We start from the raw sequence: 144,179 nt of genomic DNA on the forward strand, positions 1-144,179 counted from the left end.
GCCCTCGACATCAGATTCTTCTATGCTTTATTTCCATTTTCTGTGGCAGACCCCTGTTCATTGTCAAGACTCCCTCCTCCTCTGAAATCTCCAACCATTGTGGCCTGCTGGGAAGGAGGGTGCGGCTGCTTTTTCCTCCTGGGCAATGGATGAAGAAAACCGCCTAAGACCGTGGCAAGGGAGGGACAGAATTCTTTTCACCAGAACCTTTGCTCAACATTCGTTCACTGTCTCTTATCATTACTCCATGGGAGGTAATTCACCTGAAGAGCCATACCTTATTATGCTGCAATGCAACAAAACATTGCTGCGTGGTGTGTTCCTGTTCACTGTTCTTGTCACTCAACCGTACCGTCTTCCTCGAAAGTCCACTCCGTTTCCATCTTCTCACTTACCCAGGCAGTGAACAGTGCATAGCCTCTTAGCATGCTCTTTCCTCATCTAGCTGTTTTGCCAGTTCCAATATATTTTGCCACCTGAGGCAAAGAACAAGACCAGGGCCGTCTTAAGCTTATCTGGCGCTGTAGTGCAAGGATCCCTCCAGTGCCCCCCACCCTCATGTTTCCCTCTGGGCGGCTCCTCCAGCAGGGAGGAGGCTCCAGCCACGGCACACCATGGTGGAAGTGGGTGAGGGTGGCACTGCTGGTGGGGCTGGAGGGCGGCCCCTCTGGCAGGGAGGAGACTCCGGGCGCAGTGCGGCATGGCGGAGGTGGACGAGGGCGGCAAGCTGATGCTGGGAGGCGCCGCATCCAGCCTCTGCCTCTTCCCTGGCACCCTCCAGAACGTGGCACAGTGGTTCCCCACACCACTAGCCTCTATGGCTAAGATGGCCCTGAACAAGACAGCACTCTATCCAATCCACTTCCACCTAGAGGAAATTGGACTGGCAGCTGAATCTTACTTTCACACTTACAGGGTAGTGCCCTCTAGAGCCGCCTTAGAGCAGTTCTCTCACTTGGTGGGTGCTTGACAGGCTTCTAGCCCACCCATAGTACTGATTTCCAACAGAGTGGGATGTCCAGGGGCCCAGAAGGAATGGCTGATGGGCTACCACTGTAACTTGAGCCAATTACCTCACTCTGCCCAATGGTGGGGTGAATGCTATCAACGGCTTAAATACATCTCTATGCCTTTTTTTAAATGCATGTGAAAATTTGTGTCCTTCGTCTTTTAAGCACCCAGGAACATCGTCAGTTTGATGTTTGCACTACAGCCTCATTTCCCTGGCTGTACATCAGTTTGGGGGAAACGGGTGTATATAGGAGCTATGCATATTAATGGTGACCTTCCATGGGGCTGCTGCGGGCCCTGAAGGAGAGCAGGGGCAAGGGAGGCCAAGCCAGTAAGCACACCAGCTCCCAGTTGGCAGTAGAGGACTCTGTCAGTCTTCATTTTATATAATGTTTTCATTTAATATTTAAATTGTCAACTGCTTTGGGTGCCTTGGAAGAAAGGAGGTATGTAAATTCAATCAATCAGTGGTGATGGGAGGTTATTTGAAGGTGGTTAAGAGCAATAGTGGCTTGGAGCAGAGAGCATGCCAGGAACATCTTGAATCCCCACAAACTTTCACCTGCTTTTCTTTGCAGTTCTCACAGCTAATTTCCCATGGTGCATGGGCTCAATGAATGAAAGATATGCATTGGGGTGGATAAATTTTTAAAAACTTGTAAACACTGCTTTTCTGTTTGAAATAAACATATAAAGCAGATCAACAAAAGGCAGTATTTTTAACATTGCATTTTAATTGTTGCAACCCACCCTGGGATCTTAGGGTAAAGGGTGATTAATTAATTAATTAGTTAGTAATGCAAAACAATCAAATGCAATAAAAATAACTGAAACAGCAGGAAGAACGGTGCACATTTATTCAAAAGTAATTCCCACAGTGTTTAATGTGGCTTACTCTCAGATAAAGTGTGTACAGGGAGTGTAGTAAATATTCAGCAGCTACTGGAAGGAATTTTTTTACTTTGTTTTGACTATGGCAGATCAACACGGCTACCTACCTGTAACATAATAGACAACCCCCCCCCCCACACCGGCCAAAGGTTCATGAAATAAACACATACAATTACAGAGCATCCAAACCCCCACCCAAAAAATGGAGGGGACCAGGTGAACCCCATTTGTTGTGGTTGATGCGTGTCTTGCAGCCTAGAAGGAATGACCAAAATGCATATTTGCCCACATAACCCCCTGGAGATTAAAATCGAACACAATTCATTTTTTAAACTGTTTGAGTGTCAAATAGATACTGCTTGGTAGCCGTATGTTTCCAAGTACGATGAAGTAATTGCTATCAAGCAATAAAGAGGATTCTGCGCCACTCATGGCATTTCCTGTGCTTAACATGATTATGAGTGACTGTGGTTGTAATTAAAAACCCAGCTCCAGAAGATGTAAATATTCATCATGCATCCCAGAGCCTAAGAAGAGAGGGGTGTGTGTGAAATCACTAGAATAGTATATTGTCTGCCAGAATATACAAGCTAATCATATTCCCATGGCACCCTATGCAACAACAATGCTGTTTCTATAAAAACACACACGCATACTGAACTGAAAAGGAATGGAATGGAATTTCTACTTATCTGAGCCAATATCTCCTAGGATTTCTTTGGCACGTGTGTGAGCACATTTCTCTTTTAGGATAGAAGGTGGGAGAGGGAGTCTTTATTGATTTCTTTTCAGTTCTTACTGGCCCACCCAAGTACAGTGAGTGAAGCTTGTCACCAAAGAACTGGCTTATTAGTTCAAATTCATGTGTGAATTGATGCCCCAGCAGCACCACAGGTCACTAATAATAATAATAATAATAATAATAATAATAATAATGTGCTTTTTTCTAGAAAAATAGGTGCCGGTACTCACCATGAAGTTACAGTAAGTGCCATACTGGTGGATCTGGCTTGTGATTTAAGTCAGGAGCTGGATCCTGGAGAAGGTTCAAACAGGCTGTCAGAGAGGTGTCCCACCCTGTGATGTCAGACACCTCTAGTCAGGCATCTCCTAAAGGGCTGCTGTCATCACTGCCAGCCCCTCCTGCCTGGAAGGAGCCTCCCTCCAGCAGAGGCACCTGAGAGGAAGTTGCAGGCTGAGCCAGCACCTCTGCCCTCAAGGACATGGAGATTGCCAGCATTGACATAAATGAACCTTACTGACCCAGCCCACTGTAGTAGTGCCCGTTTGCTTGCACAGAGCAGAAATGCCTGTTATTCACCACTGAGATTTGTGCCTGCACCACTCTTCAAAAGGAAGAGGTAATGACCGAGAAGTTTCTTGGATCAATGTCTCTGCTTGCACTTAACCTTGCAACTCACCCTCAGGGTATTTAACCTTTGCCTTGTCTATGTATCCCTTATATTTGTGCATTTGGCAGAAAGATAAGGAAGAACATTTGTGGCATAGAAAGTTACAGGATTTCAGCAGGAAGTTATGAGCTATGCACTGGTTGGAAATGAAACGGTGTGACTGCCCCCAAAACGTTTTCAGGCGCAAACATTACTGAAAACAGATTTGTGTGTGAGTGGCCAGACAGCATTACGAGCACAAATCATCGAATAATTTATTTCGAAGGGAAGAATTAGGCACTTTGTGTGAATGTGAAAGATGTCACTAAGGTGCTTGATCAATTGAACAATACTGCAGAAGGAAAAATACTGAAAATCGGGGGGGGGGGGGACTAGAACACACACAATGATGCAAGTATTATGCACCATCTTCTGGTCAGAGTGAAGTATAGACCAAGAAAATCCCCAAACCAAGCAGAGAGGAAAAAACACGGAACATGCAAATTTGAATTTGCTATTTGTTCAAATACACATCTAGTATTGAGACTTGTTTGAAAACTGAGACAAATAAGACAGGGTAGATACAGTAAACATATGAAGTTTAGAACATAAATGTTCACGAGAAAGACTACACAGGTTTAAAGGAATTTGGGCAATAAATTACCGGTAAGTGTTAGGAGTCATTTCCAAACCTGGAGGTTGTATGGTAAGACAAATTGATTTTGATTACAAATAATGAATATAATGGAGAACAATAACTGGAAACAAATCCATTAATTTTATTAATACAAAAAAGTACAAGAGCAGCGGAGAATATAGGATTGTTTCTGAAATACTGTCATGCAAACTTTTTTTTTTTTTTTGGAAGGGGGAGAATAAAATTCTAGAAACAGCAGAGTGGGAAGCAAAGATGTTTGAATAAGTGCCTGTAGGTTTTTTTACCTCTCTCCTGCATTCAAACCTGAGATGTGGTCAAACAAAAGCTGCATTTGCTCATCGACCACCTTCAAGGAAGCACATGCTCATGGGTGGGCGGAGAAACGGGTGTCTTACCTCTGTACAGCAGGATACCACCCGCACCAAATTCAGCAGCTTATGCACTCCCACTCCAACCTCCATTCAGACAAGCAAACAACATTATGACAGTTCAGAAATACATACCAGGCAGGCAAAGGCCCTTCAAAAGGGTGCAGAGCAGGGTCTGTGAGGGGTATGGCGAAGGGAGTGGGGAGAGCCCAGAGGGCCAAATGAAGAGGTCTGCAGAGGCACATTTGATCCCCAGGCCTAAGGTTCCTCATCCCTGATGTATATTCTCAAACACTAGTTATGGTCAACACCCTCGTTTTCTGAATGTTATAAAGGAACAGGAAAATATAGCTCAAATTCCAATATATATATCTATTTATTTGTTGCATGGTAAACATGAAAATGTCAGACTACCTTTACATTTTTTTGCCAGTGACAAGTGCAAAATATAGCAATCATTCAGTAGTTTGCAAATATTTGTTTATGAACATTAACTACATTGATACAGTTAGTTTAGTAAAAGAGAATAAAAAGGCTCATCCCAGGAGATTAAGAAGGGAAGGAAAAAAGCTTCCTCTCTCAAATCTATATTTTTTCTAACACCATACTAAGAAAGGGTTTTTTAAAGGAAACAACTATTAGCAAATACTCTTCTTCCGGTATTTTTGCTCCCAAGGAAGTTCTACTCAGCAGCTCATGAAACCAGTTTTTATGGGTATGCTTCAGAAGAAACTTAACTTCATATATCCAAATACTTTACAAACAGTTCTATCCAACTCTAACGGAATCATTATTATTTTACAAACTTTGAATTCTAAATGGATACATTGTTCTTTACAAACATTCAAATTTGTGGCCTTCATCTTTAACCTTTACTTAAATATATATGCTTCACTTACGTATAAAATAGAAAATGCATTCATTTTAGGAAGATATGGCCGTTTCACCTAGCACACAGCTAGGGCCCAGCAGGCTTGTTCTTAGGCTACAGTTAAAAGCATCATATAACTTTGAATTTGCAGTGGGTGTTAAATCTTCCAGGCGTAACCAAAAGTTCATGGTAGTTATGTGCATTTGTCAGGTGCTCCCCCTTATATTTCTGCTGGGAAATTTATTTGGTCTTCTTTTCCACCATGCACTCATGTTTCTCCAATTTCTCTTTGTAAGAATTGTACTGTGAGTCTGTACCAAACAGTTTATCCCACCACGTGAAGGTTGAAGCATAGTTGCCAATGAAGTTCATGTGATGGAAGTCATGGAAACGAGCACCAGCATAGAAAGGCACCAAATGCAAGGGATTCAGAGGAATGTCGTAGCCGCTAAGGAGAGAGAGAGAGAATTTACAATACAGATACAGAAGACATTGCTCACATTTCCATTCAAGTGAAGCATTGCGAAAATCAGAAGCAAGTCCCACTGAGTTTAATGGGGCTTACTCTCTGCTAAGTGAACCATAGACATTTACCAGTTACCATATTAACTTGGTTGTAAAACCCCTAAAGTTCATGGACTATTCAACTGGACAACATACTTCTGAAGCTGTAGAAGTAACATCCGTCATGTGGTATTTAAAATGTGTTTCTTACTTCTGTACTGATGATACATGCTTTATATACAGTCCCTGCAAGGAGGTCATGTAAATATCTCAGCACAAAGTGTCCACAACACTATGCTAAACAGAGGGATGAGGTGGTTGAATAATGTGGGCTCTCTCACTCACACACAATCAGTCTAGAGTCATAGGTAGATTTTGCTGGGAAAGTATTAAATGCATCAGGGGTGGGCAACATATGGCCCTCCAAATGTTGTTGGGCTACAGCTCCCATCAACCAAAAATTATGGTTAGATATTCTCTCTAACCATAGTTTGTTTCACTTGTTCAGTCATCACAAAGAATTAGAAAGATTTTTAATGTTTAGCTAATTATATCTGTAAAATAATAACTAAATAAATAAAATTTATCATTTATCATTTATAACCTGCCCATCTGGCTGGGTTGCCCCAGCCACTCTGTATCTATCTTTGACATGTGAAAATAGAGGGGAAGAGGGAGAATGTGAGCCTAAGGCTCACTTAGGTAGCATAGTTTCCACTTACATTTTATCATTTCTAGTTACATCTTAAACATACTTAATAGAGCAGCTTTTATGTGGAAGGTGACCCTCCTTGCTCAAAGAGTATCAAATTAATTTGTAAGTTTGTCACTGGGAATCTGAAGACTAACTCATCTAAAGAATCATGTGTAGTAGAATCCTCTGTATGTTTATGCAAGCTCTACTAAAGTCACTGAAACTTACTCTAAGGTAGGTATGCACAGGATTTCAGTCTTAAATTCATGCACTTAAAATAAGGACATTTAGAGGAAATCCTGAATAGTTAATTCTTAATAGATTTTTTAAAAAAGAAAATCACTTGTCTAGATTTTACTTGGTGACTTTGGGTGGTATTCAATAAAGTGTTAGAGTACACCTAGATGACTAATTTGGGTCTAATAATTTTACTATGTCTACCCCAAGTAACACTTTGTTGAATACAACCCTCTATATTTCTGATTAATATGACCAGACAGAACAGCGAAAGTAGATTACCTGTGGACGTCAATGGTCTCCAGCAAGCGACAGACCACCCATGCCCACATAAGCACCAGGTGATTGCAAAACACTATTATTCCAATGAAAAACCCAGTTCCAAGGATAAGGGTTTCTAGAGGGTGTGCATATTCAGCTTGCATTCCAAATGGAGCCTATGAAAGGAGAAAAAAAAAGAATGCTCTTTTGTATGCCAAGACATAAATATACGGCTAATCTGAAATGTATGCTTCCTGCATAGCCAGGTTGTTCTAGCAGAATTCTTCCCCTCTCGCAGTCAGATGCTGGTTTTACTGTTACATACAGGTAACAGAGGAATAAGTGAACTGAGTTTAGTTCCACTCCAACTCTCTATTACTACAAATTTTAGACTGCCCCTGAAACACTAATCTCAACTGGTAGCATATAACCATGATGACAGAGCAAGAACCCCCTGTAAAATATTCAGAATGGAAGCAAATCATAGCTTATATGATAACTTTACGATGATGCTTTCCTCAACTTCAGATCCCCCTGAAGAGGTTTTTCTGAGTCTCTAGTCTATGCTCCCTACTGAGTGTTATTTCAGTAATTGTTGTTGTTGTTTAGTCGTGTCCAACTCTTTGTGACCCCATGGACCAGAGCACGCCAGGCACTCCTGTCCTCCACTGCCTCCCACAGTTTGGTCAGACTCATGTTGGTAGCTTCAAGAACACTGTCCAACCATCTCATGCTCTGTCGTCCCCTTCTCCTTGTGCCCTCCATCTTTCCCAACATCAGGGTCTTTTCCAGGGAGTCTTCTCTTCTCATGAGGTGGCCAAAGTATTGGAGCCTCAGCTTCAGGATCTGTCCTTCCAGTGAGCACTCAGGCCTGATATCCTTAAGAACGGATAGGTTTGATCTTCTTGCAGTCCATGTGACTCTCAAGAGTCTCCTCCAGTACCATAATTCAAAAGCATCAATTCTTTGGCGATCAGCCTTCTTTATGTTCCAGCTCTCACTTCCATACATTACTAATGGGAAAACCATAGCTTTAACTATACAGACCTTTGTCGGCAAGGTGATGTCTCTGCTTTTTAAGATGCTGTCTAGGTTTGTCATTGCTTTTCATTGTCTAGGTTTGTCATTTCAGTAATAGAAGCTAGCTATTCAAAAAAGCAATTGGAGGGTGGCTGTTAGGGAAGCCATCCAGTGTAGGTTGAAACCTTACAGATGGGCGCTCATTAGTACAGTAGTACAGCACAGTGATGCAGAAGGACTAAAGTTCAGTCATTGGTCTCTCTGGTTAATAGGACCTCAGCAAGTTAGGAGACTCTGGAGAATTGCTGCTGGTCAGACTTCACTACAAATATACTAGGTCAGAGTGGGTTATGTTCCTAACCTACATAACCATTATCAGAATAACAGACAGAGATTATTTGTAGGAAAACCTGCTGAAGAGATTTTTTGTTTTTTGTAGCCAGCCATTGGTGGGTAAGAAGTTAGACATATTCAGAGCACAGCATTTAAACGGCGAACTGTTTTGAGCGATCAGTTTCGAAGTCTGTCCAACTATAGCAATATTAAACTCTTGATGAAAACAGTTTGCTAAGCATGCTGTTTTCTCTTCTCCCTTTTTACAAAAAAGAATAGCTAATGTATGTCTAGTGCTTTTATATGCTCACAGCATTACAACATTAACTATGTAACGTTCACCAAGAATTTAAGGCAATACATACCACAAACTCATGATGCACTTTGTGGATGTACTTATATATTCTCTTGTGATGCAGCAGCCTATGCAGAAAATAATGCCAGGCATCCTCAATCACAGCACATCCAAAACATTGAGAAAGTATCACATACCTTGGTGGGACAGGGAAAGAGAAGCATTTGTTAAAACAGGTACAATAGATTAGGACACCCTGTCTCCCAACCCCATTTTTGCTTTTGCAGTTCTATATCTGACTATAAAACCATTTTTTTTGTTGGAGAAACATGTTATCCAATAGCTTGCAAGGGCAGCAGTCTACAAAGAATTGGCAAAAGTATATTTTACCATACACAGAACCTTTGTACACAACAACTTTATTATTCAACTTTTCTTATGCACATCCCACTCTGCAATATAGGGAGGATAAGAGTGGCTTAAGAGATTACATCATACACCAACACCACTGTTGTGTATAATGCAATACACAAGGTTATGTTGTGTAATTATAATTATATATAATTATAATCTTATAATAATATAAATTGCTATCTACTCCATCTACTTACCATCTTGGCATGCTTTCCCAGTCATAAGGAATATTAAAATATTCTGTGAAGTAATAGGTACCAAGTATCAGAGGAAACTGAATACAAAAGTGATTGAACATAAGTATCTTGAAACACTTCCATTGCCTTTCCCAGGTTTCTGGCTTATCCTGTAAACAAGAAATAAAAGTATTTCATAAATAGAAGTAGAATATTCCAATGATATTACAGAAGATGTGTTACATGGGGTGAAGTACTAAATTAATAGTACTTCATACTATAGTAGAATAATACCTAAATTAAAGGTAACAGAATATCAGCTTTGTCTTATTTGACACAGTTTCAACTGATATTGCCCCAAAATGCAGCAACGCTGCTGCCTGAGATTATCAATGTTTCCATTAATATCAGATATACATTTCAATGTTGATTCCCTGCCAATTATCATCCTATTCCAGGTGCACTTGGGTTAAGGTGAGAGATAAATATTAAAGTAGTGTTAGAATGCTTAGATTTTTGTCTTTCAGCCCGGAAACAGTACTGCCATTTGGTCTGAATTTATTGTTAATGAATCAACATTACAAATGCTATTTTCAAGTCAAAAGTAAGCAGTTATGGTATGCATAGATCACAGCATCTATGGCATCAGAGCAGGGATAAGTAACCTGTGACCTTCCAAATGTTGTTGAACTCCAAATTCTGTCAGCCCCAGCCGGCATAGCCCATGGTCAGGAATGAGCAGAGTTCATATATCTGGAGGGCCACAGGTTTCCCCATTCCTGAATTAGTTTGCAGCCTGTACATTGTTTCAAGAAGGCTGCTGGAAATCAGCACAGTAAAGTAATCATAGTTTTATAACAGACTTCTGTGCCTCGGATGTCATTAGGAAGCAGGATACTATGTTCTGTCTACCTTTTTAGTAGAAACTGGATTGAGAAGGTACCAAAATTCTATACAATACAGTGGTGCCCCGCTAGACGAAAATAATTCGTTCTGCGAATATTTCCGTCTAGCGGTTTTTCCGTCTAGCAAAGCATCAATGCAAACCGCGGTTTTCGCTAGACAAAAAAAAAAAAATTCGTCTTGCGAGGCAGCCCCATAGACAAATTCGTCTTGTGGGGCAGCCTTCCGCTAGACGAAGACCGTCTAGCGGGTTTTTCGTCTAGCGAGGCATTCGTCTAGCGGGGCACCACTGTACAAACTTCACTGACTTAGTATTCAATATTGCAATACTCCAAGCTTTATGTTATTATATATATATACCATTCAGGTATCAGGGTTTACTTCACTCAAGTGAATTTCACAGACATGGTTACTATTAAAAACAACAAGAGTGCTAGGACTGATGCCATATACAGGGGCCATGTTCTAGCTTAGTGATGGATAGCCTGAAGCTTTGCAGACTCCCATCAGCCCCTACCAGCATTGCCAATGGTCAGAGATGACAGGACAATTTGGAGGACCACTGGTTCCCACCTGTGTTTTAGCCACTCTACAGCTTCTGTGGGGAAATTAGCAACTGTACAATGTTATCTCCTTTCTTCATTTACTAGCTGAACAATGCAATTCCATGCATTGCTTAAGCTAGAATCCTACACCACCTTACCTGTGAGTAAGCCACAGTGACAATCACATCTGAGCAAACTGTCACTGTGGCTTACTCACAAGTAAGTCCGTGTAGGGTTCCAGCTTAAATACATTTTTAACATTACCTCTTGTTCTTTGGGGTAGTGTGCGGATAACAGTAAACATCTAGCAAATAATACTGTTGGCCAACTTGTTCAGACGTTGCACTTTCTACAATAACATATCAAAACATACACAAACACCCTTTTTACATGAAAGCTTGCAAGTTAGAGGCCAGACTGTCAAGGCCCTTTGCCTCGTGCTTTTCAACAGCACCACCCAGAATTCAGATTGGAAGGCAGCAATACATACTCACAGATAGCTAAACTAAATATTTATTTTAAAAAAATAACCAAAATATGCACAATTATTATACAATCACATAAATAGGTGTAAATTGTTCCATGTTTGTTATAAAAGCAGAGTAAAGCGTAAGATCGGTTTTTTCTATCCTCTGAAAGAGGCTGCTCACAAAAATGTCACCAGTCACAAGCTGGCAGAATATGGGAAGTGAACTCATGATCTGGGGAGCTCCAAAGTTTTGCCACTTGTTGGAGCCATGTATGACACCAGAGCTGGAATTTTTCATATTAGACAACGCTCCATCTTACCTGTTGTATTTTATACTTTTGCATGTAAGGTATAAACTGAAAGATAAATCCAGGCACACATATTAAAAAGAAGGAAAGTTCATGAACGAGAAGTGATCCCCAGGTTGCAATCTGGTATTTGGTGTAGTTATTCAGCATATATATCCAAGCATTTTTAAATGGCTGTTGTAGCGGATTCTCAGGCAAGAAAGAGTCTATATATTCTACAGCCAGGTAAGCAGAATTCAGTATGCCAACACTGTCGTTAGTTGCCATCGTTCAGTTCTGCAACATCAAACCTGTAGCTTCTCTGAAGGATTCTAGGAACGGCAAATAGACATCATTGTAAAGACACCATAACCAAAATGACGTTGGCCAGCAACACAGTGTGTAGCTGTTGACTTGCATAAAAATAGTAGGGGACAAGATCTATCCATTTCCATACTAGACAACCGAGTTAAACAGATGTTGCTGTTTGCCCTTTGTCCATGTCTGGTAGGAGAAGAGATTAATTCAAACCTGCTTGCACTGTATACATTGACAGAATCTCCTCTTCTAACTGACAAGAAGGAAATGTACTGCTGCTTAATTAGGATGCCTTGGCCATAAATTGATTGATTATGCTAGTTTTCTGTTACCTAATAAAAAGTAAATTGAAAGCCTTGCATAAAACTACCAGGATTTACCTCGAGAGCGCATCCAAGGATTAACTACGAAAACAGTGGTACCTAGTGTTATGTACCGTCCCCCTTATGAATGCTGCGGGTTACGCGCTCTACTAACCGGACATAGATATTCCTTGTTTCGACCTTTGCCCCGGGATGTAAGCAGAAGTTGCGCTCTGGTGGCGCAGCAGCAGTGGGAGGTGCCATTAGGGAAAGCGCACCTCATGTTACGAGCCGTCTCGGGTTACAAACGGACCTCCGGAACGGATTAAGTATGTAACACGAGGTACCACTATATTATCTTTCCCTTCCTGACATGAACAAAGGACAGGTGCCAATGTTTACGTAGCAATTTCAGTCCAAACCAATTCTTGCCTATATGGCATTGCTAATAATAATAATAATACAGTGGTGCCCCGCTAGACGAATGCCTCGCTAGACGAAAGCATTCGTCTAGCGGGAAGCTGCCCCGCAAGACGAAAAAGTCTATGGGGCTGCCTCGCAAGACGAAAATTTTTCGTTTTTTTTCGTCTAGCGAAAACCGCGGTTTGCATTGCCGCTTCGCTAGACGAAAAACCCACTAGACGAAAATACTCGCAGAACGAATTATTTTCGTCTAGCGGGGCACCACAGTAATAATAATAATTATAATTTATAATTTATTGGCCAAGTACATTTTTCAATATACTTGGAATTTGCTTTGGCTACATTACAATGTAAAATACACTATACAAACAATAGTAATTTACAGAGCAAGAGCATCAGATTGAACAAAGTTTTCATAAGCATTCAATTTAGGAGGTAAAATATCAAATTACATGCATTTTTGTCTATTCTTCTTTGACAGCAGCATCAGTAATAAAAGAAAATGGAACGAGTGTAGCTCACTTGTGGTGCAGGTTTTCGGCTTCATGTTTTGGCATCTCTACTTAAAAGGGTCAGGTAGAGGCTCCGTGAAAGGCCTCTGACTCTTGAGAACAGCTGCCAGTAGGCAGACAATACTGGGCTAGATGGAAGATTTATGTTCTCTCAGATAAGAGTGCAGCAATTATGCATGGATCATTGCATACTCTTTATTAATTAATTTTGTGGGCCTGCTCCTTCCACCTGGCAATAGGGCCCTCTGATTGCAATTTCCAATTTGAACCACTCATATTTTATGTTATAATTTTATCTTATTTTACCTTCTCTGTTCCCCTTTGTTGTTTTCTAGGAACTATAGATGTAATGAGTAAGGATGCTTAAAACTCCCCCGTATGTATGTATATTGTTTGGAAAATAAAATAAAATAGCACAACATGAACCAGCCTAGAATTTTAAGCTACAAGTCAAAAGGAAACCCCTGTGTTACAACTCGAACGACAACCCAAAAATACAGTAACACGAGACCAAGAGCAATGTAATGAATTTAAAGAGCTTTAGTAATATCAATGAATAGCATGAACATTCCAAGGGAAATTCCTTCTAACGATATAACAGAATATAATGCGTGTGAATAGTCTCTACTAATTCAACATTGAAATATAATATTCCAGCAGAGCCGAAGTGAAGAAAAACTAGTGAGTGTCGGACAGCATTTCCGGATACAGTCACTGTTTTGTGGTTACTTCTTCAGCTGATACTATGTGTAAAATTTGAAGCTTCGGAACAAAAAAACATGGTAATACAGAATATATACAAACAAAGGACTAAATAACGCAATAATAACAGTAAATAATAATAATAAAATAGAAAAACATACCCCATCTAGTGGCACAGAAAGCATACAAAGAAAGGGACAGTGCTCATAAGAATATGTAAATACTGCCAACACATTGGAAGCTAGCAAAGAGTTATAAAGCCGTATGCAGCTAACTACTCTGGGGAAGCTCTGCTCTTCTGGTCTGAAGAGCTGTGTATAAAGCCCTGATAAATAATTGGATTTCTGGGTGTGGCAAGAGAATGAAGCAACAGAGGACACACCCAAGTTTCACAGATAACTCTCCATCACACATTTCATACTCCTGTGGGATCAAGAAATAGAACCCGTAACAGGATGGGGTTATGCAGATAGAGGTGGGGTTGATACACCATATTTTTACAGACGGCTATGGTTATTGACGGCTATGGTTATAGCCTATCTCAGTAAGCATTCACATACATGCTTTCAAATGATGTGTAAATTTGCTTAACCTGATGCAATAAAGTAACTCTTAATAAGGAGGAATTAAATGCTAATTATTCAGTCAGAAAATCCAAAAAAAGCCTCTGTGATGCAATCTTCAAGCAAAAACCAAAAACGAGCACCACGACGGCCAATAAAAGTAGTGTATATTTTTCTTTCGTGTATAATAACAGTAAGACAACGGACAGTGATCCGGTATTAACACCGTTTCGTGTATGTCTTATTCAGTCAGAGCAAGAATTTAGGCTCGCCAGATGGAACAATCCTGACCCTCCACAGTAGATTGGGGGAGACGGTGGGTACTTATTGTACTAGCTACTTGTGCTGGCTTCTGCTAGTGTGCCAGGTTACCTGAATATGCCCTTGAGTGATTGCCATATTTTTTGCGCCATAGGGTGCACCGGACCATAGGGCGCACCTCGTTTTTAGAGGAGGAAACAAGAAAAAAAAATTCTGGTTTTCCTCCTCTAAAAGCCCTGTTTTTATTTTGAGGATCAGCTAAAAGTTTTGCAGCTTTTTTGCAAACGGAAAAGCTCTGCTTTTTTTTTGAGGATTAACTAAACGTTTTGCAGCTTTTTTGCAAAGGGAAAAGCCCTGTTTTGTGGTATTCATGTAGAATTAGATGAGAAGTGATACATTGTCTTAGACATTGTGCAAGTGAGCAAAAGACATTCCGATATCCATATGTGATTGTGCTGAGTGTAAAGTTCCTTGCTGGTCTATATTCAAGATATGATTTCTTATGACCAATTCTACATGACCTGAAATTGGCAAGAAATTGGCTGTTCCTATTGGCTGCCTTTGCCTTCCATTACAGTGAGACGGGATAGTCACGTCTCTCTTAGTTAAATGTTGCTGTTTAATTTACAACTGGCTGGTAAGAATATATCCCTTTGATAATCTCATAGCATCTGTCCCTTTGAAGTAGATATGCTAAATTCCTGGAGGCCTGGGTAGTGTCAAATATGGCAGGGACCTGCCAAGGATGTTTACCCTTCCTTCCTCCCATCAATCTCCTGTCGTTTCTTCTACCTGATATGTGGAATGCTGATAGACCTGTAGCTAGGGAAGTTAGTTCCTGGAAAAAAAAACCAGTTCTGCAAGGTTCAAAGAGTCTTTGTTTTCATCCTACCCTCGTGGGTTTTTTGGGGGGGAGGAAGCACTGGACGATTGTCATCGGCTCGTTTTAATTCTGTAAGGCAGTTTTTTTGTGTGAATAAAAGTTCCTGGGTTGGGAGAGCGGGAGGCTTTTGGTCCACTCTTGTCTCCTAGTCAGGCTTGCTGGTCAAGACTTTGTCTGTCTTTTCTTGAACTCACGCAAAGTGGCTTAAGCAGAACGCCACACTGTTTTTTTTGAGGATCAGCTAAAAGTTTTGCAGCTTTTTTTGCAAAGGGAAAAGCCCTGGGTTTTTTGAGGATCAGCTAAAAGTTTTGCAGCCTTTTTTGCAAAGGGGTAAAAACAAAGCTCCTTTTGCAGAGGGGGAAAAGCAAAGAGGAAAAGCCCGGTTTTTATGGGGTTCAACTCACATTTCTGCAGCTTCTAAAGGGAAAGGGCGCCTTTTCTACAGTTTCCAGACATATAATCTAATCAGCCAGTCACATGTCGCTGGGCAAACAAACAACCTCCCTCTGCAGCACATTCAACAATGGAAGCCTGGGCAAGAGGGCGGGGCTGAAAGGGAGCCCGGGACTCTTATCTCTCTCCCGATCTCTTGCTGATCAGCTGCTGAGCGGGGTCCTTTCAACACCCCCTTTTCTCTTTGTAAAATAAAAAGCATGATCTTCTTTTGGCGCCTGGGCAATTCAGCTCCAGGGACCACCATTCACGCCATAAGACGCACAGATATTTCCCCTTACTTTTTAGGAGGAAAAAAAGTGTGTCTTATGGAGCGAAAAATACGGTAAGTTCCTCTCCATTTTCTCTCATTGGAACACAATTTTTAAATGAGGGAGTGACTGGGATAGTCAAGACTATCATTTTAAGAACTAAGTACCAGTAAGTCAGTGGGATTGTCTTTAGATTCTGTTGGAAGTATCAGCTCTGATCAGCTCTAGCCAGCATGGCCAATGGTCAAAGATGACAGGAGTTGTAGTCCAGTAACATTTAGAAAGCCAGAGGCTAGCCATCCCCATTATGTGTGAAAATCAACAAACATTAAGAGTGCTACACCAACAGAATCGCAATCACAGAATCGCAATCCCACCTCGGCAGTCAAAGTGAGTGACTGCAGGACTTCCGGCGGCGACGCCATTGCGGGCGGTCGTGGGTTGCCTCGGCTGCGAGGCGACCCAGTCCGTCCCGGGGGTTGGAGCCCCGCTACCGCAAAGCGGGGCTCCGGTGGGGTGCGGGAAGAGCGTCCCGCACCCCGGGCTCCCCGGCGGGCCCATTATGGCTCTGAACCCTTCCCTTGTTCCCCCTGTAAAGGGGGAATGGGGGTGAAGGGACAACAGAGCCGGGCTATAGGGGATATGCCCCAACCGGGACGTGGAGCGGCGGCTGCCGCTCGCGACGAGCGTCAATGTTCTCCCTGTCAGGACTGGAATTAAAGAAACCCGGTGGTTGTGAGTAGATGACTGGATTTGTATTCCGTTTTTAACGATCCGGGAGGTTTATTTGGAAAGGAAGCCTGCCTCCCTCCCCTCGGTGGATAGAAAATAACCGGTTTACTTCCGGCTGGCGACGCCATAGCGGGTGGTCGGGGCTGCTTCGTCTGCGAGGCGCCCGATCCATCCCGGGGGTTAGGAGCCCCGCAACCGCAAAGCGGGGCTCCGGTTGGGGTGCGGGAAGAGCGTCCCGCACCCTGGGCTCCCCGGCTGCGCCCACGGAGGCTCCGAACCCTTCCCTTGCCCCCCCTGTAAAGGGGGAGTGGGGGTGAAGGGACAACGGAGCCGGGCTTACGGGGATATGCCCCAACCGGGATGCAAATGCGGCGACAAAGCCCGCGGTGAGCGTCTTAGTTCTACCTTTGAAGAATGGAGCCAAAGGAACCCGGTGGTCGTGAGTAACTAATTTGACCAGAAATCGAGCTTTTGGAACGATCCGGGGGGAAGGAGAAAGGCAGCCTGCCTTCTTCCCTTCGAGTTAAAGAAGCTAACCAATTTGAGCAACTGCTGCTACAGGACTGCTACAATGTGCTTAAAATTGATACATGAGACTGGCAAACTTTTTTCTTGGGAAGTAAATTAGTGGAAAATATCTCCATTTAAAGTTGCGGTATCTGCGCTCCAGTTTAGGAAAATGGCGATGAACAGAGAGGCAGGAGTAGAAATTTGATACCCACTTCCTCCCCCTCTACCAGTATGCTGGGCTTCGTCCTTGAACTGGTACTGAACTCTGGACTAACGGACGAACAGAGGCTCACTGCTTTGAAGGTGGAACTGCTGTACAGGAAAGTCAAAGTCTTGTGTGGGGGTCTGAAAGAGAACCAATTGCCCACAGAGGAGGCTTTTAAAACTTTTAACACTTTGGAAGAAAGTCTTGCCAAAGAGCTGAGAGGGTGTCTGGGAAGATGGAGAGAAATGAGTGAGCTACTTCGGAGAAGAAACTCGCCTTTTGGGGGTGGCAGTCCCAAGGCGACGGTAAGATTTGCTATATCCAGTCCCCGAGGTGTGAGCTCGGGGGCCAGGGACAGAGAATTATGGTTTTTACAAGAAGAAAAGGAATGCTACAAAGAACCGGAGAAGCTGAGAGACGACGAGATGGACATCCTGGAGCTCGTGGCAAGGAGAGTTTTGGACTGTGCCTGGATCTGTGGACGCTTGGAGAGGGAAGCCACAGGGAAATTCAGTGTTGATGCCACCAGGAGAAGAATAATGGACAGAGGGGGTGTGGGGTGAAACACTAAGTAAAATTTGAAGTAGCCTGTCATGGAATTTTGAAATCGGAGGGTGAATACTGTCAACAATCTTTCTGTTTTATTTTTTGTTTGAATATGAAAGGAGATATTTTGAGTTACTATGTTATTAGCAGCAGTTTAAAGGATAGAAGAGATAGATATGATATAAATGATTGGTGAAGATTTCAATGGAAGAAGAATTATGATGAGATATTACTACGATGATGCATTGTTAGTTAAATGTTGAATATATAATTGTGTGTAACTATATAATTGAATTTGAATTTCAGGAGAAATGGTTATAAAATAGATTAAGGATATGAACTCGAAGGAGAAAGGGCAGGGGAAGTCAATGGTCAAGATATGGAAATAGAAATTTTCTTTTTAAAGAAAAGATGCAACAAGAAAACTTGACACTGTTTGTATTTGTTTTATCAATGTATTTGTTTTGTATTTGTTTAATTGTAGGTGTGGGTGTGGGTATATGTTGTTATAAGAAAAAGGTCAATAAATTCTTATTAAAAAAAAAAAAGAAAATAACCGGTTTAAGAGGCTGCTGTTACAATGATGGATACAAAGTATTTTAATCTTGATAAGTGAGTCTTTTCGATCTCCCTTTGGGGAGCAAGTTTGTGGAGAATATCTCTTTTTAAAATTTGTGGTTCTTGCGCCCTGGCTACAGGGAAAATGGCTGCGAAAGTTTGTGACTGAGTGGAAATTTACTGGCACTAAGATGGAAAAGTTCGGAAATTGAAACTGTAATTTGACACCTATGCCCGCTTCTGCCATGCTGGGTTTCGTTTTTGAGTTGGTTACGAACTATGGACTGAGTGATGATCAAAGGATTACTTTCTTGAGACTGGAACTGCTTAATCAAAAATTGGTGATATTGAACCGGGACATGTCAGAAAAGATATGCCCCACAGAGGAGACTTTTCAGGAAATGGCTGCATTGGAAGAGAGCCTTGGCAAAGAGCTGAAAGGGATGATTGAAGAACAGGGCAAAATGGCCTGGCGACTCCGGAAAAATGAAACGTCCTTTGGGGGTGGCAGACCCAGGACGGGGAAAATTGCTATATCTAACTCTCGAGGTGAGAGCTCGGGAGCGTTGGTGAAAAATCTAATAGGTCTACAAATAAAAGAAGAATGGTACTTTGAACCGGAGAAGCTGGAAGAAGAGGAAGTGCGTACCCTGAAGCTCTATGCAAGGACTGTTATGGACTCTGTCTGGATCTGTGGATTTGCAAGGAAAAAGGACATCTTGAGAAGCGGCTCCGGAGCAGGACGGGTAAAGAAAATGGACAGAAGGGGGATAGGGTGAATTGTATTAAGGGTAAAGAAAAAATGATTTATTATGGTACCCTGAAACCGGTTTGTCAAGACTTTGAGCTTTCGAATAAGATAAGGGATATTTTAATTTTGGTTATTAGCAGCAGTTTAAGGGAAAGAGGATATTTGCTATGATCTGTTGTAAGAACAATGTGTTAAGATATTGAATTTTGTGATGAATTAATATGAAGTTATAATATGATTTGATTTCTGTTAAGCTAAGAACGGGAAAAACACTGTATATTAGAAAATAAGATTTTCAAGAAGAATGTTTAGTTTTGAACTTTTTAAAATGAATTTGAATTTTTTTTTAAATATGAAGTTATTAAAATAATATTTGGAATTGGAACCGAAGGTGAAAAGGCAGGGGAAGTCAAAGCCAAAGATTCGAACAAGAATTTTTTTTTTTGTACAAGAAGAAGAATTATTGATATATTTGTATTTGTCTATTTGTAGTTAGGTGTTGGGTTAATGTTGGTGATGATGTTGGATTATTTGTTTGTTATGGAAAATTAATAAATTCTTATAAAAAAAAAACAAAGTGAGTGACTGCAGGCTAAGGTACCTAAGCAGAAGGGTGAAATCCTTATAATGGCTACTCTGCCTTTCTGTACCTCAAGCCTTACTACAGGTATATGCTGCACTTGATACTCAGGTTAATCTATTTGGAGGAAGTTTATACCTCCCTCTTTGTCCAGCCAGGTCTCAGATACAGACTAGACCAGCATGTTACTAAAATCTGAAATGATTGAGGTTTATTATTTATTTTTGCACACTTTTTTTTACACAAAAAGTAAACTCAAAGTGAATTGCAACTTATCAAATAACTTACCCAAACAATTTGCTATAGTTATGCACTTTTCAACCTCCTAACAGAATCAGTAATCTATTCTTCTACCCAAATTACAAGTTAAAGGGAGCGAGTGGTGCACTGGTCTAAACCACTGAGTCTCTTGGGCTTACCAACTGGAGGTCGGTGGTTCGACCATTGCTCTGTCCTAGCTTCTGCCAACCTAGCAATTTGAAAGCATGCCAGTGCAAGTAGATAAATAGGTACTTCTGCAGCAGGAAGGTAAATGGCGTTTCTGTGCGCTCTGGTTTCAGTCATGGTGTTCCATTGTGCCAGAAGCGGTTTAGTCATGCTGGCCACATGACCCGGAAAGACAAATGCCAGTTCCCTCGGCCTGAAAGCGAGATGAGCGCCACAACCCCATAGTCGCCTTTGACTGGACTTAACTGTCCAGGGGTCCTTTACCTTTTTGTTATTACAAGTTAAGAGAGTAAGACAGCTCCGCCTGCAAGTTTGCTTTCTAACAGCGCAACTCAATAGGGAAAAGTAATGGGGAGGCATGAAAAGCAAGCACTGGAGCAGCAATTCCTTTACTGGCCTTCCTCTTGGTTGCCCTGTTTATCCCTGCTGGTGGCAGAGGCCAGAGCATGCCACCCACTGGTTCCTGTACAACGCAGGATTATGAAACCAGATACAGGTACATCCTAGCTCCATGAAGCAAGTCGTAAGTGTGCAAAAAGATGAAACCTTATAGCACAGTCTCAAGGATGTTTACTCCGCAGCACATTTATCAAATTCAACTGGGCTAATGTTGTAGTGGCTGACCAATGAGGCCTTACAAATAGCGGGGGAGAGAAGACAAGCAAAATGCGAAGGAGATCGTGAAAGATACAGGAAATTGAATGCAGATTTCCAAAGAATAGCAAGGAGAGACAAGAGGGCCTTTCTAAACGAGCAATGCAAAGAAATAGAGGAAAATAACAGAATGGGAAAAACCAGAGATTTATTCAAGAAAATTGGAGATATGAAAGGAACATTTCGTACAAAGATTACCACAATTAAGGACAAAAGTGGAAAGGACCTAACAGAAGCAGAAGACATCAAGAAGAGGTGGCAAGAATACACAGAGGAATTATACCAGAAAGATATGGAGGTCTCATACACCCCAGGAAATGTGGTTGCTGACCTTGAGCCAGACATCCTGGAGAGTGAAGTCAAATGGGCCTTAGAAAGCCTTGCTAACAACAAGGCCAGTGGAAGTGATGATATTCCAGCTGAACTATTTAAAATTTTAAAAGAGGATGCTGTTAAGGTGCTGCACTCAATATGCCAGCAAGTTTGGAAAACTCAGCAGTGGCCAGAGGATTGGAGAAGATCAGTCTACATCCCAATCCCAAAGAAGGGCAATGCCAAAGAATGCTCCAACTACCGCACAATTGCACTCATTTCACACGCTAGCAAGGTTATGCTTAAAATTCTACAAGGCAGGCTTAAGCAGTATGTGGACCGAGAACTCCCAGAAGTGCAAGCTGGATTTCGAAGGGGCAGAGGAACCAGAGACCAAATTGCAAACATGCGCTGGATTATGGAGAAAGCCAGAGAGTTCCAGAAAAACATCTACTTCTGCTTCATTGATTATGCAAAAGCATTTGACTGTGTCGACCACAGCAAACTATGGCAAGTTCTTAAAGAAATGGGAGTGCCGGATCACCTCATTTGCCTCCTGAGAAATCTCTATGTGGGACAAGAAGCTACAGTTAGAACTGGATATGGAACAACTGATTGGTTCAAAATTGGGAAAGGAGTACGACAAGGCTGTATATTGTCTCCCTGCTTATTTAACTTATATGCAGAATACATCATGCGAAAGGCTGGACTGGATGAATCCCCAACCGGAATTAAGATTGCCGGAAAAAATATCAACAACCTCAGATATGCTGATGATACTACCTTGATGGCAGAAAGTGAGGAAGAATTGAAGAACCTTTTAATGAGGGTGAAAGAAGAGAGCGCAAAATATGGTCTGAAGCTCAACATCAAAAAAACTAAGATCATGGCCACTGGTCCCATCACCTCCTGGCAAATAGAAGGGGAAGAAATGGAGGCAGTGAGAGATTTCACTTTCTTGGGTTCCATGATCACTGCAGATGGTGACAGCAGTCACGAAATCAGAAGACGCCTGCTTCTTGGGAGAAAAGCAATGACAAACCTAGACAGCATCTTAAAAAGCAAAGACATCACCTTGCCGACAAAGGTCCGTATAGTTAAAGCTATGGTTTTCCCAGTAGTAATGTACGGAAGTGAGAGCTGGACCATCAAGAAGGCTGATCGCCGTAGAATTGATGCTTTTGAATTATGGTGCTGGAGGAGACTCTTGAGAGTCCCATGGACTGCAAGAAGATCAAACCTATCCATTCTCAAAGAAATCAGCCCTGAGTGCTCACTAGAAGGACAGATCCTGAAGTTGAGGCTCCAGTACTTTGGCCACCTCATGAGAAGAGAAGACTCCCTAGAAAAGACCCTGATGTTGGGAAAGATGGAGGGCACAAGGAGAAGGGGACGACAGAGGATGAGATGGTTGGACAGTGTTCTTGAAGCTACTAACATGAGTTTGGCCAAACTGCGAGAGGCAGTGAAGGATAGGCGTGCCTGGCGTACTCTGGTCCATGGGGTCACGAAGAGTCGGACACGACTGAATGACTGAACAACAACAACAACAACATTCTTAAAACATGCTACTTCATCCGTCTTTAAAATTGTCAAGTTACATAAAAACTAGACAGTCCATCCGTCAGGGCTGGCCAAGCTCATCAACCACAACAAACAAATAATATAAACTTTAGAATTTCATGCCATGGCTTGCTTTCTGGTACCTACCAGGCAAGTAGCACTAGGCGAATCAAAACAGCGATCAAAAACAGGCACCAGGAAAATGCCTTCTCCTATTACTCACCTGGGCCAAAAAACAACGAATTTAAAATAAAAATAAAAATAAAAATGCATCTCCCGAATCCTAAACTTCAGCTTTTGTCTCTGAGAGAGAAGTCGGCGAGGGGCAGAGAAATAAAACGGAAAATCGCAAAATAACAAGCCTCAGCGGCCAAGAAATGAATATTTTGGTGCCCATAAACAAAATGTAAAGGGGTTGCGTCGGGTGGGTGGGGTCTCCAAATGCAACGAATGAAAAGAGCACCCCTCCTTCCCTAAAACAACCCCCCCCATCGCCCCCGAAGGTGCCTCCGCCGCCCGCTCTCTATCCTCTTACCTGCGCCGAGGGATGCAGCAGTTCAGCCCACTGCTGCTCCGCGACAAGCAGCAGGCTCGCTCCTCAGATACACCCTCCTCCTTTGGCCACGGAGGAAAAGGCCCCCCCGCCGCCGTGATTGGCTGCGGCGCGAGAGGTCGTGACTGTCAGGCGTGCACCCAGCCCGTCTCGGTGGGCCGCCATTGGGCGGAGGAATGGAGTGAGATCGTCAGGTCTCGTCGGACGGCCAATGGAAGGAGGCGCCAGTTCACTGACGAAGAGAAGGGAGAAACGAGATGGGTGGATGTAGGGGACGCGGAGCGGACGGTAGCCATGGAAACCGCAGGGCGGCTGCACGTTTACCTGCTTCTCCTAATACCGAAGGGAGCTGGCAGAGGATCGCAGCCTCTGCTCACGGGGTTTACTTCCAAGGAAAGGTGGGCATAAGACGGCAGCTTTCCTATGCATCTTAGCTCCCCTGCCTCGCACTCCAAAATAAACTCACAAGTAATATTTGGTATTGTTTTCGGTTCATACAACATGTATAAATAGAAGAATGCAATTCTATTTAAAGGAGAAATATTCCATGTAAATTGGCACACTTGAATTTAAGCATGCTTTACAGTCAAGGCTGTAGGAATGAACCAATTTAAATGCTGTGTAAAGTTGGGATTTTACCCTCAGGACTGGATTGAAACGAAAGTTTTGAACAAGTTTTCTTCAAACCCAAGAAAAATGATATTAGTATAAGACATGTAACTAGAATAAAATTTTATTTTTTTTCAAGCAAATCATTGTAATAACTATCGTAATACAGCACTGCTATAATTATATATAATTTTCTTTAAATTTTGGTTTCATTCACCTTTTCCGTGCTGAAATGTCACAACCTGAGCGACCATGGCTCCCCCCCCCCTAGTTTTGATCCTGGGTATGCCCCTGATTCAAGTATACCGGTAAGCTAAACAAACTATAGCTTAGGGCTCCACTCTTGGGGGCCCCCAAAAAATTATAGAAAAAACTGGATGTACATTTCCAAAATATAATATATATAAAAAATAAAACCTACATACAGCAACAGTGTTTTGTAAGCTCCTGGCCGTGGCTTTCCCAATTGCCAAAGTCATGTTAATAACTAGGTTATGGGACATAGAGCGTCAAGAACTAATTCTAGCTGTGGAAAAAACATGTTCCCCCCTTCATTTCCAACTCCCTTGGGTGCAGGAATTCAATCCCAATTATCTACACTTTCTATCTAACCCGCTAGAAAGAAAGGCTTTTACACTAGCTAGGTTCAATTCTAACCCCTCCAACTTCCTCTGGGATAGGTTCGCAGGGATGGCAGGAGAAAGGATCTGCCCATGTGACACACACCTGGTGGAAACGCTAGCTCACATGGTCCTCAAATGCAAATTGTATGAATATCTTCAGGAACAATATCTTGATCATCTACGTTTTCCAACATGGAGGCCAGAGATAGAGATTGTACACTTCCTGTTGCAGGGGAGAGACCAGGAGCTCACTGGGACAGTGGCTGAGTTCCTCTGTTTGATCTTGGACCGCAGAAGTGCACTGCAGGTCCCAGACCTTGCTGGAGTCCCACAGAGGGAAACCGACTGCTGGCCTTTCTTCCCTTTGGTAGGTGACTGAACTGATGGTGTGATGTTGAGAATGTACTGGCTTATTTATTTTAAATATTTGTAAGTGATGGCAATAAAGGTTTTTGATTGATTGTAGGCTCCTATTATGTACGGTAAGTAATGGGCCCTGCCTGCTAGCCTGTTCCCTAAAATATCACATATAAAGGGCCCCATTACCTTCAGTAGCTTAGGGCCTCATCAAACCTAAATCTGGCCCTGCCTCTTGGAGCTTGGTCCTAAGTAAGTGTGCTTCGGATTGCAGCCATTCTTGTTCAGCAGCAAACACAAGTTTGGTTACCTTATTCTCTGCTTTACGCCAGGAATCTACTGCTAGCTTCCACATGCAATCCGTGAGGCCAGCAACTGTGGCATTTATATATATTTAAAGTTACAGCCTGAGAACTAAAAACAGAAGGGTGAAGCACTCATTAAAACCCACAAAAGTCGGTAAAAGAAAGTCTTCTCTCTCACCAAATGTTTGTCCCTGATATAGTTGTAGGGAGAAAGCACTCCACAAACAAGGATGCCACGCCAGGGAAGGTTGCATCACCACTTAATTACTCTTTAACAGAGAAACAGAAAAACACCCCCTCTGCTGATCTTGGAACACAAGTTCAGAGATGGTGCAGTATTTCAGGTATTTGAGTCGCAAGCTATTTTAGGCTGTAAAGGTGCAGCCTTGACTTAGGCTGGGAAATGAATAGATGGTCAATGTGGTTGTCTAAAGGTTGATGTACTATGATTAATATTGGTTGTGTAAGTCAAACCTCTGACAGTCACATTTTGTACTTATTGACATAAACTAGACAGACCAATTTGACAGCGACAGAATGCTTCTTGATTTTAAAACGAAAGAACACACTCATTTGGAGTGCTCTTAAGGGGCTAGCCTTTTCTCTGACATCTAGTTGTCTCTGAAGGGTGGGCTTGCCTGTGGATAAGGAGAAACATTCAAACACGAGCTTGTAAGTAGTACAGCCCACACAGTTTACCTCCCTCTAAGAATCAGGCTAAAGAGGAGCCATTTTTTCATATAACATATGCTTAAGTTACAGACTGCAATAACTAGTATATCAAGTAGTGAGCACTTTTCCTCTTAACACAACATTTCTTCCAAAAAAATTTTTGTCTGGTGTGGAATCTGGTTATCAGAGGTCATTAGGAATGGTAGCAACTCATGTGCAGCTGTTTCACATGGCCAAGCTACCAAAAACAAGACAGGGCTCCTGCACTTTTAATAGTGGAGATTTCAGATGGTGTAGCTCTCATAGCAAGCTACACATACTGACATGCCCATTTCTACACAACTTAAAGGTCTAGGAGTCCTGTTATATTTTGCATTTCGTCTCCCTATTTATACCCTTTCCTAAACAGCTTGTTTTAGCACGCTAACAGCAAGGGAGTTCCTAATGTTCAAAGTAATTTTAATTTTTCAATCAACATTGCTCATTGTGAACATTAAATACTTAATCTGAAGAAGTGTGCATGCCCACAAAAGCTCATACCAAGAACAAACTTAGTTGGTCTCTAAGGTGCTACTGGAAGGAATTTATTTTATTTTGTTTTGACTATGGCAGACCAACACAGCTACCTACCTGTAATTAAATACTTAAGAATGGTTAGCAAGTTCTGCTTTTGCTCCAAGCAGAATATACTCAGTTCATCCAATCTGTCTTCCCAGACATAAGTTATGAAACAAAAACTATCTGCCTTGTTGAAGAGGAACATACTTCATCACTTTTACATTAAATATAAGTCCCAAACTTTAGGAAAAACAAATATGCAAAGTTTTATTAAAATAAAAGAAGTCAAAATGACAATAGTTTTGGTCATCTTTAAAGCATCCAGGGATTGTTTGTTTGTTTACAAACATTTTCACATACAGGAAGTACATAATTAATAGCAGCTAGTTTACACAGGAATAGTTTTAAATGCCATGCAAGTAAAACAGAGCTCCATACATTCATTATAAACCTGCCATTATGCCCATGCCAAGTATTAACCCTTATGACAGAGTTAAGAGAGATACACCAAAACATAACAAAATAGATCTTGGTAAATAGAGATCACCAATACATTAGTTTAAAACATTTTGGCATTACACTTGTTTCATGAGCATTGTATTGTATGTTTTCTGTGGCATTTGTTAAAGCACTGGTAAATATCAAAATATACACCTCTGTTTTACAACATAGTACTGGCAAACTTCAAAGTTCCGTGCAGATTATAAATAGTATCATCAAGTTCCAAACAAGTATAAAGAAAGTCTACTTACACACACACTTAAATATGCACACAATAGTAATGTAACCAAAGATGATTTATAAAAGCATCCAGATTCTTGTGCCAGCTTGTAGTACTGAGCTGGGATTCAATATTCTTCCAAAAACCAGCAGTTGATTTTTTTTTTCTTTGGAAAAAAGACACCAGGGCACACTATCTTTTACTTTAAAAAAAAAATCCATAGTCAACCATGAGACACATGATTGGTCCTTAAGGAATTTTGTCCAGAAACCCAGCAAATACAAATTGTAGTCAACACAGCCAGCTACATCTCAGTCAGATGCAGCTTTACATCAAATAATGCTACACATTGCTTCAAACTGGAATAATCTTCATTTTCATCCTTAAATGTCGCAGGCCACAGCTTCCAACATGTCTCAATGCGCTACAAGTTAAGAAGTGACTTGATGCTCAATCACTTCGACATCACTTGTTAAAGCTTGCTTTTAGTGCATAATCAAGGTAGGGAGAAATCTTTGCACCAACTCACAATGGCTTGTCAATAACTGTAACACCTACAGAGAGAGAGAGAAAGCAGGACTTGAACTCTTATTCAGAGAAACATTCCTATATGGTTGTTCTAAAACTAATTTACTTTATCTTGTTAAAACAGCCGTGTAAAAATAAAGTGAATTATCCCATATACGGCAGGTGGAAAGCTGAGGCTGAAAGGGAGTAAGTGGTCTAAGTCAACTCTGCAACTATGAACCAAGGTTTTAAAATGAGAGTAGCTGCCATCTTACATTAGGAAACCATGGGAAATCGCTGTTTTATACCAATTGGTCTCTTTCTCTCCCCCCCCTCAAAATGTTGGGGGCCAGACTATTGAAAGTGATCACCAATTGGGCATACTTGTAGAAAAGGATAGCCCTAGCCTCAAACAGAGAACCATGATAATAGCTTACAAAACTGTTTACTGTCTATGCTACAACATTTACATCACTAGTATATGTTGAAATAAGCTAGTCCAGGAATGGGGAACCATGGGTCCACAGACCATATATGGCTCACCAAACCTCCCCATTTGGCCCAGCATGGCAGTTTTTCCTACACCACATCCCCCTGCCCCATTCCTGACATCCACATCATACGGTGATTTCAGGTGTGGTGCGGGTAGAGATTCTGTGGCTAGAAAGCAGGATTGATCCTAGAGTGGAGTTACAGAGTTTTGCTTCACATACATATTTCCCCCTGAAACTAAAATATTTTCCTTGAAGGGGAGGTTTTATTTGCTGTCCTTATTGCTGTAGTGGGTCTTGGGCTATGATTATGTTTTAGTTCTAGACTGGATGTCTGCTTATTTACTATCTGTACTTATTGTGCTTCGTTCACCAAATTAAAACAAGTACAATTTACATTAAAACCATAAAATAGCATCAGAAAACCACCAACGGCAAAGTTACAAAAAAAACAGCAGCACAGAACAGCAGATCATAGGAAAGTAGAAGGGAAGACATCTACTCGGCGTGATTTTCTAGAAAAAGAGGTGCCAGAACTCACCACAAACACCTCCCTCATTCTCTTAGAATGGCAATAGCGCCCACCTGAGAGGTGCTGGAACTGAGTTCCGGTGAGTTTCAGCTGAAACAAAGCCCTGCATCTAGTCAACTAAAGGCTTCGGTGAAGAGGTGTGTGAACAAACTCAGAGAGGAAGTCATTCAGCAACCTGGGAGCCACCACAGAGAAGGTCTCCTCGCCCCACCGCCCCTCAAACCATATTTTGGCGGCATTGCCAACATGACTTCCCACACTGATCACAACACTTAGGCAAGCTGATGTGGGAGGAAGTGCTCCTTCAGGTATTTGGAGCCCAGGTCACTTAAGCCTTTAGCAAATTGGAAACCAGGGCAGATCTTTCAAAACCAGCATAATACATGTCAGGCCAGACACTCAACAGTAGCCTTGCTGCTGCATTCTACATTAACTGCATCATCTGAACAGTCTTCAAGGGCAGCCCCACAAAGAACATATTGCTAGTCTAATCTGGAAGTTATCAAATATTACATTACTATGACCAAAGAATTCCCTTCCAAGTGGGACTGTAGGTGGCGAACCAGCCAGAACTGGAAATAGGTATTCCTAGCCATTGAAGCGAACTGTGTCTCAAGTGACAGTGATGGAACAAGGAGTCCCCCCCGCCCCCCCCCCAAATGCACATTTTCCTTCCAGGGGAATGCAACTCCTTCCAGAACTGGCCATCTCCCTATATTCTACACTTGAGAACCTGCAGCAAATGAATTTTGCCTGGATTGAGTTTAAATTTAGTAGTCCCCATCCAGACTACTACCGTCTCCATACAACCGACAAGCACCTGAACTGCTTATCCTGATTCAGAGGCAACAGAGAGATAGATCTGGTTGCCACCTAACTCCACATCGCCTTAAGACATCTCCCAGTGGATTTCTATAGGTGTTCAAAAGCATCTTTAACTAATGCTCTTTGTATGGATTTTGTTACATTATTTCTGGTTTATTCACATTTGATCTGTGATGACATTGTCATATATTGTTTTTTATGGAAGCCGCCCTCAGATAGCTTTGACTCTTAAAAAGGTGACATATACATATTTTAAATGAGCAAATATCTTTATTTGGTTTTCTCCGCATATAGATGCTATCTGTGTTTTATTTCATTTATATCCCATCCATCCTCCAAGAGCTTCTAGACCCATTCACGTAATACACTTTCACTGAGGGAGCATAATGAAGTCCACCTGCCCCTTCATTAACCTCCAGAAAAAGGGAGAAGACTCCACCTTTTGAACTTAATTCTTTATTACCTGCATAGCTTCTTCCTGTACTCATACATGACGATACCACCGTCCACTTATCTGTTGTAGGGTTATAATATTCCACTGTTGCCAAGTTACAGGAACCATCATCTCCTCCAACTACATATAAGAGCCCATTGACAGCACAAACCCCTAATACAAAGCAGAAAAATAGTGTCAGCGCCTGGTTTCTTAGCTCACCACGCCACATTTGGTGCCAGGAGGTTGTAAAAAAGGAAGCATTACGGCCTTTCTAAGTGACAAGCTAAGTGCACAGTTATTTATTTGATATGATGGACAACCATGTATTCCCCCCAATGTAGCATTTGAGGCTAGTGAGTTATCCAAATTCAAAACTGCCATCATTTTTGTCTGTTGTTATTTAGTTCTATGAGGAAAGTGGCTGTGTTAGTGTCATATACTGAATTATGTTAGATTTCTCAGTACTCAAAGCAAGGTCCTCATTAGATAAATAATCTTGGGGGCAGATGTGGGAACAATTAAAGTCCAAGTGAGTGCCATTTCTATTTTCAATGCTATATTAAAAGTTCTTAATATTTACCTGCATTTCTCCTACACATGTTCATATCTGCAACCTGTTTCCATGTGTTGATGGTGGGATCATACACCTCAACACTTTTTCTGACTAAAGGACCATCATGACCACCTACTGCATACAATAAGTTGTTTAAGACACCGACACCTGCAAGGAGGGAAAAAAGTAAAATGAGTTAATGTTAAGGTGAGAAAAAGCATAAATCCCCACTTCTGGAATGTTATCAAAGTACCGGGGGGGGGGGGGTCAGAAAGTTTCAGATGCAATGAAAGTCACACAAATATTACATTACACGTTCACAGACACCAACGCACACTTAGTATGTACCTAGAACTTGGGAGTTTTCAAAAATGTCTTCACACTTTCCCCTAGTAACTCTTACAGCCATCTCTAGGTCAGTTTGTTTATCCCAATATTGCATGGTTGAAAGTTCTACTGATTTCATCAGAGGGGCAAACTAGACTAATGATTTACTGGCCCACAGCTGACTCTGTTACAGTGCAATCCTATGCTAAGTTACACCCAGACAAGTGTGTATAAGATTGCACCTTTAGCCAATATGCTATGCTAGTTCTTGGTCTTGCAAACCTTTATGCAGCTCACAGGAAGGAAATACTGTGGGGTCCTGCAACGGATTCTATAAGGTAAAAAAACATAACATGCAATAATAAAAGGACAGTGGGCCCTATACTATAAGCACTATACTAGCAAACAAACTGCAGAGTTGAAGTGAGGCACATCCTTGCCTTCCTTCGCTACCAGTCAGGATACCAATGGCCACTGGGAGAAGCACTCTCTACCTCTCAGAAAGAGCATATTCGGAGACCATTCTAGCCCCATCCATCTGTCAGAGGAGAAGCAGCTTCTCCAATCATTACTTTCTCCTTCCATCCAATTTTTCCCCTTTCCAATTTGTATATCACTTAACTGCAGCAATCTCTCAGTGGCATACAAGGAGACACAAAACAGTAAGGCTAAAATTAAGTTAAAACTATAAAACCAGAATTCAGCTTAAAAGTCTGCGGGAATAAAACAATGTCTTCAGTCAGCACTTAAAGATTAAAAGGGAGGGTCATGTCTGATCTGGAAGATAGTTCAATAAAACTGGGCCCACCATACTGAGTGCATGGCTCCTTGGTAGTAAGAGTCGTGCATCCAAGCCATGGGGAATCATTAACAGTGACTCCCTTGAAGACCTCAGTGACTGAGCAGGGATACAACGGATCAGGTGGTCCATGATGTACCTGGATCCAAGTTGTTAAGGGCCTTATAAATTAATACAAGAACCCTGAACCTGGCCCAGTAGCTGTATGGGAAACAATCTGGACGTGGAGATAGGATGGCATGTCTTGGAGTTCTCTCCATATCCGAGCCGCACCCCAAACTTAGCTTCTGTGTGGATGTTTCTTTAAGGAAAGAGGGCCTGGATGTTTGACCACAGATGTTGCTAATTAAGATCAAGCTCTCTATAAAAGGCAGGCATGTGGGATGGGAGAGGGAGCCTCATCACGGACCCAGGGTGAGGGTGCCGTGAGTCTGTTTGTGTGTCCTTGCTACCCATTTGAGGGCTCCTGGGGGCAGATTGGGGACATGTTGATTTAGGTATACAGAATATACTTTGTTTTCTTCAATAAAGGTACTTTGGTTCACCTTCCACCTGCTTTGTTTATTTGCCCTGATATCCTTGAAAAGAACCGCTACATTTGGCAGAACAGTAGCATACAGGCGGCCAATACAAGCTTGAACACCGGGTTAATGTGCTGCCGAGAGTCCAACCCCATCAACTGTCTAGCCACAGCATTCTGCATCAGCTGCAGCCTCTGCTCAAGGGGTGAGTGCATTGCAATAATTGAGTTTTGAAGATACCAGTACATGAATCTCAATACAAATTTAACCAATCATCATCGCCATTATTATACAGGTCCAAGAATGGCCATAGTTGGAGGACCAAATGTAGCTGGCAAAAGACACTCCTAGCCACTGAGGCTATATCTGAGCTTCCAGCAGCAAAGATGGATCTAGGAGCACCCCACCCACCCAAGCTCTGAACCTATTCTTTCAAAGGGAGTGCAACCCCACACAGAACTGGCCAATCTTCAGAACACAGGAAACACCAACCCATCTTCCAAGGATTCAAGCTCAGCATACTGGCCCTCATCTACTCCACCGCAGTGAGCAGTGGTGCAAATTGAACTGGATACCAAGTACTGCATAGGTGTAATCCAGACGTATGCAAACAAAATTATGTTTTTGCAAGTCATGCTGAACCAGAAATTGCTTTTTCAAAGCCACTGGCATTTAAGAGTTTGCTGCTGGGAGCTTCCAACATAAATACTTAAATCAGGATTAAAAAACAAAACAAAACAACCAAATTCGGATTTTTCAGTGAGTAGCTGTTAGATCATACAAAAAACTGCTTTGAAAAACAAACAAACGGGGGAGTTAAACCAGCAGTTTAAAAATCAGCTACAAAGAAAGATAACCTTAAGAACACTTCCTGATTGCAACTCATAATGTCAGTTCCTTTGGGAACTTCTGAATCTGACAGCAATCGATCTTTGGAATGTGCACCTACCACTCGCCCCACCTTGAGAAATGTAAAGCATGAATGGTGCAATGACCCTCTCCAATCCTGCAATTCAAGCTGAAATCTGATCAGAGAGACATCTCATAGTCTAATAATAATAATAATAATAATAATAATAATAATAATAACAACAACAACAACAACAACAACAATTAATAATATTTGTACCCTGCCCATCTGAGCAGATCCCCCCAGCCACTCTGGGCAGCTTCCAACAAATATTAAAATACATTAAAATGTCACAGATTAAAAACTCCCCTAAACAGGGCTGCCTTCAGGTATTTTCTGAATGTCAAGTAGTTGCTTATCTCTTTTGACATCTGGTGGGAGGGCGTTCCACAGGGCGGGTTCCACTACTGAGAAGGCCCTCTGCCTGGTTCCCTGTAGCTTTGCTTCTCACAGTGAGGGAACCGCCAGAAGGCACTTGGCACTGGATCACAGTGTCCGGGCTGAATGATGGGGGTGGAGACGCTCCTTCAGGTATACTTTAAAGGTCAGCACCAACACTTTGAATTGTGCCAGGATTATTTCCTGGTTCAGGAATTATGTCCCATATGCAGCAAGGAGTGTGGGAGGGGTGCAGGGACAAGTTCAAGGAACAGTAAGACAGCTATTTGGATTTTGAAGATATGTGTACCTGCCGTGACTAGTTCAAAAAAACCAAAACCAAAAAAACCTTTGGGATTCCTTGCATTCCCCCCCCCATTTGAAACATAAGAGTTCTCATTTAAGTTTGTTTACTCACCTGCTCCGCTACGTCTAGTGCCCATCTCTGCAACATAGCTCCATTCATTTGAACTGTAGTTATAACACTCCACTGTACTAAGGCACTGACGTGATGCACCATCATAGCCACCGACGGCATACAGCATACCTGGAAATAGAATCAACAAATTCTGCATATGCACATATACCAGTAGATGATAGGTCAACCTTCCCTAACTTGGTGTTGCCCAAGCATTTTGGACCACAACTCTTGTCATTCCTGACCACCGATCATGCTCAGTGATAGAAGTAGAGAGCCCAACAATATCTGGTGGGCACAAGGTTGGAGAAGGCTGCATTACATTTGTATGACATGCATTTCATGTAGGATTAAACCTAGAAGCCTTTGTATGTTAAAAGGGGTGACTGATCTGAATGAGAAAGCAGATGCTTCCACATAAAATAGTTAAGGTTTGTGCTCTGTGTAACTGAAACATTGCAAAACCATTTAGCGTGCATGTTTGCATTTGATGCTTTGATGGGCTTTTCTCAACAAGCGTCTATTTTGAAGAGAACTTGTCAGGTTCCACTCAAGTCCTTTCTTGTGAGGTTTGATGGACTCACACTTTGAAGAATGCTGAATGAAAGCAAGGCAGCCTAATCTGAGCTGTCTACAGATAGGTTGTGGTTCACAGTTTAAATCATACATTTCAGAAGAAACAAATACTTTAGGTGTTTCTCTTTAAATATTCTTTTAGACATTTCTCTTTCAATAATATTCATTTAACTCAAGATTTTTATTTTTATTTTAAAACATGAGCAGTCATTTTTTTAAAAAGGGACTATTTAGCTTCCCAGCTGGCTAATAAAATCTGACTACTATAGCTGTTTCTTAATAAAGCAGGCAGCACACTGCCACTTTCTCCTTGGCACAAGGGAAGCAAAAAAATAAATAGAATAAAGATACAAATACTAAGGTGGTTAGGAAAAATTCACAGAGAACACAGCAGAGGGCACTCCTGGGTCTAATAAATACTTCATCTGAAGATGGAGTTGAACACACTAGTCTGCTTTGCAAAGCGCTTGCTTTGAATATATTGTGTATTTAGGAGTTAAGCTTGTGAATTAGTCACATGGACAGCAGAACCAATTTAGTCTTAAGAGGAGACCTTACCTCCAACTACACCTACACCAACACTACTTCTCCTTGTGTTCATTGGAGTTACATGAAACCATTCATTAGTCTTCATATTATAGGCTTCTACTGATGACAGACCTGTAACAAAGCAAAACAGAAAGCTATGAACATTATTCATTCATTTCTCCATGAACTATTAACTGGAATTAAGAGCTTATGAACTCTTTTCTATCATTAGCTATGGAGATAACCGTGAGTTTGATTGAGATTGCTGGTCTCACTCAGCTGAATTACTGCGTGTGTGCTTTCATTTTTATAAGCACAATTTTAATAGTGCAAAACAACTTGCTGGGACTGATGGGAATTGTACTGCCAAGCATCCGAACAGCGCCAAATGGGTGAGGTCTGATCTAGAAGACTGTCTCCTCAAAGTAAGAATGCAAAGTACAATATGAATGAAATGCTCCATACCTGTACTTCCATCAAATCCTCCCACAGCATACAGAAGTCCGTTTAATACAGCAGCCCCCAAAGTGCTTCTTCTGTCTTGCATGCTAGCAACACTTGTCCATTGGTCCTTCACGGGATCATATGAATCCACCGTACGAACCCGCAAGGAGCCGTTGAAACCACCAACGGCAAAGACAAGACCGCTCATGTATACCACTCCTGAAAGAGAAGGTTCTACATTTCAGGCGTTGGTCTCTACAGACCATGTATGCTCTTTTGTTTAAAGATTGCAAACATTAAAAAAAAAACATCCTTCTTAAAAGGAAGTAGCTGACATGGAGTTACATAGCTATGTAAGCAACACTATCAATTTAAGAAGCTACCTGCTCTGCATCTTCTAGAAGGCAGCTCAGCAACTTGGTGCCACCGTTCTTCCTTAAAATCGTAACACTCCACGCTGCGGATGGCTTTGGGTGCTTGTCCTCCGACCACCACCATCAGCTTCAAAGGAAGAAACACTTAGTAAATAACCCAAAATAATGGTTTTTGGGAACTCTCGCAAGAGTTATACTATGATCTTTGGTGGGAAACACATTTAGCAGGTACCCAAATTCAACTATCTGCGGATTACTTTCCATCACAGGCTCCGGTGGTCTCCGCACAGTGCAGCGGCCGTAAAGGCCAGCAAGCTGTCCATGCAGGCCATAACGCGCTTCTTTGTAACAAGAGGTGACCAACACATCCCTTCTGCCATCAAGGTTTTTAATGCTAAAGCCAGAGCACAACTGCTCTACGGAATCCCAATCTGGATTTCAGGGTTCAACCAGTCAGTGGAGCGAGTGCAGGCAATCTTTCTATTCAAGACTTTTGCTGTTCCATGCTGTCTTCCTTATGCTGCCTTGTGTTTAGAGGGAGGCCAAACATAATCTTGAGACAATCGCCTGGATGAGGTTTCTTTTTTGCTGGCTTAACGATTGCTTCTCAGCAGATAAAGACACTTTATTCAGCGAAGTTCTGGCAGAACCCTTCCTTTCCCCAGGGTTACAACTATTTTGCACAAAGATACGTCAACGTGGGCTTTCTGAGGATTTCCTAGGTGCCGTGGCTTTCCCAACTGCCAAAGTCATGTTAAAAACTAGGTTATGGGACATAGAGCGTCAAGAACTAATTCTAGCTGCGGAAAAAACATGTTCCCCCCTTCATTTCCAACTCCCTTGGGCGCAGGAATTCAATCCCAATTATCTACACTTTCTATCTAAACCACTAGAAAGAAGGGCTTTTACACTGAATAGGTTCAACTCTAACCCCTCCAACCTCCTCTGGGGTAGGTTCGCAGGGATGGCAGAAGGAGATAGGATCTGCCCATGTGACGCAGATGTGACGTCAGTGGAAACGCTAGCTCACACGGTCCTCAAATGCAAATTGTATGATGATCTTCAGCAACAATATCTTGATCATCTACCTTTTCCAACATGAAGGCCAGAGATAGAGATTGTACGCTTCCTATTGCAGGAGAGAGACCAGGAGCTCACCGGAACAGTGGCCGAGTTCCTCAGTTTGATCTTCGGCCGCAGAAGTGCATTGCCTGTCCCAGACCTTGCTGGAGTCCCACAGAGGGAAACCAACTGCTGGTCTTGCTTCCCTTTGGCAGGTGACTGAACTGATAGTGTGACGTCGAGAGTGTACTGGCTTATTTATTTTAAATGTTTTTAAGTGATACCAATAAAGGTTTTTGATTGATAGATAGTAAATAACCTAGTTGCTTATTTACATGAATGGAGACAACAACAATGGAAAATTGATCATTTCTTACAAGTTGCTATTCTGTGTCTCAGAGTAGTTTGTCATGGTCTTTGGCTAGAACAATAAACTTAGGAACTATTCACTTACGCATACCCATCGTATATCAGAATAGCACCTTTTAACTTCCTGTATTCCCCTTTTCTTTTGGAGACTACTTCTGCCAAGGCGATTGCCAAGAGAAAGAGTTCCACCACCAAAGTACACAGGGATCAATAAGGAGGAGATATAGTCCTACTCCTACCACCTAACTTTGCTGCCACCAGGGTTTTATTTGGGGGGGGGGCGGGGGGAGAGAAGAGTCTTGCTATAATCTATAATGCTGCTCCTTCTGCTAAGTGACCACCTTGACAATCCATGGGACACATATGGAACCAAATACCGCCATTCTATTCACTAAAAAGGCAGATGCTCTTGACAGGCAAAACAAGAGTTTCTCTGCTGAACCACTGTGACAGTCTTGCCAGTTACATAATGGCACCCCAATATTCTTGAACAAAGAGAACCCTACTGACAAATTTGAAAGAAGGACATTCTAGATTGTATGTCTAAATTCACTTACTGGATTATGGTGCGCTTCTTCCTACTGGTATATATGTATAAAAATCGAGGTCCCATTTGACTGTCTTAAATTACTTCAAAATCACTGTATTTTCAATAAGACCTCTGCATAATTAAACCCATCTGTTACATCTCTGCTGAACGTTCTCTTCCCAGAATGCAATGCAATACTAAATGGCAAACCAGGTAGCCAAGAGCGACGGGTCTTACTTTTGGAAGGCAGGCTGGTGTTCGCAGCCTTGTTCGTGTGGTCTTCATCAGAGCCCTTTGCTCAAGTGGCAACAAATGGTACTTCATCGCTTCAATGAGGTAATCCTTACACGCACTGCTGTTTTTAACAAGCGGTTCCTCTTCGACTCTCTGCGCATTAAACATGTGGACAAAAGTCTTAACAAGTACTGCTACACAACAGGTGCACACTAATACGTTGGCATGTTCCTATCAATATTACCCCTATGCCAAATTCGAAAATACAGGCCCTTTGGATCTGTTCAATAAGAAATGTAAGCGCGGTGCTTCCAAAAGTTTTGGAACCCTATGAAGAAAAGGCATTTCAAGAGGGTGGATGCCTACAGGCTAGAAACCAGAATGTAGAGATAAGCACAGAAGCTGTATACCCTGGCAAAAAGCAGTCTGAGTGTCACTTGTTATGTGTGCTTTGGAATTCTGTCCTATGCAGACATTTCAGTACTTTTCCGAACAAGATCAAGGTAACTTATTCAAGGAAATGAAAACAAATGAGCTCAAGGAAAAATGAGGTGAATATTGCCAATTTCCTTCTGCATGAGATGCAGAAGGTCCAAAACTCACTCCCTGGCACCTCCAGGTAAAGATGGGAATGTCCCTTATTAAACTCTGGAGAGCCCTGACAGCTGGACCAAAGTGACTTCATTTAAGCTGGCTTCCTACATTCCTAGGGCAACAACAAATATTAATTCCCTTTGACAGAATATCAAGGAAAACATAAACCAGTACTCAATTGTTCTAGTATAGCTGCAGATTCAGATTCTTAGCGATAAACCATTTAAGGCAGGTCATTTCAAATTTAGGTGTAGGTTTTGGGGGGGGGGTTGTGTGTTTTGTTTTGTTTTGTTTTGTTTTTTTGGCTAGTTAGGTTGATGAAGTGATTCCTCCAAATTAACAGAGCCTTACCCTTTCCACTATTAAATATTTTCAAAAGCTTCACACTCGCCAAAAAGCACAACACAAACAAGATTAAAAAAAGACCCAGTCGTAACTACCAAGATACAGAACGCTGAGCAGATTGATAGAACCTTACAAGAGGTTCTACCCGTAGTTCAGCAATTCGGTTTCCTTAATGGCAAATATTCTCTTCCTATGGCTAAGTCTGTACGCTTAAGGTTGTACAGAATAAGAGAGGGTGTGCACATTAAATGCTTACTTTTTACTTACCTGAACCAAATACTCTCGGGAGAGCAATGGCAGGCGGACATGTTCCATCAGGCGTGCCATGAGCTCCTGTCGCACATCTTTGTCGTGGTTGACCCATGCGATCACCGCTTCAAACACCTTGCATAACAAAAGGACACACTATGAGTTTTGAACATTTTTTTGGGGGGGTGGGGCAACAGGGTAACAAGCCCTTCTCTGCGAGTGCTGTAATTGAGAATGGAGAACAGACACCCTTCCACCAGGGGTCAGTAGCACAGGGAAGGAGCCACAGCTGCTGCCCACACTCTGTGAGTTCTCCTTAGCAACTCCTATCCTTTTAAAGATGCCAGTAGCCTTCTCACTCTCTAAATGGTTAAAAAGGGGTACCAAGCCCAAGCTGCTTCCCTCTCTCACTCCAAGCATCTTGCTCCTTCTGAAAGTGGCTGCTCTCCTCTGTCGTCTCTTCCCCAATCACCTTCAAATTCTCATAAGCCATCAGGAGGATGGAATATATTCTCACCTCCTTAAAGGAATACTGTGGCAAAGAAAAAGCGCTTTGTATGTGTTGTACAGTGGTACCTCTGGTTACGAACTTAATTTGTTCCGGAGGTCCGTTCTTAACCTGAGGCGCGCTTTTGCTAATGGGGCCTCCCGCTGCCGCCAGCGCACGATTTCTGTTCTCACCCTGAGGTAAAGTTCTTAACCTAAGGTACTACTTCCGGGTTAGCGGAGTCTGTAACCTGAAGTGTTTGTAACCTGAGGTGTTTGTAACCCGAAGTACCACTGTATGTGCATTATAACACTGTGACACCTGACGGCGCTTTGGAGTTCCGTTTTTGCCAACCCGATTTCTCATATAAAGTTTACAAAGCGTTTCACTGAAACGCTTCTTTGATGTGTCTGGATCCAGCCCTTACTGAGGTTCAGCTTTTCGATGAAAATGTTTGTGTTTTCGCAAGCCGGCGGAATGGAATTCAGCATCGTGCTAAGCTGATCCTTTCATCAGCACAGGCATTTCTCCTTGTCAGGTGAAATGATTAACCCTCTGCTCTCCCTGCGAGCTGTTCGGGGGGTGGGGTGGGGGTGGTTCCTGATTATTTTGAGCATATTCAGAGAGGGCATGGGGCATGTGGGGAGGAAGAGAATTCCCCCAAGGTTGCCAACAACTTGGTGTTGTTGTTTTTAGTGGTCTCCAGTTACAAATCTTGTCAGCGCTTACCACTTGAGTTAGAAGGATTATCTATAAAATTCCCATACAGTGCTAAATATATCTGCAGTCTATGTGGATGCTTAATAGAAGTTCAGTTCAGTTTGCAGCTAGAGCACCAAAAGATCTGCTGGGGATTTAATTAAAGGATAAGAGTCATGCAGCTCTAAAAGCAGGCCGAGATGTGGGCTGACAGCACTGCGCCACTGCCAAGACTCAGAGAGTTGGACAGTGATGCTGCAGTAGAGTGTCAGCCCTCACCGAGGGAAGAAACCCACACAGGACATGGGCATGTGGCAAAAACAAAACAATCAGAACAGCTTCTCCATATGCCAAGCTCAGCACATGCTCTACTTAACCTACATCTCAGCCCACATCCAGTATCATAAGATCTTGCCTTGTGGGCCTATGTGTATTCCAGTATCTGTGCTATCTCCGTATAATACTCATTTTTAAGTAGGATGCTTTAGCTGCACTTCAAGGAAAGCCTTGAAGTTGGCCAACTATAATGCACTGCGCATTGGGCAACCTTTGAAGATGGCCCCAAACCTGCTACTGCTCCATTTCCAAAGTGCTGGCACATAAGCACATAATTTGAAGCCCTACTAACTCAACTTTGGACCTTGTTACCTGAAGGCTTGTCTGCTTCCATATGAAACAGTCCAGGAACTAGGTTTTGGGGGTTTGTTTCCTCCCCACCTTCATTTTAGGAAACTCTTCTCTGGGTGCAGCCACCATCTGTGGTGAAGCAAGATGGTGGCCAGGAAAGGCCGTTTTCGATTATAGCAACTTGCTTTTGGAATTCCTGCACTCCTGGGAGGTTCACCTAATGCCTACGTAAATGTCTTTCCAGGGGCAGGTGTTTTCCAGTTATGATCATCTGAAGAATTCTTATCCAATAAAATGTATTATTACTGTTATTAAAACTTATATACCACCTTTATCTTTCAAAGATCTCAAGGCGGTATATATGGTTCTCCTCCCCATTTCACCCTCACAACAACCCTGTGAGATAGGTTGTTGTAGGCGCAGCACATGATTGAAGGTTCTATCGTATCTGATTAGACCGTAAGATTCTTTAAAGCAGCTTTCAAACTGGGAGAAAGGGACCTTACCTTTTCCTCGGACGTTATTGTAAGTTTGTCACTGGATATTAAGCTGCACACCTGTTCTACATCGAGGTTCAGAAATTCCTCACAAAGTACAACTTCAGTAAAGTGCTGCTCTGTTTAGAGAGGGGGGAAAATATATTTGAATGCACACGCACACACCTGTGCGATGCAAGTTAAGAGGTACCGACCCTATAGAAGCAAGTAGTTTTCACTGCAGTGACTACTTGCTGGGGCACGCTACTGCAAAATGAGGAAAGCACATCGTTCGTATATAATAAATACACATATATGAAGCATTCTAATACAACAACTCACCACAATATTCTTACAGCATTTGGGATAATATTATTTGATATTCAGGTGAATGGGTGGATAGAGCTGTAGCCGTAATGGCACACACCAAAAAGGAGGAAGCAGGCTTGGCAGAGCCCTGAGCTTTGCAGACGTACAGAAATTCTGGTAAAAATACCCAAAGGGGAGAAACAGGCCAATGAGTACGGAGTATGTTCAGTGGACAAAGAATGCTAACTGTTTGGGGAGGAAGACTTTTGCCTTGCTCATAAATTGAAAGTTGGTTTAAATGGACTCTGGCCCCTGAATGGCCAAGGCAGCGCATTTTCCTTCTGTCCGTCATTGGAGGATTTTGCTTATTGTTTTAAGTTTAAAGGAAGGCAGAGGCAAGTTGGTACGACAGGGCATTGCGCACCTCTGGAGTGGCTTGTTCAAGGCTGGGAGGAATGAGACAGAATGTTAGGAGGTAGAAGAAATGGCTGATCATGTTCTTTGGGGTGCTTTGTAGTTTACAGAAGACAGAGGGCCTATCCTTTGCAGGCTTCATGATTTGGATGCTGTAAATCTGCCTGTGGGGGCTGCCCTCCAGGGTAAAACTCTCTGGGGTTTGGTGTTGGACAGTTTGTGAAGACTATGAGGTTCTACGAAAGGCTGAAACTGAAATGTGATTGCAGTATTGCCAGTAGGTGGTGGTGGTGGTGGTGGTGGTGACAGGCCCTTTTCCTTGGCCTAGCTGCCACTGAACCCTGAGAAGGAAACCAGATGGAAGGGGAACTGAGTACCTGGAAGGGGGTCCTGGCTGGCTGGCTGACATACTAAACAGGAGCACTCCACACTGCCAACCTTATGTTGAAGGCCCCACTTGCCACACGGTAACTCAATCTGATTAATGTGCTATTCAAACACAGTAGCCGCGTTCTCATCAGATTCTGCAGCGATTCAGCCTAGGTGATTAGCAAGTTGCCCCTTTCGTAACATCTATGCTCTCTCACGCTCAGGTTCTCAGAAACGAGAAAAATAGGAAACATAAGGAATCTGAAGCAGCATTGTTATGATCAGCAGCCTGTTTAGAATGTAGTTTGTTGCCTAGGAAATCTTGTTAACTCTTTGAGGCATCTCCTTTTGTCACGAAAGAGGCACAGATAAATGAATTATTTCGAATAATGTGTTCTGAAATTATATAAGCCTTACAGCTGAGCAGAGGAAAAGAAAAATGTGTGCTGTTGAGACGGAGGGAGAAGCCTTCCCCAAAGACCAAGATGGGGAACCACCTGTGGCCATTCAGATATACATGGGCTTCATCCCCTACCAATAATGAGCAGGGATTGTGGCAACTGTAGCCTAGCAACATCTGGAGAGCCATGTGTTCTCCAACCCTGGTCTATAATCATTGCCAGCAGCCAGGAATGGAATTTGAGATGTTCATGTGTACGAAGCATGTCCGCCAATTCTCAGCTACGCCTCCAATCTTGTTTGAATGTTCTAAGCTGCTCAGAAGACCCCCAAACAGCTTTCCAATGGTTTCTTGGGGGTAGCCTACGGGAAGGAGGGGAACCCAGAGAGCAGGAGAGCCCTAAAGGAAAAGGAGATCTTTCCCTCCTCACTACCTTGTATCAGCAGCTCAGCCAAGCCGTTGTCTCAGATCCAAACAAGTAGCAGAGCCCGTCAAGCAGTTCAGAGCTCAACTACTCATTTGCACTGCCTTACTGACTTGACTAAAGACAAGGGATCTTCTCTCACTTCCCCAAACTTCAGCTCTGTCATTGATCTGCTGCCCCCAAATGCTAGAACAACTGTTTGGGTAAAATGCTGAGGAGCAGAGTTATAGTAAGAGAGACCTTTCCCCAGCTTCCAGCCTTTTATCCAAGATACGGCTTGCATGCAAACGTGCACAGGCTATATAGGTTACAGGAAGAAGTCCACTGAGAATGCTCCTCACCCTATGCTATGGTGGGGACCCTCTCACCCATGGGCCAATCTTACCCTGCTAGGGTATCCAAATTGCCCTGCAAGGCCATTTCCCTCCCAAGCCAAATCCACCTACCCATCAGCTAAAATGACTTGAGACATCATCTGATGAATAGGAGGTTGAGGTTATACATTTACCACATACACCTATTATCAGGGAAGAGAGTTGTATGGAATCCTCTGCTAAAAAGGAGGGGGGGAAAACCACTTGTTTTAACAGTTTCTTGCAAGGCACTTTGTACTCCCAACTTTGGGTCTTCAAAGCACCTTGTGCCAAAACGACTGTGAGGTCAAACGTGACCTGCAAAGCCTATCATGATAAGGAGATAGGGGCTCGTGGAGCCAAAAAGGTTCCCTATAGCATTGGGGCTTGTCTACAGAGCATCTGGGAGAATTTTTTTGGATAAGGAAGCCCTAGAATGCTTGGGCTGCATAGACTCATTTTTTTTTACTGGTGCCCAAAATTTTAATGTGGTTTTAATTTCTGCTTTTAAAATCCACTCGTTTCCTAGCTGCTTCATGGTTTTTTTTCTTGCATGTGCAAAAAGTCAAGGCAGTCAGTTCTAAGACTTTCACATTCTCCAACATTGTCGCTCGATTTCCCTCTTGTGCGAGCAATGTTAAAAGGCTGCCACATTAGATAGTGTTAGAAACAAAACCACAGTCCAGCCAAGTTTTGTTTTGTTGTTAGAATTGGTGTTGCACTTGCCTGCATAAGTGTTGGCCTTGTTCAGAAGATCTGTGCATGCATGCATGTCAGCAAAAGCGCGAAAGCCTAAACAGTTCACAGGATGAAGTTGGGTTTCCAGAAAATCACAGCAGCTCTTCTTTACATCCTGCAACTGCAACAGACTAGCTGCCGGGAGAAGTACCTACAATAGCCAAAAACCAAATTCATGCACACATTGCCAACATCGACAACAACAAAAAGAAAAACTTAAGGCACATGTATTAGGAGAAACATTAGAATGGCAGAGAATATGACCGACAGAGGCCTGCATTTTAAAGTCACCTTCTTAAATTTACGGTACTAGTGTTGATTGTGATGCTTGCTGTTAGAAAGTTTTAAAAACCCTGTATTCTAGATAAGTTATGGCTGATATTTCTATTCATTTTTTATCATTCTGACTCACTGGCCTTTGAATCCAGATGAGCTGCCAAGGATTGGGTCACTGCAGAAATGCCGTTGCCCCTTTTGTTGCATGAACTACGATGGGATGGGACAAAGTTGCTTCTATTTTCAAAGGGTTATTCATTCTTCTCCTACTGCTCACTGTAGGACTTAATCATATTAGCACAACAGGGCTGGCATTAAAAATAAAATAAAGAATTGGTTAGTGTTTAAGAGGTTGACGTTGATCAACTTCATTCCAAAGCGCTATCCAATTCTGTATTCCCAACCCCTTGATTGACTCAATGAAATCTTAAGTAAGCTCACAAAATGGGCTTCTTTGTATACACTACATTTGCTGTTAGCAGTTGTATACGGTATTCACACTTTTAAATACAGAAGCCACGGGGTGCTAGCTTCAACTGGAACACATTCAAGAGAACGGACACTACTGACTGGGTAGCTTTACTGCACTTAAATTCATCCACCCTACACAGAGGATGCTTCCGGGTTCCCAAGGGCTCACTGAACCAGGAGAGTACTGCAGAAATGCCTCAGGCAGAGATCCTTTGCGTTTGCACCGCTTGTCTTTCAAGAAAAGCATGAGTCAAGATAAACAGCTGTAGTGGTGGGTGGGTGGCAGTGGAGAGGGCTAAAAATAAATTTCGACATCTGTAGCACAAAGCTAATGCTAACACTTTACATTTATTAGCCCTCATTCATTTCAGATGTAGCAAGTCGTTCCTAAAAATCATTTACAAGCCCCGTGCTTCCTGAAACAAGGCCTCTTTAAAGCGATCAACTTTTTTTTTTTTTTAGCTCTGCTTGAAGCCCAAGCACTGTTTACAGACCGAGCGTGTGGCCTTGTCTAAAATGTTCCCAGCTGCCCAGCACACTCTCCCTCCAAACAAATATTTACACTCAATTCTGTTCCATGTTATATGCTGTTCTCTGGCACCATATGTATAAAAAGTTAACTGTGTCAGAAAAAAATACATAAGCACAAACCAGGAAAGGATCGAACCCCACTTAGGTGTAGTTTTAAAGGCAGAATTTGCCATTTATACACATGGGAGCTCTTAAAAGACTGCACCCTTTGGATCTTGTTTAGGGAAGTTTTTAACGTCTGGTGCTTTATTGCATTTTTAATATTTTGTTGGGAGCTGCCCAGAGTGGCTGGGGAAACCCAGCCAGATGGGCAGGGAATAATAATATTATTAATACCCAGCAGCTCCCTCCCCAGGCCCCTCAGGCTCTCCTGCTCCCTGACCCATCAGTGAGAGCTGTTAGGCAAGTGGATATGAGAGATGCACTTTCTCCCAGTGAGGCCCCACATTTTTGGAGCTTCATTCCCAACAGCCTTTAAAAATCTTCAAAAGATGCATTTCTTTAAGCCTGTGCTTGGCTGAATTGTGCTATACCGTGCAAGTTAATTGTTGTTGTTGTTGTTCAGTCGTTCAGTCGTGTCCGACTCTGCGTGACCCCATGGACCAGAGCACGCCAGGCACGCCTATCCTTCACTGCCTCTCGCAGTTTGGCCAAACTCATGTTAGTAGCTTCGAGAACACTGTCCAACCATCTCATCCTCTGTCGTCCCCTTCTCCTTGTGCCCTCCATCTTTCCCAACATCAGGGTCTTTTCTAGGGAGTCTTCTCTTCTCATGAGGTGGCCAAAGTACTGGAGCCTCAACTTCAGGATCTGTCCTAGTGAGCACTCAGGGCTGATTTCTTTGAGAATGGATAGGTTTGATCTTCTTGCAGTCCATGGGACTCTCAAGACTCTCCTCCAGCACCATAATTCAAAAGCATCAATTCTTCGGCCATCAGCCTTCTTTATGGTCCAGCTCTCACTTCCGTACATTACTACTGGGAAAACCATAGCTTTAACTATACGGACCTTTGTCGGCAAGGTGATGTCTTTGCTTTTTAAGATGCTGTCTAGGTTTGTCATTGTTTTTCTCCCAAGAAGCAGGCGTCTTCTAATTTCGTGAATGCTGTCACCATCTGCAGTGATCATGGAACCCAAGAAAGTGAAATCTCTCACTGCCTCCATTTCTTCCCCTTCTATTTGCCAGGAGGTGATGGGACCAGTGGCCATGATCTTAGTTTTTTTGATGTTGAGCTTCAGACCATATTTTGCGCTCTCCTCTTTCACCTTCATTAAAAGGTTCTTTAATTCCTCCTCACTTTCTGCCATCAAGGTAGTATCATCAGCGTATCTGAGGTTGTTGATATTTTTTCCGGCAATCTTAATTCCAGTTTGGGATTCATCCAGTCCAGCCTTTCGCATGATGAATTCTGCATATAAGTTAAATAAGCAGGGAGACAATATACAGCCTTGTCGTACTCCTTTCCCAATTTTGAACCAATCAGTTGTTCCATATCCAGTTCTAACTGTAGCTTCTTGTCCCACATAGAGATTTCTCAGGAGACAAATGAGGTGATCCGGCACTCCCATAGTGCAAGTTAATACATTAGCAGAATTTTTTTTAAAAAAACCCACTTGTAATTTGATAGATGTTGTTTAAACTTGGAGGTAATTAAAGATAAAGATTTTATTGACATGCATGAATGAAGATAATACAAAGGAACCAAGGCAAGGAGTAGAGGGAAGTCGAGGGATTCAAGTAATCCCACAATGTGGATTTAATATTGGTTGTGTACACAGTTGTTATAAATGTTTTATTTTATGTTTTTCTCTTTAATTGTAATGATTTTGTTGTTGTTTTTGTGGAAATTAATAAAAATGTTATTTTAAAAGGGGGGAAGAATTGTGCTATAACACACTTGGTAAAGAATTTTTTTAGCTGCTGCTGCTTTGAATCTGTGTGCGGCTTTGTAATTGTTGTTTCATGTGTGTTAGTCTTGTAAGATGCCTTGCAAAGGCAGCATGTCCTGAAAAGTATTTTAAAAAATACTTTAAACAACATTCAACATTCCTTAGAGTCTATTCAGTAGCTTTTAAGACAGATCTGCTTCTTTCTACTGGCACAGGCTTTCTTAAGTCCACTCCCAAGACACACACACACAGCTGTCTCCCTGCTGTAAATTATTTTGTAAAATTACGCTTCCCGTTGTAGATATTACCTTAAAAAACCTTGTGCAGAGGGAACGCCGGACTCATTAGACATTTATATTTCATATACAGGCCCTATTCAGGTGTTGAATCTCCTCACAAGTAAGGAAAAGATGACAGAAGCAGGAGTACAGTTTCAAGCCCTCCACAAGTTTGAGGGAAAAGGTCTGAAGCGGGAAGCTGCCTTCTAAATCATCACACAGGGAGCCTCCATGAATAGGAGGCAGCTCCTCACTTCACATCTTCCCCCTCAAACACATGAAGGATTCTAACATGGGTAGCAATGGCAATGACACACCATAGGGGGTACAGGACGTGACAGCGCATCCTGCTTTTCCTCCGTTTCCTCAGTCTTATGAGGAGACTGAACACTTGAATAGGATGACTGTGTACCTCCGGCAACTGCCTCCCGATGTCCCACAGCCTCACTCTCAATATCTGCCACAGCTCCAAGAATTTGGGATAACACGAAGTAATAATCTTGAACTAGAAACTGCATAGCAGGGTGCAAGGCACTGACTTATTCACTTCGAGAGTAAAGGTCCAGTGAAGTCAATGGGAGTTACATCTGAGAAACCATGCCTAAGATTGGGCAAAGATTATTCCGCTCACTGGATGATAAAATGTAGCCCGTTCCTTGCATTTGCTCTTTGACGGTCTGAATACTGAAATCTTCAGATGTCCTCTCTTTACCAGGGAAGGGTCTTTCTCAATCGTGGTGCCTCAATTGTGGGATTCCCTTCCCAGCACCTACTCCAAATTTGTTTTGGCACCACGTGAAGAGCCTTCTGTTTTATCTTAGCTGGGTTTGCTTCTATTGATTTTCCTGCTTTTAACACATTAGGCTGCATCCAATGTTGCAGCTCTGCTGGTGCATGGGAATTCCATATGTTCAACAGACTTCCTCTTCCATTCCCTCCAGCTCCCTGAGCACCGTCAAAATCAGCTCCAGAGTAATTTTTTTTGGGGGGGGGGGGAGGAAGGGAAGAGAAGAGAGGAAAGGGAAGTCCTGTTGCCCCACTGGAATTCTGCTGCTGCAACACTGAATGCAACCCAGTATGTTTTAATGAGCTTGGAATTTTACTGCAAGGGTGGGAAGAAAATCCCTAATCAACAACAACAACAACAACCACCAGACGAATCCAAACTGAGTTAGTTGGTGTGAAGTTCCACTCAAACGAACAGGACTTAAGAGCAAATCTAGATCCACCCCAGTATGTATAAGAAGAAATTAAATAAATGAATGAATGGTATTCAAAGTATTATTATTACCTGTAAGTCACACTGAATTAATGGTATATTATAGTTCAAAGGGAGCAGGTGGCGCTGTGGTCTAAATGGTCTAAACCACTGAGCATCTTGGGTTTGCCAATCGGAAGGTTAGTGGTTCGAATCCGCACGATGGGGTGAGCTCCCATTGCTCTGTCCCAGCTTCTTCCAATCTAGCAGTTCAAAAGCATGCGAGTGCAAGTATATAAATAGGTATCGCTGCGGCGGGAAGGTAAATGGCGTTTCCGTGTCCCATTGTGCCAGCAGCGGTTTAGTCATGCTGGCCACATGACCTGGAATGCTGTCTGTGGACAAACACCGGCTCCCTTGGCCTGAAAAGCGAGATGAGCGCCACAACCCCATAGTCACCTTTGACTGGACTTAACCATCCATGGGTCCTTTACCTTTTTTACCTATATTATAGTTCAAACACACCCATAAATACATGCTATAAACACTTCTATGACCTCAAAAGCAGATCCTGTCTTATCAGATCTCCCTTCTCCTCAACCTGCCTTCCATTTAGACTCTGGTGTTGCATTACGCCTAACACCACAACAGTTCAACAGTCCTAACACCTTAAAGCAGCTACCAATTAAACTGAACCAGACTAGGTCTAGGAAGGAAGCTACAAATGTTATGAGGAAGATCACTTTCGGGGACCGGGGGTAAAGCTGGTCTCAGTCAAAATAGTGTGATACTACTCACAGTAGTTTAATGCTATGTGAAACCGGTCAAACCCATCCCAACAATTAAGGATTTTTTTTAAGCCAGCAAGCTATTAGGTGTTAAAAATCCTTAATTGCTGCCGTTGAAAGTGTTGACTATGCAACAGCTTGAGACATTTTCTTGCGTTTAGTGAACATTTGGCCAAACAGTTTGTCAGAAATGCTACATGCTGTACCAGATAATGAGTTGAAACATACTGGCAAGTCATACTTAACAGGAAATAGGACTCAAATTGCAAAGGACGAGATCATTAGATCACTGGTATTACACACACCATTTATATACAAGATGGAGGGCATTACACACAGCATTTGCATACCACAGTAATGCACAGCAGTTTTTTTTTTAAAGGTAAAGGTAAAGGGACCCCTGACCATTAGGTCCAGTCATGGACGACTCTGGGGTTGCGGCGCTCATCTCACTTTACTGGCCAAGGCAGCTGGCGTACAGCTTCTGGGTCATGTGGCCAGCATGACTAAGCCGCTTCTGGTGAATCAGAGCAGCACACGGAAACGCAGTTTACCTTCCCTCCGGAGCAGTACCTATTTATCTACTTGCACTATGATGTGCTTTCGAACTGCTAGGTTGGCAGGAGCGGGGACTGAGCACCTACACCTTCCTTCCTTTCAGTGCAACTGGCCACCTGGACTAGATGACCCTCAGGATTCCTTCCAACTCTACAATTCTATGATCCTACGTTGGTCTCAAAGCGCCACATCACAACTCTAATTGAAAAACATGCACAGAGGCCTTCCAGGCAGAAGAATCTTTAGGCAGATTTGGAAACAAGTTTGAGTTAAAGGTTGACTACACCGGCTGCCATCATTAATACTGTGTTAAATACTGCAATCCAGATGGATACTCAGGAAATGTAATAACAGCACATTGGACAGCTTATTATTGCAGTATGTAGGCTGAAATCAGAAACAGTATATAAAGCTGAATGAACAGTGTCCATGAATAATGGTTGATGTTGCTGCACCAAGATCTCTGCTACTCTTACATGCCACTGTTTGCCCTAATAGTTCAAGCAATGACATTTACCACTTTGGCTGATCCTGAATACTGCAAAAGCTGAACACTGTACACCGAAAGGTTAGTAAGGTAAGAAACTGGAGCTCGCAAAGTGAAACCCAAGTTCCTCAAATCACTAAAGAGACTGGCATCTGATTTCTGGTAAGCGAACAATCATTTTTCTTAATCTGTAGGGATGGCTATTGCAGCAGTCATAGCTCATAGTAGTTCTGCAGCGAGATAGGATGTGGCAGTATCAACCCAAATGGAACAGTGATATTATTCTGTTTAAGACTGCACTAGGGTCCTAAGTACATTGTTGCTACAATTAGGCAATGCTATTGTGACATTTTAAGTCATATCATTAACTGCTGAACTAATGTAATCAGCTTTTAGGTCAGTACGTTTTGTCAGGAACCAGGCTGGCCCAAGACATTTTGCAGCCCAAGGGGAAGGACCCCTCTCTCTATTCCAGATACAGAAGCTGACCAGACTGGCGGATGAATCTTATTTCACGACTGGTGATGTGACAGTATCTTCTACTGCAGTCAGATAGCAGGCTAGCTTAGGAGGCACAAAGCAGGCTGCATAACACACACACACACTCCTGTTCCCTGACCCTCAGCAGAGGGTATTTACAGAAAAAAGCTGTATTACAAGGTCAACATGCGGAATGTACCCCAAGTTTGGGATTAACCATTTTTAAAGAAGGGCAATCTGACCTCTGTTATAAAGAACCAATTAATTTTCTTTTAGTAGCAGCATGCCCACTAGTGGCACAGAATTGGAAGGGATTGGAACATCTGTGTATTTCTCATTGGAAACAGAACGTATGGTTGATTGCTGCATCAGATAAATTACCGGTAACAAAGAGATGACATGCATTGAATGATACAAATGATGTAGATGATTTTGCTGAAATGTAGCATCCTTTAATAAAATGCTTTACTGATAATCCTGAAGAATGGCATGGACTGGACTTTGACAAATTAAACAGACTGATCCGTCCTGGAAAGGGGAGGCAGGGGCTAATTGATTTTTCTTTTGTAGTTGTTGTTATATAATGCGAATCAATAAAACAACAACAACAACAACGGAGTTTAGGCTTCTAGATTTAGAAAGCTGGCTGATTATGCCTATTTAGTTAACAACCTGGACAACTAGTAAACATGTTTCTCTGTGTGTGTTTTTGAGCTCCTCCAGAATGCAGAACAAATATTTGCTATTTATTTAGCTGTTGCTGGCCACTTCAGCAGCAAGTGCAATGTATGCATGTCAATTTAAATAAGATACATACCAATATGTATATTTAACATCCATATTCAACCATATTCAAACTTTGCCCCTTTTTGCTACACTAGAGCTTCTGACATGCATCGGCAAAGATTTATACCCGAATGCAGCATATTTAACGCTATCCTTTCAAGCCACTGCTTTCTCAACTGTTTCCAAAGCTTGCCATTATATTTGATCTACAATTCCTAAACGGCTTGTTGAGGACTGCAAAACAGCAGGTGACTTTAAAGTGCAAGTTCTGTATCAGTTGTTATTTTGAACAAGAAAAAGAAGTGCTATAAGATCACATAAATGCTATTAAAAAGCACACATCCTTCTTATGACTAAGATGCTAAAAATAAATGTCATTAACCTAACCGGGGTGGGGGAGTGCCTTACTTTTTGTGTCACTGTGCATACCATTAAAGGATGAGTTGACAGTACCCTCCTACTCACCTGTACATTTTCCTCTGTAAGCTGAATTTCAGCAGTGTAAACATATTCAATGAGCATCTTAAGGGTCCATCCATCAACTTCCTTTATTCGAACTCTCTTTGCCTGACTCTCGCTCATTTCACCTATAATACATGGTTGTATAGCTCTGTTAATTTAATCAGATACTGGCAATTGGCATCAACATGTTGCAGTTCCACGTGGCTTCCTCAGCACAAAAACTTTCCTCTAAGAGAAGAGAAAGGAAAAGCTTATTCTCCAGAACAAAGCTATATAGATCAGTGTGTCTCTTTTCGTAAGACACCCCCTCATCCCCAATAAAAACCACGAAGTGCTGGAAAAAAATATTTTGAATTTATGGAGCAACTATCAGGTTTAGCTATGCTTCCTGCTATGATCTACACAAAACTTTGAAAACCTTGGTTGCCAGTCTAAAATGTCTATATCTATTTGTAATTTCAGGGCTAAAAACTTCACGGGTTCATAAAACTCAGCACCTGACAACAATGCAGAAAGGGCACCAAAGCACTCATACAAACTGGAATAATGACTTGATACAATGAGCTTTCAATATATTTTAATGATACCAGTAAAAACTGCCTTAGAAAATTCTAGCAGCACACAAGGAGGGTTATTTGCAGCAGCATTTGATTCACTGTCTCTCAAAACAATTTCACTTCTAGCCAGAAAATAGGGAAATATGGTGTCAGCTTGTGGAGGCTGAAATGCTGGTCATGAAGACCATCTGCAGTGCCAGCACAAATATTTGCAAGAGAAGAGGATTCAGAACAAGACTCCAAGACCTGAAAAAGGCAGTGCCTCTAATAGCAATGAAGTTTGTCCAAGGTATATTTAACTGCTTCTGCTCTGGTCTTTGACCACAACAAAGATATTGATTGACTGCTTCTGCTAAACAGCAGGGAAAAGCCTACTGCAACCTGTAGTACAGCCCCAAAGTAATTGGGCTGTCTCCAACATTAATCACACTTAGTTGGATACAGCCCATTGTGCCTGGCAGGTGTAGCCAACATGGCGCTGCTAGACTCCATCTCCCATCAGCCCTGCCTGCTGGCACAGGCTGATGGGAACTGGAGTTCAACAACATCTGGAGTATACCACATTGGCTACCCCTGCAGTATGGGATAGAATTACAAAACCAAGGCAGATGAGATAGGAAGGAAATAGTCTCTGAACTGGAGTACTAGCTGGATGCTGAGAGCAGAAGAATTACACAGAATAGTCAATAGTTTGGTCCTTTTGGAATATGTTTTCTAAGCTGGAACATAAAACTCCCAGACTCTACACATACATAGGCAACAGAGATGCTAAAACTCCTGCCTCTGAAGCCAGAGCACATAACCCAATCGCATTGGAAGATGGGAGAGAAAGAGGTGAATTTTTAAACTAAGGTGTTTTTTTGCTGTTCTCTTGCTGCCATTGTTAATTATCCCATTGCATATACCATTTTTTATTTGTATTACATCTGAAAGCCAACATGGTGGCCCTTCTGAAGACCCAAAGATGGATCATAATTTTCTAAATAAAAATGGCATGTAAAGGGAGACCAGAGCCATCAGGGAATGTGTTCAGCCACACCCACACCAATGGACTACCTAGTATTTGATTACACACATCAAACAAAACCATTTAAGCTGACAGAATAATCTCTAACTTGTATGAGAACTCCCTATTTTTCTTTCATCTATCTTTTAAGAAGACACCCGAATCAAAATAATGCACATAGTGATTGACTTGGTCTGAAAATAAGAATTCCTAACGTAAGAAAATTTAGTATAAAGGGAAAGGAGGCTTAGTCAGAGCTTCAGTACTAATACTTTCCTGATGACTGGCTGAATATTTATCTTAAATGACACTGAAGTCATCTAAAGAAGAGACTGTGAATCTGTGGCCCTCTGTATGAGGTTGGGCTACAGTTCCCATCATTCCTGGCCACTGGTCATGCTGGTTTGGAATTGAGAGCACAACAGCTGGAAGGCCATCTGAACACCAACCCCAAAGACAAATGCAACCATTCTTGTGCCCTGAAAACCCACTAACATTTCAGCCTTAAACACACAGCATAAGCAGCGCAAGGAGAGAGAGAAAATGAGAAAAAACCCAGCTGGCATTGATAATTTACGGCAAGATATACAGTCCAGCTGTCACTTAGAGTTATGCAAAGAATACTAAAACATGAATTCCAGCAATAAGACGGCAAAGTCATTAAGTCCTCCATGCCTGTTAATAGCTTGACATTTTCAAATATTGCAACTGATGTCTCAACACTCTCTCACCCCAACCCCTCCCAATTCCATTTCCGCTGCAGTGTTTTGACCTTGTATACTCATTTAGCTATGCTATAGTTTCAAGAAGTAAGAAAAAAAAGAGTACAGTACCTGTAAACATAGCATGGAAGTATGGGCTGCAAGCTGCTAACACAACTCTATGAGCTGCAATTTCCATGTCTTCAGCTACTATTGTCACATCACACAGCAAGTTTTGACTATGTAGAAAAAGAGAAAAGAAGAGGATGAGTTGTGAACAATGCAGAATCTGGAAGAAAACAAACGTCTACTGTCTGTTTGGGAAAGCTGCTTGTGTGCTCTAGAGATATCATGACCAAAATCTGCATGATGGTGCCTGAGATCAAGGAGCAGGTTTTTATCTATGTTTGGATGCCATTTTGAATTAAGATGGAAGACTTTTAAAACTGCACTGGTTTTCACCTCTAATTAAAAAACTGCATTTTTTTTGTTTCTTAGAATTCCCAAACAGCAGCTGCTATGAAGCTGCTAATATTATATACTCTCCCCAAGAAGCTTTTAAGATATATTTAATTTCCAGATGCATTTCAAAAAGTATAACCATTACCCACTTTGATGAAAGTTACCAAAGACCAAAGATAGGCATATAATCATGTATGCGACCGTCTCAGCAAGGTTGTTAATAGCTAGAAATTGGAAATCTCAAAAAGTACCTAGTAAAGAGGATTGGCATTTAAAAATGCTAACATATTATAATTTGGCATCCAAATATGAAGAACTAAAAGGAATAAACGAGATAGAGAGAGAGGAGAAGTGGAAATTATTCAAAGAATATATGAATTTGTATGTTGAGAAGGCCAATCTCTTAGTAGAGTATTAAAGACCTAAATAATAGAACTTAATGATAAAGAAGAGATAATAGAGCATGCAGATGGAGGAAAAGAAGATATTAATACAGTAAGGAGTAGACTGAGAAGTAACAAGGGGTAGGGGGGTGGGTAGCTATAGAGGGTGGGGTACGAGGAGGGAAATTAAGGGAAGGAGGGAAATTATGTTTGTGCTTTGTTAAGGTTTAGTTAATCTATGTATTTATGCTATGTATCTTTGTTATTTTCATGTACTTTTGTAATCTTTATTATTATTATTATTATTTTCTTTGTAAACTTTGAACTTAAATAAAGTCTATTTTAGCAAAAAAAAAAAAAAAAGTTACCAATTGGGAATAGGGAGTTTTGCTAAACCCCACCAATATCAGTCCCCACCTCCCCGCATTTTAAAAAATAAAATGAGGAGAGAGTGCAGCCAAAGTCCAGAAGCTTAATGCTCCTCTTGGTAGTGATGATGCCTCTATTAACATGCCTCTCTCAGCTTATTTTTATTGCATCACATCTGCAGCTCTCCACTAATCACACCTTCATCTTATTAAGAACTATTAACTTCATTGGTATTCCTATTTTACAGATGGAGAACCAAGGGCAAAAGACAGCTGCTTGTCCAACATCACACAATGAATCTCAAACTCAAAAATATTGATCCAATGTTCCAGTCACGGAATAAGGACCATACATGGTTTCACTACCTGGACGTTTCCCCCTTGATCCTTCATTCATTCGTTTTATTTGTACGCCACTTTTACACACACACACACACACACAAAGCTCAAAGCAGCAAAGAAACAGGATGCATTTTAAACACACACTACAAAAAAAAAATTCATAACAACACAGCAAAACAATAACATAACAAAACTTTCATAATAACATAGCAAAACACAAGCTGAATTCAAGCCATTCAAAAGGAGGGAAATTTGTTCCTGGGGTGTGTTCAAAGCAGGAAGAGGCAAGACAGATGGCAGAATCACTTGCAGGATGGGTGAAGCTCAGAGAGGCAAAACAGCAATTTATTAATATACAGATAGTTTCATACTAATTGCCAAGATTCAATTTGCCTATAAATGGAAGAAGTTGATCATTAAGTGTGTCCCTCCAAACCGAATTTTAAAGAGGCAAATGAACTCAAAGACATTTCGTTTAAAAACATGAGGGCAAGCAATTTCTGGTTGTGAGGAACGAAATGTATGCAGAACACAATACAGTGACCCTTATTTCTGCTGGGAGAAGACCTCGCGGACAGCACACTGCAGAGTGCAGTCTGCGCACAGAATAGCTACAGCTTCCACATTCGTGAATGTCAGACTAGTTTACCCTCCTGTCCATGCAAGATGGCAGGTCCTAATCAAGCTTATTCACAAAACCCTGAGACTTACAAAGCAGGTTTACATGTTATATGTGTGATGTCGTCCTCTTGCGATGACTAAGGAGAGGCAAGTCACCTGCCCTAGCTCTGGAGAGCAGCACCTGCTCATGAGCAGACTTCATCCCTGTGGATGTCCACACTGGAACAAAGTTTCCAAAGTGGGGACAACACCATCCCCAACTCCAGGGCTTGCCCCAGTCATTGCATGAGGATCTCTTCATGCATATAATGCGTGAAGAAGTCTCATTATGCAAACAGGATAGAAGTTACCTACTAATTGTATTACTTCCAAACAAAATCAAGGTGCCATGAGCCAAAAAAGGGGGGGGCACTTATGCCATTGCAGGCATGGGTGAACAAGACTTTGAACAAAGGATGTGGGAGCTATACACAAAAAAAGAGTACACAAAATACTTTCCGAGTGGAGGACAGGGGCAATATCAAGTAGAAAAGTGACAGGTGATGCTGTTACTATGCCCCCAAAGTACCCCTGCACCACCACCACCAACTAGGCTCAAAAACAAAACCATTTCTTACAATTCTATCCCATCTTTCGTCTCCACTTTATTGTCACAGCAACTATCCTAATAGGGATTATGGAATTTATCTCACGGCCCAAGACAGTTCACATAACTTTCTTTCCTATGGGGCAGGTTATGCCCCATAGGACTGGCCCAAAATCACCCAATAAACTTTAGGGCTTTGGGGAAAATGGGAGGGAGGGGGAAGGACAGCTGAGGCCACAGAGCTCCCACTGCTTGAAACCAGCCCACCTGTTTTGCATAGAGTTTGTAGAAACCCACATTTAAGATGCAGAACAACCACCATGAATGGATACAGAAGTGTAGGCTTCTGCATATGGAAATGTTTATCTAGATGCAACTCACCTTATCTCCCCCCCCCCACCCAAAAAAAGAAAACCAACTTTCTTTAGGGAGCTGCTTTTGAAGGGAAGACAGCTGTGCATGCAGAAGAGAATCTCCAGATCCCATCTTAGGACATGGTGCATCCTGTACATCCCATCGAAGGCAAAGCTCAGTGAATGACCAGACAAGCAATCAGACTATGTGTATATCAAGAAGTAGTACCTTCTTAATTCATTCATAACTTTGAAAGCGTTCTTCATATGCCAAGGATTCACTGTAACAGGACAGTGTTTTTCAGTATTATCATCTTTCAGATCCAGAGGTTTCTGCTGGCACAGTTTGGTACATCTGCAAGTAAGAAAGGCTGGTTCATTAACTGTCTGCTGGAGAGTTTGTCACCAACATGGGCTAAAAGGTTTTACCGCCTACATTTCTGCAGCTTCCGCATCACCACCACCTGAAGATAGGAAGCCAGGTGCAGAACTTTGCTTTGACCAGGCCCTCAACACTCATGACAAAACAACCCAAACCTCTGAATGATTTAGATCCATGCATATAAATGCTCCAAGACAAAAAAAATATTTAAACAGATTAAATTACTGATAGCAGATCAAAACAGTGCCAGTTAAAGGGAGTCGCTCAGACGGATACTTACTCAAGATGTACTAACAGATTGCAAGGAAAGAGGTCAAAATGATGTGCTCTTTAGCCAAACCTGAAAGAAAGAAAAAAGCCCTAGTGGCACGACTTACCTGCACCTGCAAATGATATACTATAGTCAAAACATGAGTGCCAATGTCCTTCCCAAACCTGCTTGCTTTCCGATGTTTTGGATTGCAATTCCATCATCTCTGACCATGCTGACTCAGCCTGATGGGAACTGTAGTCCCACAACATCTGGAGGGCTGTGCTAGTGTGACGACACATGGGCCTGATATCTCACACTACTTCATTCGAGGAGACTTCCCCCTGCCTGCCAATCAAGGCAGCAAGAATGGCCACTGACAATATCTCATTATGCTAAAATGGAGCTGCTCTGTAACCCAAGTCATCACATATTAGCAATTGCTCCAAAGGTCAGAGTAGAGAGGCAAGCACAAGGCTTATTCCACAAGTTTGAACCACTAGGTACCGTGCAAATGCATCTGTATCAGATTGTCCTTCCAACAAATCAGTCCTAAAGGTCACAGTGAATGTCTGCGACAAAGTGCGTCAATCAATCAGTATCCAAGCACCAAAGAGATCAAGGGGAAGACAAACTTGGCCTTTCAAAGAAAACAGATCAGCTCAAACCATCATTCTTACTAACTTTTTTTAGACATTGTTTTCTAGTCATTGCACCTCTAGTTACCAAAAGTCTCTCATGCTATGGAAATTGCCTCTATATATCACCAAGTCCATCCATTACATTAAGGGAGCATGCATGAGATTAGATAGATAGATAGATTGCAGTTCCTCAATATATCCTTTTCTCTTCCTGTCCTTTCTGAGGCTTGCCTGCCTGGATAGCTCAGTTGGTTAGTGTGCGGTGCTGATAATGCCAAGATGGCAGGTTTGATTCCCATACGGGGCAGCTGCGTATTCCTGCATTGCAATGGTTTGGACTAGAACTGCCCTGAGACCTGTGAGTATAGGGCAGTATATAAATTCAATAAATAATAATAGATGATCCTCAGGGTCCCTTCCAATTCTATGACTACTCTTCTATTACTTCCTTTAGTTTGTGCCAGTTCTGGAAGAGATCCCATCCACTTTAAGATCTTTTACAGTGGATCAATCCAGCAAGCATGGCACCGCTGCTTGCCCAACCGGCGCTTCTAGCTGCAGTGCTGCCCAACTTCTGAAAGTTCAACAATTCTTCAACAAACCGCAAGGAGGTGCAATGAACAAGATCAAGCACATAGAAGACCTTCAAGCGGCAAGCAACTAATAAGTCTAATAAATGAAATGAAAGATGCTAGGCACAGTGTGGATAAGGTCCCAGCAACCATCTTAATTTGCTAAGAGACCCAAATCTACATCTAAACGTATTAGTTACTATGCCTTGTGACATTGCCCCTAGTCTTTTAAGTGCATAGCAATGCCCCTTGTTGATACATAGTTCTTCAAGCATGCTAAAATTATATTCATATGCAAATTAATATACAGTGGTGCCCCGCTAGACGAATGCCTCACTAGATGAAAAACTCGCTAGACGAAAAGCATTCGCTAGCGGAAGGCTGCCCCGCAAGACGAAAAAAAAAATTGGGAGGGGGCGCGAAAACCTCCGCACTGCATTGCCGCTTCGCTAGACGAAAAATTCGCTCTACGAAGACACTCGTAGAACAAATTATTTTTGTCTAGCGGGGCACCACTGTATTAACTTTTAACAAATAAATAAAGATAAATAATGTAAACGAAGTGTACGCTATTGAGCTGTCATGTCTTAAACGTATTTGAAAATAAAAACATTTCTGAAGTATCGAAATATGAATTTCCACGTAAAGTTTTTAAGATGTTTGAATATAACATGTAAACAACATGAAGTGTGCCTTGTTTTCCTGAACAAAGCACTTCATTTCAAGTAATTCTGGCTACTGAGTGGAAAATTAAATACTCCAAACAGCACATAAGACCAATAATGACATGGTTATTTTTTTAAAAAAATAGCTTTGCTAACTGAATATAACTCCAACATGCTAAAGTACTGGTAGATCTTAGCTAATTTAGGACAGTTTTTTTTGGGGGGGGGGCGCTAAAGTTTCCAGAAAATCCACATCGCTGTTAAACTCTCAAAGAAAAGATAACAAGAAAAGGTGACATAAAGCACAGAGAAGCTTGTGTACATATGGACCGGCCCCCCCCTTCTGCTTTAATAAACCATTTTAAGAATCAAGGAAGTGCCCCTGGTCTTAACTACTTTGTGGCTCTGCTTGTATGACGAAAGGCCAGGAGTCAAACTTTATGCAGACACCAAAGAACATGAGCTCCAGCTAATTGTCTTTGCCAGTTGTTTTTTCTTTCCAGTAGGGTTTATCTTTTAATACACCAGGATTACCAGGTACATTGTGTTGCATCCTATTCTCAAAAAAACGGTCCAATAACTCATTATAAAGAGGTGGTAACATACAATTGGCACCCACCTCTACCTCATTCCACCCACTATTCCAAGAATCAAGCCTGATAAACAACTTAACATTTATCAGTGTTGCTTGCACGGTTGATTATAAGACAACAGCCAGCGGGATGCTCCCCGCTTCCCACCAAGATGCTCAGTCTGCCGTGCAGGAAACGGAAGGGATCTGTTGCCATTTCGGCTAGAAGACAGACACTTAACTCTTAGTTTGGGGACATGGCACGTGCATCTGCTTTCACACTCCTTACAACACATATATATGGGTAGCAATATGTCTTTCTGTAGCTCCACGGACCTCAGAAATCTTTGAATATCATTCTTAGAAGCCTACCCACTAAGAGGCATCTGGCAGGCCACTATGGAAAACAGGATGTTATTCTAGATAAGGTGTGAGGGACCTTTGGCCCTCCAGGTATTGCTGAACTACAACTCCCATCAGACCTAGCATGCATGCCTAGAGGCCGAGGACAATGTGCACTGCAGTTCAGCAACACTTGGAGAGCCAATGGCTCCCCTAACCTGGACAAGATGAACCACTGGTCTTAATATGCACCTCATCCATCCATCCCTTTTCTATCATCATGCACAAAACTGTCTGTCCCAGAAGATCTTCTTCAATCTAATGCGACAAACAACAGGCTCGCTTCCCCTTGGATTAATTGCTGCAGCGGATTCATACACTTGTTCCAATACATTTCACCTTCCTAGCTTCAAGAAACAGGACTTTGGAGGAACCTTAACACAACTCTTCTTAGAATCTTTGGGGATAACACAACCCTGTAACCTGTTTTTTTATTTTTTTATTTTGCTAATACCGATTACCTGAAGCACTTTACATCCATTATTTGGATGTGTAATTCTTGAACAATTTAGGCTGGTTATTTATTTATTCATACATATAACAGGATGCAGGTGAAGTTAGTTGAACTGAGGTCATATTGAAATCGATGGAATGGAACAAATTAGTCATATTTGGTTGTCACTGAAATTAGGCTGCTTAAGTGCAACTAACTTCACCTGGATCCAACCCGTAGTCTCTTCTCCTGTGTTCTCCATTCCCTCCAAATCATGCAGGAGCAAATGAGCTGCCTTGTCTGCTTCATTCCCAGCTCCCCCTCCTCTCCAAACTGTTCCCCCCCCCATGTTATTGAGATTTCCACTACCCCCAAAAAAACCTTACTCTTCTGTAACTCAGGCTAGGCCAAAAACCTACGTGGAAAGTGGCAGACAAGTAGGAAATACGGCATTTTATTTTATAATCTATTTACAAAGCAGGAAGATCCAGTTAATGCAACAAGGAACATTAATACAGTACGCAACCCCCCAAAATAAAAACAAGGAAATAAATATAGCCACCCACAGACCCTTGCTGGCTCTGGGTCGAGTTAACTTTTCTTTGAAGGAGGTCAGTATACAGTAGATGCTCTACATAATGAAGACTCTAGGTCGGGTCTAAAACCATGAAAACTGTTGCCCATCAGTGTATATGCATTTCTGAGATGGCCAGGCCGGATGGTCTAACTCAGTATCTTTCTAAGTTAGGACGGCGACAATCACAAAGTTTCAAAAAGCAGCATCAGTAATTGTTTGAAGCCTGGGATAATAAGGTTTTGACACATAAAGCTCGAACAAGGCACCAGGTGAGAGCATTCCAGAGTGAAGGCACCATCACAGAGAAAGCCCTTTCTCTGCTTACTGTCATCTAACATCTGACAGCAGGGGCATGCATCAGTAGAAGGCCCTTTGAGGATGCTCTAACCTACCTGCTGAGTCTTTTAGCTATGGGCAACAGGTCTCCACTTCTAGCACCTCACTGTGTGGGGCACTGACTTAAACTGCAAACTCACAATGCTATCAGGACCTCTTTCAAAGCAGCAGTTGAAACATATTAGGGTGCATTTTCCTAATCTTTCAATACATGGGTGTTAGAAGTAGTGAACAAAAACCAGAGGGGCAGGGGACAGAATAGTTATTTCAAGCTAAAGGATTAAAGTGATTGTGCAGAACAAAACTACAGCCCTCACAGGCACAAACCATCATTCCTGTACATTACCCAGCACACTGCAAGCGCCAAATACACTACTATTCAATAGAAAATTATTACTAATTCAAACAAAAGAACAAAGAAGGATAAACTGGTTCTTCTCTTGCTAGCTTGTCCCCAGCCCACATTAGGATTTAAAAAGAGCGCATACAGACACCGTTAAGTGTGAAGCGCAGACAAACAAGGAAACGCCTGCCTGAAAGCTGCTCCCTTTCACTTAGAATTAATGGAAGTGTTCCACAAAATTAGACTACAGGCTACCTCAAAGCAACCCATACTTACCTTAAGGCCAGGGTCCAGTTCCATAAAGTGTTTTGGCCTGGAACTTACAGATTCTACGGGCAGTGCTTCTGAGCACGTCCAGAGTGCATTTCTGTTTCCAGACACTCGGCCAGCACCCAAAGGTGTGGGACCAGGGAACACCCCTTCCACGCCCGAGAGCATCGCCCCAAAGGCGACCCTTATATACCAATCCCACTCCCTTTGCCCTGGGGCGCCTGCGGGCTGGCCTCCGGGGAACAGGAAACAAACTCTGCCCGTGCTCCGGGGCTCCGAAATAACTGCTCCGCTCGTTCCAAAAAGCGGACCTTCGGCATTTCCCAACCGGCGGCGGGGCCGAGGCCTGGTCCAAAGTACACTCTGCCGAGGAGGTGGTGGTGGATGCCCTCCCATACCCTCTCCAGGATCCCTCGGATCGTTATTACGCGCGGCCCGGCCCAGCGCCGCGCCTCTCCCCGCCCCCACCCCCCGGACCCCCATGCGCGCCCGCCGGCGCCGCTCACCCCAACGGCTGCAGCAGCAGCATCTCCATCGCGGCGGCTCCTCCGCTCGGGCTGCTCTCTCCGGGGAACGCGGGCACCGCGCGCCGGCGCCAGCACCATTCCAACCGCGAGCGCAGGGACACCCCCGGCAGGACGCCCAGAGGGAGGGAGGCGAGGCGAGCGCAGCGCCCCCACCCACGGCGGCAGCAGCAGCAGCGCCTCCGCCGCCTCGTCCTCGTCCTCCTCCTCCTCCGGCGCTGCCCCGCACCGAAGTGCAGACGGGGTTGCAGCTCCTGCGCCTGCCGCCGCCGCCGCCGCCTCTGCTGTCCACGCTTTCTCCCCAGATTCCGCCAACCCGGCACTTCCGGGGTCCTAGCCCGACTATCCTAACAGGAGGAGGAGGAGTATTGGGGGCGGGGGGGTGACGCGACGTCAGCGCGCAACTTGGTGCGGGGTGGCGGGGTGGGTGGGGGAGAAGGGAATGGCTCCTGCGCGCTCTCCCCCTCCCGGCGCGGTCCTGGAGTCGCGGCGCGGGCGCAGTAACAGTTCGCGATGGCGGCAGCTGGCGCGGGGGTGGATGCGGGGCAGCGAGGGGAAAGGCGAGGCAGAGGGGAGCTTGCAGTGGAAGGCGACTCTCTCCTCTCCAGGGGTGCGAACTTCAATAAAATATTGGTCTGGGGGAGGGGGCAAAAGCCCCGCCTACCATAATCGATCACAAGACGCGACGCATCCCTCCCCCCATCTGAATGGCAATGCCCATCAACTGGGGGGGGGGGGCTTGGCCCTTCGGATACTTTATTGGGGGGTGGCAAAGGGACCACGATCCCTAGGAGTTGGCTCCGATGCTCCTCCCGTTTGGAAAACTAGGAGGCTGTAGGGTGTGGTCTCTCTCCAACCCCCTTTTCCTTATGCTTCAAAGTTTAGAATCAGGTCGGTGGGCCCTGTACAATCATAGAATTGTAGAGATGGAAAGGGACCAAAAAGGGTCAGCTACTAGTCCTACCTTCTGCAATGCAGGAATGACAGCTAAAGAGTCAGCATTGATAAAAGCTGACCCAAATGCTGGTTCAGGAAAGTTAGGAGTGCAGGAAGCTGCCTCATAGTGAATGAGACCAATGGTCCATCTAGCTCAGTACTGTCTACATTGCATGGCAACATCTTCCAAGGCGGCCAGACAGGATTCTCTCCCAGTCCTACCATGAGATGCTGGGGATTGAGCAGGGACCGTGTGCATGCAAGACAGGTGCTCTTGTTGTTGGTTGTTCACATCTGTTTGTCTCGGGAGACAACCGAAGAGTGTGCCTGTAACCGTTGGAGAGTTACAGTGCCTGCTGTGGCCGTAGAGACCGATAAGGGAGAGAGATGTTTTATTGCAGCTGGGGCAGATGAAGGCATCGTTTTGTGCTGCTGCAGATGCACCATGGAGTTTCTTTTCTCTGCGCTCCTCTCAGTGGTCACTCCTCCTCTGGTCACTGCTATGGATGCATGACCTGACAGTCTGTCTCCAGGCCCTGCAGTTTTCTGTAGGGGATTCCTACATGACAGGCTTGATGCTGCCAGCCTTTGTGTCATGTTTGCAGACATCTTTGTAAGGCAGAGCTGGTCTGCCAATGAGCCTGGTGCTTGAAGCCAACTCCTCCTAGAGCACATCCCTGAGGATCTTGCCATCTTCCCTTCTGTGGACATGAGCACACCAGCATAGACGTCACTGTAGGGTGAATATGCTAGGAATATGGGCTTGGCACTCTTTGTTTGAGTCTGTCCTGCCATGTGATGCAAGACAGATGCTCTGCCACTAAGCTATAGGGCCCTTCTGCAAACAAACAGGGCAACTTGGTGGTCAGACGTGGACTTGGTGGTGGAAATAACATCCTCTGCTGTCTCCTTGTCTGCCCTTCACTCATTGGCCAGTGAGAATATTTGCTTTTTCTTTCTGTGCCTCGTGCAAAATCCTTATCATGTCTTCTTAGAAGTTATTCCCACTGACTTCATGGGGACTTATTTGCAAGTAAAGTATGCTTAGGATTGCAACCTCAAAGGTAACATTCAGGTGTATGGGTCCCAATACCTTGTCCACTAGTTAATAGGGTTGCGCATTTTTTTAAAAAAATAAATAAATAAAAAGTAACTTAAGTCAACAGTAGGAATATGCACCACTCTTTAGTTCATAGAGCACTCTGTAGCAGCTTACTCCAATAAGAAATGCAATACCGTTAAAATAATAAGATTATAAATGAACAACCAATTAAGCTGTATAATCTAGAACAGTAACAGAGTCGTACACTAAAAAGTCTGTTGAGTGGTGGTGGTTTTTGTTTTTTTTTTAATCTGTCCAACAGACAGGAGTGAGAGAGCCAGTTGAGTTAGGGTATTTGACGTGCCTCAGCTCCACCAATGAGAAGCCCACCCACTTCACCCCACTAAGGGAAAGGACAGGGAGTGGGACCTCCATTAAAGATATCGGACTTAACAATGCAATCCTGTGCATATGCTCTTGGAAGTAAGTTCCATTAAGTTCAATTGGGCTTACTCCTAGGTAAGTGGGTAGAGGAATGCAGCTTTAGTTACTCAAAAGTAGGTCCCCTTGTAACCAATGTGACAAATTAGTTTATGACTTAAATTCCATTGATTTCAATGGGAACTAAGTGCAACTGACTTAGTCTGGATTTCACCCAAAAGATATAACACAGCATCCAAATAGTTGTAAACAAAGTTTCTTAACCTTTGGTGTACAATCCTCCAGAAGGAAAGGGATACATAATTTTCATGTGTGTCAGGCTTTTGATACCCTATCCTATAAGTATTTATAAACAGCAGTTGATGCTAGGCAAGGTTATCACGTAACATGCATTTATACTGGATCCTTTCCTCAACGTGTTAATAAAACTGATCGTGCGTATAATATATTAATTTCCAAAGGAAAATATAAACCTGTCGGATTTTGTATTTATGGATAAATTAATTTTAATTACAGCGTTTACAAACTATTTAATTAATTAAATCTACCTCCCTTCATCCGTAGATCTGAGGGTGGTTCACAACATAAAAATACAATATAAAAACACACAAAATGCATGATAAAAAACCAAACAAACCAATAACCCTTACCACACCCTCCCACAAACGCATTTAAAGGGGGTATAGGATGTTAATCAGCCCAAGGCCTGGTTAAAAAGGACTGGTTTTGTTTTTGGTTTTTTTGCCTGGCAGCTAAAGGTGCATAATGAAGTTGCCAACCAAACTTCCCTGGGGAGAGCATTCCATAAATGGGGAGCCATTGCAGAAAAGGCTGGTCTCAGGGTCCAGGGTAGGTTCCTATATACAGTACTGTAGATTGAATTTGTGTGTGCACAATATAGTGCCATCTCGTGGTCAGTGGGTTGCAGTGCTCTTTCTGACAAGCATTCCATTTTAATCTCTTTTTCACTGGCATGACACCCCCCCCCCCGTAAATAACTATCAAAATATGCATGACCCCTTTTTGTTTTCTGTTTAAAAATTAAAGTGAACAAAATGAGACATCTGTGAATATATTTCTCAAATCAATTAAATATTACGGAACAGTCATTTTCGTGGGGGTGGGAATGCTTTTAAGGCTGCAGTCCTAAACTCTCTCTCACTAGGGAATAAGCTCCACCAGACTCTGTTGAATTTACTTCAACTGTAGTTCAAGTGACTTCTCGAATATAACCTGCAGTAAATTGGAAAGATGCAGATTTATTTATTTTAGAGACCAGCATGAATATGAATGTTCCTAGTTATCAGCACAGTAGTCTTCCTCAGAGAGAAACTGACAGAGAGTGGGTTTCATGCTATGCAGAGGATTAGAATTATATGGGGAAAGGCACCTTTCTTTATTTGAACAACAGTCTCAACTGTAAATCCTTTTTCAGTTTTTGAGCAGAATCTTACCAATAAAGAATTAAATTGAAAAGCAGCAATTGTAAAGTACTACTTAAGAATGGTTGGCATGCATTATCAGTGGAACTGACTGCATTGCCAAGAGCCTTCCTGTCAACCACTATTTATCTTACTTTATTTAATATGTTTCTAGGTCTTCCTTCATCATTCCCAGTCCCAGAGTGGGTTGCAAGCTCTGCCTGCTGCCCTGTCTTCAGGGCAGGAATTGGCTCTTTAAGACTCTGAAGTCCTTGGTGAATGGCTGAAGCGTGGAGGAGGTAGGCTGTTGACAAGGGGCTTAAAAGACCTCAGTCTACTCCCAACCTTTATCAGCACAAGCTGCTCACCTGAAATAAATTTAAAATTTTTTAAAAAAATGTCCAGTAGCACCTTAGAGACCAACTAAGTTTGTTCTGGGTAAAAGCTTTTGTGTGCAATGCAGACTTCTTCAGACACACTGAAAGCTATCCTGCTCACCTGAAGTTTGTGTGTGGTCCTGCAACTTCTGACCTGCCTTGCTACCTCCTCTTTGGGCTCCCAATCAACTACAGTATAAAGAACCCCTGACAGTTAAGTCCAGTTGCAGACGACTCTGGGGTTGCGACACTCATCTCGCTCTATAGGTCGAGGGAGCCAGCTTTTGTCCGCAGACAGTTTTTCTGGGTCATGTGGCCAGCATGACTAAGCCGCTTTTGGTGAACCAGAGCAGCGCACGGAAACGCCATTTACCTTCCCGCCAGATCGGTACCTATTTATCTACTTGCACTTTGACGTGCTTTCTGTTATGTATTAAGTTTGACTGCAGTACTCATTCTGGCTACCGTGGCTGCAGTTCTCACTCTGGTCCACAGCATGATGCAAATGAAGGATTGAGAGTACCGTTCATGGATTGGGTAGCTAGGGGGAGTTTGTTACTGTTGCAAGTTACTTAGTATTATATAAGCCAGTCAGCTAAGCTGTTTTTCAGTCTAGGACTCTGAGCTGAAATAAAGAGCTGGTTGTTTTAAGAGCTGTGTCTTCATCCATCTTTCCCACTATTTAACACTTTCGAACTGTTAGAATGGTAGGACTAACAATGCTTAACAAACTACAACTCCCAGAATGCTTTGGGAGAAGCGGTGAGCGTTTAAAGCGGTACCATAGCGCTTTAAACGTGCGGTGTGTGAACGTGGCTCCCTGCTGAGTAATCAAGAGGAACCCTCATTTAAATAAGCATTGCTTCTTTAGCGCCACCCGTGGCATGCACTTCGCATGCAAAAAAAAGAAGAAGTCTCAAATACAATCTGCAGGTCGTCGGACTACAGTCCCTAGAGCCGCTGCCCAGCCGCCAGCGCCCTGCACTCGTCCGCTTTTGCCAGGCGCGTGGCCACGCCTCCTTCCTCATGCCACGCCTCCCTCCGCTCCTCTGCCAACCCAGAGAGGGAGGCGGAGCTTCAGTGGGAAAAAGAGACCGCGGGGGCGGCGCCTTCGAGGGAAACATCCGTCCAATAGCGTGGCAGGCGGAGGTCTGGGCGGAAGCAGAGCTGCGCGAGGGCACGGGACGCGGGAGGGCGGGGCGTCCGCTACACCTGACAGCGCCGCGCGGGAGACGGGCGTGGAGCGGCGTAGGGGCCGGAAGCAGCTGCGGAGAAGATGGTTGGGGTGTCGAGTGGGGTTGGGCGGCAGCAGCAGCAGCAGCAGCCGCGGGAGCTGGATAACGTGAGTCGCTAGCGGCTTAGGGGTCCTGCGCCCCGGGTTGCACCGGGGAAGGGGAGAGGCGGCTTCGGGGTGGAGCGTGTAGGGAGCGCGCGTGACTCGGGAGGGCGTCTGAATACGCACGGCGCGCCACTTTGAGCCCCGTGGCTGCTCCAGTATCCCCGAAAACGGAGAGCTTCCAAGAGTTCCGAGGCCACCCGGTTCTTCACTTCAACGGAGAGTAGTCGAATTGCAGCGTTGGGAAGGGACCCCCCGAGCGTTATCTAGCCCAATCCTATGCAACGCGTAGGAATCTTACTCACAGCCGTCCCTGGGTGGACTCGAACCGCCGACCTTCTGCCTCGCAGCCAGATGCACTGGCCCACTGCGCCACAGTGTGCTTTTATCGCATTTATATCTGCCGCCCCCTCCCCAGCAGATAGAAGGTGGTATATTAGTGGTCCTGCTCCTCAGTTTATTCCCCCCACAACAACCCCGTGAGGTAGGTTTGGGCTGAGAGGACAGTGTCTGGCCCAAGGTCTTCCAGGGAGCTTCATGGCTGAGTGGGGAATTGCACCCTGGTCTCCCAGGTGTTAGACCAGGTGTTAGACCAGCACTGAAGCTGCTGGGCAAAGAAGGTGTGGACATTTATAGACTCCACCGCAGAGATTTCTATCACACGCTTGCTTTTGACTTGAAAACCTCACTTCCTTCTTCCAGTTGTGTGGAAACTGTTTTGATTGTGAGGGAAACGATGGTTTAGGAAAAAGTCATGTTAAAACTCCTGAAAGCCATTGAGTCCTGTCTGTTTACTGTCCATTTGGAAGTGCATCTTTTCATAATGTCTGCCAGTTAACTTGAAGGGCTCATTGAATTCCAGCACAGCAGCCCCAAAATATGGCTTTTTCAGTCCTATGCTTCTATTCTGTGAACTTCTTGCTTTGGGGGCTTTAATTTAATTGTAAAGTTTGTTGCCCACCCTTTGTATAGAGAGACGAATGTCTTGAAGAATTTGGGTCCTAAGACATTTAGGGCTCTAATGGCAATGAAGAATGTACTTAAGCTTTGCTTAAGCTTGTCAGTTCTCTGAATGTTATGTCAGGGAAGGATTCTGCAACAGGTAAACTATTGGGAAATCTAGTAAAGTGGTGTTGGTACTAACAGTAGAATCGGGTCCTGAGCTGAGAAGTATCTGTGGTTATTTTGTTTTTGTTTTTTAAATAAAAGTATTTATATTCTACTGTTTTGCAAAACACCAGGGTGGTGTATAAACATATAAACATTTAAAAGCAATCGGGGGACATATCAGACAACTGTATAGGCCTGTCAGCATAAAAGTCTTCAAGTCTCGTGACAGTGATGTAATTACTGGGCCACAGTTAGAAACAGACACCAGAATACTTGTTGTAGAGTTGGAAAAGAGGAAGTGTTTGCAAATATTTCGCTCTATTCTAAAATAATGTAAACAGACATTCATACTTACTTTGCCAAACATTTATTAGACATTACAAGTATAGGCAATCATAAAACATCTATACATAAAATTTTGAAATATATATTAATAAACAGCCATGTAAAATATATGAGGATTTTCATTGGGATTTCTTCCCACTAAATAGTGCCATTCGCCACTCTGAGATACTATTGACCAAACTCAGCCGCCTTTGCAGTTACTTCCAGGTTAATGTCAGATAGAATCTGATATTTTCATTGTTCTGTGATGTTAGACTACCCCAAAAAGGGGATAGCATGTATTTGCATAGCTGTTCGTACAATGGACAGTTGTTCTACAGTGTCCAGCACATTCAAAGCAATGTCTGTCATTTCTGGGGATGTTTAAATATCTGCCCTTGACAAAAGCTGAGAGGAAAACATTCAATCGGTGTAACATAAAGGTCCTGTGTTGGACTGGAATTATTAATTTTTAGATATAAGTGACCCTGTTATCTGTTGTATTTACCGGTAAACCGTAGAACTTGGGGGAGCAAATTTTATTTACAGCTAATGGTAAAAATGCTGGAAGCAATTTTCAGCAATGTTATAAATATATCTTTTATTTTGGGTTTAAATGTTCAAAGTGAAGCTAAAAATGTGTTTGCATTGCAGAGTTGTGTTTGTTGTAATGGCTGCCTCATGAGTTTGCAAAAGGTGGGATTCTGAGTCTCTTAAAGAAGACCGATCATTTTAAAATTGGTGGTTGTTGGAGGAACCATGCTCTGTCCCCTTAAAAAGAACTTGGTGGAAAACTGCTGTATTATGTTGAAATGAAGTTTGATTAGGAAATATAAAACTATCTTACATTTTGGGGCATCTGCCTATCTCTCTAGAGCCCAAGGGAGGGCTGTTTTTGTAAAGCAGAGAATGCAAAACTTATTTACTCCATTTGTTGAAGTGTGTTAAGTAAATTTGTTTGGGTGGTATTCAACTACGTTTTATTCAGAATAGACCCGCTGAAATTAATGAGCATGATGGAAGTTAGATCCATTAATTTAAGCGAGTCTACTCAAAGTAAGACTTAGTTGAATATCACTCTTGGTGTTGTGTTAAGCAGACATGACTATTGAGCCTTCTACAAAATAATAATAATAATAATAATAAATTCCTTCCAGTAGCACCTTAGAGACCAACTAAGTTTGTTCTTGGTATGAGCTTTCATGCATGCACACGAAAGCTCATACCAAGAACAAACTTAGTTGGTCTCTAAGGTGCTACTGGAAGGAATTTTTTATTATTATTATTTTGTTTTGACTATGGCAGACCAGCACGGCTACCTACCTGTAACTGGAGCCTTCTACAGTTACTGTTGGGATCTCTATTTCTGATGTTAAGGTATGAATGTTGCAGCTTATGGTATGTAGCCCACATGGTATCCATGCCCAAGAAGAAGGTTATTGTCTGGGCTGGCAGAGCCCTGTGGTTTCCTAAAGCAGGAACCCTAAGGGAGAACCCTCAGAACAGCCCATTGAGAACACTGGGTGTCCTGTGGCTTTGCATTTCTGGCCGTTGGTGGGTATTGCTGACAACAGGAGCACTTCCACGCTGCGACACTTCGCACAGGGCTGAAAGTACATGGTAGTGTTCCTTGTGTAATATGGCAGCTGTCCATGCAATGCATATACAGCTCCAAATAAATATTGGGGGACCTACATTGACTAGACAGGCGTTTAATTATATTTTTAAAATACTAAATTAAGTGCTGGCTAGCTTTCCAAAATTGCATGGTGAATTTTGCCTTCTTAAGTGCATTATATCTTCAAAACCTGAGGATCACAGTGATCATACATTGGAGCTTCTGAAATTTGAGAGTGGGCATTTAAACTGAATTATTAGGAAATATTTTTATCTTCCAAATACAAGCAGTTTCAACTTTTAAAACAAGTTTGAAGTGCAAGGAGAATATTTTACACATGGTGCCAAACTTGCATGGGGTTGGTTACCCATTAAGGTAAATGTTGACTTCTGTGCTAATTTAGATAAGATTGAGCTGTCTCTGGGAACAATAAAAGAGCTCAAGTGATGCCTTCCAAAGTAAACTTGCTTGAATTTTTCAAGGACTAAACTAGATCACATGCCTTTCTCATTCCTTTTTACTAAAACTGAATTCTGAAGTAGTTTTCCATTCTGGCAGGACAATGACAAAAATGTTTGTGTAGAACAGGAAAAATGAGCTGAGCAATCATCCTGTGATTATGTGTGATTTTATTTCATAAATTTTATACAACCCCCCCCAATGGTTTATGTTAGATAAATGATCTCATAGGCATCACTTTTATCTCATTGAGCTTTACTAGTTCTTCTTAAGTTCCTATTTAAAACCTTAAATGTAGATGAACACATTGAAAACCATAAATTAGTTTGAGCAAGTTCATATTCATGTAGAAAAACTGCATTGGTGTTTGTCCTAAACTAGTGTGGGCAATATTTGTTGCCAGTTCAGGTAATACTGCTTACCTTCAATTTATTGGGACTATTTCACATTAGTCAACCCCAGTTCTTTAAGAACTGGTTTACAAAAACAGACCACACTCTTCCAAAAACAGATCTGTACATGGGAGTAAATCCCACTGAGTACAGTTCCAGTTCCCATTGAGCATTCTTCGTTAAGCATACATAGGATGGTGCTGAAAAGTTTTAAAAATCTTGCTTGCTGATGTAGCTTGCATGTGTAAGCTAAAAAACAACAACATGTATGCAAAGGTAGATGATCAAACCGTCTCACAATTGTTAAACTTCTCTTGGTTTTCTGTTTTGAACACTATGTTGCTAAATCTATTTCAGGGATCTGTTTCAGAGATAACACAGAGCATGGATGACGACCCTTTGCTTGATGCACCGCTCCTTCCACCTCATTCATTGCATTCCAGGATGTGTCCAAGGTTCCACGCCATACCTACAGTCCTCATTGCCAATATTTTGCTGTTCACGCATGTAAGTTGCCGATAAATTATTTGGATAAATTCAATGGTGCAGAGGTGCAATTTGCCGCCAGGCCTTGAGTTGAGCGAGTGAGTAGCAGCGCTGGCCTATTCCTCAGGCATTTCCTGCGCTGCCACTAGAGTAGCTCTTTCCCCAGCAGACAAGTGTGACATGGCTCTCCTCCTTGGCCATTTAAAAGGTGGAAGGGTCAGCCTAGTCAGTTTCCTGTGAGCCCTTTCCAGAAGTGTGCTGTTGTGGTCACATGTTCTGCCTGTCCCTGCTCTTTAAGGCCAGAGGGTGGCAGCGTGCAGAGCAAGTGGGAAGACAAACCAGAGTGATGCACCTGGAAATTAGAAAGCACTAAGGCATGGATGAAATCTCAAAATACCTTGCAGGCACCAAGTTGGGGAAAGCTGTTTCTGCCCAACCTTCATCCCTAGAGTTTTGTTGGCTTGAGGGGCAAGCAGACAACAATAATTGTGTCTATGTCCCTGCTCCATATACGGATGCCATCCTGCTCCCTGCCCTTGGTGATCCTGTCCAGTGAGAATCAAGCTTTTATAGCCCTTCCTTCCAGTACCAAATTTGGTGGCACCATCCTGATCAGTAGAAAAGTGAAATGGAGCTGCCCCAAAACAGGTGTGTGATTCTGTTTATCGGGACTTCATAAGCACAATAATACTGCTTTGTTAAGAACCACCTCCCACCCCCACCCCCACCCCAAATCTTGCTGGAGAGGGCTATGCAATCAAAAGTCCTCCCCTAGAAACAGTCAAAGCTTTCTTAGTGGCAAAAGCAAGAGGGGATAGGAACTGTTCCTGTGGAGAACTGGGATAATGCACACACCACCAGCAGCTGTAATGGCTAGGTAGCTCCCACTCGGATTCAAGTACTTGCATTCAGAGTTGGTGATAACAGAATGGGCAGCTTCATTTCTGTGCTGTCCTGCTCAGGTTGGGGGGTCACCTTCCTTGCCGTCTACTGTCCACGTTTTACTAGCCCCAGAGATTCCTTTGGGAGGAAGGCTGAGCTCACTGGCATTTAGATGTGCATGTGTCACTTCCCATCATTACCATATCAATACTGGGATAGCTCAGAGCATGAGACTCTTAATCTCAGGGTTGTGGGTTTGAGCCCCATGTTGGGCATAAGATTCCTGTGTTGCAGGGGGTTGGTCAAAATGACCCTTCTGGTCCCTTCCAACTCTATAGTTCTATGATTCTAATAGGATGGAGGTTGGCTTACATTGTTCCTTCCTAGTGGGAAAGCTTAAGAACGTACTATGGGCTAATGATGCCGTATCAGCAATAGAAAATGGTTATGAATCTGTAAAATAAAGTTAGAGCAAACCTGCCAGGCTTGGATGTGTTTGACTTTGATGATGAGCATTTGAAACTTCTTTCTTTCTCTTTTCTTCCTTAGGTTGCTTTTGTTGTTTTGGCTTTTCTGGCAGGCTTATTCTGCTCTTACCCTGATGCAAGTAGAGATATGTGTCCTCAGCATTACACTTATCCACTTAAAGTGCAAACTGTTATAGTTACTGCCAAAGTAATTCTCTGGATCCTGCATCTGTTTCTCGAACAGTATATTCACTTCCACCATAGCAAGGTCAGAAGGAAAGGCTACCTCCAGATCTACAGAGCCACAAGGCATCTTAAGAGATTTCCACTCCTAATTCAGTCTACAGGTGAGCCTGAACCTACTGACTCACTCTTGTCAATCTCTTGTTTGTAAATATGAATTCTTCTACGTGCCTAGAGCATCTCACATGGTCACGACAGCAGTGCAGTTCTAGCTTTCGCTGCATCATTCTAGTATTTTGTCCGACTTGGACAAGATTAAGCCTTCAAGGTTAAGCCAAGATTTATCAGTAATTCTTGTAATGCATTTTGTATTTAATCCACTTTGTTCCCTAAGGTATACCACATCTCTCCCCTAATAGCTCAACTGCAGGTACCATAACTGCCAAAAAATGGCCATTTGAGGTGTTTTGCTCCAATAGCTATCAGGAATTGACTAGTACATTGTGACAAAATAATAATAATAATAATAATAATAATAATAATAATAATAATAATAATAATAATAATAATAATAATAATAATTAATTTATACCCCGCCCATCTGGCTGGGCCTCCCCAGCCACTCTGGGCAGCTTCCAACACAATATTAAAATACAATAATTCATCAGATATTAAAAGCTTCCCTAAACAGGGCTGCCTTAAGATGTCTTCTAAAAGTCTGGTAGTTGTTGTTCTCTTTGACATCTGGTGGGAGGGCATTCCACAGGGCAGGTGCTACTACCGAGAAGGCCCTCTATCTGGTTCCCTGTAGCTTGGCTTCTCGTAATGAGGGAACCGCCAGAAGGCCCTCAGCGCTGGACCTCAGTGTCTGGTTTGATCGATCGGGGTGGAGACGCTCCTTCAGATATACTGGACTGAGGCTGTTTAGGGCTTTAAAGGTCAGCACCAACACTTTGAATTGTGCTAAGAAACGTACTGGGGGCCAATGTAGATCTTTCAAGACCGGTGTTATGTGGTCTCGGCGGCCACTCCCAGTCACCAGTCTAGCTGCCGCATTCTGGATTAGTTGTAGTTTCCGGGTCACCTTCAAAGGTAGCCCCACGTAAAGTGCATTGCAGAAGTCCAAGCGGGAGATAGCCAGAGCATGCACCACTCTGGCGAGACAGTCCACAGGCAGGTAGGGTCTCAGCCTGTGTACCAGATGGAGCTGGTAGACAGCTGCCCTGGACACAGAATTAACCTGTGCCTCCATGGACAGCTGCAAGTCCAAAATGACTCCCAGGCTGTGCACCTGGTCCTTCAGGGGCACAGTTACCCCATTCAGGACCAGGGACTCCTCCACACTTGCCTGCCTCCTGTCCCCCAGAAACAGTAGCCTACTTCTGTCTTGTCAGGATTCAACCTCAATCTGTTATCCGCCATCCATCCTCCAACCGCCTCCAGACAATCACAAAGGACCTTCACCACTTTCACTGGTTCTGTTTTGAAAGAGAGGTAGAGCTGGGTATCATCCGCATACTGATGAACACCCAGCCCAAACCCTGTGATGATTTCTCCCAGCGGCTGCATGTAGATGTTGAACAGCAAGGGGGGGAGGACACAACCCTGAGGCACCCCACAAGTTAGAGCCCAGGGGTCTGAACACTCATCCCCCACCACCACTTTCTGAACACGGCGCAGGAGGAAGGAGCGGAACCACTGTATAACAGTGCCCCCAGCTCCCAACCCCTCTAGACGGTCCAGAAGGATGTTATGGTTGATAGTGTCAAAAGCCGCTGAGAGATCCAGCAGAACTAGGAAACAGCTCTCACCTTTGTCCCTAGCCCGCCGGAGATCATCGACCAGTGCGGCCAAGACAGTTTCAGTCCCACGATGAGGCCTGAATCCTGACTGGAAGGGTTCCAAATGGTCCGCTTCTTCCAGGCGTGCCTGGAGTTGTTCAGCAACCACTCGCTGAATCACCTTGGCCAAGAATGGAAGATTTGAGACTGGGCGATAGTTGGCCATATTGGCCACATCTAAATATGGTTTTTTAAGAAGCGGTTTAATAACCGCCTCTTTCAGTGGGTCTGGGAAGACTCCCTCACAGAGAGAAGCATTCACCACCCCACAGAGCCCATCGCCCAGCCCTTCCTGGCTAGCTTTTATAAGCCAGGATGGGCAAGGATCAAGGAGACAGGTGGTTGGTTTCACTCGTCCAAGCAGCCTGTCGACATCCTCAGAGGTAACAGATTGGAATTGATCCCATGCAACTGGACTAGACAGGACTCTAGCACTCTCCCGCCCCCCGACCCTGCTTAAAATGTGCCATACTGTCATAATAATGTCCAGATTATTCCTTACTGCAGTTAGCTCAAGGAGCGCACTGGCTCTATGGATCAAGGAAAGAGTGGGCACTTTAGCTTGCTTAAGCACTCTTATAGAAGTGTCTTCTACCCTGATCACAGTAGATGGCAGTGTGGTGGAGATCTGAGCCCTGTAGGACAAAAAAGAGGCACAACATCAACCTGATGCTCAGAAAGCAGAAGTTTTTTGCGGTATATAACAAACCCTTTGCATGTTGACCTTTAACAGATGGCTGTTCAGCCTTGGCTTGAAAAACCCCAGCATGGGAGACCCCATCACTCCTTTAAATAATCTGCTGCATTGCTGAACTGTTCCTGCAGTCAAGAAGTTTCCAGCCAAAATCTGCCTTCCTTTAACTTAAACCCATTAGATGTCTGGTGCCCCAGAATTTAATCTCTTTCTTCCTCTAAGAAGCAAATATTTGAAGAGCGCTATCATGCCCTCTATAATCTCAGATAGGAACTGAATAATGAGTAATTCATGAACAAACTAATCCTTGGTCAAAAGCCTGCTTTTGCTCAAATTGAAATGTTGGGCTCTTGTTGAGTTATTTTCCTTCTCTGTCTACTGATGCAAGAAATGTTCAGTTAACAGATTAATGAATTTTCCATACACCCATTGTTTTTGTAACAACCAGAGTGGGGGGCGCAAGGGCCTGCATATTGATTGAAAACTGTGGGCTTTAATACTTAAATAGAGCTGCTTTCTTGTGTGCAGTTTGCCCTACTTATCAAGTTGACCACAGTATGGCTGCAGTGTTAAGAAGTGACCACTAGGTGGAGCTCTGGAGATTTAATAGGAAAGATCACACTATAGAAGTAGCTTTTGGCTAGATAGGGTTGGTTGTGAGGACAATAGCTTTTCTTGCAGTATACAGTAATGATTCGCGCTTGAAGCACTCTGTAGCTGAAAAACTTTTGAACATGTCTGTGAAGACTTCGGGGCAAAATGTGAGGTCGAAACAGTAAATCCTTAGTGACTTCAGCAGTGTAGCGGTGAGGAACCACTGGACCTCAGGCTTCCCAAGCCCTCGCCATTTGACCTGTGAGGCCATTTTAGCCAAACCACATGCATGTGTCCCACACCTGACACAGGGTAGGTAAAGACACGACTTGCTTGAAAGTGAGTTTTGTAGTCACCATAATCAGAGGCTCCTGCAAGGCCTTTGCAAACACCCATCATGGTGGGAGCTTTGCTAACACAGCAGACCAGCTGATTAACTGTTCCTTTGTCCATGCAATTTGATTCCAAAGGAAACTGGGGCCCCCTGATGTGTGCGGGACTTGGCCTGTCAAACATGTTGCACGGGTGGTGAGGCGGGTAAGGATCTCTGACCATAGGTGTGTTAAGAGAAAGGAGGCAGAAAAAAAGGATGGGAACAGTCCAATACAGACGTCAGCAACTTGCTGTCAGTCATATGTTCTCAACTGCAATTCCCATCGGGCCCAGCCTCATCTGGAAGGCATCAGGTTGGCGGAATCTAGTCCAACGGATAGTGCATTCTAAACATAACTGGTACATCATATGTATTCTTAGTAATCCTCAGCCATACGTACTGTAAAACATTTTATCTTAAGTTCAAACTCTCCATCTTCTTCCATGCAATTTAATATACATTTGCTAGTGACAACTTGGAACCGTCTTCCATGGCATTTAGCTTGAACAGAAAACTTGTTTGAAGGTGCAGCTGAAATAAACACAAGGGTCTGGTCCTCTTTCCTACCCTATAGTAAAGCAACTGGCCATCTTAAGTGAGGCTGTGCATGGTTGAGAATGTGCTCAGTGCCTGTTTTCACTCATGACCGAGAGAGTCAGCTGGGTATGACTACTGGTTCAAAGTTAATGCTGGTTTATGTATTTGGGGGTTATCTTGAGCCACTTCTGGAAGCTATCTAGACGGCTGGGTTTCTTAACATGTCTCATCTGTGTCTTTTAATAGGTAATATAGCTTTGCTGCTGATCTTGTCAGCGCAACATTCCTTTCCTGATCACAATAAAATGTATCTCTGCTTCATCCTGGGAATCTTGAGCGTGGAACTATTATGCTCGTTGATATGTGTGGTTGTCTACACAGGTAAGAGCAGCAGTCTAAGCCACTTAGACTGGCCACTAGGCCACAGAATTACGTCTTCATTTTTCTTCAGATTCACTGCTAAGATTTGCTTGACCCATGGGGCCTGCTAAGAGTTAATAATCTGATGGCTTGGATGGTTGTATCTTGGCTTAATAAGGCAAGACAAGAACGGGCCTTGTGCACTCATATGCAGCTGCTTCAATCCTGCCTTTATGTGAGTGAGCAAACAAGCTGGGGAGTCTTAATCTGCCTTGTTTCTCTCTATTCCTGTTTTTGCCCTATCGAGAAATCTGTGTTTTGGCCAAGACCTGGGGAGCAGCTGGATTTTATATTTCCATGGAAGCAGAATAGGCCATTGTCAGATTCTCTTCCCCAGCAGCCTAAAACCTGCATGGCATACATTGGTATGTTACTGCCTCCCACATTTCATCTTGAAATTCTTGGCAAATGCAGACTCAGCGGCTTCCTTTGCCAGTCACATTTTTTTCTTCCATTTCCTCCTTGCTTTGATTGCCCATCTACACTGATGAGTTCTGGGGGACTGAAACATTGTGCACTATTTTGTGACATTTTGGTTGGCGTAATAAAAGGGCTGCCCTAATACGGATTTTGACCACAGTTTACTGGTTTAAACGTAACCGAAAATAGTAATGAACTGAGACTTCCCAGCTCACTAGTGCGAGGGGAGGAGCAAAATGGCTCCATGTGGAGGAAGGAAGCTTGTTCATACGTTGCTTTATAAAGTCGTGATAGGATCATACTAATACGGCTTAGAAGAATAGAATTGCAGAGTTGGAAGGGACCCCGAGGGTCATCTAATCCAACCCCTTGCAAATGTATGAATCTTTTGCCCAATGTGGGGCTCAAGATTAAGAGTCTCAGGCTCTACCGACTCACCTATTATGAGAGTCAAGTTTGTACAACCTTATTCTGTCGATAAAGTGTGTATTTTAAACAATGTACATAGCTACTTGACATTACATAGATGCAAAGAAGCTGAAACGCATTCAGGTGTTTCTAACTTTATTCTATTGCATTGATCCAAAATGCCCAGATGTGGGGATAGAGTTCTTTGCCTGATGCTAAGATGTTGTTTAAACTCCTACACTGTCGTATCCCAAGGGTTCTGGGCAGTTAACAGTATAGAAGAGAGGACACACAAAATGCAGCTGTTGATCTAGAAATCTCTCGCTTGGCAGTGAGAGCTATCTTTGTGGAGGAGCAGCTGTTTTGAGGGGTTTCTTGCCTGGCACTGATAGGCAGCTGCCACTCTGCCCATGTAGTGCAAGGCTCTTCATTTTTGTACATATGGCAGCTGTGGAAGGAGGCAAGACCCTGCTTCTGAAAAGTGCCAGCACAATTGACAGAACTTGAGAACTGGACTGCAGCCTGATGTCACCTGCAGGGCAATGCAGTTCTTGAGTCTCCTCCCTCCTTTAGGAAGAAAGAAGTTAAAGCTGCTGAACTTCACAGCATTAGCAGTGAGGCAAGAGGGAATCGTGATGCATTGTAAAATATTGCAGAGAGGAAAACTGTGGCAGTGCTGCTGATTTAAGAGGGAGGCCGGGGAGACTGCATTGGCTTTCGACCGTGCCAGCAGAGCAGCTCTTGGGTGTAAATAATTGATCTGTCAGCTCCTACATTAAAGGAGCGAGCTCTTCATGTTTTTAAAGAGAGGAGAATTCGTATGATGGTTCTGTGCTGGCCTTGCTGCTTTCAGAGCCCCTCTGAGACTCCACACAGATGCAGGCTCAGTGTGATGTCACAGTCCAGGCACAAGCACAAAGTTAACGGGCTTCCAAGACCACAATTTACGTGTGATGGCCGCAGATAGCGGCCGCATCTGGATGATTAAATCCTGTCTTAATAAGACAGAACTTGTCCACACTTTGTGCACACATCCTCTGTGCTTTCTTCTGTATGCACAGGGAAACCCTGGGAATTAGACAGCCCTGGGTCGTTTGACCCTTTAATTAGTTTTCTTTTTTTTGCCTCCTATAAAAACTACACAAGACACTCTTTTAATGTTTAAATAACATTTAACTTTTACTTAGTGTACTTGCATTTGCAGTTTAACATATACAATGCATGTGGGTGTTTCTTAAGTTGCAGAGGTGTAGCTTGGGTGGTGGCGGTGGGCACTGGCTTATGTGTCCAAACCAGCATGTCTAAGTCATGGTTTAAAGTTAGCTTTTGCTTCCTTGCATGTTGTTCCTGGTTCTCATGTGACAAGCTAGAGCTAACTGCAGTGACTTGGCATACTGTCCAGTTTGCACAAAGAGTGGATTAGGGGACTGCATGCAGATATATGGAGCTTGTACACATCCTGCTAATTAAACAAGGATTTAATTTGTGTAAACCAGGTTTCATTAGATCAGGCATCCCCAAACTCGGCCCTCCAGATCTTTTTGAGACTACAACTCCCATCATACCTAACTAACAGGACCAGTGGTCAGGGATGATGGGAGTTGTAGTCCCCAAACATCTGGAGGGCTCAGTTTGGAGATGCCTGCATTAGATGTACACATAAAAGTAGATCTAGCTGGGGAAATGAAGCTTCCCCCCGCCCCCCGAAGGCACATATCAATCCTGCTACTTCTTTGCCATGTGTCTTTTGCCTTTGCCCATTGTGAAATTGGCCCTGGGAACCGCTACTCAAAATTCACCTACAAATGGATGAGATGGGATTTGCTGACAGTGAGCTCCCTCAGCTCCTTCCCATTGGGCTGTTGGCGTGCTCCACTTGCAAAGGAGCAGTCAAGAACTTACTTCAAGCTCCCAGGAATTCCTTTGTAGCCATGTCCATACACTTGCTTTTGCCTGACATCAAGTGTAAAGTCAGGAATTGGAGAAAATGGCCAAATTGAGACCCATGTTGGACCTAATTAGAATGGTGGGCCGGAGGTTCCCAACCTCTGTGTCACAAGTGGAACCCACATCAAAACATTGCAATCCTTTTGCTCAGGCTTTGTGTTGCTTTATTTCCCCTCCCTGTCTTTTTTATTCGCACCCCACCCCACACATTCAGTGAACATTCACTGAATTGGACTTAATTGGACTATTTTGTGGGCCTTGCCCCTATAGGTGTTTTCTAAAGACTTATTTTTCTTCTGCAAACCTTGATATCCTCTGAATCTCTTGTGTGTTGATGCCTGTGCTTGGGCTACATGAGCAATGACACCCTTGCCGGAAAATTCAATTTTTAAGAGAATCATCAACTTTCTTATCTTTTCATGATCTTTCTTTTACCGCCAACCTTCCAAAATGAAGTGGTTGTGTATCTGAACCCTTCGGGACACCTGTTGGTTTACAATTGCCTTAAATGTCCTGGGATGCATGTGCTGGGGTAATCTGATCCGGTCATGAATAGCTGAATTCTGATGTTGTTGAGAGCCAAACTCAGCTGATTACTTTACAGCTTGCTGACACATCTGCCTTGGTTATTCCTCTGATCAGTCATGCAACCTGCTTGTACACAACAGGTGGTCTAGTATAGTAATTCTATGGGGGAAGGGGGGGGAGAGAAGAAGAAAGTTCCTATTCAAAAGGAGATGCTGACTGAGTAGATGAGAATGAAGCATTGTGTTGACAGTGGAACTCTCTTAAAAAGGAACTTCCTCCACTATCTTTTGCCAAAGAGATCAGATGAATTTAAGCATTCCGATTAGGGACGGTTGAATGGGACTTGCCAAACCACATTAACTGGTCTGTAAAATTAAGCTGCCTATTATTTTTCCGTAACTGGCCGCAAGTGGTATAAAATATGCCATTTCACACTGTCACGCTCATTGCAAAGATGATCAGTTTTTCCCTCTTGGGCTTCAGCTCTCAAGCATTGTTTATGGGTAGTAAATCTGCCTAAGTAACATATTCAGCTGCATGTTCCCTGCTTTCTCCTGTTTTCTGCTTCTCTTCCTTTTCCTCTTTCCCCCCTGTGCTCAGTTGTCAGCTTCTCTAGTTGTCAGCCTGTTGTACTGAATGTAAAGCACCACGTGCTTTACATTTAAGTGAAAACAACAATAGCAATGCTCAAATCAGACCTAGGAACACAACACAGGTCACTCAACATGCATTGGCTGTGGTCCAGATGTGGAAAAATAGGATATTGCATGTTTGCAACTCAGGTCAGCTATACCTGGCTCATGGAGCGTGTTGTGTTCATGTGTGGAATGGGGCCAGAAGGAAAGTCCCATCTTGTAGCAATCTTCTTTTTCTTCTGTGGTGGAGCAAATGGTAGAACAGAAATGGAGAACCTGTGGCCCTCCAGGTGTGGTTGGGACTTCTATGAGCCCCAGCCAGAATAGTCCAGGGGTCAGGAATGATGGGAAATATAATGCAGCAACAGGTGGAAGGCCACAGGTTCCCTCTCATTGTTCTAGAAATTAAAATGGTTCTGTATTTAAAAGTCTTCAGGAACTGTCAATTTATAGTTCCGGTGTCAGACTGCACACACTGTAGCTTTCCCCTTTTCTAATTACAGTAAAGGTAAGCAACTTTAACCGGACAAAACCAAGACCTGATGTAATAGAAGAAGAGCAGATGTATGCTTATCCTAATCACACTACCTCAGAAGTTGGATTCAGGTAACATCTCCTGTTACTCATTATTCCTCTTTTGCACTAGGTAAAAAATAGCATTTATTGGAAAGATGAAGTCTGACTTCTTGATAGATGCCAACAGAATGTTCTGCACCATTGCTTGAGAGTGTAATGATGGATCTCACTGGTATTTGTGTAGCTTGGTACTGTCATGGTTAATGACATGCTGGACTTGATTGACGTATATACTCTGTATGTGGCTTATCTACATAAACACTTTTGGGCTTAGCTGCGTTCTCGGAATTGGGAACTGTGTTTATCCACCACTTTTGTTAGTTCATTTGTTCCTTCCTTGGTGCAGATCTTAAGCAAAATGGGTTTTTTTATATGTTAGGAAGACACTTGGTGCCAAATAGAAAGATGACAGCTGGAAGTGGCTGTGATTATTGAAGATTCAAGAAATAAATGCACACATATCCTGTTGAACCAGTCAAATCTGTAAGCCACCAAAATAGCGTAACTGCCTTCCTTTATTTAACACGGAGCTGAAACTATAAGTAATATTGCTGGACATATATTGAGATTTCTATATTCCACCAAATATAGAACTTTTTAATACATATTTGTCTTTAGGCCAAAGCCATCATAAAGCATAAGGGTTATTTTACTAAGAATTGGTGTAAGTGTTTTACTTGACTTTTTGATAGGTGTTAATGCTGCTCCTTTGTTCTGATTATTTGAGATTTCTGTATTCATTGTGTTAAGGTAACTGTGTTCCACCTTGGGTGGTCTGTTCCCCAAAAGGCATCGTATAACTAAACAAATCTGAGATCAGTATGTAAATGCATGTTGGGAACAGGAGGGTGTCCAGTAGGGGGAAGAGAGTTGCTGTTGCCTTCTTACGTTTCACATGGTTGAGATGGAAGATGATAATGCTCTATAAGTAACGTGGTTTGAATTTGTCTTTTAGGGAAGCCTCAAGCTTGGAAGAAGTAGTTGAAAAACAAGGAGATGTGATAGAATACCTCAAACGACACAATGCTCTACTGAGCCAGAAGTTGCTGGGTTTAACATCCCAGCAGGGCAGTGGCTAGCAGTGGCCAGGAAACAGTGGCCAAACAGTATTAAAAATGACAGACCAACTTGAACATTGACTCGTCCTCTCACGGCAGCAAACACATCTTACGCAAGTTTGCAGTGACAGTTTTCCAGTCCTGGTTCTGAGCAGCTGTCGGACCTCATCTGGCTTGGTGCTTAAAGCTGCTTGGTTTTTAAAGGACACTTTTGTTTTTGAGATCCCCCCCCCCCACAAAAAAATCCCTCCTGTACAGAGAGTTGGCATTAACCACGGGAAAAAAAACACCTCAATCAGTTGTCTGTTTGGTTCTTCCAACTGTCTGATTTGAAAGTGATGCAGATTTCCAAAGATTTTAGTTGTCGTTTTGAATGCCATCTTTTTTTCAAACCAGTATGAAGCAAACACCTGAGTATCAAGTATCAAAATGTTAATATGCTGTGCATTTATTTGGTAATTGGTAAGGCCATCAATTAAGGATTGTTAGTTTCTATACTGCGGCTGCAATGGATGACCTCACAGTGGCAAGATCCAGTAGGAAAGGCTGCTGGGTGTCACCACTGACTCTGGGAGACTTTCAGCAATGTAAGTGCACTCATGATGACAAGTAGCATTGTAAATTCAGGGTCTGATCCAAAGGGGTATGGAGACGACACTTAGACAAGTGGGAAAGAGAAGTGAAGCTAGTCAGTAGCTAGTCCCAAGGCAGTTGTATGGATGACATTTCATGCATCACTCCAGACAAGGATGGCAAGATCAGGCTGACAGTCTGAGAAGCCAGTTCTTCTGCCTTGTCCACATGTTGCACCGTCACATATTAAAAATGCCAGTATCCTGTTGTCAGCAAATAGTTGCATACTGAAAATATGTTGTTCACTGCCTCCAGCTTTTCCTTTTCCTTTTTGCAGTCCGGTTATCCCTTCTACTTATGCCTCTCTGCTCGTCTTGCTAGCTGGAAATAAGTGAGAATAATTAAGGGGACAGTGCATGGGCATAATGCAAGAACCTGCATGTTAACAAGCTTCATGTAAAAGTACTGGTATTTCAGGGAGAATTGAGTACCTCTGGCCCTCCTGATGATGTTGGACTGCAGCTCCTTCAGCCCCAGCCATCATGGCCAACAATCAGGGATGATGGCAGCTGCAGTCCAGCAACATCCAGAGGAATCACATGGCCACCAGGGTGTGTCCTGCTTAAAAAAAACAGTCCTTAAATTCTTCTCATGGAAAACTCCTTGCGTATCTAATCCTTCATATGGGATATATACACAAACAGAACCCCCCCCCCAAATTTGCATCACAGTGTTTCCCACATGCTTTATTGCGCTGACGTTTAGAAACAGATAAAAGTAAACTAACAAAAGCATTTTTCTTACAATGTTGGCATACAGTTCTCTGCAGTTTGAATCTGCCATGATCGTTGCTGCAAATATTTCACTTTATAGGACAGTATCCAGTGTCTGCTGTCTTTGAAAATGTCGGCATTTCCCCCCCTGAAGCCAAGTGGCTCACAGAAGTGTTTATAGGTTCAACTCTGCTTTGAATGTCTAATCTCTGTATTTGATTGAACTCTGTAGATGCTAATCGTTGGGACGCATTCCCCCTTTAAGTTCCCCATCCAGCTACAAACAGCTGTCATTTGTCTGCTATGCCACTTTGCTGCCAACAAAGGCTGGTTTTTTTTGTGTGTGTGTGTGTGTGTGTGTGTGTGGTTTTTTTTTTTGTATATCTTAGTCAATATTTATGTAGAAAGACAAACACTTAAACAAACAGGAGGATTTTCCGAACATGTGCTGTGATCTAGTTTAGAGAGAACAAAAGCATACCATTCTGTCACACTTCATGCAAACAGACTGTTAATCTACTGCTCAGTGAGAGATGTATATAGTATTGTTTAAGGGACAGTATAGGAAAACTGCAACTGGCTGCTTCTGACACTTAACATGTTCTTGCCTTGTTAGCTGTGCCTTAAACACAGCTGGGATTTTATTAAGAAGTGGAGGAAGAAATGTGTATACTTTTCCTTTTTTTTAAAGGACACTCAGGTTTTGATCTGATTTGTATGTGACTCATTCTCTGTTTTGTACTAAATGTGAAATAATAAACGCAACAAACCCTACTCACTTTAGTCTGCTGCTAGCTAAAGGTAAAGCTTCTTGTGCTCTTGCATTGGGGTAGAGCACTTGAGACTGGAGGTCTTCGTAAATGCCTGCTGGTGTGTTGATCTTGCCATTGAGTCTGGAAAGTCACAGCTAAGTGCCTAGAACCATTAGAAAGTCACACTAAATTGAAGGCTTGAGTCTGTGTCACAATATCAAACCTAGGGCACCTGTGCAAAATTACATCTTCTGTTGATATCAGCCAGGTCTACTCTTTTAGCCTGTTAATTGCATTGAACCCATTTACTTAGTAGCATCCTCTAAATGCTTTATTCTGAAATTATTGACTAGAAAGATGACCCCTGGAATAGCGTTTGCATAATGGGGAAAATTTGCATTGAAAAAGTTGGAAAGCAACATTGAGTTCTACTTGCTTTCATATATTTACTGCAGTTTTTACAATGTTTTCTCTATAGCAGCTAGATACATTAATTTAAAGCAAGAATTCTCTCAAGGCAGCTATTGTTGGTGTGTCATCCATAAATTTAATATTGGCAGAAGTGAATATTGACCCACCCTATGGTTGGTGGGGTTAAAGGACAGTGCAAAACTGTATTCTTGCATTAAATGACTCAGTGGTACAACTTTGCTTATTGTTGTGCTCCATAGACGATTTAGTATCATGCAGAGATAAAATTTAGCAATGCGGATAGCTGGCTGCATGGGGAAGGATTTTATGATAAAAAAGTATGGTTTGCCTTAGTTTTTTCTAATCTTAAAGAGAGATAATGGAAACATCTGAAGGTGTCATGAGAAGTATTTTTTTTTATAAAAAAAAAAGTTTGCCCAACATCAATGTTTATAACTCTTTAAAAAAAAAGAACTTTTAAGAGCTGAAAGCTTGAGAAACGGTAAATGTCAAGAAAAGACATCATTTCTCCATGGCACCTATTTTCCTTCATTCTGTCTCCCCACTCCTGGTGAATTGTGCTGGCCTTGCTGGCTGGATTGATTTTTCCATATAAAAAATCTGTGCCATATTGTTTCAAGGCCTTAAATTGGAGCGCAGTCTGTTCAAAACGTGTCCATGGAACAAGGGTCAAAACTTTTCCAGTGAAGGGTAATTAAAGGGAAAAGCCATCTGCCTGGGGAAGGCTATCAAATAGCCTAATCCTGAGATAACCCTAGAGACATGAAAGCAGTGTCACTGTGGGAAACTGGTTCAGTACCTCTGGTGCATCACAATGTGTTTGGAGACAAAACTGCCTATGAATTGAATGCTCTCCCTGTGTGTAAATATTAGACCGTGGAAAACACTTGATCAGCATGCAAATGGAAGTGGATACCAGCTGACCTCTCGTTTGCTTGAGGAAAATGGAGGTCTTCCTTCCCAGACCTGCCAGCCTCTTGCAATTGGAACCATATCCTGGTGGGAATAGTCCCTTTGACCCCAGCGTTTTGAATGCTTGTACATTACTCCCATTCAAATAGGCCAGCATAAGCCTTTGCAGTCATAGCTAGTGGAGTGGAATGGTTATGAGTGTTGGACTAGGACCTGGGAAACCAGAGTTTTCAAATCCCCACTTGGCCATAAAGCTCATCTGGTGACTTTGGGCCAGTCGCTGCCTCTCAGGATTGTTGGGGTTAATCGAGATGGGGAAGAACCTCTTACACTATACTGAGGTCCCTTGGAGAAAAAGGTAGCATATTCATGCAATAAGTAAATAAATAAGCCCTTCATGCCATCATGTGAATAGTTGGCTTGTGCTTGGTGGCATTGCCACCCTCCAAGCTTCTAGATGAGAAGAATCCCCATGGGATCAGAGTTGTAATTATGCCAGGAGCCTTCAGACTCTCCAATGTGTGGGATGCGATGGAGGGTATGCAGCCAGCAAGTTTGCAAAAGGAGAATGACTGACCTTATCTATATATATATATATAAGGCTTATGATTGCCTAGTCCATGAAAAGTGAGACTGACGGCACAATCCTTATCTACCCTGAAGGTCCATTAAGCTAAATGGGACTTAGTCCTCAGTGACTGTGCATAGGATTGCAGGTTAAAAACAAAGATTTCTTGCACAGGCATTAGCATGGGATCCACTGTGGAGCTTACTTATATAAACACCTTCGCTTTTGGATCAAAGCAAGGCCAGCATTGTCCCGTATTCTGTTCCCATAGGTGCCTATGGCAAGCCCCCAGGCAGAATCTCAACAGCTGTATCTTATTTAAAGTGAATGAATGCATTACCAGCTGCAAAATCTGATCAACATTATACTTTCTTACAAAAAAAGAAAAATTAACAGCATGATTTAAGCTATATTTTATTTAGCTACATCAATTATTAAAGTTTACATTGATCCCTTATGAAATTTACAAATTAGGCAAATATTTCACTTGTCTTTGGATGTGGGCAATTTCCATGTACAGAATACAAAATTTTTAACAAAATTGTACAAAGATTAATATGAGAATGCTATTTGAAGTACCATTTTACAACATATACAGTTACAAACATGCTTTAAGGAAATAATTGAATCCCAATGTAAGCTGTAAACAGGTTAAAATTAGTACCAATACAACCAGTAATACTTTTAAGGAAGACTAGGTTGATCTGTTTGATAAGACCCCGGTTCTACTAAGCTAACATCCAGCATAGCTTTGGCATATTTTCCACTGGTGTGAGTGGGAGATTAAGTCATGCTTGTAAGACTTTCCAGTTAAGGCTGATCATTATTTAAGGAATTTTCCACTTGAAGTGTTCACCTAGTAATGTCAACAGATACACTAGTCTTGAAAGACTGGGTAAGGTGATAGGATAACTGTAGCTTCAAACATCCAATATGCATTTTTATAAATACTCCAACGAATCATAATGTTTATGAAACAACGGCTTCTTTCTTGCATATTCTTAGCTGGGTGTTAAAAGATATACAGACACGTGAACAAACACTATTAATATACCAATAGTTTGGGGTTGTTGTTTTTTTTAATGATACACAACTCTTCTAATATTGTAAAGTTTGCTTTCTGGTTACCGGTGTTGATGTGTAGAGAAGAATGGCGACCATATTGCACTGATGATTCTCCGAAGTCCAGGAGAGGATACCTTAGTTCTTCATTGATTTTACTCCTGCTTAGAAAAACCCCAAACTCCTGTGAAGCTGTTTCAGTGGGCCTCTGGTAAGGTTTTCTGAATGTTTCCAGTTGATGGCTTATGGGACACCTATATAGATTACAACAGTGCCGCTATCAAATTTTGTCATTTGCACATCTCCATTCCTTTCGCCAGTCAGTTGGTGGAAGCTACATTTGGGGGAAGAGTAAACCAGACAAGATTTAAATAATTGTATTAAGCTGGTCAACATTTTTTTAAACCCTCCTAATAGTTTCTACTAGCCTTTATTGGCACAAGTTTTTTTAAAAAATGTGATGCAAGGGTGATCTGGTTGCGACATGTCACTCTATTGATCGACTGATCTGGCTAGCTAGGTGGGTGTCCCCTTTTGCTCCCTGTGTGTCCCCCCCCAAAGCCGCACACTCGGAGGAAGAGGACGACCAGGACGACCATCCTAGATACGGTTCTTTGGTCAAGGGTATACAATAGCTGCACTCCCTTGCTAGAACCTCCAAACAAGCTAATAGCAAACTCAGGAGGTCTAGGGGTGATGATTACATTTGCCAACCAGGGCCACAAAAAAGAGGTAGATATCGGCAGGCTCAGGAAAAAAGCATTGCCAAAGTACAATTCTTATTAGAAAAATATGGCACTAACACCCCACCAAAACCATCTCAATGAGGATCAGGGATGCTTAGAAGGCATTTGAATGTTTAGAGCAGGGGTCAGTAACCTAAGGCCCATGGGCTGGAAGCGGCCCACAGAGGTCGTTTGGCTGGCCCACGAGCCACCCCCAAACCGAGGTTCCCGCTCGCACGCTGCACTAAACTGGCGTGGCACAGCACAGGGACTAGCTATCACAGTGCCGAAAATTGTGTCTGCGCAGATGCAGACACTGAAAATCACGGGCACGGGTGATCTGGCCGATCTGGCCCAGACGAGATAAACCTTGCTGACCCCCTGGTTTAGAGTCAGCTGTGAAGAAATTGACAGGAGATGCGGTAGGGGTTGAATGGAGTTGGGTACTCCTGGTTGGTTGACACCTTGAGCACTCCTGTTTGAACCGCACTTGTACACATATAGTCCTCAACTTTTAAAAGTGGTAGGGGGAAGAACGGATTTTTGAGAACAGTTGAACTTCTCTGAAAGCCAGCAGCAGCAGCAGCTGACTTTCTGGTGCCACAGAACTCTTATAAGGTATGAACATTAAAATATTATTATCCAAGGAAAGGACATTTTCTGTTCTTAAGCTGCTCTCTTCCATATAGCCCTGCATTGTGTAGCATTTGCTGCATTGAGGAGATCTGTGCAACTACAGAGAATTGTAGCCATTATGAGAGTTGTTTTCAGTGGAAATTTTGAGGTTTAAGTGCAATAGTTGTAGGTTTGCTTGCACAAGTCAATTGGTTCAGGTAAACAGGATGCATTTGCCCCCGTCCCCTGATCGGTTTAAAAACCAGTTAAATAGGTACATTATTCAAACAGTGGTTGGTACCCATAGATGCTTAGAGGAGCTGAAAGTCTGACTGTGCTCACTTGAGACCCTTGGAAGGGTAATACTTGAGCAAACATACAAATTGCTGCATTTCCAAAAGACTTTGCTTGTGAAACAGGTGGAAATCTTGTCTGTAACTGACAATGTTGTATCCCTAGGAAATATCACTTTTTTCTAATATGATCAGCTAAATAGTCCCCCATATAGTCCACATTACAAATAAGAGGCTATGCTAAAGGCCCAGCCCCCACTTTTAAAACCAACTCCAAACAAATAGAACCCAGTATGAAATTTTCAGTGTGCATATCCTACACCTTTAATAGTTGTGTAGAAGAGAAAATTCCTGAAATTCCCTATTAAAGGTGCAAAAGGCTTGTCCTCCCATTTCGTCTGGCTACCCCAATAAATAATTTTCTTCCTCTTTGCTCTTTCTAAGGCAGGTCCAAATGGCAGGCCTATGCGATGATTCCTCCTTAACGTATGTGAGAGTGGATCCCAATCTGCAATCTTAAGGGTTTACGGGAGATAGAAAACATGGGTGAATCTTCTATTTCTGGAAATTTAAGTAGTTCCTTTCCGGTGTCCTTGTACCATAACACCACTCTAGATCATAGCCATTTGGGGTTCGTTATGTGATGAGAGCCCTTGTATAAAAAAATGAAAAGGTACAATCTCTATGGAGTCTGGAGTTTTTATGATGCTCCTGTCCCCGGAACTGGGGCACACATCCAGCTTTAAGAGGACAGCCCTTTATGTGATGGGCTGCCTGGTTTAAGTCTAACTTAAAGGCTAGGATTGTTCTTGGTATGAGCTTTTGTGTGCATGTCAATGCACACGAAAGCTCATACCAAGAACAAAGTTGGTCTCTAAGGTGCTTCTGGAAGAATTTTTTTTTTTTTACTATGCAGACCAACACGGCTACCTACCTGTTAAAGGCTAGGATTCAAGAAGGAAGAGAAGGAGGGGCCTGGAAATGACCATCCATAGCACCAGAAAACCAGAGCAGGCACATAGGCCACTACAGTGAACTGCATTGTATTACAATTATAGTAATTGCTTCTAAGTTTGTATGCAGATAAATTAGTATGCACACATTTTATGAAAACCTCTTGTCTCTTTTGTCCTCACTTTCTCTCCTTTTGTGACACTTCCTTATTTTGGGGCAATCCTTAAGCAGCCTTCCTACTTGGTAAATTCCTTGCTAGCAGGGATTTGACTTGTGTATGTAACTCTGTGAGATGCCATGCTTGCTGCAGACACAGCATAAGTATTATTAATAGCATTTCTGTTCTCTGTTAAATTCAACGGAGCTTCCTTCCATCCGAGTGCCATGGCACGGCTATGACCTTTTATGCCTCTGTATGTCTGCAGCAATTCATCCTCAATCTCCGAGAGCAGGCCAAGATTTCAAAACGCATTGTGAATCTGCTGCCGCAGTAAAAAGTCTAGCGGGAGGAACATTCTCTTTTTATAATCTGAATCACAAAATTAAGCCAGTGCAATGACTGAATGCATTTGAGAGCTCTGATTATTTTCCTCCCCATTAACAGTTAAAAATTTGTGCCCGTGACACATTTCTTAAGATTGGGCTAGGTTGTTTTTTTTTTTAAAAAAAGGAATATTCAAAATGTCAGTAAATCTTACATTGACACACAAACTCTTTTTGCCAAGACTGGCAATTTTGTAAGAACAGACATTTCACTTATTGCCATTCAGTTAACTGAAAGTATGGCCTCTGAGCCTCATGGGCTGTCATTGGAACAGATATAATGTGTGATGAATACATGCGAACAAACCTTAGCCAGTAGGAAGTATAAAGGGGAAGGCTTTTCTGGTAGGCCTAGCTGCATTCATCTGAAGTGCTACTGCCTGGGAAACAGCAAAGATAAGCTCAACCATGAGTTACTCTTACGGCTGACATTAGATGACATTAGAGCCCATCATCCTGAGCCAGCATGAGCAATGCTTAGGGATGATGGAGTAGTAGCCCAACAATATCTGGAGCAGGAAGAGCTAACATGGAGCCCTTCAGAGCCTCCTTATCATTGGGCATGGTGGCTGGGGTAATGGGAGTTGGAGTCCCCTGATGGCCAACTCTGATCTGAGGGTCAATAGCATCCCTGCTCTAATGGATTAATCAGTACTTGTTGACCAGAACTACAGGCATAGCTTAGACCAGGCACCCCAAACTTGGCCCTCCAGTTTTTGGGACTACAGTCCCATCATCCCTAGCTAACAGGACCACTGGTCAGGGATGATGGCAATTGTAGTCCCAAAACAGCTGGAGGGCCAAGTTTGGGGATGCCTGGCTTAGACTCAAGCAGTGCTTAATTTGTAAGAATCTTCGCACTTGAAAGTGTGTGGATTCCATACAGACAAATGCACAACAAAGAGCATGATCCATATAGTTGTAGGGGATGCGCCATGCAACTTTTGTAGACAGGTTTGAAATCCTGAACTCTGTCCCCACCCCCTTCCCTTCTCTGGCACCCCAAAATGCACGTTTCAGTTCAGAATATCTGTAGACCAGGTCACGGTTAAAGAGCATCTGTTTCTGCTCTGTTGTTAGGGCAGAGCAGTTTCCCCCAAACAGAACCAGCTACAAAATAGCTTTTAGTTTGCAAACAGATATTCTGTAAGGAGGGATGGGAAATCCACCTAAGTGCATGTTTATCACCCAGACTCCGTACTGTTAACTTGCATGCATTATGCTTCAAGGCGCATTAGAGATTGTCTCTGCACACAGTCATGAAACACTGGAAGTGGGGGAAGGAGACGATTGATTCCATACTCGGAAACACTTCTGAAGCTAGTGACTCGAGGAGTCTGCCTCCTCCTAATTCTGATTCCCACAGTGCCCCTAAACTCCAAAGTGCTGAGTGAGTGGATGTGGTCGCTTTGGCTTGAGATCCTTAAGCTGATACCACTCCCCTCTCGCTTAATCTGCCACCTGCTGTAATTGACACACAGGTGGACCTTGCCCCCTTTTTATCATTATAAAAAGGCACACTTCTTTTTTCAAAAAAAAAAAAAAAGTGATGTAGCTGGCTGGGATCTTGGAAAAACTTAACATGATGCAGACAAAGCTTTTAAATACATTTGGTACTTCCAGCATCACATATAAGCCAAGGTTTACTTTCAAGGAAGAAACCTTATTTATTTTTTGTTGTTGACCGAGGCTTCTTGAGACTTGCAAACATCAACTGTTTTCTGGTGGGTTTCTTGGTTATCTCAGTGCAGGCTGTTTGGGGCCGAATGAATGCCCATTTCTTTAGAATCACTTATCAAATTCCTTCACCGGCTTCCTTTGTGACTAAGCCTAAGTGTGTATAACTGAAATAACCCACATTCTTTCCCTGTTTACTCCTGCCTCTCCTCCTCTCACCCTTCCTCTCCTGGCTCTCTGGTGGCAAACAAAAGCAAGTGCTTCTCAGCACACAGTTAAACCTTGGGATTCGCTACCAAGAGATGCAGTGATGGTCGCTAACCTGGATGGCTTTAAAAGGAAGTTAGACAAAATCGTGGAGGATGGGCTATCAATAGCTACTAGTCGTGGTGGCTATATTTACCTCTAGCATCTGAATACCAGTTGCTGGGGAACATGAGCTGGGACTGTGCTATTGTGCTCATGATCTGCTTCTGAGCTTCCCATCAGCATCTGGTGGGTCACTGTGGGAACAGCACACCAGACAAGATGAATTTGGGTCCAATTCATCAGGGCTTTTGCATCACAGACTTCTGGTTAGCCCTTGAGACAGGGACTTGTACTCTTCCATGCTGTAAGATGGCATGTACATTATGTATTTTTTATTTTTATATCCCATCGTTCCTCCCAAAGAAGTCCAGGGCAGCACTGATGATGCAATATATATATTTTTAAAAAGAAACAGACGAAGAATAGCGCTGAAAATGTTTTGGTGGATTTCATTTTCTTCCCAGCTTCTACGCAGGTAGGTTTCACAAAACTTACGGCACTGTCAGAAATGCAATTCTGACTTTGGCTGAACTGCTTAGCAAAATGTAAAGTTGTCCTTGAAGGGCCAGTTGCTGTCCCTTAACGACACTCACTCCTGATTAGTCTTGCTAGTTCCAAGAAGCTGACATTTTGAGAGAATTGATTTGGGGGCTTATAGCCTGTGTCATTTTTTATTTATTACAGCCAAGCTACCTAAGGCTATGCCATTATCCTGATGTATATAACAAGAGGTGCTGCCAGATGCAAAGCTATCAAGTGCATGTTTTATTCATCTGCAAATAGCGTGCTTCTCTAAAAGGCAGCTTGGGCATCCTTTTGATCCTTGCTGTGACATATTTACATGTCCTACCTGTGTGCTTCTGGAGCAGCGGAAGCATCTGCATTTATATGGTGCCCTCTAGACTAGAGAGCATTGATCCTTTGCACCTCCTATTCTTTAACCTGCAGAAGCCCCACTTGGGTTCAAAAGTGCTACTTCAGCTTTATACCGCAGAAATGCAGTCTTAAAAGCAAAGAGCTCTCAGGTTCACAATGCAACAGACTCTTTGAATTGGATGGCACATGAGCCCCTGCTATGACAGCTGGTTAGTCGAGTGCCCTTGTGCTTTGTCTTTTTGCTGTGGTAGAATAACACAGCTGACTCCTTGGGACCTCACATCAAAGGACCTTTGAGTTCTTCCCTCTTAACAAGACAGTCAAGGTGATACCTTTTTAATTAAATAGGGACGTTCCAAATGGTGGACTGTACCCAACACTAGTCCTCCTCATTCAATTAATGGACTGAAATTTGCCATCACGCTGGATAAAACCCTTTAAAAAAAAAAAAAAACCACCTCTTAGCCACTACACATAGTTCCCTGGGATAGCTACACAGCCTGTGGTTACAGCTCTACCAGTGGTGAAATCCATGTGGAATTGAAAGCTGCATGCACACCATAATTTAAAGCACATTATTCCCTCCCCAGGAATCCTGGGAACTGCAGTTTCCCCCTCACTGAGCTAAAATTCCCAGCACCCTTAAGAAACCAGCTCCTGAAATTCTTTAGGGGAAGTCATGTGCTTTAAAATGTTCAGTGTGTACATTCAGAAGTGTGTAACCTGTGGCCTGAAGATGTTTCTGGGTTATAATTTCCACCATCCTTGACCATTGGCCATACTGGCTGGGGCTGATAGGAGCTGGTTTTCAACAACAACACTGGAGGCCCACAGATTCCCCATGCCTGGTTTATAGAGTGTCCATTCAGCAAAGTTGGTTGTTACAGAGCTAAATGGTAATGGGTGCCTTTGGTTTATATATATCGCCTGTTCCTTTAAGAACAATCTGGCATGAAGAAATCCTCCAAGTTAATGTGCTAAGGAAAGCATCTCCGTGTAAATTTCTTAGTGATAATTTTAATGTTTTATGTAGAGACCGCTTTGAGGCTTTTTCTACAATCAAGCTTTACGAAGTCACAAATAAAATAAATTCCAGGAAAGCATTCCCTGCCACATGGCTGTGTATCATGCTGCTGTGAAAATAGAAGGGCATTACAAAATCTAGTGAGAGCCTTCCCACATGAAGATCAGATCCTTGACACAATTTCACATGAATCCTGCCATAGGTTGACTCAGAGAAGGTGGAAGGAATCTCTCATAATAACACTGAATACCATCAGACAACTCTGGGTGTTATTTGACTAGTCATACTCAGAATAGCCCCACTGCAATCAATAGGTTTAAGTTAATTATAACGTAAAGGTAAAGGGACCCCTGACCATTAGTCTAGTCGTGTCCGACTCTAGAGTTGCGGCGCTCTCTCCCAGTACTGGCCGAGGGAGCCGGCGTACAGCTTCCAGGTCATGTGGCCAGCATGACTAAGCCGCTGCTGGTGAACCAGAGCAGCACACGGAAACACCGTTTACCTTCCCACCGGAGTGGTACTTATTTATCTACTTGCACTTTGCTGTGCTTTCGAACTGCTAGGTGGGCAGGAGCTGGGACTGAGCAACGGAGCTCACCCTGTCGCGGGGATTCGAACCGGCGACCTTCTGATCAGCAAGCCCTACACTCTGTGGTTTAACCCACAGTGCCACCCTCTTTAAACTCACTTTAAATCCACTTATTTCAGTGGGTCTACACTATGACTGATGCTACCCTCTGGAGTTCCACATACTCCAGGTAGATCCATTTTTATAGATTGTGTCCACCTTATTCTTAAGCGAGATAGACTTATTGGATGGTTCTGCCCAAGGGATTCCATCTTTCGGGTTTTATAATAATGAATTATTATCACTTTCATGTGCAGATTGGGGGGAGGGGGGGACCCTCTTGCCTTTGGCTAGTGGAAAACTGCAAAAAGACAGCAGGGCATCAAATGGGTCCCATTCTCTGTGCAGCTTCAGAGAGTGAAATAATTGACAGAGAGCCCAGTACTACTCACTCATTTGGAACCGTGCCCCGGAGTTCACATAAAACAAGTACTTTTATTGTGCTGTTTCTTCCCCCCCCCCTTTGAGTTCATTCCCCCCCCACCGCTCCCTCCCTGTTGCTCTATTTTCAGAGCAAATAAAATCACAAAGACGGAGGCCAAAGGAAATTGTTTGTGGTCTGAGGTTAGCAAAATGCCCCCGAAACCATTTGGAAATGAATGCACAAGTTTGCAAACGGGCATATGTTTCTGGTGAACACATTTGGCATTCCCTACGCTGTCACCCAAAACAATGCTGAGGGGCAGCCTTCGACAGTCCCATCCAACTGGCGCCTGGTTTTATTACCAAACACTTATGAATGACCCTTTGCCTAAAATTAGCCCAAGCACTGTAGGGTTTTTTGGATACCTCAGGGGAAGGGCACTCTGGAATGAAGGGGCATGCATCTCCTGTGGGAGCAGTGATGTCTGTGGAGTTTTCGCCTGGAGGCCGCATTAGCTGGAAGACAGGAGAGAGAGAGAACATGAAAAGAGCAAGATGTCAAAATGAACGCCAGGTAAACAATAACGGGTTGCTGTTCGGAAGCGGCATAAGGCATGTCTGCTTTCAGCAAGATGTCATTTCCTGCACCTTGTGGGATCCCTAGAAAGATGGCGGTTTGAACTTCATACTACTTCCAAAGTATAAAATTCCAACGTAGCAAGTCTGTCTTCTTCCAGAAGCACTTGGCTTCCCATCCCACCCCAGAATTTGCCCAATTTTTCAGAAGTCTCAGACCATTGTAAATTGCAGGACCTTCAGCTGTCTGTGGTTCAGCCAAACCTCTGCAAGTACTCTTATGGCACATGTCCTATATATGTCTACTCAGAAGTAAGTCACATCTGAGTTCATAGAATCATACAATTGTAGAGTTGGAAGGGGCCCAAGGGTCATCCAGTCCACCCCCTGAAATGCATGAATCTAAACTAAAGCATCACATCTAAACCTATGTGGATTCTGCACATTTGTTCATGTATCAAATATTATAAAATCTACACCTGGGCACAAAATATGAAACTGAGTAGTTCTGCAGGCTTAAGTTAAATTGCCATCCTAAGCAAAACGTTCTAGGGAGTAAGGCCTAATGATCACAGTGTGGCTGCTTCTGAGTCAGCATGGATTGTCCTGCATGTTCCCTGGAAATTAATGGAATTTTAAGAAGTGTTTATACTTGGCTGAGTCATGTTCTTTGATTTTAATGCATGGAACAAAAGTGTTGTGTGCAAGAACTCTTAATATCCATTCAGGGTTTAATTGTTTTTTCTTTAAATTTTGTAAGCCACCTGGAGAGCCTTTTTATATGGAAAATTGGGATTTAGTAGATAGAATAAATCAGGCATGTCCAACCAGTAGATTGAGATCTACCAGTAGATCCCTGGCTAATCCTGGTAGATTGCGGGACCCTTATCGACTGTGGGATTAAATAAAGTTTACCAAAAGTTAAAGAATAAAGCTGAAGAACTCTGGCAATCCTACCCCAAAAAAGCTCAACAACTACGCTCCTCCTCCCTCCAATGACAATGGGTAGATCACTGCCAGTTTTTTTAGTACTAGGAGTAGATCACAGTCTCTTGGGAGTTGGACGTGCCTGGCTGGAATAAATAATGTCAGAGGAGACCTGATAAAGATCTTTTTTCTAACAAGAAACAAAACACTTTTGCACCCAGAACAAAACAGGGGCTAATAGTATTTATGGAGTTCTCTGAAAAGGCATGCCACTTACATTGACGCTGTAAATATTTTTTTATTTCATAAAATTTACAAATGGATTGATTGTAAAAAAGAAAAAAAAAACCCTCAAGCAGTTTACAAAATAGACCATGTTTAGGGTCCCTCCAGACATCCCATTTATTGCACTTTCATGACCATTTGTGCTCACATGCTCCCGAGGCAGTTATATGTGATTCCACCTTCATACTGCTTCATTTCTAATCAGCACATGTCCCATAACTTCCTGCTGAACTCCTACAACTTGTTATGGCATCCTGGTTTATTTTTATCCCACTTTTGTTAACAGCAGTAATGTGGCAGCACTGTGGAAGCATTGCAGAACAAACTAAAGCAGAATAAACCCACCACTTAATTATTGAGTCGAGAACATGTTGCAGAAAAAGGACTGCAATAAAACACCAGTGGTGGGGGAGATGTTCAGAGATATTCAGAGTAGCCCCATCCTAATCAGACAAAGAGCCGATGTAGTATTGTGGTTATATCCTGAGCTGTGAGCTTGTTCTAGTCTCACCTTAGACATACATTCATATCGGAGACAGACAAAAAGTTAAGTCATTGGCCATCAGAGAGGAAAGGTAAAGAAGAGGTGGTGGTTGAATCAACCCTCTCCCCCTGTGGCTGTAATACTGGCCTACCTTACAGGGCTGGCATGCAAAACATGTTTGAACACTTAGGGGGAAAGTGCTGTACAAGTACTAAGCAACACTACCGATGCGCCTTTGAGCCTTTCAGTGCTGGAAAGGTGGGGGGATAAAGTTCGCAGGCCAGTGTAGTGGCTAAAAGCCTAGTTTTGGATGCGTGGAAATGCTCAAAGCTCAGTTCTGATGCTCAGTGGGTGGCCTCAGCAAGCCACTATCTTCCAAGAGAGTTGGGAAGCTAAAATGTAAAGTCAAAATAACAAATGCAATAGTCTTCTTGAAGCCTCTGGAATGGTAAGGTGTGCACATCTTCCTTATTCTTACTGTAGGCCTCCACCTGTTTATGCAAACCCAGGTATATGCAAAATGATCTGGGAAAGCATACTAAGTACTGCAGACCCCTTTCTGCCTGCTGCTCTGTTAAGAGAAATGCTTTGCAGGATGGAAAACTCAGGTGACTTCAGGGCAACTCACTCCCTTAGGGAATATTTTTCTGAATTCACCATAGATGAAGTCTGCCTCTTCATCTGTGCACCAAAAGGTGGATCACAACTCTGGCTACTTGTTGTATTCCCTCAGTTCCATTCTTGTTTCATTTTGGCTACCTCCACCAGAGAGGACTGGGAATGTACATTCCCGCCAGCTAGTACTCAAGCAATGCTCTTTTTTGCCTAAGGCTGCCGTCTACTCCAAGCTAATTGCTCCAGAGTGTTGTATCAGTCAAGCAAAGCAGACTACAGTACCGCAGAGGGTAAGTGGTCTGGGAGCTGTCAGCTTTACTCAGAAAAGTGAATCTGTCCTCTGAAAAGTGGGGAGTGGCAGGGAGGGCAATCATGCAAATATCTTACTCTTCTGGAGAATCAGTATATGAGATGATGTGATTTCACCCATCTCTCTGTCAATGCGCTGTTAAAAATTGTTGAAAGCTGTAGGAATCTGGGAGGGTGTCAAATAAGGCAGGAGGTTTAAAAGAAGAAGCAAAGTCTGACCTCCCCTTGCCTGATAAAGGTAGTCAAATAACTAATAAATCATCATAGGAATCAATAAAGCAGCAGTCCAGGCAGATATTAGCCAGGTATTATAGGGAATGGAAAACAGTGAAATAATTGCAAACACATAGGAGAGGAGTCACGAATATTTGCACAGGGACACAAGCTGCATAACACAAGCTGCCCTCTTCAGATGTTGTAGTTTACTCATGTGTTACAGCACATAGAGATGAATTAACCCATCTACGTTTACAGTTTGCACTTCTTTCACGACTTTATTGTGGTAGAATCTTCCTACCAGGCTAGTTAAATGTAGCATTTAAATGCAACATCTTTCACAAGCCCTGAAGGAGCTGGTGTGATCATGAATTCTTTATTTGCCATCTTCTCGTGCGCACGAAAAGAAATGGCTTTGCACTGAAATCTCAAAAGTGGCATGTCGTAGGCGCAGCATCTCTTAATGGAAGCCATTCTCTCTTTTTTTAAAGAGAGTTGCGGCTGCAAAAATAATACTATGGGAGGCAAACAGCTTTTTTTTTAAAGGAAAAGAAAGCCTGGCTTCAAACGTAGCTGCCCCAGAAATCCCCATACACACGCTGGAGATAAGAGATGTACAAAAAGACAGCTGAGACGGGGAAACGGAGTCAGATCACAGAGTCCCTTACCTGGCCTCTGTCCGTCGATCAGGAGCACGCCAGCCAGGAGCAAAAACCAAGTGAAAAGGAGCTGCTGGAATCTCATTTTTGCAGACCGGATCCGATATTTGTAACACTTGCAGCCAATTTGCAGACACCCTCCCGGAAATGTGTCTGCAGTATCTGTGGCTCAGCTCACATTCTAATGGCAAGCTTTCGAAATGGGCTCCCAGCTGCCTTTTTCAGCAAGGTTAATGATCATACACAAGGCAAGGTTACTGGTTCTGCACTGTGGTCAGTGCCTCCCTCTGTTTCCCTCTTCTTCTTCTTCTTTTTGTCACTCCCACTTATTTTCCATAAGCAAACAACAGGAAGAAAAGCCCCTGTAAACGGCAGCTTCTGTAAACGTCCGTGAAAGAAGCAGCCCTGCGAACAATGGTCCCAACAACTTCCCTTTCGATTCATTCCAGGCAAGGCTATATATGCAAAGCGAGCTCTAGCCTTCCTCCTCCCATTTGCAACTGTTTATGCTTTGCTGCGTTTGCCCATGTTGGTCCCACATGCGGAAAAGCCAGGGAAGGGGCAGGAAGTCTTTCCTTTTGTCCACCTCTGAAAAGGCATCCTCAAGAGGACCAAAAAGCATTGTGGGCCCCTCTTGTGGAGCCCCCCCCCCACCGCAAATCTTTATCCCTTATCAACTAGCTGCAAAGTAGCATCTATTCAAAGTGAAAATGTAAGCTGTTGAATGTAATGTGCCTCTTCTCTAGGGCCAAGTATTTTTCTTTCATTCAGGAACTGGGATTTCTGGGCTTGCCTACATGGTCCTTTAAGACTGTTTAAATGGGTACTGACTGCAGAATTGTCTGAAAAGTACATCTCACTAAAAGCAAGCAGACGCTCCTATCCCCACTCCTTACCAAGTCATAGTTTCAATTTTGGCACAGATCCCAGACTGAGTAGCCTACCATCACCAAAATGTGCCACCTGCGTCATGCCACCGCTTTTAATGCTTGCAATGTAGACATCTGCTTTTAATGTATGCAGTGTTTTAACTCTGACTTCTTTGCAAGGCACTCTGAGGATAAAGTCACTTGGCTCCATAGCCGGCTCAATGCCACATTTGTGGAAGTCCCCAGGCAGGTGTCCATCACAACATCTTCTGTGATGTCATGGGATCTGTTTCAATTGATGCCTCCTGATGACGTTTGACAATGTGCTTGCAATGCTGTACCCAGCCATGTTTTCCCTCAAGCCCATCTTGGCTTATTAAAGCTAAGGGGGCGTCAGTGGGTGGGACCACGTTTGGGAACAGGCTTATAGTCCATGTCCACCAGTAGAGACTCAAATGACCTCAGGGGCTACAATTGCCTTTTGCCAGCTTCAGTAGGTTAAGACACTAACAGCTATTTTTGGAAACAAAATAGAAAATTCTTTCCAGTAGCACCTTAGAGACCAACTGAGTTTGTTCTTGGTATGAGCTTTCGTGTGCATGCACACGAAAGCTCATACCAAGAACAAACTCAGTTGGTCTCTAAGGTGCTACTGGAAAGAATTTTCTATTTTGTTTCGACTATGGCAGACCAACACGGCTACCCACCTGTAACTGGAGCTATTTTTGGGCCAGGATAGCCTGACAACTGTCATACATGCATGGGTAACCTTCATACTGGATAACTATAACATGTTCTATGTTGGCTGCTGCCCCTAATGTTAGCCTGGAAGCTGCAGCTAGTGCAAAATGCTCCTGTTCAGCTACTCACTGGGGCTGACCATCACCATCATGTCAGGCTGCTGTTGGGAGAATTGCACTTGCTCAATTCAAGGTGCCGGTACTCATGTACCCTATGAAGTTTGGAACCAGGCTACCTTAAAAATCATTGTGATTTTTTTTGTGATAGCACTGGGGCAGCACTGTAGAACAACTAACAAAGCAGAATAAATTCACCAGTATCATTGTATCAAGATTTGTAGAATACACCCACAATTTAAAACAACAACAACAAACAACAACAACAACAGTGGAGAGTCCCTAGATGAGAAAGTATGTGCTTGAGATCTATGGCAATATTGAGACAATGGTCTCAGGATCTCTTTGCAGCCACTATAAAACTGGCTGACTGTTGCTAGAAATTTGCAAACCAAAAACACAAGGAGAGCCAAGTGAAGAAACAATGGCTGACTGCCAAATTAAATTTCAGGTTTCTCTTTGAAAGGTGTGTTGAAATCTATTTAGAACTGTTTTGCTGAAGCAGCCAGTCTTTCAGCATAACCTAATATAACCTGCAGATGTTCCCTTTCAGAGGTGCTGTGCCTCTAACAGCTTTATGGCAGCCAGATAGTAAAAAAATAATAATAACTGGAGTATTGCCAACCTGGGACAAGGTGCACTTGTTGAGTTTGCTTCATGTCACATTATTGGCCATAAGAGAGGAAAGGCAAGAAGAGGTGGTGGCTGCATTTTAGAGTGAGAGCAGCAATCTCGTGCACAGGTGCATCACATCATTAGTTGTGGAAACTGGCTTCCATCTCAGCCATGCAATTACCCTTGTCTGACTTCCCTCTTAGAAAAAGGACCATTATAGCTTTGCGATTTCATCTGCATACCTTAGGGTTGATCAGGGGAGGATGGAATATGGTCTGCCTGCATTCCTTAGCCATCTTTCTGATGACTCCACAGCCACTGCATTAATTTAGCTGAGAGGCAGCTGACCATGATAAGAAGAACTGCCTGCTGTGCATGTAACGCTAAATAATAATTTAGCATTACATGCATGAATGTGGGGCTGATGTGCTCGTCCCTGCCTTCTCTCCTTCTGGTAAAAAAGGTAAAGGTAAAGGAACCCTGGACAACTAAGTACAGTCAAAGGAGACTATGGGGTTGCGGGTTGCGGTGCTCATCTTGCTTTCAGGTCGAGGGAGCCGGCGTTTGTCCACAGACAGCTTTGTGGGTCATGTGGCCAGCATGACTAAAACCACTTCTGGTGCAATGGAACACAGTGACAGAAACCAGAGCGCACAGAAACACTGTTTACGTTCCCACTGCAGCAATACCTATTTATCTACTTGCACTGGTGTGCTTTTGAACTGCTACGTTGGCAGGAGCTGGGACAGAGCAACGGGAGCTCACTCCATCACTCAGATTCGAACTGCCAACGTTCTGATTGGCAAACCCAAGAAGCTCTGTGGTTTAGACCACGGTGCCACCCGTGTGCCTTCTTCTTCTGGTACATCTGTCATATCTGAATCTTTCACTTCTGTTTTTAACTAATTGTGGTTACTTGCTATCTATGTTTGAACCAGGAACTGTGTTTAACCTTAATTGTTGTTTAGTTTAGAAGTAGAGGATCTGAATTATAGAACTGTAGACTTGGAAGGGACTGTGGGGGTCATCTAGAGCACCCCCTGCAATGCAGGAAAGTTTTGCCCAACACAGGACTTGAACCCACAACCCTGAGATTAAGAGTATTGGGCTCTACCAACAGAGCTATCCCAGGACTGTGGACACCCAGATGCTGTTGGACTCCCCTCACGCTTGGTCAATTTGGCCCATGCTCAAGGATGATGGGAATTATAATCCAGAAACATCTGCAGGGCCTGAGCCCTGGTTTAGTCAGTGAAACAAAGCAAAGACCATTCATCATAGTTTGAAAGGTTGGTTTTAAATTTTTTGTTTTTAAATCAGTTATATAAACTTTAAAAGCACAAACTAAAGAACCAACAACCACAAGCATATGCAAAAGGGTAGGGAAATACAATGGAGAAAAGAAATGTCTGGTCAAATAGCATCCTCGCACTTGCTGTTCTAGAGCATTGCAAAGTCAATATTTCAATAAATTTATTCATTGGCTCTCCATTATCAAGTTGATTTTCTGCTGTAGGTCAGTTTTGATAAAACAACAGTATTCCATATTCTACTATACAATTTGGAAATCTATGGATCAACTATTTTCTTCCAGCTAGCTGCTATCCACATTTTGATGCCAGCAATTTCAAGGCCACTGTCATTAACCAATATAATAATTATACTATTTTAGGATTTTGTAGTATTAGCCAGTCATCTCATGAATCAAATTTAAAACATTAGTCCAAATAGACTGCAATACCCCAAATATGCAGGAAATCTGCACGGACACCCTCACCTTGCCAACAAGAGTTGTCCACCAAGTTATAAATCTGACTTCACTTGCAAAGGAGTTAGATACTACTGAGACTATTTTAAAAAGCATTTTTTTAAAAAGATCAACGGACACCCATTTAGTCCACATATACCTCCGTACACAGTCCCATTGCTTTAGTTGGACCTCTTGCCTCAAATCTATTGCTCATTTTTCATAAAAGTACAAGATCTCTCTCTCTCGATCTCTCTCAGCTGTTCTATAATAAAGCATGAAACTGTCTTATAAGGGCTTTGCTTTTTATTGGGGTTAGTGTTCTATCTAGTCTCCCATTCTGTTACATTTCTAAATAACCTTTAGGTTGGTAGTCATCACTGCCTCCTGTGGGAGTGAGTTCCACAGTTTATGCATTGCATGAAGAACTACTTTCTTTTATCCATCATGAATCTTCAAACACTCAGCTTTATTGGACGTCCACGAGTTCTAGTGTTATTAGAAAGGGAGAATGGCCTTTCTCTCTTCACTTTCACCATGCCATGCTTTATTTTATAAACTTCTATCATGTCACCTCTTACTTGCCTTTTCTCTAAACTAAAAGTCCCATACATAGCTATCTTTCTTCATAGATGAGTCATTCCATCCCCTTGGTAATTTTGGTGGCCCTTTTCTGAACTGTGTCCAACTCCTTTTTGAAGTGAGGCGACCAAAACTGTATTCCCAATTTTACAAAGCAGTAAATATTGTGTTTCCCCTAGTCCCTGCCCCCATTAGTTCAAAATGCCTTTACATGTGCTCACAACAAGCACATGAACACACACTTTCTTTCCTGGCTTTATAACTTCCAGTTCTAGCAACTGACCAAGAAGATAAAACTCTTGGCAAACTTGTAAAATTTGGGCCATTGATTTTAGTAGAACAAGGACCAGACCCGTTTAACTACAGATGCGATTCTTAAGGAACAGGAGCACATTGCCCTGCTCTCTCCTTCACTCCTGAAACACAAAACCCTCTCTATGTTGCAGGATGTGCTTGTGTATGCCAGTGTTCTTCATGACTCCAAGTCTTTGTTTTCTTTCTAAAGAGGAAGACAAGTGGGGTTTTGCAAATGCAACTGAAATGGTTGTGTATTGCTCCAAATTATTATAAAGCAACACTATTATCCAGAAATCAAGTTTGCATATTGAGCCAAATATGAGGGGTGTCTATTAGGGTCAGGTCTGGTCAAAATATCTACATTTGTAAAAGTCAGTCTTAAGCAGCCACTTTTTCCCTGAATTCTAGAAACAATTGCAACTCTTGGCTTAAGGTGTCAAATACATTTTGCATATGAATCTTCCCTCCAGGTTTGCTCAATTGAGCTTTGCCTTTTGTAAAAAAAAAAAAAAAAAAAAGTCTCCAGCTCCTGCTTCCTGAGACCTACTGCTGAGTTTCTTTGCTAGACTTTTCTTCTTTCTCAGAAGGACCTCCTAATATTTGTCATCACAGGTGAAAAAAGTAAAACAGCAGTGAGTTATTACCATTTCAACTGGTTCTAAACCTTTGTGGAAAACTTTGAGGTGGATTATTCACTAGATGTGACTGTGAAGATCTGCGTTACTCCTTTCCCAATCTTTGGAACTCCCTGCCTATTGAAATTAGGCAGTCAGCCTTGTTAAACTGTTTTGGAAGCCTGCTGAAAACTTAAAAAAAAATTAAGCACTTTTACTGATTTTATCTGTGTTGTAAAGATAATTATGTTAAGTACATATGTTTTTTTTAAAATGTTTTTTCGGATTTTAGCTATATTTTATCTACAGTTCTCTTATGGACACCACTTAGAGACCTCTTTGAATAAGTGGTTAATAAATCTTCTTAAATAAATCAATAAATACATATGCGGGGAAATACCATTTAATATTACTAGATAGTATTCATACAGTATAGCACTGTGTACAAAGCATTTCACATGAATTCTTTCCTTTTGATCCTGAAGACAACCCAGGCAGGTTTGGCATTATTAACCCCGTATTGGTTGAACAGAGACAGGGGCTTCTCTGTCTCCATCCAGCACTCTAACTACTCTACCTCACTGTCTCATGGCAGATTTGTTTCCTGAACATGTGTTCTCAGATTAAAACCCATTGCTCCATATTGAATGGGTTCACTGCACTGCAAACAAGGAAATAAACAAAATGCTAAAAGGTTGAGTTAAACCCAAGGCCAACAACTTTGCACTCCAGTCAGCAATGGGGTTTGCAATATGGTTTCACACTCTTCTTGGACTTGACTGCTAACTATGTACTGATTCCAACACTCACTTTGTTTGTAAAAGGGAAAAAAAACCCAGCCTTAATAAAAAGCATATTGCAGAAGTAGCTAAATAGTTGTGGAAAGAGGCGATAAACAAATGGCAAAGTAAGAAAAAAGAGAGGGGGGGGGAAATCAGTGTTTAAGACTTTGTGATTTTGCTCCATTATTTTTATTTATTTTTTACAATTCACACCAAAAGGATTTCTAAGATTGGCTGGTCTGCCAGAGTGGGTGCAATCCACTTTTTAAACCATACTGTGCTGGGGGGTGAGTCAAGAGTGAAGTGGAAACAACAGGGGATTTCTGGAATTAAAAACCAATTGCAAAAAAGCCCTTTGTGTGATTGCCTATTATGGAAATATGTATTTGGCAGTTTTTTTGTTTTGTTTTTTAAAGCTGAAGTAGCTCTTATGCCCTTGAGCCTTTCCAGCTGGCACCGTAGTACAACCTAAGACAATTACCTTGGTGAAATATGAGCTGAGAAAATACTATAAAGGCTCCTGTCCTGCTTCAAAACCTTGCCAGATCTGATTAGGTTTCCGCCCCCACCACAACATGACCAAAGGAATTTGTGGTTTTCAAGTGGGATGATGGCAGATCCTCACTTGGAGAGGCACAACTGCCTTCGCCCTTACTCTGTTCTCATTGCCCAGCTTCTACATGCAAACAGCCACTTGGAAACCAACCACATGGAGCGGAGAGGTTGTTTCCCATGGCAAGACTTTTGTGGGAGTAGAAACCCAAACAATCCCACGAGGGAAACTGGTTTTTTTTTTTTTTTTTTTTTTTTACAATACATAGGCAAACTTGGGGGAGGGGAAGAGTAGACTCCCAGTGGTATGGATCAGTTAATGCCCTACACTGCAAGGTGTAAGGCAGGTGAGCTTGGCTTGGGGACCAAATTAGGATTCCTAACTAGCTTAATAAAAATTGCAGAATGCACAAAAAGTATGCATTGTCTACAAAAGCAACATACTACCTTTTATTCCTTTTGCCTTCTTTTCCATGAGGAAGAGTTTCTGTGGGGTTGTCATGAACTGGCAGCACAATGGGAAAGAGGAAGAGGATCCTGGCGAGGGATCAAGCTGGGACTGTGACACACTGAGGCAAGCAGGGGATACGGAAGAAATGGTTGGTGTAGGAAGTAATCACAGGATGGAAAGGGGGTGGGGGTCAGTGCACAAGAGCCAGAGCCGTAGGACTCATGACCAGATCCAGAGTGGGTCCTGTCCTCATGAACACAGCAGGCTCTGAGGTGTAGGGAGCAGCGGGAGTTGCGCTCTAGGAGGCTGGAGACAGGCAAGGGCCTACAGCCCAGCTCCCTAGTTGGCCAGGTGTGGCTCGCTAGCTCTGGGAGGAGCTGTATGATTCCTCCAGCTGGAGTAGGCTTGGGACAGGTGAGGGTCACCTGCCTCATCAAGCCCAGATGCCGCAATCAGCAGGCAAGGCAGAAAAGGGCAGCAGAGCTGAGCTGCTGTGTCTGCTCATCTGCCGACGTCGATGGACTTGGGCTTCAATGCAGTTATGTGCCTGAACCCCTATGGGACTGTGCTTCTGATTTGACTCTGGACTATATCCTGACTTCTAACTTGGTTTACTTGGACTGGCCCTGGACTGTGTTCCCTTGACTTTGCTTGTGTGGATTGACCCTCAGACGTTGAACGTTGGGCTTGGCGTACTGGGTTGCTGCCAGGTAGGCCAAGTGTTCTGCTTCAAGCAGCCTCTCTCATCACCCATTGATCTTGGCAGGTTTGTTATGATAAAGTTGGGGGGCACCTTTTGTCTGCCTGGGTAACAGTGCAGCTGGTTTTTTGTTTGCAGTTGGTTCTGGCATGTTCTGTATGTTGCATATTTATATATCCAATGCTCTTTTTGGATGTTTTGAATGTTGGCTGTAAGCTGCTTTGGGCACAGCTCGTTGTGGGAAGTGGCATATAAGTAAAATTTCTCTTATTTGTTATTTGTGGGAGTTAAAGCCATTAGAAAAGAGGATGGGGTCCAATGGCATGACGTGTGCAACCGTCCATCTCCTGCTCATAAGAGCCAACTCCTAGGGGTCGAGGTCTGTTCCGCTTCCCCCAATAAAATTGTGAGGGAGGCCCCCCCCCAAGTTGATGGGCAGTGCTATTCAAAGGGTGTGTGTACACCACATGTGATGTACACAGAGCTTACCTGCCCCCCAATATTTTATTCAGGTTGGTACCCCTGCTCCTGCTCTACCCCTCAGTCGATGCTGTGTTGATCATGGAGCCAGCCTGCCAAGGTAGGTGCCTTTTTGTTCCAGTTCAAAAATGGTTGTCCTTGGAGTGCCAGCATGACCTCCACTGACTCAAATAGTCCTTGGCTTTATTGCTAAATAACAGCATGTGTTAATGCATGCAAATATATGCAGTTAATGTTCCTTCTCCAGAATGTTTAAAGGCCCATTGTGAAAAAACATATGCTTGCATTATGAATTAAATTGCAGCTCTAATACTTTATTAAGTACTTTGCTTTTAAAATCACTAAAGATTAAGGAAATCTTACTTTTTAAAAATTCCAAGCACTGTAAAATTTGCTGATTTTTGTGGCTAAAGTTGTCCAGGCTGTTGACAGCTGACTACAAGAATCTGGCTACACATTAATCAATAGTGTGATAACGGCTATGCAAGCGTTCAGCAACCAATCCAAATTGTGCTGACATCATAACTTGCCGTCAGCACATACAGTTGTGCAAAATTCCCTATTCAGCATTGGAGGTGGTTAAACCCACTTTGAGGACACTGTACTGGCTTACTAGAAGCAAACAACAACTGTGCTTCACTTTAGGTCTCTACTCACGTACGGCCATTAACTACTTGAAGTGCAGCTTCTGATGTGACACATTGCCCTGGTTTGCACAACACAGTAGGTCAAATTACGATTTACTGGGATCACATGAACACCCTGACTTTTCCCAGGTCCAAATTGCTCCTGCACTGCGATGAGCTAAGCAATAGTTTGATCTAGAATGTCTGACAAACTGGGACTCATGGTTAAGGCCCTTCTTCAATAGTGATGGGCGCAGGGCTGGACCTTCTGTGAAGTAGAGTGATGCTTCACCCTGCAGAGATCGCCAGTGCACCTTCCAGTGAAGTGTAATCCTTCTGGAGGGCTCTTGTGTTTAGATCATGCTTGAGAATTTCCCACAGGTATCTGGGTGGCCACTATGAGAACAGGATGTTGGACTAGATTGCCCATTGTCTTGATCCAGGAGCATTTCTTACAACCTTATGCATGTTTGCCCAGAATTCATCCCATTGTGTTCCATGCACTTACTCCTAGATAAGTGTGTACAGAATTGCAGTCTGAATGTCATCTGTGGACCTCATAAGATGCATAATGATAATGGAACTGGGATTATAGCACACATACAGTCGTTTTTGTTACACCGTTTGCTTGGTGAAAGTCCTTGGAGCTTTCAGTAATTATAAATGTGTGGTTTTTTTACATTCTCATCACAGTTTCCCTGGTTGTTTTCACATAATTTAGATTGGCAGATGCGACCGCATTGCAGTAGCTCGTAAATTTGTGTGTTGAATTGTAGTCTGTATAAAGAAGGAAAGGAATAACAATGTGGTATTAGAACTTCTGACTCAAATGGCCTCCTTGGAGTGTCTAATTTTGTGGGCTGGGAAGCAGGAAAGCTGTCTTCAGCCGACCCCGCAGGAATGTTTTCAGAGGGCAGTGGGGTTATTGAAAGCGGGGGATATCAAACCTTGACACTCATTTCTCGGAATATGGCCACCCAGGCACTATGCAAGTGAAAAAAGAAAGAAAATGGCTGGTTGGTGATGGGACATTGAGACAGTGTACAGAACTCATTGCTGACTGCTGTTGGTGGCTAGAAAGTTGAATCAATAACATTGGGAAGAAACATATTTCTCTATGACCCAAGAGCTGGTGTGGTGAGGTGGTTAAAGTGAGGGAGATCCGGGTTCAAATCTCTATTTAGCCATGAAGTTCACCGAGTAACCCTAGAACAGTCACTGTTTTACAATCTACTTACCTCACAGGGTTGTTATGAGGATAAAATGGGGAGGGAGAGAACATGTCAACCCCCTGAGCTCCTTGGAGGAAAGGTAAAATATAAATGTAAGAATAATAATACTTGTGTGTCTGATAAACTACAAACAAGTCTGGGAATACTGGGCCTCCCAATTTGAGTGTCTTTTATTTTCATGGCATTGTTTTCTATTAGGGTTTGCTAACTCTCCAAAATGAAGTTTTGGAGGGATTCGAATGGCAGCCCAATTCTATACTTGTTTGAGTTCAATGTTCAGAAGTACAGTGTTGTTAGAAAGAAGTGGAGGTGCTGAAATTTCGCCTGTGTATGCATCTGTAGGGAGGGATCCCTCTTTGAAACATTTAAAGTTACTTATTAGTAGTTGACCAAGGGAAGCCAGTCACCTTTTCTGGCACTTTCTCCTAGTCTTTTAGAGAACGCACGACCCACTTTTCATGGGATGAATCCAAAAGCCCTTTTCCTCCAATGGAAGGATTTTTGGAAGACACTTTCCATTGGAGGAAATTCCTTCCACTGGTGGCAGGTAAACTCTAGATCCAGGCTGATGTGAAGGCTGCCAAGGCAGTGGACAATAGCTGGTTGAGTGTTGCTATTTTTGTCTGATGGATCCATGATTTTACTATGTAGTAGGACATTCCCATGCGCACTCTCATAGGTTGTTATGTTACAGTTTCAGAGTGACCTTGCTCCTCTACGTGCTTTAAAGTCAATGCAGCAAAAGCAGACCTCATATGGCCTAGGTTGAGCATCAAAATAAAACGCAGTACTCTGCAATTTGTTATATCTCACTAAACAGGTGAGGTTTGTTCATGGCATCTAATACAATTTAGCATCTGAATGAAATAGATAATCCCATTGCTGGGGAAAATATGTTTCTTTTCTTTCTGTTACTTCACACGCAGTGCAATTGCATTATTTACCTTTCATTGCTTCATTAACTTTTCAGTTTGTAGTCAAGATAGCTTTCCTTCACATCAAAATCAAATTCTGAATCCTCTATGAATTATGCAAGTTAAGTAAATTTGTATATATTCTGTATTGGTTTGCTAGGTTGTTCACCGAAGCCCCTCGCAACCACTGGAACATCCTCCTGAGCCACTCTATGGCTTTTACATTGTGAAATGTTATAGTAATAAGAACTAGAAACTTGATCTTTTAAAAAACAAAGCTATACATTGTCAAGTTTCCGGTACCAAATTCAGTGGAGTCCCCCCCCCCCCTGTACCGTGTCCTGAATACACACTTTCCCTCTGTTATTGGGGGGTGTTATTGGGTTGTTGCTTTTATTTTGATTATATATATTGTGGTTTTGTTCTGTGAACCATCCTGAGACCCCCAGGTATATTATAATAATAATAATTCATAATAATAATAATTCATAATCAACAACAACAACTGTCAGTAGCTGAAAAGGACTTGGCACTCTGCATGAGCAAGGGAGCGTGTGAAATGGTATCTCACTAATCTGTCTCCAGCACTTTAACTCGTGTCTGGTGCTTTAAGATGTAAACTGAAGTCTGCGTGGTTGATGTGGACGAATGTCACAAATGATTGGCTCACAAATTATACTGTCCTCATGCATAGGTGATTCCTGCAGGATCAATAAGGGAGTCGAGTAGTCTGCTGCAACCAAAGGTGGTGCAAATGTCCTGAAAGATCAATTCCCAGTTCATTTCTCTCTCATATATAATGAATATGGAAATATCTCTGTATTGTATGATTAAAAACAAATTTATGCGGTCCCGCCATTTCTACTTCATTACTCAAGCTTGCACAGAATCGTGAAATTTTATCCAAACAATTTTCACTGGCAGAACTCAAGGTGGCTTACAGATAGAAACGAGAATCACTAAAAACATAGGAAATCAATCATTTACCGTAATTTTTTTCCACAAACAATTAAATACACATGCATTAAGAGCTTTTTAAAAACCTACATCTTTCTTCATAGTGGGAGACTTAAGACTAATTTTGTTGTGATAGTAGAGACTTTTAGAGATTGATGTGGGTGGACATGCCATGTGTCTTAAAGATGTGAAAATTTGCCTGAGTGATAGACGTTGATGTTGTGAACTCTGAATTTGCTGCCAAAGATTGTACTTCAGATAGGAAAAGATATTCAACATAGAACTCATTTAAATATTTATCTGGCATGTTTTGCTGAATATTCTAACAGGGAAAGTCAGTCCTTCAGCTAAAGAGATGACAAATGCGATTTTAATCTCTGTGTATTATTGAGGCTTTCCACTTCCCTAGATGTACTTCTTTGGCTCATTATTCTTTGTGAGGGCACTTCCTGAGGACAATGGCCTGTGAAGAATCTGCTTTTTGAAAGGAAAGGGGCTTCTTCTTTTTAATCCTGTAGAAAATGGCTGGATGACAGCTGGAAGGCCTGAGGCCCATCTGCATTGTACCACAACTTGGTATCCATAAAGTATTCCTTAAGGAGGAGAAGGTACCGGTACTTTGATCTTGAAACAGCTTCAATTTCACTTTTGGGGCTGCCTCTCCTCTACCAAGGTAGAGTCTGATCTTGACCCTCTATCTTGAGAAGAAGAGCATTTATCACTTGTCCTTCAGTTCTTGAATGTTTTATTTCAGACCAAGGGGGTGAATGAAAAGGCCAACCTTCCTTCTGAGTTCATGCTGCAAACACTCACTCCTCCTCCTCCTCCTCCTAACAGATCTTGCTCCCCACCTCCAAATCTTTTGATATGCAGAGAGGAATCCAACAGTTATGTGAAAAGTATGACTTATTAGTCTGTAGACCACACACCCTATTCCCAGATTCACTAGGGAATTCAAGTCTGTGTTGTTGTTTCTAACACATGTTCCCATCCAAAAACAGAGGGCAGCGAGCCCCACAAGTCAGCTGGGTGTAGGAGGAGTGGAAACATGAGCGATCTTGTGTGTGCATTCTAGCATTCAAAAAAGTAACTTGTTTGGAGGGGTGATGCATAAGCTATTGCCGCATCTGAAGCTTACTTTCTCTCCATGTTTTGCATTTGTCACATAAAAATGCATTCCAGCTCATTCCACCCTACTTCTAGAATTCAGTACCGTGTGAAACCACTCGCGATTGCTAGGCTGTACTTGTGCCGTAGATGTGCAGCAATGTTTTCCAGTTTATTGTGAGAAGCTCAAGGTCAAGTCCTCCAGCCCTAATATTTGTTGATGGCCAACTGGCTCTTCTAGAGATTGGAATATTCGAATAACTGTGAATGTTTATTGTAAGCTGTTTCAAAGCATGCAGCGAGACAGGGTGTACATTTGTTAAATAAGAAAGGTGTTGGAAGGATCATTTTGCATCCTGCAGTCCTGATAATCGCACACAGGTCTGGCAGGGAACAATATCAGCGGCAGGCTTTTGTAGAAGCAGGTGATTTCTCAGGAACACTGATAGTGCTATTCTTCCTTCCCTGTGTGTGATTCAGCCTAGTTCAAATGTTACATTTCTGTGTCGATTCAAGTCTGTTCCTGCAGAATGTCTGGGAAAGCTGCTATCATGCTGCGCAAGTCAAAAGAAATGAAGAACCTTATGTCAAGAATTGCAATTATGTCTCCTGGCTTGAAAAGCCAGGGAGAAACTTTTCCTCTAGTTTTTAGGCAGATACAACTTAGCAATCAAGGCAACTGATTTCTAGCATGACAAAGTTCAGATTTGTTAGACATACGTTAGAACTGTTCCTGGAGTGAACAGTGAATACAAATGCAGTTAATATTTCCAGTTCCAAATCTGCAGCAGAATGGCTCCTGGCTCGAGTCCTAACTTACATGGCTTTGTTGGGGGGGGGGGAGTTGAACAAATTGCATATGGATCTGTTGAGGATTCCTGTCTGTTTTCTGGTGCTTTTCTCTGTTGCATATACACATCCTCCCCCGTCTCCCTCGGCTGCTTTGGTCTCTTTAGTCTCCATACCATCTGCCTACTGTATTACAAAATGATTTACAGAGTTAATAAATAATGGAGGGTAAACTTTCTCTCCCGAGCTGCCTGTCATCTGGAACAGCCTTGCCCATATTCCCCAAGTATGTTCCAGCTGAGAGATTCTTCCTTCCTTCCCTCTTTGCCGTTATATTTCTATTTTGTTTTATTTATAGCAGTGTATTCTCTTTTAGCTGAATTTTATATAATTGTCTGGATTATATTTTATGGTTAGTTTTGTTATAACATGTAAAGGAAAACCATTCACAATTGCCTTGGTTTTCCAGAGAGCTGGAAAGGTAGCTGTTCCAAGGGGAAATGAAATACCCTTCCTACTTAATCCCTCACACTCAAAACTCTTTCAAGTTCCCATATAGTTTTTGCTCAGGCTGCCTGCAAACACAACCGTTTATGCCTTGGGGAAACAGAAAATCGCTTCCATTTCCTGTAGCCCCATTCCGCCTATTTGATAATGGGTAGACTTCCTATAAATATGCACCCTATTTGCAAGTCCACCCACGATTATGACTATGAGAGGAAGAGTGGGATGTGCCCACTGGCCTTACCCCTCTTGGGTCTTGTCACATCCCCATAGGCCCTGCCCCTGCTGTCCACCCATAATGGTGAAGATGGGGAAGAACTCAACTGGGGGACCTCTTTTTTCATAGGACCCCTTTGTGATTCGGAACCTTGCATAATGGAGAGAGTGGGCCCCCACTCTCGCGTGACTGCAACAGTGAATGCCATAGATAGTTGCATAATGGGCTGAGCGACTGATATTTACTCAGGAGTAAATCCTATTGTGTTCAGCGGGCCTTACACCCATGCAAAAGTGCACAGCCTCCTAAGTGCTGTTGCCCAGAGATTAATTTGCAAGCTACAAAGTCTAGTTATAAGGAGAACTGCCTGGGTTCAAGGTTCCCAGTGCTATAGCTGCCATTATTCCTTGCTCATCTGAGAGAGGAAGCTGTTTTAGGCTGGATGCTGTGGATGCTGGAGGGGGGCGTTTTGGGAGCTGCAGGAAGGAATGAGTGAGCTGTGAGTGCTCTCCTAAACTAGCTTACTGCTCTCAGGAGCAATGGAGGAGGCTGTCACATTGTCAAAGAACGATTAAGCTGCCAGCCCAGTCTGCTGCTGAATGTGAAATGGGAGGTGGGCCACATCTTGTACTTTGCTTCAGGCAGCAAAATACCATGGGCTGGCCCTGCTTGCAATGATGCTGGACTAGTTCCCAGAAATCTTACATGCACACACATGCATGGCTTTCCAAAGTTCTTCATAGGAAACAGAAGTTTCCTGTGAGCTCATGAGACTTTTGCCATTCCTTAGCCAACAATGGAAACCCCAAACTTGTGAGGTCTCCTAAGCCACAGCCAAAGTATTCACACTGTGCCATAAAGCATAAATTACTATTTTTTAAATAACTTTGAAGTTTTTTTTTGGTGTACTTAATTGGCTTTTCTTCCATGGCACCACATTTTATTAACAGGGGCAGGATATTGCCATCATGTTAGGCTGCTGCAAAAAGAATTGAACTGACTGCCAGTTGGCTACTGGGCTAGGTTCAAGTGGCTGGTATTGGGGTACCAATCCCTATACTGCTTCTGACAAAGACACGTCAAGAATGACAACACCCCTTATGATCACTGCCTCCTCTGGCAGATATTGCCTTATCAGGAAGTCCATTCCATATGATGTACGAATCAAACCTTTAGTGTCATGTCCCCTTGAGAAGGGGACATGACACTAAAGGTTTGATTCATACATCATTTTTGCTTGTTGATGACTTACCTTTCCTAACAAGCTTCTAAGTGGAGATTTATTTACCTTTTTAAAATCCCAGTCTGTATTGGAATTGAATTTGTTTTTAAATAGGCTTTTATGCTTGATGTTTTTTATTATTATTGGGTATGTTTTATGGGATTTGTAGACCAAAAAAAAAGGAAGAATGCACAATGATCTGGAAGATGTACGTAGCAATTCTTGGTTTGACACAGGAAGCTGCCTTTTTACAAGGATGGGCTGTCGGTCCATGTAAACCAGTACTGCCCACTCTGGCCGGCAGCAGCTCCCCAAGGTTTTGCACAGCTCTTTCTAATCATGCACTACCTGATCATTTTAGCTGATGGTGCTCCGGATTGAACTCTCAAACTTCTGCATTCAGAATATATGTTCTGCCCTCAGAACTACAATCTTTAAGCAGGGGCGTCGCAGGGGGGGACGGAGGGGGCGGGGGCCCAGGCAGCGCCCCTGCTGGGGGTGACACATCGGGGCGGCCCCGCCCACTGGGCTTTTTTAAAAAACTTTTTTACTTTTTTATTTTTTTAAATTCTTTTTAGAATTTTTTAGAATTCACCTCCCTCGCTGGCCGCCCCTGCGGCTCTGCCCCAGCAGCGCCGAAAATAGCCCCCGCCCTCCAGCAGCTTTTCACGCCGCTGGCTGGCTTGCGGAGCCGGGGCAAGGAGAGGGGCGGGCCAGCGAAGAGGGGTGACACCCCTCTTCGCCGACCCGCCCCTCTCCCTGCCCCAATTGCGCTCCCCCAAGGGGGCCCAGGCGGCGGCTTCGGGAGTCTCTGCCACAGCCTGGCACCCCTTTGTGCTACAGCAGTGGCTTCGGGACTCTCTGCAGCCCGCAGAGGCTCCCCAAGCCCCCGCCCAGCATCCCCCGGGGGCGGGACGTCGGCGCGTGTGCGTGCGTCATGACGCACACGCCGCGATGCCCCACCCCCGGGGAAGCCGGGCCGCCGCTTTGGGAGCCTCTGCGAGCTGCAGATAGTCCCGAAGCCCCCGCCCAGCATCCCCCGGAGGCGGGGCATCGCAGCGTGTTCGTTCATGACGTCATGACACACGCACATGCCGCGATGCCCCCGCCCCCAGGGGTGCCTCTTGGCTTCCTGCCCTGGGCAGCCAAGGGGCTAGGAACGCCCCTGCTTTAAGTCATCTGACAGGTCTACAAGCTTTAAGTTATCAGTGGGCCAGCATCAGTTGGGTAACACACATTAATACTGTACATCTAAAGCACATTCGACACACATAGCTTCCCCCAAAGAATCTTGGGAGCTGTAGTTTAAGGGTTCTGGGAATTATAGCTCTGTCAGGGGGTACTCTCAGGATTCTTTGATGATATCATGTACTTTAAATGTGGTCATCCTCTGTATTCTGAGAGCAACGCTTTCAAGCGTCAGTATTCTCAGATCTGAAGCAGCTTTGAACTGTATGGTTATTGTGAGGTATGTTTACTGCCTTAAAAATATAAATTCCAGGCCAAGGCCAGGCCAAGCCAAGCCAGAATTCAGTTCAAGGTAATGTTCCAGATCTCTGTGAATGTGCCAAGTGAGTGTGTCGGGAAACCTTACCCAAGGATGCAGCAAACATGAGTTATTTGCAGGTCAAATTGAAAGATAAAGCACAAGTTAGAGATGTCAAGCTCACGTCCTGTAGCAAGAGGCAAAATTACTCTCCCTTTCAGCTTGACACAAGGGCTTGGAAACTAAAAAGAGTTGAAATAAAAAAAAAATCTGCCACCCTTAATAACTTTTTTAAAAATAAGGACTTTGCTGTTGGTCTGTTTATTTCTTTTATTATGAAAATTTAATTATGCACTTTTCATGCCGAAGGCTCCCAAAGCAGCTCATGCGATTAACCTCCCCCTGCAAACAAGTCAATTAAAAATAGATTAAATGCAACAGAACAGGTGAGGTCAATGGAAAAAATGGAGTACCAATGAAACCCTGGAGAAATGAAAAGGTGGTCACCTGCTAGTGCAATTCCTGTCAGCTGACCCCACAGAGTCTATCAGCATATTCATGGGCAGGGATGGCTATAACACCCTACTGAAGTGGAAGTCAGTAACAACTGCCATTTGACACCCACGTGAAACTTCAGGTTTCAGAATTCACCCAGGTATTCTTATGAAGACATGGGCTGCTGCTGTGTGTGCAGGTCCAGTGTGATGTAGTGGTTCAAGTGCTGGATTAGGTTTTGGGGGACCAAGGTTAAAATCTCCACTCGGCCATGAAATTCCCTGGGTGACTTTGGGATAGTCACTCATTCTCAGCCTAACTGAAAGGGGCTGATGGATAGCTCAGTCTGTAGAGCATAAGATACTTAGTCTCAGGGTTGTGGGTTTGAGCCCCACATTGGGCAAAAGACTCCTGTGTTGCAGGGGTTTGGACTAGATGACCCTCATGCAGGGCGGGATTTAGGTTTGATGAGGCCCTAAACTACTGAAGGTAATGGGGCCCTTTATATGTCCAGCTGTCCTTTGTCAACAACAAATTGTCGCCGTTTTTTGTGTTGAATATATTCTATCTATATTCTATTCTATATATATTCTAGGTCCATAATATGCTATTATGGACCTAATAGGTATCTAAAGCCATTCGCACATAACAAAATGTATTTTATCAAAGTAATTGTTGAACTGAAATACAGTTAAGAAGTATATTAATAGTAAAATACAATCAAGTATATTAATAGTTATTATTAAGCTATAACTGTATGTATGTTTTATTTTATTTGTTTTTTATCTTATATTTTGGAAATGTACAACCAGTTTTTTTCCTTTAATTTTTTGGGGGGACCCCCAAGAGAGTGGGGTCCCAAGCTATAGCTTGTTTAGCTTATACATAAATCTGGCACTGCCCTCACGGTCCATTCTAATTCTACAATTACATGATTCTACTTCACAGGGTTGTTGTGGGGTTAAATGAGGAGGGGACGAACCATGTATGCTATGTTGAGTTCCATGGAGGAAAAAGGTGGGATATATGCAAAATAGATGATGACTGATAGATATATAAAAATTAATAATAATAAATATATTAAAAAAACAGCCTCGTTTCTACACACAAACACACGCCTCTTAATATCTTCCTCTCAGGCAAGCAGGAGACATCAGCAGAATTCAAGAACACATTTCAGCCAGGCAAAACACTTGAAACTTGATGCAGGACCAATGAGGGATGTGGCTTGGGAAATGTTCTGAGGATCAGCAGAGTAAGGTGGTTGGGGCACATTTGGCCCCTGGGCATGAGCCCCCCCCCTGTTTGAAAGCAGAAGAGCAAATGTCTGGAAAAATCAAACTTGGGGAAATAAATGCACCAATTGCATACACAGGGGGGGGGGAAACTGGATCTGTAATATAAATAGGATCTTTGTGATATAAAGCAGCTGTCTGGAAGCATCCCGAGTTAGCTGTTTCTGCACAACATCCGAAGCCACTCTAAAAATAGAACTTGAATTTTCTCTTTTTGTAACTTGAACCTGAATTGGTTGACGTTTACGTTTGGTGTAAATAAGCCTGTTCTCTCACCTATTTTGCGTAATCGGCATCCAAAAATGAAAACCAGGAGTTCCAAATTTGTCCTGTGAAAGGTCTAGCAGGCTTCCAAATAGCTGAGGCATTAAGAGACTTTGAATCCTTACAAGATACGGGAGGAATGGAAACCTGCAAAACACAATGTATGTGGCATCCTCAGGTTAAAAGATAAAGGAGCTGCAGGCGGCAATAGTTAAAATGGAATTGGAATTTTTTATTACCCTTTATGACATACTTAGGCATGCAAGGAAAACCTGTAAGGGTGATCTAATTATTCTTCGGATTAAAAGTATAGGTCAATTCCTTTCAGGGTCAGGAGCAAATTTACTTGCCTGGATAATTGACACAGTGTATTCTGAGATTAAATGGTCTTCTCTGAAGCATGCAGCACTTATACTTTGAGAACATGTGGGGGTTGACTTGAAATATTTATAGTTTTACTAGTCTAAGATAAAGAGGGAGACCTGGAAGCAATGAGTATTTAACTACCTAAATTTTCTGTGTGGCAGTGCCATGAAGACTTGCTAATTTGTAGTACAAAAGTTTCCTCTCTGAAAGAAATTGGAAGTGTACTTTAGACAGATGACATGGGTAGGAAGCTGCAGTCAAAGGAGAAATGTGAGGGGGTTTCAGAACAACATAGGGAAGCCCTGTCACCCATTCTGGTCATGTCTGTAAGTTCAGAAAATTGTTTTGAATAATGCATCAGCATTAATTCTGTGCAGGGACTCAGCTATACAGCTGCAAACAAAACGTTTTAAACGTGTTGCAAAGTGCAATATAAAAATGTGGCACTAGATGGCGACAGTGAGCTATTCCAAATTCAATGTGTTTTTCAAAATGTTTTTTGAAAAACCATTTTCACAGTGTTTTTAATGTGTGTAGATTCCACTCACATGTCTACTGTCCTTGTTCCTTTCTTGCTTACTGCTCAGCTGATACATAAAGTTATAGGTTATGGGTCTGTCTTGCTGTTGTGTGTGAACACTTTAGCCCAAACAATTCTGTGGCTGTACTCGGGGAAGGGCTGTAGCTCAGCGGTAGAGCATTTGTTTTGCATTCAAAAGTCCCAGGTTCAATCCGTGGCATCTCTGGGTAGAGCTGGGAATGTCCCGAATCTGAAACTCTGAAAAACCTACTGTTAGTCAGTGGAGACATTACTAAGCTAGCTGGACCCAATGGTCTAATTTACCGGTAGTCAGCTTTCAGTGGGTCAGATTAAACTAAGCAGTTCCACTAGTGGGAGCCAGGGCATGGGCTTCTGCTTGTGCAACAGGGATTTCCCTTTCTCCTCTCCCCACACACCCCAAAATCAGTTCTAGAGGGTTGGGAAAAACCTCAGAACAGTGTGTGGGGCAGGAGAGGGGAGGTTGTTCCCTTGGGCAAGCAGAAATGCTTGCACTGGCAGAACGTTTGTAGTAGTAGTAGTAGTAATAATAATAATAATAATAATAATAATAATAATAATAAATTTTATTATTTATACCCTGCCCATCTTGCTGGGGTTGCCCAGCCACTCTGTTTTACCACAGTGCTGAATTCCCTCTTTTCTCCTGTTCTTTGAAGAAACCCCATACTGGAAAATTATGTAAGGGAGCAGGAGACATATGAGTCTCCGTTTTTTGAAAGTGTTCAATAACAAGTGTGGTTTGACACCCCCCCCTCAAATAAATGTTAAATTGAATCTCAATAAATAGTCAATGTTGTTTCACCTCCTGCAAAGAACTTAAGGGGAACTGGTCACCTGAAATATACTCGGAGTCAAGTGTGAATTTCATGCTCTTTATTCAGCTCATACTAGTGAGGAATGCAGTTTCCCCAAAACGTTTGCTTTATATACACTATTTACACAATGGGCCCCACGTGATTGGCTAATTCCGGGATACTCCTGTATGCCAATCGGAGTGCGGATTCACTTCCACCTGGAGCTGGATTGGGTGGCTCCTGCGGACCAATCAGACTGCTGCAATCTCAATCCTATTGTTCTGGGACCAATCAGACTGCTGCACTCTCAATCCTATTGTTCTGGGACCAGTCAGACTGCTGCAATCTCAATCCTATTGTTCTGGGACCAGTCAGACTGCTGCAATCTCAATCCTATTGTTCTAGGACCAATCAGACTGCTGCAGTTTGGGTCCTATTCAACTCAGTACATAACACCACCGGAAAATTATCGTGGAAGGAGCTATGCTGTTGTTATAATCACAATAGCCTGTATGAAGGAGAATTGCTCAGGTTTACTCAGTCAGCAGGAGAGTCTGATGCTGCAACTGGGTTGGAAACCTGGTCCCTGGAATCCATTAGCCTATCCTGTATGCTAAACTAGCCTATGAATCTTCACCCTGTGAAGATTCGGGGCCTAACTTAGCATAGCTGTCAACCTTCCCTTTTTTGTGGGAAATTCCCCTATCAGTACTATACTATAGACTATAGTACTGATAGAATTTCCTGCAAAAAAAGGGAAGGTTGACAGCTATGGGCCTAACTAGATGTGATGGCAGCAGATCCACATGCTTGGAGCTGGATCTAACACAATTGTGGAGAAGATGAGGGCTCCAACCTAAGGAACAAACGGATCATTTGGGTGAGGGCTGCAGAACTTTCCCTTCACATACACCTTACCTGCCTGTTCTTTCATCCCAGTCAGGGCTCTACTATAGGAAGTGAGCCCAACTGAGATAGCAAGGCACTTGTGGGAGAGGGCTGCAAATAGAGAAGCTGCACTGGTAGGAAGGATTCCTTATCCTCACCCTTTGTGCTCCAGAACCTAGACCCCATTTCCTACTTTCTAGGTGATTCTAGAATATCTGTGGTTTATTGTTCAGTTCTCTGGCCCTAAGTAAACCTGAATATGAGGAATGGGTTTTTCTTGCATTGTAGCTTCTTAGTCCTTGTTTCTGAGTTAGCTGACTGGTACTTACATTAAATACATTCCTGTACTGTGAGGACGGAATATTTCCTCCCCCGCATAAGTTTATAAGAGAAAATGGTCAAAAAGAGGCTATTCACACAATAATGCCTTTTTATTTTGCTTTATGTAAGATTCAAATAACAAAATGGTTGTAAACAGGGGCAGCAACAAATGACAATGGAATCCCCAGTGGATGCAATTCAAAGGCTGTTGTATCTGGTGAGTCAAATCATTTGCATTGGCTTGAGACTCAGAACTCTTCTTTGTGATTGTCAATACGTATCAGATTGAAAAAACAGAATTATTGGATTCTCAGGACTGTGAAGAAGTATTAGGAGGCCATTCCTTCATAAACATGACCGAGTAACACCAGAGCAACTCAAGTGTGCAGCATGTGTAAGGGACATGGCCCAGGAAGCAGAGGAATGACTCAGACTAGACCAGGGTGTGGGATAAAAGTGGGCAACAATGCTACTTATTATAGCAAATAAGTGGTATGACATATGGGACAGGGACACCCTTGGGAGTGCCGACAAAAAAGTCTTCTGCAACAAGTCTTACACCAAGAGAAGGAGGGATCCTGTGAAGAAGGCCAAGCTTCACAACTGAGCCACTTCTTTCTAAGTGGCTTAGCCTGGCCTTGCAAGACTGAGAGAACTCCCATAGGGTCTCAGAGGATGGCTGGAGCCACTGAATCAGCTGTTTTTACATGAGTAGAATGTGTCCTTTTATTTTAAATGCATCTCTGGGTTATTTGTGGGGCCTGCCTGGTGTTTTTACATGAGTAGAAAGTGTGCTTTTACTTAAAATTCATCTCTGGGTTATTTGTGGGGCATAGGAATTCGTTCATATTTTTTTCCAAAATATAGTCTGGCCCCCCATAAGGTCTGAGGGACAGTGGACCGGCCCCCTGCTGAAAGTTTGCTGACCCCTGGACTAGTTCCTAGGTAGCAGTGGACTTAGCTGTATCTGAGGGGAGTCCGGTGTCTCCTGTTGCTGTTTTCTCTGTCCAACATGAGCACAACAAAGTTAGCATGTAGCTTCCTGACTGGTGTGTCCTACAAACCTTCCATGGCAGGTTTCAAGGATGCCACTCTCATTAAGTTGGACATTACCAGCTTAATGTCCTTCTGGCCAACCTGATTTCTCATAAAGGTTTAAAAGTACTCCAGGGTACTGCAGAAAGTGGAGGTACCTTAGGCTGGGAGCTTAAAAGGACTTATCTCAATGACCACACCTACACTCCTTGAATTCCTATCGCTCTAGTGTAATGCCTTTGGAATACTGAACTTTCATCTCTCTGAGCCAGCTCCCCTTGCCTGCTTTGGCACTTAGGCTCTTCTTTTTATAATTGGAGATTTTTTAAAAAGGAGAATAGCTAAGGCTTCAGCATAACTTCTTACAGCACAGGAAACTCCTCCATTTCAGCCCAGGCTGGAGAAGCCAAATGTTAACACCAAACATTTGCAGAATTCTTCGTGTCTGCCTCTCTTAAACCAGCCAGTTGATCAAGGGCTTAATCATGTCAGAAGTTTTCCGACCAATTTCATAAGCGTTTAAAGTCTGTTCTAAATCACTGGACAATGTTGTTACTGTTTTGTCTGTGGCTACATTCTGTAATCTTGGGCAAGGAAGAACTATCAGAGTGTTCCCAGGGTCAGTCCTTATCTATAATAAAGGTCCAAGTTTATAGTACCCTTGCAAGAAATGATCCTGCCCTCCCTTCTTACGGGTCTTTAACCTGGACTTGGAATGAAGGGCCCTCCAGATGAAAGTCCTCCGCAAAGTAGGATAATGGGCAACCCTATTTCTGCTGCTAAAATGAATGCGAAAACACATTAATGTGTATAATATTGTCCCCCTGGTTAAACTACTGGATTGTCGTTGTCCCCCCCCCAAAAAAAATTGCTTCTGATTGCATCAAATTCCGAAGGCTAGCACAATTTCCTTTTTGACTTGTGCCACAGGCAGTGAAATATGCACTTCACTTTTCTAGTTGATACATGTCACATAAAATTTTTGATTCCAGGTCTACCATGGCATATTTTGCTGTGAAACTCATGCAATGCAACAAGTTCCTTGTAGAAGACTGAGCAATATCTGGTCTTCAGTCTGCAGAAATGGTCTGATGGTCTGATAAGCTGAACTTTGGGTGTTTTAGCACAACTACTTCCTAATTAATTCTGAACTCCACAGCATGGGCATAGCCAGGATTTTTGTTAGGGGGGCAGGACTGTGTTGGGGGAGGGCAGAACCAATGTGATTGGTCAGTTACTTAAGTATTTCTACTGTTTTACTTGATCTGGGGGGTGCAGCTGCCTCTCCCTGGCTGCACCCATGTTGCACAGCTGTGTCTTGCATATCCCAATATTTTGCAACTGTCAAAAGATATAAGGAAGAATTCTGAAGTAGAAAATGGAGCATGGGAAGGCGTAATGTATATTGAAACTGCGCTAAATGGGAGCATCTTACAGTGCAGATGCAAACCTATTGACCTCTATATGAAAGTTTAAAACAAAACAAAACAAAACAGAAAAGTCTTCTGAACATACTGCTCAGTAATTTGACGTTTTCACTATTTGTGGATATATTCTGTTTTAACGTGTGTCTTAGAGTAGGGATCCCCAACCTTTTATGGCCCTGCAGGTATGTTTTAAAAATCTAAGAAACTATTGTGGGCACCACAAAACACCCATTTTACAGAAGAAAAACTGAGGATGCTCAGAACCTGTTCAGACAACAAGCAAAACACCTTTGTCTCAAACAAAATGCAGACAAAAAGAGCTGGACCCCCCCCCCACTGCCCCAAAGCTACCCAACACCAAAAGCCATTCCCTTATTTATTTATTTTTAAATGGGAGGGGCAAAGACCCTGGGTGGTCACAGACACCACATTGGGAACCCTAGTTTTAGACTTCTGATTTTATTTTATGGCGAACTACTTCAATATATTTTTTAATAGTATGCAGTCTATAAATTTGATGATAATGCCTAAATACAAATGGAATACAAGGAAGCTGAATCCTGTATATTTCAAAATGGAACAAGTGATAAAAAAATATATACATGAATATCAAGCTTGGTGTTTTACATAGAACAGTCCTCAGAGTTCATGAAATCAGAACATTCTGGCAAAAAAATGAGAATTCTTAGAAAACTCACAAGCTAACCCCATAACTGACAGGAAAAAAGAAACAATCTAACCAACATAACTGGGTGCTTCTTTCCTGCCATTATGCCAGTTTCATTATTATTATTTTGTTTCATTAAAATGAATCCAGGAGGCTGAAGAGAGATTTTGTCTTGCTGAGCAGATAAAATTTTCACAGCACTTGGCACGCAGATCGTCTTTTGGGAAAAACTAGAAATTGCTTGCTGAAAGATGTCTAAATCTATCAAAATATAAACTGGGAAAGTTCCAGTGCTTTGTGTTTTCTGGAAAACAAATCTATTAAAGACCAATGATCAAGAACCTGGAATAACAATGGAAATAAGACATATAATTGCTAGTCATAAATATAATTTGGCTCATATATCCCAATATTCTGTAATTAATTAAGTCTCCCAAACCACTGATGTATGTAAGCATTCATAGACTTGAAGGCCAGACAGGATAATTACAATAATTTACTTTGACTCTTGAATAACACAGGCCACTGGCTTCGTCTGTTAATTACTGTATTGGGGAGATAAAATGTATGCTTGACTTACAGCTAATATATAATGTACCTGGTGTGGTTCACCAACTCTTACTTCTATCAAGGTCTTATTTTCCAGTGTCAGTGTGATTTTTTCCAGGATCAGGTGTGCTCCTCCAGCACGGATTCAGTGTTCAGCTCAGCTTCTCTCAGCATCTTAACTCCAAACACTCACAAGTCCTGGGTGGTTTCTGTGGATCCTGTGGACCAGACTCAGTGGCCATGTATCCAGCGATGGCTTCATGCTTGTGGAAAGCCCTCTTGCTTGCAAAAGGCAAGGTGTCCAATTTTCACTGATTCTGCCCATTTTATTTGTCAAATCTGTATTCCATGTTCCTCCTCCAAATAGTGCTCAAGCCAACACTAAATGCAAATGTAAGAAAATACAATCAAGCAGCAATTAAAAAAGAAAAGTTAAAATCATATAAACAAGCCAAGGCAAACATCAATAAAAGTGAGTTAAAATGCATTTACAGGCCTGACTTTATGCCCTGTGAAATATACTCAGAGTCAAGTGTGAATTTCATGCTCTTTATTCAGCTCATAGTAGTGAGGAATGCAGTTCCCCCAAAATGTTTGCTTTATCTACACTATTTACACAATGGGCCCCACGTGATTGGCTAATTCCGGGATACTCCTGTATGCCAATCGGGTTGCGGATTCACTTCCACCTGGAGCTGGATTGGGTGGCTCCTGCGGACCAATCAGACTGCTGCAATCTCAATCCTATTGTTCTGGGACCAGTCAGACTGCTGCATTTTGGATCCTATTCAACTCAGTACATAACACCCTGTCTAAACAGGAATGTCTCCTATACATCAGCCAGCCCCCCAGAAGTAGGGACCTTGTGAACAGTATGGGTTCTGTCACAGAGGATTACAAAGGACTGGCAAAATTTTGGTACCCCACCTTGCCTTGCACAAACAGAAGTACCTTCTGCTATTGCAAAGTCAGCATCCAATGTAACACCCCATTGTGCTTGGGATTAGGTTGACAAAGTCATGGTTTGAAACACCACAAATGAAGGCGTAACATCGATGCGCAGACTTCTGGGGAGCAGCACTGAGAATTGCTGCTCTTAACCTGCCTTTCATTCCATTGAAGCAAAGGGAAGGTTAGCGTCAGGGTTGGATCGTCTTGCAGGAAGGCACTTCATTTGTTTCAGCACTCTGAAATGTTTCATTACCATAAACTGCTTTGGGCAAGGTGATGTATACCTTGCCCAAAAAATGCATATGTAAAGAAAAATTTTGTGGAAATTAAGGAGCAAGTGTCAGAATTGGGACATGTCTTCTTTTATGACTGAAGCCCCAATAAATCATTGCACTCAAATATTTTGGAATTAAACCCAGACACTCCCCACCCCATCCCAGGAAAAGCCACTTTGGCAGGAGAAGAGGCTGAACTGAAATAGAGAGGTGAAGAAAGAGGGTGCTTGTTCCTTCTGTTTCAAATCACTCTGAGCTACTTCCCCCCCTGCAGGACTCTAAATGTGTGTTTGCACTTCAGGGTGGTGGGAGCAGCTGGCTGTAGGTTTAGAATGGAGAAAGAGGTTGCAGCGCAAGGGGTTAAGTAATCTCTGTCGCTGTTCCACACCTGAATGTGCACTTTAAGTTATACCCAACCTGTAAAGTGTTGGTTGTTCCTGGAATAATCTTACTTTTCTTTGTTTCTAAAAAAAAGAAAGAAGCAATATAAAATAATGATATATGAACACTTTTCTAATATGAGCTTCTATAAGAATGTTGAAAAAGAGTTACGTATTTGCAAAGTTCTGTTACTCTTGCATGCTGTCAAGCATTGCAGAGGCCACTTCAAAAATAAATAATTGTACTTTAAATGCTTTAAGGAAATGTGACAAATATAATTAGAAGTAGACCGTATAAACATATTATAGCAAACAACCTGAACGAATGTGCTTTAATTTCAATTTCTATTTGGTATTCATTCATAAACAGAAGCTTAATTTTCTGAAGGGCCAGGCCATTTCTCTCTCATCTTTCAACTGAACATAGTCCACTTTGATGTTTTGGCAATTCTTCATTTTATTTTGTGGACAGTTCGCTGACTGGTATACTGTATATGATCTCTCCATTTGACTTGCCACCAAAATTACGGCTACAACAGTCAACAACTTCCAAAGCAGTTATTCTAGTACAATGTTCAGATTGCACTGCCTTGTTCCACTAACTAAGCAGGTTGAACAGCACTGTAAATAAGCACTTAAAATAAGTATCTTTATGGTATATAAACAATATAGTATCTTTAAAATTTTAAGAAGCATTAGCTCAATGTGTGGGTGGGTGTTTGTGGAAAATCAGCAATATGTTAAAAACATCTCCAACATCTGTTTGCTCCATTCATATGGATTGCACTAAACCGAACAGTGATCAGGTATCACAAAACAGAAGCCTGTTTTAGCTTTGTGCTGAATAATCAGTTCTACTGATTTCAGGAAAAAAATAAAGCAACCATATAAAACCACTGTGTCTTCATGTAGGTATATGATTTTGAATATTCTTAGTATGAGCTCTGTTATTTTGTAGAATTGCTACTGCATGCACGCCTTGTGGCATGAGCCAATTCTCTGTAGTGTATACCAGTGCTTATCTTCTCCTGAGGTTTGTGACATCAAAGGACTTCATCCAAGAGGACAAATAATTAAATGACTTGCAACATATGTTAAGTAGTACATTTTGATCAAAGCAACATTGGCACTATCAGTTTGCCAAGTGGTGAAATGGTCTATTACCTGAGACAGGTGCAGTGTAGTAACTGCTGTCACCTAATCAAAGTAAAAGCTATTCTTCCTACTCTAGTTGTTATTTGTCGGAAGCTATATAAATTTACAGCTATTTGAGGGCAGGTTGTGCCCCTCTCCCCTGTGCTGGCACCTGGATCTCACCCCACCCCCACCCCCCCAAATCAGATAAGCTCCTGTTAGGAGCACAGGCGCCCATAAGGTCAGGCCATTCAAGCATCAAAAGGACCATTGCTGCCTGATTTCCAAGAGTAATGTTGGGACTTAAAAAAAAAAAAGAACATGAAGTCAGCAGAAGCCATCAAATCCACCAATTCCACATTTAATAAGATAGGATTGGAAATACCGAGAACTGTGAAATAACCAATTGCTTTATTGCATTTATTATGCTTTTATTTAACAGCTGTACAATAATTTCCCATTATTGTGTATGCTACAATGCTTCAAATAAAAAATTGTTTAATGAAAGACTCCTGCTGGCGCACCTGCGCAGCCCCATCTCCGTGCCCCCTGCGTTGCCTCTTCCCCTCCTGGTAAGCAGCCGTGATGCTATTGCTGTAGCTCTGGGTCCCTGGGCAAGCCAAGTTCCTCTTCACCACCTCCTCCTGCCAATTTTCTGTGTTTCTTTTCAACCAAGATTCAACTTCATGTGGTTCCTGGGTACCACTGAGTGTATGCTCATTCCTCATTGGGCTGGAGGTGGGGAATGTTTTGTACTTCTACTTGTCTCAGGGTTCCCCTGAGCATGCTGATACCACCTTTTTGTGTTTAACCTGGATAATGCCAGCCTGCACTGACGGCAAATGGCTTACCAGGGTTTCAAGCAACGTTCTCTCCCATCCCTACCTGGAGGTGCCAGGGACCTTCTGTAGGTAGAGGAGATGCTCTACTGCTAAGCTATGGTTCCTTCCCCTAAGCAGGGGTGCCCAAACTTTTTTTCCAAAGAGGGCCAGATTTGATGAAGTGAACATGCGTGAGGACTGACCACAATTGTTGAGCTTTTTTTAGGATTGAGGTTTACCCCCAAAGTTGTTGAGCTTTTTAAAGGATTTCCCCTCAGGACATATACTGCCATGAGGGCCAGATTAAATCAATTGACTGGCAGTCTGGATTAGGCCCCCCAAAACAGACTTTGGAGATGCCTGCCCTAAAGGTACCACCCAACTTCATTATTAGAAGGAATTATTACTTTAATCCTGAAGGCAGCAGCAGCAGCAGCAACAAAATGATCTGAATAAATTTCTGTGCATGCTGGCCTGCCAGGCAAACAGCTTATAGACAGTGCTTTTTGTCAGTTCCTGGGCAACTGAAAATGGCTAGGAGGGATGATTTCAGACCAAATACATGACTAGTTCTCAGAGCACATGTGGCATTTTGATGGGGATAGTGACATCCAGCACCACCCATGGCTGTAACATCTGGGAGCTCTTCACTACTGTAATGTAGCCATCACAGAGTGAGCATCTTCAGTCCTTCTCCATGTCTCTAGTGTGTTTCTTACAGGCCCCTGGTTGGCCACTGTGAGAACAGGATACTAGACTACACGGGGCATTGGCCTGATCCAGCAGGCTTTTCTTATCTTCTTATGCTGGTAGAAGAAAGAACTCAGAGGTAGAGTTGGGGTAATGGCAGCATAAATAAAACAGGTAAAGAGCAAAATAAAGCTGCTCTACTTAATATTTTTGGTCCTTTTAACAACTGGAGCAGATGCAGGTGTTAACAAGCCAGAATAGTTTGTTGTTAATACAGAACGATTCATCTTAAAACGGTACCAGCTTTTCTTGTGTTAAGCAGTTAACAGACCTCGCAATGAGATCTATCCTCTATCAACAGTCAAGGGAAGAAAGTTGCATTTATTTGGATAAGATTGTCACTTTCAAGAGGAATTTAGTTCCAGTGTAATAATCTTATTTGTATCATAGAGTTGGAGAGAAAAACCACACAATAGGCAGATGATCTTCTGGGGGGTGGTGGTGTTACTGGATCAGTCAACTATTTCCAGGGATCCCCATAAAAGTAACCAGTTAAAAAATAAAAAAGGGTCTAAAACGGCTTCGCATAACACAGTCCATTAAGCTGTGGCTTCATGTGTCTGGTTTCCTTTTGATCACTGAAGAGCTTATTCCTTTCTCATGCATGTCCTTTGTCTTGCACTGTCTCCAGGGAACAAGTTCCTATGTGGTTCCCCCTAGGAGAGGGATTCTCAACAACTAGGCCAAGGGGTTCCTCATATGTTAAACTGTTTCAACAACACTGGAATCTGTAGAAACCTTTGTCTTCATCTTGTTGGACTTTCTCTTCTTTCTCCTCTCTTCCTGTGGATAGGACTCGTTGTCTAGGGGAAAAAGGCAAATATTTATATACAAGATGAAGCAGTGCCAGACCTTCTTTCTGAGTATGCTTATATTTTTTTTAATGTTGTTACTCTACGTAGCAAAAACCATTCTACATCGAGCATCCTTGTTTCCTTTTTTTTTTTTGCATGAGAAGCAAGTGAAGAAAGGGGGGGGGGAGAAAAGAAAAAAAGAAATATGAAGAGGAGGGCAGAAGAACAGCTTAACAAAATATAAATACCATGCATAAATTTGAAGGAAACATATTGTCATTTAAACTTTCCAGAAATGTAAAAATAAGGCCCTTTCCAGTAGGATGCCTTTAAGTCCTAGAAGATAACAGGGCCTTCTCAAGTCATCCCTGTGTTTGCCTGCCAAAAATGGCTTTTCATTTACAAGCTTAAATATTTGTAGACAACTAGGGAGCCCATGAGATGCAGGTGGCGCTGAGGTCTACCACTGAGCCCTAGGGCTTGCCGATCGGAAGGTCCGGGATTCGAATCCTTGTGATGGGGTGAGCTCCCGTTGCTCGGTCCCAGCTCTTGCCAACCTAGCAGTTCTAAAGTATGTCAAAGTGAAAGTAGATAAATAGGTACCACTCCGGCAGGAAGGTACCGGTAAATGGCATTTCCGTGCGCTGCTCTGGTTTCGCCAGAAGCAGCTTAGTCATGCTGGCCACATGACCTGTCTGCGGACAAACATCGGCTCCCTTAGCCAGTAAAGCGAGATGAGCGCTGCAACCCCAGACTCATTCGCAACTGGACTTAACTGTCAGAGGTCCTTTAATTTTACCTTAGGGAGCCCATGACCAACATCCCCTTGTGGTAATTTGGTGCCCTATACAAAAATTGCCTCCTTAGTTTTGGGTGGCTCCATTCCACTGATAAGCACTCAACCACCCAAGTTTATTATTAGAGGGAGTTGCAGCTAGTCTCATTCAATGAGACCCACAAATATATTGCTGCATGGATCAGAGCCAATGTGATTAGTTCAGTGTAGTGTTTAATTTCCTGTTTTGCATTGCGAGTCTAACAATGCCTAAGCAGAAGTAGGTCCTATTGAATTTCACGGGGTTTATTACCAAGTAAGTGGGGATGGGATGGCAGTCTTAGTTTAGCACTGAAATCTTTTTGCCCATGACCAACAGTTTCTTGTGCTAATTTGGTGTTCTACACAAAAATGAAAGGCTGGGCTGGATGCGAAAGGCTGGGCTGGATGAATCCCAAACCGGAATTAAGATTGCCGGAAAAAATATCAACAACCTCAGATATGCTGATGATACAACCTTGATGGCAGAAAGTGAGGAGGAATTAAAGAACTTTTTAATGAGGGTGAAAGAGGAGAGTGCAAAATATGGTCTGAAGCTCAACATCAAAAAAACTAAGATCATGGCCACTGGTCCCATCACCTCCTGGCAAATAGAAGGGGAAGAAATGGAGGCAGTGAGAGATTTCACTTTCTTGGGTTCCATGATCACTGCAGATGGTGACAGCAGTCACGAAATTAGAAGACGCCTGCTTCTTGGGAGAAAAGCAATGACAAACCTAGACAGCATCTTAAAAAGCAGAGACATCACCTTGCCGACAAAGGTCCGTATAGTTAAAGCTATGGTTTTCCCAGTAGTAATGTACGGAAGTGAGAGCTGGACCATCAAGAAGGCTGATCGCCGAAGAATTGATGCTTTTGAATTATGGTGCTGGAGGAGACTCTTGAGAGTCCCATGGACTGCAAGAAGATCAAACTTATCCATTCTCAAGGAAATCGGCCCTGAGTGCTCACTAGAAGGACAGATCCTGAAGTTGAGGCTCCAGTACTTTGGCCACCTCATGAGAAGAGAAGACTCCCTGGAAAAGACCCTGATGTTGGGAAAGATGGAGGGCACAAGGAGAAGGGGACGACAGAGGATGAGATGGTTGGACAGTGTTCTCAAAGCTACTAACATGAGTTTGGCCAAACTGCGGGAGGCAGTGAAGGATAGGCGTGCCTGGCGTGCTCTGGTCCATGGGGTCACGAAGAGTCGGACACGACTGAACGACTGAACAACAACAACAAAATGAGTTAAACAAGTCTTTGCTGATGTTTCTGTTCGCAGCAAAGTAGTAGTAAAAAGTAACAACATCAACAACATGGGCATTGGGTGACCCAGTTACCATATCTAATAACCTGAAATAATTCCCCTTGATGAATCAAAGCCAGACCTTTTTGACTTTTACTGTGGAACTGCCATAAACTGCTTATTCTCCCCCAATGTTGCAGACATGTTCTGATATGAATGCAGTGTTGGGTTGTCATTGAAAGAGCAACCCTGACATATGATGACTTACTGCTTGTGTTGCAAAAATCTGCTATGCATTCAATTGGATTCCTATTTTCATGCTTAATATACGATGGAGCATATTTCCTGTTGATAAACACATCCTCCTCCCTAACTTCAAAAGAAAAGAAAGACTTAAAAAATGCTGTGCTGCTAAAACATTAATCAGATTAGCACGATGGGTGGTTAGAAGATGGAATGAAGTGCTGAAGTCAGCTACAGAAATGTGGAGCGTAAATCAAATCAAGGAGAAGCTGGACACATTTATGGGATGAAGATAGAAAAATATAGGTTTAATGGCATTTGTTGGGTTTATAAGGACAAGCCTTGATGTGCCATATGGTTGCCTTCTCCAGCTCTTATGTAGTGTTGCCTCAAAACCTTTTCATAAATTCCCATATGTGTGATTAAATTATCCCACAATAAAAACCAGAAAATTAAGAACAGATCATCGGCATACCAGTCAACAGGGCTGCCCCCAAAGCAATCATTTTAAGAACAGAAAAATCTCAGAAATTCTCCCAGGAGGACATAATGTATATTCTATTAAGGTGCCAGTTAATAGCTAAGCTTAAATTTAAGATATGACTAAATTATACATGACGCGTATGATCTAAGACTTGCTGATACAGCACACGAGTGCTTATGAAAGCTCCAGAAAACACAAGGTCACCCAGACATTTCAAAGACCAGTTAGTGGATATGTCTTTGCAAAACACTGGGAGCTGCTTTATATCACCAGACTGTCTGTTCATGTAGATCAGTGGCTACCCTGATTGAGGGCCAGCTCATCAGGGTCTCAGGCAAAGGCCTCTCCCTTCAATGGGTACTTGATCCTTTTAAACAGGAGATGGTGAGGATGGAAGCCAGAGCCTTCTGCATTCATTAGAAACTTGTGCTGTGCCACTGAGCTATGGCCCAATCCTGTGTCCCACCACGTGGGATCAGAGGAACATAGGATCTACTGCCAAGGAGCACATCATGCTTCCTTTCTTCATTGTTGGAGCAAAGGCTTCCACTTTGTTTCCCAGTGGCTGCAACTGCTGTTGCTGCTCTAGCACTCCAGAGGAGCCTCAACAGTGACTGGAGTCCAGGTCCTCCGCTGTCTTCAGAGTGGCCCGCCAGTAAAGCTTATTGCTATCCAGAGTGCCATCAACTTTCATCCTGGATATTACACTTGTACATTGTTCGGAGCCCTGATGAATTATAACTATACATCCCGGATTATGACAGACCATCCTTTCATCCAGGTTGCCGTAAGCTTATATGATCATGCCTAAAGAAATGTCCTTCCTATGGAAATGCCTACAGAGTTCCTGTCTAAAGGTACCCTTCACATCAAGAGGATTGAAGGGCAATCAATGGCAACCATAGTTTGGCACATTGTTGATGCTAAACACTTTAATACTTGACTGGCATAAGTGGCAGACATAGGCAAGACATTAATGTCAGGTTTGAACTGTATATAATTGGGTATCAGATTTGTTACAACATTAGGCACCCCCTATATTTCCCAAGGGAATAATATATTGTGTATAACTATGCTGCTGTCCCTTATCCAGACTGTCAGTATTTTGTGGATGGAATTCAGACATATACTGGAAGTTTAGTTTTGCACATTTAAAGTGGATTGCAGTGTTCTGCTGCTCTGAAAAAAAATAAACAGATTTTTTCCAGAGTCCCCCCGAGGGACTGGCCGTTAAACCACTCTGGGAACAGTAGCTCTGGGAGAGGAATATGGGTCCTAACAACTCTCATCACCCTTAACAAACTACAACTCCTAGAATTCTTTGAGTAGCGAGCTTTAAATGTATGATGTGAATGTTGCCTGCATCTCAAAACTATTGAGGCTCATTAGGCCTCATTTCTTTAAGGTTTGTGCTACAAAAGTGTCTGGTGAGCTGTGCTCTTGGGGTATCATCTAGCAAAGTGGTTCTAAATTGGTGGTCCATGGACCCCAGGGGGTCTGCATAGCCCACCCAGGGGGTCCATGGCATCATTCACGTTAAAAAAAACTACCACAGAGATGCCAATATTTTCAAAAGTAGGGGGTCCGTGGCTTGGCTTTTGAAAAACAGGTTGGCCACAGTACTTGGTTAATTTGGAAGCACTGAGGATTCTAGCACATCCACCGGCAAAGACCCAATACAATAAATGAAAGTTTTGCAGGGAACAGAACAGAATGCATTGCACCCTGGGTGCTGAAGCAGCAGTTGGCATTAGGAAGTCTACGTTAGATATGTTAGAAGCAGTGATTCATTTTAAAAGGCCCAGGCATTGTTAACAACAGTATCAATCAACATTTATTTGTAATATTGTGCAGTATCTATCACAGGGTGTTTTAGCATCCTAGGAGGTAAAACAGGAATTATAACCCTAATAAAACTGGATGCACAGGCAGTGTGATAACTTCAGAATTATGTTGCGGTTGCTTTTTAGTCTTGTATAGAACACTATATTATTCATGTAGATTTTGAAGTTAGCCCTCCTGGGGGAGAAGCATAGATCCGCAACATTTGCATAAAACTAGGTCACTCAAATGGTTCCTACAAAGGCAGTGAAAGTATATTCGGGAAGGCTAAGCATCTAGTTCTCCAGGGTCTTTCACTGCAGGTATTCCTGTGTTATCCTATACTGTACTTTGATTCTTCCGTAGTTAAAAAAAGAAGGCAATCCCATTTTAACCTCAGATATATTGAAATATTTTTCAGGTTCAAGATGCTTAGCTATTGCGTTCACTACATTGCATGTGAAGACCCCCCCAAACCCCCTCCAAAATAAATCACACAGGACACGGAATATTTGTTTAAGATTTTTTGGGCATTAACTTGGCCACAACTTTATTGATTACAGCATGTGAGTGGTTGTTTAGGCATTGGTTCGGGCTGCCTGAACCTGCACTAGCAGGAACAGGACTGACAAGTGGAATTTCCAGCGATCAGTAAGGGAAAGCATACTGGGGGAGCAAAGAGGCAGATTTCCGCCTCTTAGTTCACCCCAGATGCTTCCAGCAACTCTGGCATGGCCCTACCCCTGAGAAGGGATCAGACAGAGCAAATCGAGCCCTGGATTCCTTAAATGGAATTCCCTAGCGGCAGCAACAAAATTGAGGGGCATGCACAGCCAATTCAATGCCAAAGAATGAACCAATGCCTAACTGCCAACCTTACAAAGTTGTGACAATTTGCTACACGGTAGGCAAAAACCAAATGGCACCAGCCAATCAGCCAAGTGGCAAAATTCCTACCGGGCCCCTGCTACAAAACAGACGACCCCTAGACAGGCATAGCAAGGTCAAAAACACAACCTTAAATTATAGGAAGGAAGGGAGGGAGGGCAGGAGATCTGCTGCACGATGCAAAAGAGAAAGTACTTCGCCCCGTGCAGCCCTATAAATAGCCTCTTAGCTGCCAATCAATCCCCAATGGACAGAAGATTTTCCCCAGCAACAAAGGGGCAACCAATGAGGTGACGAGGTCATCCAAACGGACCCACCCCAGCAACAAGAAGGCAGTTTGGTGATCTCACCGCAACACGTGACTCTCCATGATTTGGAGGACACGATTTACCGGGTAGTAGTTTGATTGCTGTAGTTGGTTACTTTATAACAATGCCAATGTATGCTAGAGATGGTGCCAACGTTCACCATTCTCAGGCTCTGGTTATAAACTCTGGTGGTTGCTTCAAATAAGAGGTGAGAATTAGAAACCCCCAAATTCTTCTCTGATTTGGGTTTTAAGCAGATGGGGGCAGATTTCAATTTCTTCCTCTCTCCCATCTTCTTCCCTTATTGCTGCTCCTGTTCTGCATTATGGGAAGGGAAGCCCAGAGATTTTGAGGCTCAGAGCAGGGTTAGGGAGGGACACCCTCCCATCATGGAAGGGCAATGAAAAGGGGCTAGTTCTACTCAAAATAGCTCAGAATAAAACAGGTTATTTCCTATTTTATGTGTGAAATAAGTCATCTTATTTGAACTTGAGGAGAATGGGATGGAGGTGAGAATGATAGACAGATCATTCACATGTATATATGTAACACAAAACGTACAAAATACTTGTAGTTGTTCAGGCACTTTTATCCTAGCTTTCTCTTGAAATAATTGGATAGATTCCTGCCTTACCCAGCTTTATTTTGTATTAATTGATGTATTACATGTACAGCACTCCCTTCTGTGCACTGCACTCAAGGAGGCCAACAGCAGCTATCTAAATTTCTACAGCGGGGGTGGTCGTGATGCGCAGACAGGGAGGCAAAGGAAGAGTTAAGGAATGTGGGAGGCAAGAACAACATGGGATGCATGTGAACAAATGCAGTTACAGCAGTGGCATTGGAAGGGGGGCGGAGGGGGTGGAGCACCCCGGGTGCCACTCTGGGAGGGGCGACAAGATGGCCCCTGCCTCCCCCCAGGTGTAGAGCGGCCGTGGGCGTGGTGTCCCTATGGGCTGCCGCACATGCGCCGCTCCGGGTGCCGGAAAGGGTTCATCCGCCACTGAGTTACAGCATGTACTTATAGTGCAATCCTAGCCAAGGCTACTCAGATGTAAGTCCTACTGAATTCAGTGCAACTTATTCTCAGCTAGGTGGAGATCGGATTGCAGCCTTGGGACTTTGTTTTGCTTGGGCATGAAGCTGCAATCCTGTATTCAGTTAGATGGGAGTAAGCCCCACTGGACTCAATAGGACTTCCTTCTGAGCAGACACCCATAGGATTTCACTGTAAGAGGATTAGAATATGCCTTAACTTATTTTTTCCTCCATAGCCCTTCAAGTTTGTTTTTCTGTTTTTGATTGTGATAGGGAAATTTAGATTCTTGCCCCAATTGCCATGTCATTTTAATGTCATGTTGAGCTCAAGCATTTATCTATCTTGCATTTCCCCCCATCAAGCAGCAGCAATCTTCATGCTCTCTCTCAATTGCTCCATGGGATTGGGTTTTTGCATTCCTTCCATAAATATAATTGATGTTGTCTAAGGGTTAAAACCTTTCATCTTGTTTATATGGAGAGCATTTTCTTATAATAAAGATAAATGGGATTAGGCTCTTGTTCTGAGCCCATACTAGGTCTCCAGTCGATGACCTCTAACTGCAGGGTTCTGACAATGCTTTTACAGCTCTTTGGGCACTTCTGTGTGATAGCCTCCAGATGCTGAATTTTTAAAAAAGAAATGTGCTCGGTGCACATTGGGCACTAACATGCATGTTTCCCCATTTTTGCTGTTCTGCAAATCCTCTTGGTACAAATTTCCTATGGCAAAATTAGGAAGGGGGTATTTCCTTTTCCTTTGAAGGTGAATCTGTATAATGTTTTAAAGGGGATCAGATGTTTTAAAGGGGTTCTCTATAGATAAGAGGGGTCAAGCACAATAGTTCATATTGAAGCATCTGTGGCTACTGTGCACTCTTCCATTATCAAATCCAAAATTCAAATATATTAATTTCCACTCCTCCTGGTAAAGGGCATCTTCAAAATTAAAACTTATGCTTTTAAAATGTCCTAGCCCACTGCCAAAGGACCTGGTTGTGCACACACCATCCCATCAAAACATATTTGAAGCACGTTCTCTCCCTCAAAGAATTACCTGCATTTTAGTTTGCTAAGTATTGCTGGGAATTCTAACTCTGTCATGGGTAAACTACAGTGCCCAGAATTCTTTGAGGGAAAGAATGTGCTTTGAATGAATAGTGTGTTTACACAGCTCCTGTAAATTTTGCTGCCTAAATGAAGGACAAGGGGGTGCCCCTTCAGCTAGTGTTCTGCTGAAACTGGTCTTCCAGTTTCTTTTCCTGAAAAAGAGGCTGACTTTTTCCTGCCTCATTCACAGGGCAATTGAGAATTGCTTTAGAATTTTGGTCAGTGCAGGTCTTGAACTTAGGTTATCTTTGCAAGGTAACCAAGAAGATATTGAACCAAAGGGTTGCCTCCAATGCTGCCTTGAGCAGAACTCTACGTGGGCAACAGGTCTTCCCCTTCTTCCTCACACCTCCAAATATTTGGTTTTGAGGGAAGGGGGCTGCAGGAGAGGAGAGGAAACTTCTGTTCCACATGGAAGCTTTGCGCTAACAGAACAATGGAGACTTCCCAAAGTGATTTGAATGCCATTCAGAAATGCTAGCATGCCTTAACCTTATTTCCAGGAAAACCTTATTTTAAACAGAGGGCAGTTTTGTTCAATAAATACCTTTTTTGTTATCTCAGTATTATAGTTTGCTTTCATCACTTAGATTGGTGTTTAGGTTTTGCTGAAAATGCTTCAAGAAACGTTACGCTTTCATCAATGCACTATATTTATAAGACCATTGCCATTTATAGCTTAGTTCTGCAACGTGCTAAGTTTTCCGAAGGATGTGACTGAAAGGCTCAGGGATCTGAAAGCTGTTACTTCTCAATTCCTACCGCTGAGTGTAGAATGTCTATTCTTAATTATGACTCCCAAAGAGTATACAAGCAGAATAAGGTAAATAAAAGTGAAGGGCTACACATAGCGCTCTGCTTGCGGGGAGGCTACTGACAGTGGGTGGGTGGGGTGACAGGGAACTTCTGTGCATGCACAGAACAGCACATATGGGAAATGGTGGAGAGGATGTCTGAATCATGCCTGAAATGTATACATTCTGCACACGCATGCACACACATTCTGTTGCAGATATATGCTCTCATTCTATAAATATACTGTGAATAAGGCACAAAACAGCACATTAGAACAGTCTAATTTAGGGCAAATATTTCTGTCTTTGCATCATTTGTCATGGCTGGCATTCTGTATTGACCAGAATTATACTTAATATAGTCCATTTCTTTTTAAATGGAAAACATCAGACCAAATGATTTAGAAGTGTTGCATGAGCTCCCCCCATCCCACAAAAGGGCACCACCTTTTGAACTATCTGTGCTTTCCTTGCTTTAAGCCGTTGGTGGAGAACTTCTGCCCCATAAGCTTAATAAGCTCTGCAGAGCTTCCCCATTTGACCTGTGAGACCATTTCAGTCAAGCCATCTGTCCTACAACTGGTATCATAGGTATCAGATGGTGGGGCATGTTAAGGACCTGAGTCAGCCAAAAGGGGTTCACAGACACCACTAATCAGCAGATGTGCTAACACGGTTTAGAGGTTTGATTTGGCCCTGCTTGGACTTCCTGCTTCCTTCATCCACATCTGCTCCCCACAAGGCACAAGCAACTTTACTCCTCTTCAAACCACCTGAATAGCAAGCCCAGGTTATAGAGTTTTCCCATATATGACACCAGAAATGCTTTGTGCTTCCTCCTTCTCTGAATCTGATGCACATCGTCGCTATATAGAGAGCTGTGAGAGCCAAGTCAGAAGCTATGTAAAGTTCACAACTGTAAAACCAACAGACCGATACTGCTGAAAATAAGTTGCTTGGGGAATCCTAGATTACAATAGTAATCTGCACCTCCCGACACTGTAAAATTGGGAAATTACAAAGGCTGAGACACCATGGTGACTAGAGAGCTCCATCCAGTGGGAAAATTGTGGACTGTATTTGAAGCAGCGTGCTTTCCTCACCTGATGAACAGAATATACAGTTGTACATTTACTAGTATATCTTATTTGCTCACATGCCTTTGACACCGTCATTTCTCAATTCACAACAGAAATTTATTAGTGGGTGGAGTGCACTTCCCTTGTAACATTCATGAATATGCATAAACTTTCATCTCAACAGAGTAATAAATAATGAACAACAGCTTCAGAACAATGGTTCTTTCCC

General features: G+C 42.8%; 4 protein-coding genes across 8 annotated transcripts; 1 reads left to right on the forward strand and 3 right to left on the reverse strand.

The window, feature by feature from the left end:
• Positions 1-4,671: 4,671 nt before the first annotated feature.
• MSMO1 (methylsterol monooxygenase 1) lies at positions 4,672-23,482 on the reverse strand. Its single transcript, XM_033160254.1, has 6 exons — positions 23,390-23,482; positions 11,362-11,660; positions 9,146-9,294; positions 8,605-8,731; positions 6,908-7,062; positions 4,672-5,638 (listed from the first exon to the last, which is right to left on the reverse strand). Exons 2-6 carry the CDS (start codon positions 11,614-11,616, stop codon positions 5,431-5,433), a joined length of 894 nt encoding a protein of 297 aa, XP_033016145.1. The 5' UTR covers positions 11,617-11,660; positions 23,390-23,482; the 3' UTR covers positions 4,672-5,430.
• Positions 23,483-26,772: 3,290 nt separating this feature from the next.
• KLHL2 (kelch like family member 2) lies at positions 26,773-64,262 on the reverse strand. Of its 5 annotated transcripts, none has more exons than XM_033159778.1 (15): positions 64,082-64,262; positions 58,363-58,488; positions 55,151-55,257; positions 52,758-52,879; positions 44,538-44,700; positions 41,573-41,682; positions 39,272-39,388; positions 38,069-38,218; positions 35,881-35,998; positions 35,519-35,731; positions 35,084-35,185; positions 33,950-34,078; positions 30,624-30,764; positions 30,071-30,214; positions 26,773-27,806 (listed from the first exon to the last, which is right to left on the reverse strand). In XM_033159778.1, the coding sequence occupies exons 1-15, from the start codon at positions 64,108-64,110 to the stop codon at positions 27,778-27,780; spliced, it is 1,800 nt and encodes a 599-aa protein (XP_033015669.1). In that variant the 5' UTR covers positions 64,111-64,262; the 3' UTR covers positions 26,773-27,777. The 5 variants fall into 5 exon arrangements, with proteins under 5 accessions (XP_033015669.1, XP_033015670.1, XP_033015671.1 ...); XM_033159779.1 differs by having other exon boundaries at positions 35,519-35,716; positions 64,082-64,261; XM_033159780.1 differs by lacking the exon at positions 64,082-64,262 and adding an exon at positions 58,796-58,817.
• Positions 64,263-69,511: 5,249 nt separating this feature from the next.
• On the forward strand, positions 69,512-85,839 carry TMEM192 (transmembrane protein 192). Its single transcript, XM_033160324.1, has 6 exons — positions 69,512-69,658; positions 73,913-74,062; positions 75,473-75,737; positions 79,859-79,993; positions 84,474-84,576; positions 85,502-85,839. Exons 1-6 carry the CDS (start codon positions 69,593-69,595, stop codon positions 85,623-85,625), a joined length of 843 nt encoding a protein of 280 aa, XP_033016215.1. The 5' UTR covers positions 69,512-69,592; the 3' UTR covers positions 85,626-85,839.
• Positions 85,840-90,008: 4,169 nt separating this feature from the next.
• APELA (apelin receptor early endogenous ligand) lies at positions 90,009-103,276 on the reverse strand. The gene is made up of 3 exons (XM_033160438.1): positions 102,764-103,276; positions 99,110-99,199; positions 90,009-91,010 (listed from the first exon to the last, which is right to left on the reverse strand). Exons 1-2 carry the CDS (start codon positions 102,837-102,839, stop codon positions 99,111-99,113), a joined length of 165 nt encoding a protein of 54 aa, XP_033016329.1. The 5' UTR covers positions 102,840-103,276; the 3' UTR covers positions 90,009-91,010; position 99,110.
• Between the last annotated feature and the right edge of the window lie 40,903 nt (positions 103,277-144,179).

Source organism: Lacerta agilis, chromosome 9 (assembly GCF_009819535.1).
Source record: "Lacerta agilis isolate rLacAgi1 chromosome 9, rLacAgi1.pri, whole genome shotgun sequence".
Classification (NCBI taxonomy): Eukaryota; Metazoa; Chordata; class Lepidosauria; order Squamata; family Lacertidae; genus Lacerta; species Lacerta agilis.

What these genes read in the sequence shown, in the direction of transcription:
- MSMO1 (XM_033160254.1), bottom strand. Translation starts at nt 11,616, where the DNA reads ATGGCAACTAACGACAGTGTTGGCATACTGAATTCTGCTTACCTGGCT. An exon ending in AAAAGTATAAAATACAACAG is followed by an intron (nt 9,295 to 11,361) that starts GTAAGATGGAGC and finishes TCTTGTTTACAG; the next exon opens with GATAAGCCAGAAACCTGGGA. An exon ending in TGGGAAAGCATGCCAAGATG is followed by an intron (nt 8,732 to 9,145) that starts GTAAGTAGATGG and finishes TGTCCCACCAAG; the next exon opens with GTATGTGATACTTTCTCAAT.
- KLHL2 (XM_033159778.1), bottom strand. Translation starts at nt 64,110, where the DNA reads ATGGAGATGCTGCTGCTGCAGCCGTTGGG. An exon ending in TTACAGAGGAAAATGTACAG is followed by an intron (nt 44,701 to 52,757) that starts GTGAGTAGGAGG and finishes TGGCTATTGTAG; the next exon opens with GTACTTCTCCCGGCAGCTAG. An exon ending in CACTAGACGTAGCGGAGCAG is followed by an intron (nt 30,765 to 33,949) that starts GTGAGTAAACAA and finishes CCCTCCTTGCAG; the next exon opens with GTGTCGGTGTCTTAAACAAC.
- TMEM192 (XM_033160324.1), top strand. Translation starts at nt 69,593, where the DNA reads ATGGTTGGGGTGTCGAGTGGGGTTGGGCGGCAGCAGCAGCAGCAGCAG. An exon ending in ATGTGTGGTTGTCTACACAG is followed by an intron (nt 79,994 to 84,473) that starts GTAAGAGCAGCA and finishes TTCTAATTACAG; the next exon opens with TAAAGGTAAGCAACTTTAAC. An exon ending in ACCTCAGAAGTTGGATTCAG is followed by an intron (nt 84,577 to 85,501) that starts GTAACATCTCCT and finishes TTTGTCTTTTAG; the next exon opens with GGAAGCCTCAAGCTTGGAAG.
- APELA (XM_033160438.1), bottom strand. Translation starts at nt 102,839, where the DNA reads ATGAGATTCCAGCAGCTCCTTTTCACTTGGTTTTTGCTCCTGGCTGGC. An exon ending in GATCGACGGACAGAGGCCAG is followed by an intron (nt 99,200 to 102,763) that starts GTAAGGGACTCT and finishes CCTGTCTTCCAG; the next exon opens with CTAATGCGGCCTCCAGGCGA.